Here is a 121,367-nt window from a genome sequence, read left to right on the forward strand (position 1 = left end):
CAAGAATTTATGCAAATTCAATCAATCTCCACATTATTTGCAGTAGCTTGCCATTTGTATAATTTCCGCAGTTTTTCTGCAAAAACTGTGAATTTGAGTTAATCCAAACTCCTTTCTCCATATTAACAGCGGCAAAAAAATGCTCAAAAAGCTTGAAGCAGATGAGACATCCAACTGCACAGCCTTTATTGTATCATCTCCACAGTATAGTCGCCTCCTCTGTGTCACTGCGTGTCATTAACCCTGCATGTATGAACCCGCAACAACCAAGAGCATTTGCCATAACACAAATGTTAAAGTGAAACCGGAACGCTTTGTTTTCACAGTCAAAACCCTTGTCTAATCTTTTAAACAGTGCGTGTACATCACAGCTAGCGTTAAATCTTCACGCGTTGCTCTTAATGGTCCGAGGTGCGGGTTGGTGAGGGCCATAGTTAATCTGTAGTCCTCATATAACACACTGTTGCAGCATAAAATAAGACACAACATTCATGTAACTTGATCAAGAATTGGCATTTCTATATTCTCTTAAAATTATGTGATTAGAATTTCAAGTGCTCAGTAATCACAGTTCTGTGCAAAAGCATCTCTCTGGTCGCCATGGTAATGGAGTGACTGGCCCTGTCTGCAGTTAATTGGGTGATGCTGAGGACTAGAACAGTTTGTTCCCTGATTGAGATTCCATTAAATGAAATTCATGGAGTCACACAAGACAAGCACATAAGTGCTTAAATTACTATCATTATCATCTGTGAAATATCAGCTTTGGGGAGTCTGATTGGCCAAATGAGCTTGTCCTACAATTATGATATTCGTCATTGTCAATAAAATTGCACTTGCTAAACATTCAGTGTGTGTTTCAACCTCAGTGTGTGTCAGGGAAAGTGTGTCTGTTAAGCAAGACCTTACTGGATCTGTGTCTAGAGATTTCAATATGAAATACATTTTTCTTATCAAATTATCTGGGCTATGATATACTGTGCATACTCTTACTGTATGTCAACAATTGTCTTATTTAGTTTTAATTTGATTTCTCCTAAGGAATTTTAGAAAAAAAAACCTTGAACATGGATATTTAAATGAAAACATTATTATTATTATGAAACACATACACAAAAACTCCATTTGGTCTTCTGAGTAACTACGCAACTTGTGAGCAATAAACGTTCCCTCTCGTTTGGGTGCCCTGCTCTGTGAGGTCGAAATCCTGTACTCAAACGTATGAAATTATCAGATTTTGTCCTGTTCTCTCTCTTTGTTTAGAAACTGAGAGAATCAGTCTTCAGGGTTTTCAAGATCCCCTCTCATCCTGGCGACACAAAGGGCCAGAGCTGAAAGATCCCCTATCACAGAGTCCTCTTCCTGAGAGCCTAGCATTCACAGACCCTCTCTCAATGATGGCAGAACGGATCTCTGTGGGGTCCCAGGACATAGAGGACAGTCTGGAGGCTCTACCGAGGGACGAGGGGAGTCAAATGGGCAGGCAAACCCCACAAAGGACTCTGGCAATGGACAATCATGGTTATGAAAACAGCGAGACTACAGATTACTCTACATGGAGCCCTGAGGTGTGTATGTGTGTGTGGGCACTTGTATGGGTCAGAGCCTTCTTAAAATCATTTACAAATGTATTTTCATTCTCTTTTTACAGTGCTCGCGAGGCAGACTAAACTAATTTGGTTAGGAGTGTGTTATAAACCCCTAACCTTCTATACCTAAACTTTCTGCAATCAATTGATTGATCATCATTCAAATATTTTAGATATTTAGATTAAGTGCAATTAGATTAGATATAGTGCTGTTTTTGTAAACTTTACACTTCATAATTTATACTACATTTATACTTTAGAGTTTAAAGCCATATTTCACCCCAAAATTAAGATTCAGTCATCATTAGCTCACTCTCATGCCATCCCAGATATTCATGACTTTATTTCTTCTGCAGATCATAAAGATTTTTAGAGGAATATCCATACAATGCAAGTGAATGGGTGCCAAAATTTTGAAGCTCCAAAAATCACATAAATCAGCATAAATGTAATCCAAAAGACTCCAGTCTTTAAATAAATAAATGTCTTCAGAAGCTATCCTCAATCAATCTCCACTGTTAACTTTCACATTCTTCTTGTGTTTTTGGTGATTTGCATTCTGCATGCATATGGGTTTCTCACCCACACCTAACATATCACTTCTGAAGATATTGATTAAAACACTGGAGTCTCAGGGATAACTTTTATGATTACTTTATATGCTTTTTGCAGCATCAAAAGTTTGGCACCAATTCACTTGCATTGTAAGGACCTACAGAGTTGAGATATTCTTCTAAAGATCATAATTTGTGTCATGCAGAAGAAAGAAAGTCATACACATCTGGGATGGCATGAGGGTGAGTAAATTATGTGAATTTACATTTTTGGGTGAACTTTCCCTTTAAAGTCTAAAAAATAATCTCCCATTTATTTACATTGATTGAATGGTAAACATGATAAATGCCATTGTCAGTGGTGACGTTGTCATAATATTTATATACTGAATTATTATGACTTGTCTTATTTCTTAAATCTTTTTGCATATTAAATTGTGATTGGTCTTGTCTTACATACAGAATGTCTTGCATATATCATACCATTTATAGCCACCTTTGCACTCCACAGTGGCTAAATTTGTGTGTGCAGCCGACTAAAAACAAGATGCGTGCTGAGTGTTATGACACCTGCAAAGCGACTCTGATGCTGCATTTCATTTACATTGAACCAAAGGCTAAAACATAAGCTTAATTATAAAATTACCATCATTTTTGCTGCATTGCAAACACTGACATTTATTCATATGCCGGTCCTAATTTTGTTTTGGGGTATATTTGAACTTTTCCATTGTAATTAGATGGTCTGGCTCTCTCTAAGTCTCTCTGTGTCTCCTTAACTCTCTGTCGCTTCTGAAGCTCTTCATTCTGTATGAGAACTTTATTTCTACTTTATTTCTACTTAATGTATTCAATTACAAATTTTATTACCAGCTTAATATCTTGAGTGAATTGAAAAATTAACATAAATTTTACACTGTAAAAATCATATAGTTCAACCTAAAAACTTATGTTCAACTGCTGCCTTAAAGTTAAGTTAAATCAACGTGGCTTTATGAATCATTTTAACTCATTATTTTACATTTAGTTTAAACAGTCTATATGTAAAATAATGAGTTGAAATGATCTGTAAAACCACAATGATTCAACTTAAAACTTTAAGGGAGCAGTTGAACTTAAGTTGTAAGTTAAAGTTGTTTTTTGACAGTGTAGAATGTCTTAGTATTTGGTATATCTTTTACCTTTTAATTTAATGACAACATATATTAGAGCTGTCATGGATTCCACAAGCAAAACATGATGATCCATGTTATCACAGTATGATTTGAAAATGTTTCACAAGAGCATCTTGTGTGCTTCAATGGAAGCAAGGATATCTGACCTTTTGCAAGGGAGTTAACATTGGTCAATGCCACAAATTTTCTTATTGTATTAGTGACCAATATATAGTGCAGAATATTAAATGTTTTTTATTTATTTTATGCTATAATGTTACTTTCTTTTACAATTTTAAAGTTGTTTAAATCAGTTTTCGAATCACAGATTTTCAATGTAGTTTCAGACTTGTGGACCTCACTTTATACATTTTGCATGTGACCATGAGACTATTCATGTCGTACCCATATATCACTCTCCAACAGCTTGAGCGACCTCAATCCCACTCTCTGAGCTCTTTCCCTCATGGGCACATCTCAAAATGTGGTGACATCATAATTGCCCTCGACTACCGGGCCGACACCCACAGGCTCCTGGTCACTGTTGTTGCGGCCGAAGGCATTCCAGACAAGGCACGGAGTGGCATGGACTCCTGGCAGGTGCACGTGGTGCTGTTGCCTGGAAAACGTCAGCGGCACAAGACGGCAGTGCAGAAAGGTTCCATGCCACGGTTTGAGGAGACCTTCCGGTTCTCAAATCTGGAACCAGGGGATTTGGATTCTTCGGCACTGCGCTTCCGCCTGTATGCGCTTGGGAGGATGAACAGAGAGAGGATGATGGGAGAGAACATGTACAGGCTGAACAGACTGAGACACACAGAGCAACTCGAGATCACGCTTGTGCTGGAGCCACGCAGTAACCTCAAGGTGTGTGTTTGACACTTCCATAGTTAGTGCCTCACAGTAACGTCAATTTTTGCTTTGTTTTAAAGAATAGCAGGGATGAGTCAAAATAAATTTTAGTTGTAGTCAACATTATGCCACAAATGCTGTTGATTGAGCTTAACTTGTATTGAACATTCCTGAACATTCCTTTAAACATATTTGACTACTCGTTTATTAAAAAATACTATCAAATCTAATTCAGTACAGAGGAGATAGGAAACGTTTGTTGCTAAAGTTGTACATGCTATATTATGGTTCACGAGTTCACCTGCCCATATAATCTTTGAGTGATGTAAGCATGTAACGTATGTGGCTTGCTGTCCGCAAAATAGGGTCTCGATTATAAGGCTCGACACGAGCACTAATTTACCCCACTTTTGGGACTAGTGAATAGATAAGGATAAGAGTAGGAACTCTTAAAATAGAGGATGGCGATGGGGAGATGGAGGGATGCCAAAAGGACCATAGCCAGGAAAGTGTAAGCAGTGGCTTATATATTCTACCACTAATTAGCTGATTAGATGGGCGGGTTCCTCCCAAACCTTCATTTATTTAACTTAATTTCACAAGTTCGCCTGTCCTTATAACCTTTGGGTGATGTAGGTAAAACGTATGTCGCTTGTTGTCCGCAAAGAAGGGGCCCAAGGATGAGGCTCGACTCGAGCACTAATTTACCCCCCAAAAAGTGCTTACGTTAAAATGAGGACAGCAAGCTTATTAGTAGTGTATATTCTTAGACATGTTTGACTATTGTGCTGTTGTTGAATTTGACAGCCACTGGAACAAACAATGCTGCTCTTTTGCTCAGTTTTGGTCTCAAAATTACCTTTTGGAAGGCAGGGTTTTGGAATGAGGGGGTGTGGCCATTCAACTGTTCATTCACATGAAAGCTTCAGAACGCTAAAATCGCTAACAGCACCTTTAAGGCAAAAAGTTTAATTCAGGTAGGTAAATTGAAAATGGCCTTTGTTCACATGGTCTTATGTTGCTTTTCGAATGAGAGGCCCTGAGGTGGGGGTTCCACACTGCATTCGAACAATAGAGTGCTTATACATGTGTGACTGCATTTGTACCGAATCATGGTTATTTCCGGATTAATGCCCATTGGTTCCTATGCCAGATTCTGTCTGTCAACAGTTCTAAGATCTGACAAAAAGCTTGTTAATTGGATATCCATTTAGGGATAGGGGTTTTGTGCAGTCATGGTCTGAGTTCCTATGAGGAACAAAGCGGGTATATGCCCAACTGAACTGCCGCATTTGTCCGCACCAACCGGTATGGACACATTTATAATGGCTATGCTATATGGTATTAAGGTTACGTTACATGTAACATTCGATCGAAGATAAACTTTCTGTGTCTAGTACAAGACTGTGGGGGGAATGGAGTGGCATTGACTGTGTGAAAGCAGGAGGGTTGCGTATTGTGGTTAACAGTAGGCTACGTGTTATAATAGAGAATGCTGCTTTACGCTTTAAAGAGCTGAAGTTTTTACTGGCGACAGTTTAAGAAGTGAATGGTATGATTTTCTACAAATAAATTAGAACTGAGCTTACTAATTTTGTGGTTTCATATTAACGAGAAAAGATTATATTAACTAGATTCCTATACTGAACCGAAATAACTTTAAAACATTTCTGCAATTGCTTGGAATAATTACAGCTTAAGACATTGTAATGAGGAAGGCAATATATATATATAAGATAATCCTAAAAAAAGAGAGCTAGGCAAATTCATCCGGTGCTGGTTTGAGCATGTTTACACAAAGAACGGCTTGACTTATTAAATAAGTTTCATCTGATCTCAACTCTAATAATTCAGTAGTAATATAGTGCTTTAATATATTACAACAGCTGAAGCACATAAATACTGGAAGAAATGTCTTTGCGATTATAATAAAAGTTCAACTGCATTAATATTTTTAAGTGGCTGCCAGTGTAGGTGCAACAATGCTGCGTGATGTAAAGAGCTGCATATCAACAGAGACGTCCACTTGCATTAAAATTAATGGTCCCTCCTAACAGGTGAAAGAGCCAATGACTTTTTACATAAAGACATTGCCTGTCAATTAACAGGAGAACATGCATGTTGATTAGCTGAACCGGCCTGAAAAATAGGCTAGGAAAAATAGGCTAGGTCAGCATAGTAAAGGAAAGATAATAAAGGCGGAATTAAAGTGACGGACACCATAGCCACCAGAGATAAACAAATAAATAAAATAAAAAAAACAAGCTCCTGCTGCAGCTTCTGTCGAATAACAGCATTATGTGCGATGGGAGAGCTTTATCTGATGAGAGGACATTCTTTCAGGCTAAGCAGTGAGTCACCGCAGTCTTCCATAATGGGTCCGTGCAACCAAAACTGCCATAAGCCAGACAACAGTTTGCAAGTGCTCATGGGGACAAAGATCTGACTTTTTTGGAGAAATGTCCTCTGGTCTGATGAAACAAAAATTTAACTATTTGGCCATAATTACCATCTTTATGTTTCGAGGAAAAATGGTGAGGCTTGCAAGCCGAAGAAAACCATCCCAACTGTGAAGCATGGGGGTGGCAGCATCATGTTGTGGGGGTGCTTTGCTGCAGGAGGGACTGGTGCACTTCACAAAATAGATGGCATCATGAGGAAGGAAAATTATGTGGATTTATTGAAGCAACATCTCAAGATATCAGCCAGGAAGTTAAAGCTTAATCGCAAATGGTCTTCCAAATGGACAATGACCCCAAGCATTGACAAGAAGTGACGTTTCAAATGCAGGTGATGTGTTGCAGCTGGCTTTAGCACATTAGCCAGCCTAAGTTCAACACTTGCATCTTAAACAACGTCCATATTCACACAGCTCCCGGTGATTTGGGAAATATCTGGCAAACAGAAATCGATCTATTTGCCTCAGTGGAGAATACCCTCTGGTACTCAAAGTCCCAAGTTGTCAGGCAGAAAGTGGTGACCACGGGTGCTTCCAACACACGTTGTGGGGCGGTGTGCGATGGATGCCCAACCTGGACAGGTGTGAGGAGGGCGTGGCACATCAACTGCTTAGAGCTATCGGCTGTAATTCTAGCCTTAAAGACTTTCAGTCAGAAATAGTGAGCTGTTATGTCCTGGTTTGCTCAGTCATCATGACAGTTGTGGCATATATAAACAGCCAAGGCAGAATTCATTCACCACCACTGTCGAGAATGATGCGTCGACTCCTCCTATGGAGCGAGCATCATCTCTCTCTGAAAGTGACATATGTCCTAGGCTGCCTGAATTACGGCACAGGCCTACTGTCACGCTAAGGGGTGAAATCGGGCGAATGGAGACTTCATCCTCAAACTGTACTGAGGATTTGGGAAATATTCGGCAAAGCAGAAATCGATTAATTTGCCTCAGTGGAGAATGCCCACTGTACCCTCTGTTATTCAAAGTCCCAAGTCTCGCTGGAAGGGACGCAATGGCACACAAATATACGGCGAAATGGCGAATATATACGGCAAAACGCAAATATGTGTTTCCTCCGGTATGCCTGATCTACTCTGTCATATGCAAAGTCTGAGAGGACAAGGGAACGGTTCTATTTGTTGCACGAAATAGCCCAACCAGCAATGGTTTCCGGAAATGATGGAGATGCTGTACAGCTCGCCATGGGAAATACCAATGAGGAGGGATCTCCTCTCTCAGGCGCAAGGCACAATCTGGCATCCCCAGCCCCAGCTGCGGAACCTGCATGTGTGTCCCCTAAACAGAGCGCACTACATGCGCCAGAACTGACGTGTTCAGTCATGAACACCATTTTACAAGCCAGAGCACCATCCACTAGACGCTTCTACGCACTAAAATTGAAGGTGACACTGATTGGTGTCTCTCACACAGCAAGGACCCAGTAAACTGGTCCATACATGAAATTCTAATATTTCTTCAAGAGCGAGTAGACGCAAGACTCGCCCCGTCAATGCTCACAGTGTATGTGGCAACTATATCTGCGTATCATGCACATGAAACCAGCGCCTCTATAGGCAAGCATGATTTAATCATAAAGTTCCTTAAAGGAGCAAGAAGATTAAACCGACCTCGGCCAGCTACAGTCCCGACTTGGGACTTATCTTTAGTCCTAAAAGCTCTCGCAGGGCCCCCCTTTGAGCCTTTGGACTCTGTTGATTTGCACATGCTCTCCATTAAGACCATACTACTGCTGGCTCTGGCCTCATTAAAATGGGTAGGTGCACATGCATGCATTATCAGTCCACAATTCATGTCGAGTTTGGCCCCTGTCTTTCAAACCCAGGAAAGGCTATGTACCCAAGGTCCTGACCACACCCATCAAAGTGCAGGTGGTTCACCTTCAGACCTTCTTCCCTCCTCAATGTATTTCAGATGAGGAACAATCATTGCATTTGTTATGCCCTGTGCGGGTGCTACACACATGCGTTGGATGCACCCGCCAGTTCAGACTGTCTGATCAGCTCTTTATATGCTTTGGAGGATGCACAAAAGGAATGTCCGTCTCCAACCAAAGACTTCTCACTGGATTGTAGATGCATTTACCCTGGCTTATGAGTCGCAGTTGCCCAATTGGTGTTAAAGCACACTCAACTAGAGGCATGGCCTCCTCATGGGCATGGATGAATGGTGTGTCCTTACAAGACATACACTGTATGTTTTGCAGCAGAATGTTCCTCGCAAAACACATTCCCAAGGTTTTACAACCTAAACATAACACCTCTTTCTTCACAAGTCCTTTCTGTTTAGAGCACTTGCTATTAACTGACCACATATATATATATATATATATATATATATATATATATATATATATATATATATATATATATATACTTGATCAATACAACAGTTTCTATATTATCAGAAATATATGTGGGAAACACCCTTGCGCTCCCCTCGATGCCTCAAGCCTTCGTTGCTGATTCGAAAATGTCAAAATAAATGTAGGATATTTTAGACATTGTTTGACGTTCTTAACCGATTTATTTTAACCAATGTCTTTATATTAGTTGGTTGTTTTGTTGCAGTAGCCTGTAGGGCTCTTTGAAATAACTGAAATAATTTGGCGAGGTCATATGGAACCGTTATGCGGCCAAGATCTTGTGCTACTTTATAGCCGTGTGTGTTTGCGTTTCCTTGAAACCTAAGAATGTCCATCAACCAATCAGAATCAAGCAGTCAACAGACCTGTGGTATAAGGTGAATATATTCTACAGATAATTTGTTGATTAGATGGGCAGATTCCTCCCAAACCGTCATTTATTTACTTCATATATTTTTAAGCTGTCACTTTAAAATTGTACGTATCTGTTTCAATCCAAATGACAAAAAGAAACAAAGTACATCACTGTTTATTCTCTATCATTCCACCTTCTCTGCAGACAGTAGACTCTCAGTTGTCTTTCAACACCCAGAGTGACAGTGCTTCTTCTAGTCAGTCTGTGTTTCATGGTGGAAATCCAGAACTACTGCTGGGTTTATCATATAATGCCACCACAGGACGATTGTCAGTGGAGATCATTAAAGGCAGTCACTTCCGTAACTTTGCACTCAACAGACCTCCAGGTAAACATACTTACACACATATTCATGCAGTCACACACAAACCAACAGAACACCAGGTTCAGAAACACATTTGCAGGCATCGTTAGACCCTCAGGAATTACTTCGGAGCAAATCAATTTTGTAGAGCTCTCTGATATTGATTGAGCGTAAATGTGCTGCAGTGAATCTTTTCTACACGAATGAACTGCAAACACACACATACACTTTGGATAGAGTAATTTGAGTGTATCTTCACGCATGGTTGTGTTTTGTAGGTCAAGCATCTATCAGAGTCACATCTCACAATGATGCTGACAATGGGTGGTGTTTACAGGTCACTTAATCGAGAGACCCAGAATGACTGGAAAGGCTGATGAGTCACCACTGGAGAAAAGCACACACACACACACACACACATGTTGGTGCAGCTATCCTTATATGGACTCTCCATAGACATAATGATTTTCATACTGTACGAACTTTAGACTCTATCCCCTAACCCTCACAGAAAAACTTTCAGCATTTTTACATTTTCAATAAAACATTGTTTAGTATGTTTTTTAAGCTATTTGAATTATGGGGACACTAGAAATGTCCTCATAAACCACATTTATAACATAATACCCTTGTAATTACCAGTTTGTAACCTAAAAAAATGTCCTCGTAAACAACCCAAACCTGTACACACACACACAAACAAACGTACAGATCAATACTAACAAGAGGTGTGCAAAATTATGGACTTTACTTAAAATTTAAAGGCATAGTTCAGAGAACATTTACTCATCATTTACTCACCCTCATGATGTCCCAAACTCGAATGACTTTCTTTTATCTATGGAACACAAGAACTATTTGTGAACAATGTAAGTCAATAGGGCTAAAAACTTTCAAGCTCCAAAAAGGACATAATGGCAGCATAAAAGGAATTCATACAACTCAAGAGGTTTATTCCAAGTCTTATGAGATACGATAGCTTTGGGTGAGAATCAGATCAAAATTTAAGCCCTTCCTATTCCTTTAGGTTTTATTTTAGCTAAAAGATTACCATGGAGACAATTCTACTAGATTGTGTCATGTACCTCTAATGTCATAAAGTCTATAATGCTAATATTTAGTGTAAAAAATACTTAACAGCATGTTTATCCCCTTTTTTATTTGAGTGTTCTGGCAACCATAAACTGTACAGTCACTTATTTTCACTTCAAATATTTTAAATAAATTATCTAAATATACCTTTTAAATAAACCTTTGATTAATTACTTTCCATTGTTGTCCGATGTTGCCTCCAAGCAACATGTTTAAAATTATTATATAAAATTATTATTTTCTCATTTTGTTTTTGATTTTATTAATGAAGTTTTATTTTCATTTAGTGCAAGAAAAGTGAATCAAACATTATTAAAACTATGATATCATAATGCGTGCAATAGAGGGTTAAGTGACATCTTTCCACTAGAAGAGACAGTATAGACCTAAATGTAGTCCCTAACATGTAAACAATAGAAGAATGTCTTGTAAACAATAACAGAAGGGTACACAATAGTGTAAGTGACAAGGTATTTCGCATCATATCTGTTACTGCACTATGTCTTTTATCACGATTGGAATCCTGTAAAGACCAATCAGCATCCAGGACTGGAACTATCCCTTTTATAATATAGTGTTATAGTTATAGTGTTGAGTTACAGTGCTGTGTAGGAGGTGGTGTGTGATATAGCAGAAGAATGTGCAACTTTTTTATTTTGGTTTGTTCACATACTGGCATTGTGTAAGTTTCATGAGGATATGTTTAACATCATGGATTGTTTTGCAACTGTCTTCCAAACAAACACAACTTTTCTCTCTTTCTCAGATACATTTGGGAAGCTCATTATGTTGAACTCAATGGGACAAGAGATCTCCCGCTGTAAGACATCCATCCGCCGCAGTCAGCCAAATCCTGTCTTCAAGGAGACGTTTGTCTTTCAAGTGGCGCTGTTCCAACTCTCAGACGTCACATTAATGGTCTCCATATACAATCGGCGGAACATGAAACGCAAGGAGATGATTGGCTGGGTGGCTCTGGGCCAGAACAGCAGCGGAGAAGAGGAACTTCTTCACTGGCAAGACATGAAAGAGAGTGGAAACCAACAGGTCTGTCGCTGGCACACCCTACTGGAGGCTTAGTGGAGAGAAATATTTGACTGAAATATAATCGCACTAACCTAATTGTGCTCAGGATATTCCTTTGGGAAGAAAGAGAAAGACTGTAGAAAGCAAGGCCAAGCTTACCCATGAATGAAAGTGAATGAACGAGTATTATACAATGATTGGTTACAAAGATAAGGCATGCAGTTGTGAAAATACCTTGCAAATACCAACAATCAAAAAGAAAACACCCACACACCACTTTCTTTTTCCCTAAGGGTACTTAATACAGCCTCTTATCTGATCTCCAGGAAATTACCTCACAGTATAATACACAAACTACTCTCTTCGACCCCTGCAACAGCTAATTAAAACACATTATTGACAGAGCCAAGGTGATTGTCACCTAGTGATTTCACAATCTGAGGTTTTGATATGAAATAATTAACACCTTTCTTCAGCTGATTCTAAGTTTAGACTAGTTTGTGATTATTGGGGATGTTCTGAAAGATCAAACATCAAGCAGAAAACTGTTAGTGGAACACATGCACTTTCATACATGCTCTCTTCCTAATGGCACTAAAGTTGTTTCATTTATTAAATTTGTATCTACAGTACATTCAAAACATTCTGTAATTTATAGTCCTAATGGATAGTGAGTAAATAAAAGTCTGCTCCCTGGGAAAGATCCATCCCCTTAACTTTTTTTGTTATACTTTTATAATGCTGGTAAAAATAGGGCTCTCAATCTGCAAATTACTTAAAGATTAATGTTTAGAAATTATGACGTCTCAAAGACTGAAATGTTGGTACCCTTATTATCAACAGTCATGCTTTGATGAGCATCACACAGATAGTTATGCTAACCACTGATTGTCTGAACACACAACACAGACACTTACTGTATGCATGTCCAAGACATTGACAAGTCCAGAAATCTTATTCTGAATATTCCTAAAACAGTCCACATGATATTAAATTATATTCAAATGCATGCCTGTAATATGCTTTTAAAGCGCCTGCTCAAATCTATATGTTTTTTATATATATACATATCATTTATATATACAGTATACACGTATCAGTGGTTTTGGAGATTATAGCATGGTAAACATTACATAATACGGATGCATCTTCAATGTTCCAAAATCAATAGTGCCTGTTCTACATGCTTTATAAATACTGAGTGTTTTTTGAAGATATATATATATATATATATATATATATATATATATATATATATATATATATACTGTATATATATATTTGTCTGTTATTAAAAACATCTCTAAGACACAGTGAGTTTTATGTATTTACAGTTGAAGTCAGAAGTTTACATACACCTTAGCCAAATACATTTAAACTTATTTTTTCACTATTCCTGACATTTAATCGTAGAAAACATTCCCTGTCATAGGTCATTTAAGTTCACAATATTTTAAGAATGTGAAATTTCAGAGTAATAGTAGAGATAATGATCAATTGCAGCTTTTATTCCTTTCATCACATTCTCAGTGGGTCAGAAGTTTACATACACTTTGTTTGGAAGCATTTCAATTGTTTAACTTGGGTTAAACATTTTGACTTCAAACAAGTTGCTGGAATTTTGTCCCATTCCTCCAGACAGAACTGGTGTAACTGAGTCAGGTTTGTAGGCCTTCCTGCTAGCACATGCTTTTTCAGTTCTGCCCACAAATGTCCTATTGTTGTCCTTAAGCCATTTTGCCACAACGTCGGAGGTATGCTTGGGGTCATTGTCCGTTTGAAAGACCCATTTGTGACCGAGCTTTAACTCCTGGCTGATGTCTTGAGATGTTGCTTCAATATATCCACATAGTTTCCTTATGATACCATATATTTTGTGAAGTGCAGTAGTCCCACCTGCAGCAAAGCACCCCCACAACATGATGCTGTCACCCCTATTCTTCACATTTGGGATGGTGTTCTTTGGCTTGCAAGTCTCACCCTTTTTTCTCCAAACATAAAGATGGTCATTATGGCCAAATAGTTCAATTTTTGTTTCATCAGAGAAACGCTCCAGTGGAAATTTCTCCAAAAAAGTCAGATCTTTGTCCCTATGTGCACTTTAAAACTGTAGTCTGGCTTTTTTATGGCAGTTTTGGAGCAGTGGATTCTTCCTTGCTGATCAACCTTTTAGGTTATGTCAATATAGGACTTGTTTTACTGTGGATATAGATACTTGTCTACCTGTTTCCAACAGCATTTTTACAAGGTCCTATGCTGTTGTTCTGGGATTGATTTGCACTTTTCACACCAAACTACATTCATCTCTAGGAGACAGAATGCGTCTCCTTCCTGAGCGGTATGATGGCTGCGTGGTCCCATGGTGTTTATACTTGCGTACTATGGTTGTACAGATGAACGTGGTACCTTCAGGTGTTTTGAAATTGCTCCCAATGATGATCCTGACTTTTTTATTTTTTTTCCTGAGGTCTTTGCTGATTTCTTTAGATTTTCCCATGATGTCAAGCAAAGAGTCACTGAGTTTGAAGGTAGGCCTTAAATTATATCCACAGGTACACCTCCAAAGGCTTGACATAATTTTCTGGAATTTTCCAAGCTGCTTAAAGGCACAGATAACTTAGTGTATGTAAACTTCTGACCCACTGGATTGTGATATAGTCAATTAAATGTGAAACAATCTGTCTGTAAACAAAAAATGGTTGGAAACATTAATCGTATCATGCACAAAGTAGATGTCCTAAAAGACTTGCCAAAACTATAATTTGCTAATATGAAATCTGTGGTTAAAAAAATGAGTTTTAATTACTTCAACATAAGTGTATGTAAACTTCTGAGTTAAACTGTATGTCTAATATAAATCTATGCAATGTATCTCAAATTCTGCATTGATCTTAGTGAATAGAAACTGTGCAAATAGGTGTGCATACTGTTAAAGACTGTCTGCCAGAGCAAATTTACAATTTACTGGAACCAACCATATGGTCTCATATTGCGATCAGTTGGATCGAAGTGATTGGTTGTCTGAATCTGATTGCCACAAGAGTGTGTTTCTGTTATTTCTCCCACCACGCACTGTTTGTTTATGAAAGTGGAAAAGTCGCTTATGCTTCAAGGAGATGTGAGGTTAAAAGATCATTTGACAGGGATACAACAATTTAAGAGCTTTTATTGCATCAAATATTTTAGAGACCAAGGGTGTAGCTTTGGTTTGAAAGTTTGTAGGGACACATTGCAAGGATAAAAATCTATTAATTCTAAAAACTGAATGTAAGATACCAATAACTAACCCTAAAAAGTTTGTATCCTAGGGATACAAACATTTAAGAAGCTGGGGAGAGGAGCAATGAGTGAGCCAGTCAAATTTTTGTGAAAATATTGAAAGGGGGGTCCCTGCAAATACTGAGGACATGGGACTTGGTATATAAAGTCTGGCATCAACTCACAATCTTTATCTAAAAATGAATAAGGCATAATTTTTTGAGAAGCTATAATAAAATAAAAAATAAAAGCAATATTTTACAAATGTTCTATGTGGGCCCTAATGTGTTGAAAACTAGCAATGAATAACTTTGGCAGAGAAAGGCATATATATATATATATATATATATATATATATATATATATATATATATATATATATATATATATATACATACATACATACATACATACATACATACATACATACATGTATACATACATGTATACATACATACATACATACATACATACATACATGTATACATGTATACATACATACATACATATATACATACATACATACATACATGTATACATGTATGTATGTATGTATGTATATTCATGGCCAAAGTTTTGCAATAATGTACAGATTTCGGAAGGAAATTGGTGCTTTAATTCACCAAAGTGTCATTTAACTGATCACAAAGCACCATCACTATTTGAAAAAAGTCATTTTTGATCAAATCTAGACAGGCCCCATTTCCAGCAGCCATCACTCCAACACCTTATCCTGGAGTAATCATGCTAAATTGCTAATTTGGTACTAGAAACACAGTTGAAAGCTATTTGGTTCGATAAATGTAGCTTAACATTGTCTTTGTGTTTGTTTTTGAGATGCCACAGTATGCAATAGACTGGCATGTCTTAGGCCAATAGGTCAAAAATGGCAAAGAAAAAAAAGAAACCGCTTTCTCTAGAAACTTGCCAGTAAATAATTTTGAGGAAAGGAGGTTGTACAATGCTTGAAATTGCCAAAAAACTGAAGATTTCATACAAAGGTGTACACTACAGTCTTCAAAGACAAATGACAACTGGCTCTAACAAGGACAGAAAGAGATGCGGAAGGCCCAGATACATCTAAACAAGAGGATAAGTACATCAGAGTCTCTAGTTTGAGAAATAGACACCTCACATGTCCTCAGCTGACAGCTTCATTGAATTCTACCCACTCAACTCCAGTTTCATGGACAACAGTAAAGAGAAGACTCAGGGGTGCAGGCCTTATGGGAAGAATTGAAGAGAAAAAGTAAATTTCGAAACAGAAAAACAAAAAGAAAAGGTTAGAGTGGGCAAAGAAACGCTGACATTGGAGAACAGATAATTGGAAAAGAGTGATATGGATTTTAACCATATTGAGATTTGTGGGATAAGCTAGACTTTAAGGTGTGTGAGAAGTGCCCGACAAGACAGACACATCTATGGCAAGTGCTACAGAAAGTGTGGGATGAAATGTCACCGGAGTATCTGTCATATATATATATATTAGTTAAAAAAAAATATATCATTAAATATAGTCATACATTTATTACGTTAATATTTTTTCTATTATATATATTTATTTATATTTATTTATTTATTTATTTTAAATAAGTTTATATAAATATTTTATTGTCTAGAGATTGCTCGAGTTTCAATCTATGTCAAAAAGAGTTTCAACCCTTTCATAAGGAATAAAATAGGCTAAGTAAAGCATATGTTAAAAAATATGGAACGAGAGAGAGGAAATGCAGCAGTAGAGGATGCGAGAAGAATGGAGTTTGATGCTGTAGCGTCATCAATGCCTAGTGACTCTCCTAGCAACAGGAAACATCTGTTTCAGCGTCGACCAATCGCGAGCAGGTTATTGCTTGCTGCACAGAAAGGGGATATTTTAAGAGCCGAAAGTGAGCCGAATACTACAGGGATATCAAAAGAAACACTTCGACATCTGGGGGCGAAGCATCAAGCTCTTGCGACGACATTCGGCACAATATGAGATAGTTGTGGAGCCTCTGATCTGATGAACGCGAGTGCGAGGACTGTTAATGTGACTCACACTTAAATCTTTATAAATAAGGTAGGATGATTTTACCTCTATTGATTCTTTTGCTCTGTTTTCTGCCTAATTGTAGCACACTAAATGTTTAATACATTCATTTGTTTATTTGTAACCGTTAATGCACATGCTATTTTTTAATTGTACACAGAATGTTTTTTTTTTAATGAGCATTCTTTCATTCATTCCTTATGACTCTTTAAACTGCATCATACAAGATACCATATGATATTTACCCTTACTGAAAGGTTATTTTGTGCATGCATGTCATTTATGTATCCCTTTCGCTCCCTAAAATGAAATTAAGTGGATAAACACTGTGGCATATACTAGCTCCCTAGCTCTAACGCACAAATTCGCAAGAAGCCCACACCAATTTACCCGCCCACGATTGTTGCGCGTGACCCGTTTATTTGAACTTGTTGATTTTCGCATAAATGAAGCGCAGCTCTATCTCGCTCTCATTCAGTAGCGAAATGACCAGCTACTTACTGTAACAGCTCTTGCACGAATTTTGTTTGTTTGTTTGTTTAACATACAACAACACTAAACTCTGTATAGAGACCGGGGCTAGTCGTCACAAATGCTATCTCTGTTTACTAAGGTTTTGAGTCGAAAGTACAACTGCACAGCTTTCTCGAGCAGAGTTTTGTATGTTCAAAATTAGGCATTGTTGTCTTAAAATAGGACATTTATGTTGGTCAAAACAATAGATTAGACGATTTGTAATTGTTTATCTGTTATAATTAAGCTGAAAATCCCAAAAATAGGCTGTTTAATAACAGGCAGCCATTGTGACAACATCAGAATATTTGGGGCATGTTGTCACAAAACGTCAAATTATGGTCAGTTAACTATATTTTTTTATTTCCTCTGCAATAACAGTAGAAATATTCAATAGCCAATATGTCTATAAAGAAATTCACAAAAATTAACCTACCCTGAGAAATATTCATAGAGCAAAAATTGTGACAACTAGCCCCGGGCTCCACTTTATGACTGTAATAAGACTCTACAGTGCTTTTGCAATTCTGCACTCCACTACAATAAAGCTGTATTGAATTTAATTGATACGTAAATGCATGTTGTGAAGATTAAAATGGCAATAAGCTTGTAGAATATATATATATATTCCCAATGCGCTCTTAAGTCCTCATGGTGGTGTAGTGACTCGCCTCAAATCTCAGTCGCCTCCGCATCTGAAACTGTAAATCCACGCATCTTATCTCGTGGCTTGTTGAGCATGTTACCGCGGAGACGTAGCGCATGTGGAAGCCCACGCTATTCTCCGCGGCATCCACGCACCCAGCCGAGAGCGAGAACCACACATTATAGTGACAATGAGGAGGTTACCCCATGTTACTCCACCCTCTCTAGCAACCGGGCCAATTTGGTTGCTTTGGAGACCTGGCTGGAGTCACTTGGCATGCCCTGGATTTGATCTCGCAACTCCAGGGGTGGTAGTCAGCATCAATACTAGCTAAGCTACACAGGCCCTCAACTTTTGTCCCATTTTGATAATTATGTGGTAAATAGTTTATGTAACCCTACCATTTGGATACAGTAAACGATATTCTCTCTCCCCTCTCTTAATAGGAACCATTAGGCAATGTGTGTGAGCCAGAGTAAAGAGTCACAGGCGAACAGAGGATTTGTTAGAGAGGTGTGTGATTGTGTCTGTGTGAAGCAGTTCTCAGGTGATTAATACACAACACACACAAATTTTCCTTGTAACATTACACACCAACTCTTGTCTAACCTAATCCATTTTGTCACTGACATATCATTTGAGGACACAATTACATTGATGGCATTGTTTTAAGGTGATCCGTCATCTACAGCTATTCACAAGAGATAAATCTGTTACATTTATAAAATTATAAATTCCATCCAGTTGAAAAGCGGCAGTTTTCAGAACCCCTGTGTGTTTGCCTGCAGGGTCTTTCATCTAAGAGTGCCCTCAACAGTCAACAACGTCGAAAGTCGCCTACTTTAAGCGAAAATATGCGGAAGAGGAGGATGTTCAGAGAAGCCTACATGGATATTTACAAAAAGTGAGTGTTGATTTGTGCTAAAACAGTGCTGAACTTAGTGATTTGTGATGAACTTCAAAATCTTGGTAAAACCAAAATTGATCTATGTATATTTACTTTCTTTATGCACATTTCTTGTCTTATCGTACACGATTCAGTGCAAGTAATCCCAAAGAAAAAAAGTTTGTCTTTGTAATCTTTTATCAAAATGTTTTAACTTGCTCCACCTTTCAAGTAGGGCTGTCGATTTAACGTGTTAATAACGTGCGATTAATTGTACAAAAAATAACACGTTAAAAAAATTAACGCATTTAATCGCAATGCTTTCCTGAGAAATGCAAGCTTGTAGTACCACCTGTTTACTCCAGAGGGCAGTAAGTGTAATTTCAGCTGTGTGAGCAATGCGCAGTTTATTACAGTGAAGAAACCATTAACAACTCTTCAGCGGACACACAACACAAACGTGCGTTACGTTATTGCGTTCAAAACACTTGAAGGAGCGCAAATGCGAACTAAGGGATCTCAAGATGTGTTTAAAGATTGAGTAAAAAACTATATTTAACTTGACACAGTGACCTAAACATTTTATTTTTATGACGCAACACACCCGAGACGCGACAGAGGCATGTCTGACGCAGGTCGTACGGTCTTTACCTCATACATATTTAATTACCAACAAGGTCAAGAAGGTGTCCTTTAAACTGTTACACCATTTTTAACCAGTCAATCTTTATTTAAGAAACATGCTCCCTGAAATAGATCCACTTTGCTCCCTCTGTAATGCTGTAGATTAATCTGCCCCTCACCTTTTTTGGGAATGTGTCCACGCTGTAATATTTTGGAGAAAATTTTGTTTGTTTGTACGTACCTCTATTTTAACTAGTTTTTATTTGCTTTATAAAGATTTTTTATTTGGTTTTCACAGTTTTGATAACTTAAGTTAATATTTTCTGATTAATCTGTTTATTTTTCTTGCCAAATTTTTTATACATAAGTGTAAATTTATGTCTATAAAGCCCCTATTTGCACTTTTTGGTAAAGATTTGAAATATTATTTAAATACTCTTTGTACCTCCAACAACTCCAAAGCATTGAAAACCATTGCACTATATAATGAATATAATGTCTTGACATTATTGTAAAAAAATATCTGTAGTATTGTGTACTATGTATACCCCTGGCTTGTTTCTAAAAAATTAAATAAAAAAAAGTCTGACACAGGTGTAAATTGACGGGCTCTTAAACAAGCCTTCATAATAAATCTCCAACTGATTGACAATTTCACTTGTGAAGCGGATTGCTGTGAACTGTATGCCAATGATTGACATATGATCAATAATATGGTAGTAAACAATACATTGTATTCTAAAGCCGCTTTTTGTATTGTCTTATCAGTGATTAACACAAGATTCTGCCACAAGAATGTAATGCATTGTAATTATCGGAATATTTTTGTATTTTATATATATATATATATATATATTGAATTATTGTTATTTGAGGGGCTTTCTCAGCAAATATTTGTATATGCGATTAATCACGACTAATTAATCGGGACACCATGTAATTAATTCGATTAAAATTTTTAATTGATTGACAGTACTACTTTCAAGGTATAATGTCATCACAATGGGAAGCAAATATATAGAGTCACCAATAATGGGAATTGGTAGTTTCTGCAAAATTTAGTTTGCCGCAGTTGGATTTCAGCCATTCTCTGATTGCTGGATCTTTCTCTTCAGGATCATGGGTAGTGTAGTTCTTCAGCTATTAAATGCCTTTTTCTTATTTTTTCTTTAATGAATTTGGAATAACATGGACCGATGGCTTCAACAGGAGCACATTACATCGATTAACAACCTCTGACCTCAGCTAGGTCTTTCTTTTAATGTTTATGAGTTAGTTTTACTTTCGGAACCAGCCTGTTGCACAATTCTTAATGGATGAGGTCGAGTCATACCCTACATTCATTTTATGCAGAAATACGTCCCATTACGAAAGTAAAATGGGGTATGAAAATGGTTTCACGTTGACTTTAAAGCTGATCGTTAAAAATGCCATCTCCAGTATTGTCACCTACAAATGCACCAAGCATGTCTTTCTGATCCTTAAAGCTGACCAGGTTTACATTTCACTGACTGCCCCATTAAAGGGATAGTTCACCCCAAAATGAAAATTCTCGCATCATTTACTCACCTTCATGCCATCCCAGATGTGTATGACTTTCTTTCTTCAGCAGAACACAAATAAAGATTTTTAGAAGAGTATTTCAGCTCTGTAGGCCCATACAATGCAAGTGAATGGTGACCAGACATTTGAAGGTCCAAAAAAGAAATAAAGGCAGCATAAAAGTAATCCATAAGACTCCAGTGGTTAAATCCAAATCCTTTGAAGCGATATGGTTGGTGTGAGTGAGAATATTAAAGCCCTTTTTTTACTGTACATCTACACTTTCATACCTGAGTTTTGGCCACCATTCACTTGCATTGTATGGACCTACAGAGCTGAGATATTCTTTTAAAAATCTTTGCATTTTGCAGAAGAAAGAAAGTCATACAGATCTGCAATGGCATGAGGGTGAGTAAATGAGGAAAGAATATTCATTTTTGGGTGAAATATCCCTTTAAATTCACACCAGTTGATTTATGTCTATTTCACTTAAACAATGAATTAAAATATTTTCCTGTCTGTCCTATACCTATACCCATCTGTCTTTTAGCATCACCTCTCCTTGCTCTTCCAACTGTCTCTCCTTTTGTCCTTACCTGTCTGTCTCTCCACAGCACCTGATCTTACGTGAGGAGCGCAGCAGCATCCTGCATATGTCTCTGCAAAAGCTGCGTTTCCTAGACGACCCTGAGGCTTACCTCCGCCGGTCTGTGCTCATCAACAACCTGCTACGCAAAATCCACATGGACGAGGCCCAGAGGGAGAGAGAGAAACAGAGGGATGTCGAGGAGGAGGAGGAGAGGCGGCTTCTGCCATCCAGCAGGAAAAGATTAAAGGTGGTGCTGACCCAGTGTCGAGCCTCCAGCTTCAGCCTTCAGGAGTTCCAGCAGTACAAGCTGCTGCCGTACTCCTCTCCAGCCATGTGCATCTGTGGCCTGGGAAGTTGCCACAACTTGCCTCCTGATCATGGAACCTCAGTGCTACTCTACCATTTGGATGAGAAAGGATGAGATGTCGCTGCATTTATACAGGTTATTTCAAAGTGTCAATCACTGATTTCCAGGAGCCAGGATGCCAGCAAAAGAAATAAGGGGATTTGGTTTTGTGTGCATTTTGTGTGCTTGTGCAGTCGCTGTTGAGGGTGACTGCAGCAGTTTATGACCGTAAAAAGCTGGGTTTATGTCAGGGTGTAATCTTTCCTACTGGAAAAAGAAAACATCAACATTATTATCACTGCCTTGCTATGTTTATCTTAACTTTGAACACAGACATTTTGTTTCAGAAATTTGCTTGGGTTAGCTATAATCTTATAAGGCACAGTTTTCAGGGATAAAAAAGGCAAATAAATGCCATGCACCTTGTGCTTGTTACCATGTAAGAGAGGGGGAAAAGATAGAAAAAAAAGTCAGTGTCTAATTCCTGGTTGCGCCTAAAGATGGATTGATGCTGATGTTTTACTAAAGCTTTGTTGATATTACATGGACTTTTTTTGTGCAAGTGGCTACCAATGTCAAACTAGTAAAGATTTCTAAATCTGCTCTGAACTCATAATAGGTAACCAAAGAGCAACAGATGTAATGTGGCTTAAATAAATAAATAAAATTAGTTATTATATTTGATATACATAACCATTTTTATTTTATTAAAGTCTTGACGTACTGTCAACTGGATGCTTGTGGAAGAAACTGATATGAAAAGCTGGCTCTATACTGCCCTCTAGTGTTATGGCTATGAATTTTCCCCAACATAAAGTTATCTGTACCCCAACCTGCTTTTTTTTTTTTTTTATGCTTTATTTGAACATTCAGTTTACAGTGTGGTACAACAAAATCAATTTAGGTAGTCTATCCAATTTTTCTAACCATTTTACGGAGTTTCCACTGCCTCCTGACACAAAAAACTCTCACACACACAAATGGATTTTCTACATTTTGGTTCTTTAATCTGCGGATCTTGTTAAAACCTATACGGAGTGGGTGTCCGAATATCTCATAACAATAGCCTACATTCAATGCATGGGTCCATGGTTTATTCTATTCTCTTTCAGTTTGTGACTAGCAGGGAAAATAGGTATACAAACCCAAAGTGCTGAAAAAATGTCCTGTTCTCTCTTACACAGAACCACAACTTATCCTGTTCTCCTCTTATATTAGGCTACTTTGAATGTCTATCAAATGTTGGTTAATCAAGGTTTTCTAACAGGCCAAGTTGTGCAAGCATATTTTGGTACGGTACATATGCCTGGTATCTGTCTATTCATATTTTGTGTGTTTTATGCACATTTGTATTCTAAAGTGATGTTTGTTTTATTTTGTCTCCAATATATGAATGTAATTTACTGAAAGCTAAACTGAGAGTGCTGTCTTTTGGACATTTCAAACATAGACATGAATATGCAGTTTATTTTGAAATTAAGCTATTTTTGGTTTCGAAGAGAACATTATGTAATGCTATTTTGTCAAAAGATTTAAAAGTAGCATATAAAAAAAATTATATTTTCAGGCACTGCAATCAAATAAAAATATAATAGTGTATGTTTCACTCAGACTCTTTATCTGTTTGAATAAACGTTCACATAAACGTAGAATTATTGACACTTTTCTCCAGTGCGTCCACTTTTGCGTCCCCACAGTGATTCGACTTGCATGCTCCCTCTGTTTCGCTGACGTCATGGGTACGTGCACTTGACAAAACAAAAAGTTTAGTTCATACAAGGGGCGCTTTGTTACTAAGAAAGCCGAATGCCCTATTGAGTCACATCCAAATCTGACAACATTTATTGGACAGATTCGCACTCTAAAGGCTAAAATAGTTTAAATCGGTCAATATAAATGATTGATATCTGGCATATAAACTTAAAATGACCCCAGCCATCTTTAATATAATAATAATATAAGCCTCTCCCATTTTATCTATCACTTTCAAAGCAAGTCATCCACTTGGGAAAATCGGCACGACCAGCTGTTTTCTATGGATACCAGCGGGATGGAATTACATTTTGTATTATTTTATTTGTCACACACGGTTATATAAATTATACAACTTGCAGTGAAAATGTAAACCTGTGTCTCCCTCGAAATCCCTGTAAACACAGACAGGTGTTTCCTGCACATGTAATTCAGTGGGGACCGGTATATCGCTCGAAACCTCTAAACACAGACAGGTGTTTCATGCACATGTAATTCAGTGGGGACCGGTATATCGCTCGAAATCTCTAAACACAGACAGGTGTTTCATGCACATGTAATTCAGTGGGGACCGGTATATCGCTCGAAATCTCTAAACACAGACAGGTGTTTCATGCACATGTAATTCAGTGGGGACCGGTATATCGCTCGAAATCTCTAAACACAGACAGGTGTTTCATGCACATGCAATTCAGTGGGGACCGGTATATCGCTCGAAACCTCTGTAAACACAGACAGGTGTTTCATGCACATGTAATTCAGTGGGGATAGGTGTCTCACTCGAAACCTCTGTAAACACAGACAGGTGTTTCATTTAATTCAGTGGGGACAGGTGTCTCACACGAAACCTCTGTAAACACAGACAGGTGTTTCATGCACATGTAATTCAGTGGGGACCGGTATATCGCTCGAAATCTCTAAACACAGACAGGTGTTTCATGCACATGCAATTCAGTGGGGACCGGTATATCGCTCGAAATCTCTAAACACAGACAGGTGTTTCATGCACATGTAATTCAGTGGGGACCGGTATATCGCTCGAAATCTCTAAACACAGACAGGTGTTTCATGCACATGTAATTCAGTGGGGACCGGTATATCGCTCGAAATCTCTAAACACAGACAGGTGTTTCATGCAATTCAGTGGGGACCGGTATATCGCTCGAAACCTCTGTAAACACAGACAGGTGTTTCATGCACATGTAATTCAGTGGGGATAGGTGTCTCACTCGAAACCTCTGTAAACACAGACAGGTGTTTCATTTAATTCAGTGGGGACAGGTGTCTCACACGAAACCTCTGTAAACACAGACAGGTGTTTCATGCACATGTAATTCAGTGGGGACCGGTATATCGCTCGAAATCTCTAAACACAGACAGGTGTTTCATGCAATTCAGTGGGGACCGGTATATGGCTCGAAATCTCTAAACACAGACAGGTGTTTCATGCAATTCAGTGGGGACCGGTATATCGCTCGAAACCTCTGTAAACACAGACAGGTGTTTCATGCACATGTAATTCAGTGGGGATAGGTGTCTCACTCGAAACCTCTGTAAACACAGACAGGTGTTTCATGCAATTCAGTGGGGACAGGTGTCTCACACGAAACCTCTGTAAACACAGACAGGTGTTTCATGCACATGTAATTCAGTGGGGACAGGTGTCTCACTCGAAACCTCTGTAAACACAGACAGGTGTTTCATGCACATGTAATTCAGTGGGGACAGGTGTCTCACTCGAAACCTCTGTAAACACAGACAGGTGTTTCATTTAATTCAGTGGGGACAGGTGTCTCACTCGAAACCTCTGTAAACACAGACAGGTGTTCCATGCACATGTAATTCAGTGGGGACAGGTGTCTCACTCGAAACCTCTGTAAACACAGACAGGTGTTTCATTTAATTCAGTGGGGACAGGTGTCTCACTCGAAACCTCTGTAAACACATACAGGTGTTTCATGCACATGTAATTCAGTGGGGACAGGTACAGAGCTACTTACTTACTTACTACTAATTTCTTACAGACCCTTCTTTAATCTTTTGCAAAAATCAGAGCAAACAACTTTGCATCATTATTCAGAAGGGTAATTGGTCTCCAGTTGTCAATATAAAATGTATCCTTATTAGGCTTAGGAAAAATTGAAATAAGACCCTGTTTAAGAGTTGCATGTCCCCGTATGCTATAGATTCTTTGAACATGGCTAATACATTTCTTTATTGTTTTCACATACTTCATGCACATACTCTATTTTTAATCATGAGTTTATGCATAGATGATACTTCACAATTCTAAATTACAAAAAATATTTTGTGTTCTTTTCCTCTTGTTCCCCTGGCACCTCTAAATTTATCTTCATAACTCGTGTGTAATTGTAACTGGGGGGCCAATTGTGTAAGTTGTTGATTTGTAAAAATTTGCTTACTGGATAACTTCACTATCTCTTCAATTAATGTATTTTCTTGCTCTCTTTTTACTGTGGCAATCCCCCCCACACAAACATATATGCTCCTTATTTCAAATTTAATTATTTCCCAGTTGTGAACAAATGTACTTAAATCCTTTCACAATCTTTCTTTATAATTTCAACAGCTTTATTTTTTAAACCATTAATTCTCTAACAAGGTTTTATTCAACTTCCAAAAGGCTTTCTTTTTTTTTTTTTTTTTTTTTTTGACCAACTGGATCTCCAACATAATTTATTTTAATCATTATAGACTTGTGATCTGTTAATATTGAAGTACCAATTTTAACTAACATTATTGGCACTGTCTGCGGAAATTAGCCAAAAATCACTATGTGTTTAGTCAAATCATTATTTCTCCAGGTATATATTCTATGGTGAGGGTATGTATATCTCCAAATATCTAAAAGATCCATTCTTGCACATACGTGTTTTAATTCAAGTATTTTTTCATTGTTTCTTGGAGGCCATCTGTCTATTACTTCATCCATAACAGTGTTAAAGTCCCCACCTCAAATAATTTGTGCACAAGGATGTTTAGAACTGTTTGGTTAATTTTACTCTCAATTGATAAAAACAAATTATTATTCTTCTGCTTATTTTTCAGCTCCTATCTTCATGACTAGAGATATACATAAATCTCCAAAACAGGTTGGTGGAAGCCAATAAACAAAGAATCTGTCCAAATCAGCAGTCAACTCTGTCAACAAATGTATTGTAAATTGTGATTCTTTGGTTCAGAACATGCAAAAAAATAAAAGCTGGCCCAGCTAATGCGCATGCGCGTTTTCCATTTAACGGCGGACGTCTGTATCTAAAAGGCGATTGGCTCTTTTACCTGTAAGGCGGGACTTACATTTCTACATCCGCCATATTGGGCGTTCTAAGTTCTCCCATTCATTTTAATAGAAGTGCTCCACCTCCGATTAAATCGTCTCAGTTTTTAATCATCTTTTGCTAACCGCCATTCCACGGGTGGCGCAATTCTGTCAGAACCGGATACAGCGAGTGTGTCGGTACAGTCAGACGTTTGTAGACCGTTGCAAGTGTGTTTTGTTCAATTTTTCTCATATATCCATCAATAATTGTCTCACTTGTAATAAGGCTGTTTGTCTCAGTTAGATCAGGTGTTTGATAAATTGGCACGGAAACGGTGGGAATGGTTTAATAATTTACGGCTCGGGTTCACTCTTTGTAGAGTTTCGGATCTCCAGCTTCTCCCGGTCAGGTTCAGCTTACACAGTTTGTCGCTGGACATGGCAGGCGGACTGAAAGAGGGATTCTTGCGTCTCGGACACTATCTTCTGGAACCGGAGCACGTCGCGCGCTTCCAGCGACTATGCGGGGTTCGCGGGACGGACACGCGTGACAAAGTCATTAACGGGTCACCGTGTATCCAGCACGGGGATGTTCGAAACGGAGACGGGGATATTATCCGCCGTAGAACAGCAGAAGCTGAGACCGACGGAGAGAAGCGCAAAAACGGCGTGGCGAACGGGGTGGTAGCGTCTGCTCCAAGAACCGGGAACGGTCAGCCCGGCGGGCGAGACCCAGATGAGCATCTGGAGGACGGCTCTGAACCGGACGATGCTCGGGGATCCACGGTGAAGCCGTTGCGCAGAAACTCTCTCACCGGAGACGTCGGCCAGGAGTTTGTCATCGAGAACAAGTTTCTGTTCTACCTTTTCACGTTCGGTACCGAGCTTGGGAATGAACTGTTCTACATCATGTTCTTCCCGTACTTCATGTGGAACGTGGACGCGTACGTCAGCCGGCGGCTCGTCGTGGTCTGGGTGTGGGTTATGTATCTTGGACAGTGCACGAAAGATGTGATCCGTTGGCCGAGGCCCGCCTCTCCGCCGGTGGTCAAAGTGGAGATGTTCTATAACTCGGAGTACAGCATGCCCTCCACTCATGCCATGTCCGGTACAGCCATACCGGTGAGCCTGTTCCTGCTGACCTACGGTCGGTGGGAGGTAAGAAAATACACCACTTAATACATGCTTGAAATTTTAAGTCATGGCTTAAACCATTTACACAGTCAACAAATTTACTCTTGCAATCGCCCAAAAAAGTATTTGGACAATTTAAAATGAATAAGTGTAATTTTAGTATAAAAATATTAAACCAAGTGGCATTTGTTTTAAAGAAAGATAACACAGGCACACTTTTTAAGCAAATTATTTCACAAAAATGGTCGAAGTTTTGAAACGGTGTATGTGTTTAATTCTTATGGACTGGCTCCATTCACTTCCATTTAGGGTCTGAAAATAATGCAGGTTTGGGGAAAAAATGCCTCTGAAGGTGCCAAAAATGCCCCCAAATTGAAAAAGGTTGGGGCAGAAAATGACACCATTTCACCCCCCGCTGGACATTTCACTGGGAAACTGCAGCCAAACATGTAATAAGAAATTTAGTTTGGCAAAAATGCTGCCAAGGTCACATAATGTTCATGTAGGGCTGGTCGATAAAACTATATCATTATTTATCGTGATAAAAAACTCTTTCATATCATATATTTCCACTGGCGAATGTGAGCGAGCTCTTTCAATTTCTTCCTATGGAAGCCAAGCGTCAAGCTCACAAGATGGATTGTAAAATTGACAACAGTGCAGTGCAAGCGGTTCCTAGCGTTGGGAGTGGCTTTGTGTGTATTTCTTCCTCGTCAGTGGAAACGCAGCCTCAGACTGTATAAAGTTGCTATTGCCCCTGCTACGCAGGTCACCACGTTCCCCCTGAACCCCCATACAGTATCATTCCTCAGTCACGAGGGCTTCTATGCCCCCATACTTGGATATCTGTATGTAAAGAAATTATTTTAATGTAAAAAATAAATTTTATATATATATATATATATTACACCTTCATTATGATTCAAAATGAACAGATCATCTTATATCATTCATATCCAACTGCACTCAATTGATAAACTCTATAAAATATTGTAATATTTTCATAGAAGATCCCGCAGACACCACTGCATTGGCTGTGTCTGGGCCCCCAACGCAGTTTTGTTTAGACTGTTTAGGATTTAGTTTTCTCTTCTTTTTTTGGAAATTCCAAAAAATGTGCAAATGTGATTAAATATCGTGATAAATATCGATATCGAATGATATGAAAAAGAATATCGTGATAATATTTTTTGCCATATCGCCCAGCCCTATGTTCATGAGAACAGGATGTTATTTTTAGTGGTAATCAACATTATGCCATTAGGGCTGAAACGATTAGTCGACGTTATCGGTGACGTTGCCAATAAAAAATTGTTGCCAAACATTTTCGATGTCAAATAGTCGTTTGATCTCATTTAAAGTAACATGAGATCACAATAAACTCTAACGATGATGCGCGAGAACAGCGTTGCCTGACTGAGGAGATGAAGAATTACACAGCTCACAGTCCAGATGCACTTTAAACTTTCCAAACTTCAAACTAACCTAACCCATATCTAAAACTCCTTTAAATCAATGTACATTTTCTTTAGCAGCTATACAACAGAAGAAAAAATTGTTATTTGAGAATGTTGAATATAATATAAAAAATTAAAATATTTCTATTAGCCACCTATTAAAGAGCTGTTTTTCTTAAATTAAGCTTATTATTATTATTATTATTATTACTAACCCTAAATATAAAGCCATCCTTACTTGCAGGCATTTTTAGATTTTAATTAAGACATTTTCACAAGGATAGCTAAAGTGCACACAGGCACATTTTTACATGGATATTCTTGATTTCTGGTTCCGTAATCTTTTCATCTGGTTAAAACTTTTACTCTGTGGGTGTGAAAGTTTATTGAACTATATAAACAATGGCTTGCATTTTGTGCATGTAAAAGATTCATGAATGTTTTAAAAATCAGGGCTTTTCACACTATGCTTAACCCTGGGTAATCATCATTTTTTGTAACCTTGGTTAAAGGCCACTTTTTACCCTTGGTTAATGTTTCTCACTTGTTATTTTCAAGTTCAACACAGTGTTTAAGCTGCTTCTTAACCCTGCTAAGCTTTTCTGGTTCTAATCTAACCCCAAATTGAGGTGACTAAGGTATGCAGTTTGAAACGTGGGACAAATTTATCCAGGATAACCTTAGCCCAGCCAGTAACAATTAAGATGTGAGCAAACTTTAAAGTAAAACTTTAAAAAGGTGTTACAAATGTTAAAGTCAAAATTCTCTCTCTCTCTCTCTCTCTCTCTCTCTCTCTCTCTCTCTCTCTCTCTCTTGTGCAGCCAGTATTTCAGCTGACGCTTGAGTTGTGCAGGGAAGTGCACTTCCTTATTTTACATCACTTTTGACAATAATTGTAAAGCTTACAGAACTAATCAGCTGTAGAGTTACACATGTTATATCTGTCATCTTCATCTCCATCTGACATATACAGGTATTTTCTCTGCCAACTGAATCAGTCAATGTAAAAAAAAAAAATGAATAACATACAAAACAATTATAATATAATTATATAAATATTATAATATAAATAATATGAAATATAGATAATACTACATATATATATATATATATACACACTCACCTAAAGGATTATGAGGAACACCATACTAATACTGTGTTTGACCCCCTTTCGCCTTCAGAACTGCCTTAATTCTACGTGGCATTGATTCAACAAGGTGCTGAAAGCATTCTTTAGAAATGTTGGCCCATATTGATAGGATAGCATCTTGCAGTTGATGGAGATTTGTGGGATGCGCATCCAGGGCTGAAGCTCCCGTTCCACCACATCCCAAAGATGCTCTATTGGGTTGAGATCTGGTGACTGTGGGGGCCATTTTAGTACAGTGAACTCATTGTCATGTTCAAGAAAACAATTTGAAATGATTCGAGCTTTGTGACATGGTGCATTATCCTGCTGGAAGTAGCCATCAGAGGATGGGTACATGGTGGCCATAAAGGGATGGACATGGTCAGAAACAATGCTCAGGTAGGCCGTGGCATTTAAACGATGCCCAATTGGCACTAAGGGGCCTAAAGTGTGCAAGAAAACATCCCCCACACCATTACACCACCACCACCAGCCTGCACAGTGGTAACAAGGCATGATGGATCCATGTTCTCATTCTGTTTACGCCAAATTCTGACTCTACCATCTGAATGTCTTAACAGAAATCGAGACTCATCAGACCAGGCACCAATTTTGGTGAGCTCTTGCAAATTGTAGCCTCTTTTTCCTATTTGTAGTGGAGATGAGTGGTACCCGGTGGGGTCTTCTGCTGTTGTAGCCCATCCGCCTCAAGGTTGTGCGTGTTGTGGCTTCACAAATGCTTTGCTGCATACCTCGGTTGTAATGAGTGGTTATTTCAGGCAAAGTTGCTCTTCTATCAGCTTGAATCGGTCGGCCCATTCTCCTCTGACCTCTAGCATCAACAAGGCATTTTCGCCCACAGGACTGCCGCATACTGGATGTTTTTCCCTTTTCACACCATTCTTTGTAAACCCTAGAAATGGTTGTGCGTGAAAATCCCAGTAACTGAGCAGATTGTGAAATACTCAGACCGCCCGCCTGGCACCAACAACCATGCCACGCTCAAAATTGCTTAAATCACCTTTCTTTCCCATTCTGACATTCAGTTTGGAGTTCAGGAGATTGTCTTGACCAGGACCACACCCCTAAATGCATTGAAGCAACTGCCATGTGATTGGTTGATTAGATAATTGCATTAATGAGAAATTGAACAGGTGTTCCTAATAATCCTTTAGGTGAGTGTATGTTATATATATTTAGTGTATAATCTGTTTTCAATATACATACTAACTAATTATGCAGCACAGTTCTCTTTCAGAATTTAATCTGTTAAAAATTTCAGTACATCTTTCCAAGTTTAAAAGGCCATTTTTCAGGTAACTGACAAGTTTTGTCTTTTATTTCAGATATTTCACACAAAAATTAAAATTGCCTTCACTTCATGCTGTTGCAGACCTGTATGACTTTCTTATTTCAGTGGATATCAGAAGGAGAGATTATGGAGTTTTATTCACTATCATTGAATGGAAAAAAAGAATAAATGTTTTTATTTTTGACAGGTATTTCATTTTTAAACGAACTGCCCTTTAACTACCTTTTTAAAGAATTTGTTAAAGGTATCTGCCAAGGTTTTTTTTTGTTATTTAGCACATGCTTATTCACAGCAGTGCCATATTTGATTTTTGATGAGAACGACAAACGAGGTTTGAAGGGATAGAGACCTACAGTCTCTTCAATGAGATGTAATGCAGTTTAAAGTGTTGTTGGATCCCCAGGCAAACGTTGAAATAAATATATATTTTCAAGAACACTCACTTGACAAAAAGCTCCAGACAACATGAGTTGTGGAAAATCAAATGTGATCTTGGAGCTTTTTACAGATTTATACTGTGCATGCCATTTGAAGAAACTGTAAGTTTATCCCTCACAGTCTCGTTTCCATTCCCATTAAAAATCAAACATGGCACTACTGTGAATAAGGTCTTTTTCATCACGTCTTGCTGGAAAACAAGAGACTAAAGAGCAGGGTCACAATAAAAGCTACATACTTTAGGCTACATGCATTAATAATGAATTAATTTAGAGTTTTAATGTTGTATTATATTATTTAAAAAAAGAATGCATAAATGCACAATCAATTATAAAAAAAAAACATGTCCATAGACATTCAAGTAGCCTCAGTGTGGTTTTGTATTTACCTGCTAATTAATTATTTAATGTGTTTTTTATTTTTATTGTGAAAGTGGTCTTAAATGTTTATTTTATTTGACCTCCAAACGTCTTAAAAATCCTTCAAACCTGCAAATACCCTGTATATATATATTATTGTTGAAATATTATATAAAAAATCAGTGTTAAGTTAGTATACCGTGGTACCAGGTCTGATATCGTACTAAAGCCAAAATGTTGGTATCGGATCAGCTCTACGTTGAAGTGCAACTAGCAGGTTTAAGATACTGCAAAACATTACAACTTGAGTTAAAGTTTATCTCGACCTGATTATGCCTTGATAACAAGGTTATTGATAATATGTGACATTTCTTAATAATTGCTGTGCATATTGAGGTTAGAAATGTTTACTTTCATTCTCTCCTGTACAGAATGAAAGGATAATCTTGTTTTGAAAGACTTGATTCTGTTGTTGGCTGTGTAGTATGCAGACCCTTCAAACGTTTCATGGCACAGTTTAGAAGTATACTGAACAAAATCTGACTGGCCTTTAAAATAAAGTTAGAGGACAAAGTGCAGAGGAACACTGCAATCACCTTTTTTAACTGTTCAAAGGAACACTGAAAATAAACATAGTTTGTGGTTGTACAAAGTGCATGAATTTAATGAAGCAAACTTTGAGTTCATTGGTTGTCAGAGACTGTTTAACCCAATACAGACCACTTTTGTTAAAATAAATGGGAGAAATTGGAACACCCAATATTGGCTGGTATGATTTTGACCAACCGTTTTTAAAATGTCAGTCTTTTCCCATTCAAGTAGATAGGAGCTGTACTTTTATGCTGCTTGTATCCATAAAAATAGCTGCCCACCGGCATTCCCCAGATGGCTGCCGAGTAGACTGACTGGCTTTGAAAAGGACTTTCTTGGTTGTCTTAGTAAACCGTGTTACCCTGATCTGGAGCAACAATTTCTAAACCAGGGCTAAAAGTGACGCTTACCTTCTTTCAAAATTATAAGTGTGAAAATGCTTAACCCAGGGTTAAAATTGCCGTTATCCCAGGGTTTAATAAGAAAAGATATTTAGAAGCAAAACACAACATTTACTGGCTTGACCCTTTGAAAGACCAAACACACATGCATTATAACCTTTAAGCTTTGTTTACCTAACTCACAACAGACAGAGCTCAGCTATTCTAATAAAATCAATACAAACTGTATTTTATATGATTCAAGAGGTTTGTTGGCCATTAGGTCAGGATTTTGGAGTTTTATAGAGTTTTTTTCCACTTAGCTGAGTCAAAGTTTACAAGATGAAGTACATTACTGCCTAACAACTTAATTTTCTGCAGGATTTTGAGACTAGCGTCACCATGTTTAAATATGTGTGTAGTTTAGTGTTATCTGAAAGTGCTGAGATTGATTTTTGCCTGCTCCTTAACGTTGTTACTGTCAGTCGACAGCAGACCTTCTGTTGGGTCACTGATAAGCACACTCTCCCTCTTATCTTTTTTTTACTGTAGCTCAGCTTTATGTCTAAAGCCCATTCTATCTTTTGCTCTGGTCTTTTTTTGCTTTTTCCTACTCGCTCCTACATTCACTCTCTGTCTTACTCTTTTATTTCTCCCGCTCTTCCTCATCTGTTGTTGTCATAGTTTTTAGTTTTAAACGATGCACAAGATGTGGCATGTATATTACATAGGCCTACATATTATATACACTAAAGGTTGTTAAACTGAGGTCCAGAGATGCTTACATTGTGGCTTGGTTAACAAAAGTGTTTTAAATTGACACCGTGTAGGCCTGCAGTATGCAATATGCTTTGGAATTTGAAAATAAATGAAATGTTTTTCCATCTGATAACTTGATATGATAACTTAAGGGGTCATGACATGAGGAATCAAATTTTCCTTGATCTTTTGGACATATAAGAGGTCATTGTACTATAAAAACATACTGTAATATTTAGAACTCAAAACATCCTCCTCACTGCATAAAGATTACTTTATCTAATCACTTCTATAGCCTGACTGGTCAGTTAAGAGCAGAGAGCCAATCATAACTGTGGGCTTTTACTCAAGTTTTAAAGGAGGGGCAGCACCAAAACCAAGCATTTCTGACAGAGGGTCAAAATGAGGATGGAAAATGATCATTTTTACAAATATAAGACTTTTTTTTTTTTAAACTTTCCTAATATTATAACTGGACCTTAAGGAACATATTGAAATGATAAAAATAAAGGTAAAAAGGCATTTTGACCACGTATTGAAAGCAATGAAAGACAAGACCACACTTGCTGCACACTTTACAGACACTACCCCAAAACAGCAGACCTATGCATTTTCTGTGGTATTTATAAGATTTGTCCAACGCCAGTGGACACTTACACTTTTTTCAGTGGAATCAGGGTTTCTGCGGGTCTTAAAAATCCACACAAAAATAAGGCCATAAAAAGGTTTAAATCGGAGCAACAAGTCTTAAATTCATACAGTCATGGCATGAAATGTTGTATGATGGATTGTTTTCTCATTGCGGGATTGTTTTCTCGTTGCATTTAAGTAAGGTGACCAGATGTCCCATTTTGAAGAAAACATTGTAATTATGTCCTGGTTTCAGCTGGTAGGCTCACTGATTTTTTCGAAGTGTTGCACGTTGATTTGACGATACTTTAATTCTAGTCTTTCTACATATCTGCTGAAATGTATCTGGCCATGTACTATGTCAATGACATCATTTGTTTGCCGTGCACTCATTGTCATCCTGTCAGTCAGCACCAATAAAAAAGTATTTTCAATAACTAGCTGAAAGGAGCCGATCTATTTCTTCGTGTAGTACAAGCATTTATATGTTCAGATGTGAGGTTTGTATTTTGAACTTTTGGTTACGATGTTGTGAATTTTTGTGAAGCCATTTAATAACTACACATGCAATATGACATCAGATGGATAGGATAGGCTACATGGAATTTGTACATTTAAAAAAAAAGCTAAAATGTGGTTAAATCATGACAAAACTAAATATGAAATATAAATTTACACAAACTTGTATAGCCTATACAGTGCAGAAGTTTGCATAACCCTTTTGTTTTTATAAGTTTCCACACCTCTTTCAGAATGTATACAAATAGCCTATAAGAGATTATATATTTTTTTATGTAGTACTGCCCTTCAAAAGCTACATCATAAAAAAAATGTACTCTTTATTTACACAAATCATACTGTTCAAAGGGTTTCACCCCTTGGTTCTTCTTATGTTGCCTTCTCGAGCATCGTACATTTTTTGCACCTTTTGTAATAGTTGTGTTTTAGACCCTCAATTGTCAAAATCTGGACCTCATATATAGTCTCTGTTGGGAAGAACTCAAATGTGCAGAAGATGCTGAGAAACCAAATAATTTTACTGTAGTTGGGTTTTTTCTTGAGAAAAGTTGACATCTTCACTGCTCAGAACAAAGCAGGGATTCATGAACATTTATTACACAAACAGTCATTGAGAAAGCAGCACACCATATTAGAAACCACGGGAATAAACTTCTTAACAGGATCATGTGTGTAAATACAGTTACTCTTTTGTCGTGTGTGTATATGGGAGGATGTGTTATGTCAAATAGCTTCTTCAGGGCAGTTGAAATGTATTACATTTTCTTTAGTTGGTCTTAAAGTCTTAAATTTAGCTTCATAAAACCTGCAGAAACCCTGGGAATACAAAAGATGTTAGGCAGTAGTCCCAGTCATTTACTTTCATTGTATGAAAAAAAAGATGCAATGAAAGTGAATGTTGACTGATACCAACATACAGGCTAACAACATCTCCTTCTGTGTTCCATTAAAGAAAGAAAGTCAAATTGGTTTGGAACAATGTGAGGTTGAGTGAATGATGACCAAATGTTCATTTTTGGATGAACTATTAAATTAATATGGCTGTGCATCAGGTTTACAAACACACACAATCTCAACCATCTCAAAAAACACAGCTGTAGAGAGCTCACACACACACCCATAGTCTGTAATCAGAGACAGATGTTCAGCATATGAGGTTAGAATTCTGAATCTCTGTGTGAGTTGGTTCAGAATGTGGCTCAGGGTTTGAGTCATGTGGTCTCCGGGCATGAGGTGCGGTCTGGAAAACAAGGCACGCTCCAGCTGTCTGTGTGTGAGTGTTTGAATCCTCAGCTCACATTTCTGACTGTATGGCACCAAGAATGCTTCACTATTACTGTTATTCATACTTGGGTTAGAAATTTTTAAAAACCTGTTTTGAGTTTTAAGCTTTGGTGTGTATCCCATTCCACGTGATTTGTACTACAGACATGAATGACTTCAAATCATGCGGATGGTTGTGGGAAGGTGTGTTATTACTTATCTAAGCAATCAGACGTAGGATTTTTGCTTGGCAGGAGTTAAATCAGGTGAAAAAGTCCCATAGACTTTGAAGAAGGTACCCAAGTCGTGTGTAGGGACCAGAATATCATAGAGTTTTGCAGACCTAGCAACCACATAGCAACGTGCTAAAAACAACTTGGAACACTTTTTTTTCTATGTGCAACCACATAGAACACCATGGCATCTTAATGAGTTTTTTACAGGCAAGAACAACTTGCGTTATTTATTTTTTCAGACAATAGAAAAATCACATTGTACTGTAAATTCATTGAGTTTCAAATGTCCTTGGATTTCACAGTATTATGAGCCTGTTTGGATGATATAGCAGACCATCCATTGAGCACACATCTGTTTCTGTGTTTTAACAATTTCTGCATGAATTTATCCTCATGTGGGCAAATGGCAGTCTCCCTGATGTCTTCCAAAACAGCATAATCTCATGAGAGATTTCTAAATAACAAACACAAAGAATGGTTTGAGAGTTCTCCTTTTTTGCTTTGTTGAGGATAGAAAGTCTTTTGCAAGGCATAGCAAATGTTAGAGGGTACTAAGTTTGTTATCGCTGCGCTGACGTCTGGTTGTCAGGACAGCAATGGGAAAATGTTCTTTTCCTTTTTGATACGTTGCACAGAATGGAAATCCCAGAGATTTAATTTGCTGTGTCATTTTCTTGGCAGTTGGCATTTCAGTTCCACTATAAATCCGTAGTTGGATGTGCTTACACATGGATGTAAATCTCTGATGGATTGTTTAAACTCTGCAGTAATCTGTCTGGCAGAGATGGAGTTCGTCAAACACACACAGACGGAGGCTTAAACTGACTGACTGTAGGAATGTGCTGTTGTGTATTTAGGCCTAACAGCCAAGTGATGCATACAGTGTATTAAAATGACCTAAAAACACCTGTAGTTAGCAAACATTTGTTTAGTGGCAGACTATTCCTTTTTTTATTATTTTATTTACTCCTATCATTTGATTTTTCAATTCAAGTTCAAAGTTATGTCATTCTTAATTGCAAATTATGCAATGTAGCCTTGTAACTGATGACATACTGAGAGTGTTCATGATCATTTGAATGTCAGGTTGACCAGGACACTCCGTTAAGCATATGGCTGTTCTTTTTAGAGTTTTCTAATGGCTATTGTTCCTTCATTTAATTCGTCTTATACCATCTTTTGCTTTGTGGGGCAGATATGTATTAAAGTGCTTGTTTTATGGTTTGCTGAGGGTTTGGATTTAATGTTTGTTGGTTGAACGTTTTAGCACAGGAGGATCCATCTGTGGTAGAGCTGCAACTAACGTTTATTTTGATAATCGATTAATCTAACGATTATTCGACTATTCTGTGATTATTGCAACGGTTAACCATAGCTCTTAACTGATTATTCTGCTTGTGTCCTGACTTAAAAGGCTGTATTAAATGTGCTTACTAACAATAAAGAGGAAAAAAAATCTTCTTTTAAAAATACCTCTAAATGACATTCACTGAATTAAAGGGAAAAAATACTTTTTATAAGTTTAATTCAGTAAAGAAATTCACTGCAAAAAATCCTATTGTTATCAAGTGTTTTTGTCTTGTTTTCCATTTTAAAATTTATAAAAAATACTTAAAACAAGATACTTTAAATTGAGAAGCAACATATACGATATTTAGACTTGCTTTAAAAGAATGCATCTTAAATATACAGTAAGTGTATTTTGTATATAAGTGTATTTTTTACTTGGTTATACTTCTGCGAGTGCAGTAAAGATTTCTATTCAAGATCTATTCTCTAAAAGCAAGTATAAATAATCTTATATGCGGCATTCTCAGGTGAATGCATGTTTTTAGGTATTTTAAAATATTTGTATTCTATTCAACATTCGCAGATAACAATTTTGTCTTCTGCAGTATAGTTGCTAAAAAAATACATTGTTTTAAAAGATTAGTACATATTTATATTGGAAAACAATATATCAATATCAATATCAAAAATATATTTTGTTGCAGTGTATAATGGGGTGAAGACTACCCTATCTCACCTTTCTGTTCACTTCAATCCATCTTTAACTCACAAAAAAAACTCTCTAGTATTAATAAAGCTGCATATTGACAATTGTCTTCACGATAAGAAATGCATATTGACAAAGTATCTCACAAAAGTGAGTACACCCCTCACATTTTTGTAAATATTTGATTATTTCTTTTCATGTGACAACACTGAAGAAATGACACTTTGCTACAATGTAAAATAGTGAGTGTACAGCTTGTGTAACTGTGTAAATTTGCTCAAAACAACTCAACACACAGCCATTAATGTCTAAACCGCTGGCAACAAAAGTGAGTACACCCCTAAGTGAAAATGTCCAAACTGGTCCAAAAGTGTCAGTATTTTTTATTTAAGCACTACTTTAACCCTCTTGGGCATGGAGTTCACCAGAGCTTCACGGGTTGCCGCTGGAATCCTCTTCCACTCCACCATGACGACATCACGGAGCTGGTGGATGTTAGAGACCTTGTGCTCCTCCACCTTCCATTTGAGGGTGCCCCACAGATGCTCGATAGGGTATAGGTCTGGAAACATGCTTGGCCAGTCCATCACCTTCACCCTCAGCTTCTTTAGCAAGGCAGTTGTCGTCTTGAAGGTGTGTTTGGGGTCGTTATCATGCTGGAATACTGCCCTGCAGCCCAGTCTCCAAAGGGAGGGGATCATGCTCTGCTTCAGTATGTCACAGTACATGTTGGCATTCATGGTTCTCTCAATGAACTGTAGCTCCCCAGTGCCGGCAGCACTCATGCAGCCCCAGACCATGACACTCCCACCACCATGCTTTACTGTAGGCAAGACACACTTGTCTTTGTACTCCTCACCTGGTTGCTGCCACACACGCTTGACACCATCTTTTTTTCATATCCTCAGAGTTCTTTGCCATGAGGTGCCATGTTGAACTTCCAGTGACCAGTATGAAGGAGTGTGAGAGTGATGACACCAAATTTAACACACCTGCTCCCCATTCACATCTGAGACCTTGTAACACTAATGAGTCACATGACACCGGGGAGGGAAAATGGCTAATTGGGCCCAATTTGGAGATTTTCACTTAGGGGTGTACTCACTTTTGTTGCCAGCGGTTTAGACATGAATGGCTTTGTGTTGAGTTATTTTGAGCACATTTACACAGTTATACAAGCTGTACACTCACTACTTTACATTGTAGAAAAGTGTCATTTCTTCAGTGTTGTCACATGAAAAGATATAATCAAATATTTACAAAAATGTGAGGGGTGTACTCACTTTTGTGAGATACTTTATATTATTATTCAATAAGTCGCGAGCCAATACATTATAATCTAGCTCCATTAAGTGTGTGCGCTTGAGGGACAAGTGGATGAGGATGTCAAACAGCTTCTTCAGGGCAGTGACCTAAGACAGGGAATGTTTTCTACGATTAAATGTCGGGAATTGTGAAAAACTGAGTTTAAATGTATTTTGCTAAGGTGTATGTAAACTTCTGACTTCAACTGTATATACAAATGTGTGTGCACACACATGTGCTTTCATGTTGTTAAATGTACCATCTGTGCATGAACTGTTACACTGTGTATTGGATGGATTTCTAAACATCAGGTATATACTTTAAAACATGGAAATTATAAATTGAGAGACAGATTATGTGTCCTGGTTCTTGAAGAGACATTATAGATGATTGTATGTGTTTTCACCCAGGCTGTCCCTCCTGCCATCTGCTCTGGTCATGTGTGTTTGCATATATACAATAGAAAGTCAGTCCTTTTATAATCCTAGCTGATAATTCCTCTACATTGATGTTCTAGATTGTGTTCATTCTGTAACTCACCTGCACATCTAATTTTTCAGTGTTGTGAACACTGGTCTAATGAAAAATGACATTTTCACTTAGGGGTGTACACACTTTTGTTGCCAGCGGTTTAGACATTAATGGCTGTGTGTTGAGTTGTTTTGAGCAAATTTACACAGTTACACAAGCTGTACACTCACTACTTGACATTGTAGCAAAATGTCATTTCTTCAGTGTTGTCACATGAAAAGATATAATCAAATATTTACAAAAATGTGAGGGGTGTACTCACTTTTGTGAGATACTGTATATGTAAATATTCCACCAAATTTTTTGTAGCCTATAGACCTTGTTCACAGTAGGTAGTAGTATTAATATTAAAGAAAATGAGGCTTTGATGGATAGACTTAACAACTCTTTAATGGCATGCACAATTTAAAGCAATATAAAGCTCTTTGATCACATTTAATTTTCCACAACTCATGTTGTCTGGGGTTTTTATTTATTTTTTTACTGATTCTGAATGTCCTTGGATGTTACAATTTGATTATTTTCCCTGAGGTCCACTTATGTCAGTAAATAATTTTTTTTTTTTTATGCACCAAAGCAGTCATAATTTAATCATATATGATATTTTTCCACCTTGTCTCTGGCCCTCTGTTTGAAAGCTTGGTTTAAAGTTATCTGCCCCATTAAAACTTCAATCTAAACACCCACGGTTCTGATTGGCTAACTTCGTGCAGTCCCTCAAATACAGCTATATTTTGAATCTCAATCGGAAGAAAATAAACTTATTTATAAAAATACATTTCAGGGTTAACACTACGTACACCCAAAATTTCATCTGAATATATCAAAATGTTCACGCAAGCACAGCAATGATCAAACAATAATTACATTTAAAACATTTGTGAATGAAACACTTTTCATGGGTCTGGTAGTGTTTAACTGCTGCATCTTTCAGTTCCTTTGCAAAGCTGTGATGGTGATAATGATATGGTGGCTGGTTCACAACCAGTCCACTCTGATATGAGCCAAAAACATACAATCCATGCTGAAATGTTCTGAATACGCAAATGTTTTACAGTCCATGATGATGTTGGGTGCTTCAACAGGACAAAGCAGAGATGCTTGTTTTCACAGGAGCAACATCACACATCTTCCATGTTTGTTTACACACAGAACGGCATGTGTTTCTCCCAGTCAGTGGCTGCAGCTGAATGATATGTTTTGGTGGTTTCCGAGGAAATGTTTTTGGTTACAAACTGGTAATTACAAGGGTATTATGCTATACATGTTGTTTATGAGGACATTTCTAGTGTCCCTATTATTCATATTTGCTTAAACAAAAACGTACTAAATAATGCAGAAAGGGGGTGAGGGTTATGGTTCAGGTAAGGTGATAGAATCTATAGTTTGTACAGTATAAAAATCATTATGTCTATGGAGAATCCTCAAGGATAGCCGCACCAACGTGTGTGTGTGTGTGTGTCAGTCAGTCAGTCAGGGATTGCACAACTGTGGTGAATGGTGATTCATTAAATTGAAACCAGCTATAGGGGGAAGAGCAGGAGAGAAAGAGGATCTAGAGAGGGAAAGAGATTGGAGATTGAGTGAAATGTTCATAGTTTGATTCATCAACTGAAGTGTGTGTGTGTGTGTGTGTGTGTGTGTGTGTGTGTGTGTGTGTGTGTGTGTGTGTGTGTGTGTGTGTGTTTCTTTCCACAGTATCCATTGTTGCTGGGTCTCTCTCTGGTTCTCAGCTGGTGTGTGCTGGTGTGTTTGAGCCGCATATACATGGGCATGCACTCCATACTGGTAAGAAAAACAGAAGAAACCACTCACACTACCCCTGTGTTTTGTCTGTTCTCTGGTTCTTCATCATAACAGTGTTCATAAAGGCCAGGCAACATTATAAGCTTCATCATGGGACATGTGTGCTTGTTATATATGTCTGTATTTGTGTGTGCATGTTATCTCTGTGTGAGGGTGTTCGCACTCGAAGGAAAAAATCCTTGGTGTTTCTTCACTGGGTCAGATAATTACCAACAGTAGTGTGTGTTTGTGTGTGTGAGTTGAACAAAACAGATACTGGTCAATTTAAAATACCTTTAATGAACCTTTGGTCCTGTAAGTAAGATCAGACATATGGCCAGAATTTTGTGTGTGTGTGTGTGTGTGTGGCTACTCAAATGTACAAAGAGCAGCCCTGTATAACTGCATCCATCTGCTTATGTAATTGTCTGTCTCATGTTGCCTGTTGCTGCCCCTAAATCCCCATTCATTATGAATATGCATCATGCATGTGTGCAGACATGGTAAACCCCATCTGTTATGCTTTAAAAGCGTCTTCGCCTCATTACAGTGTAATTTAGCTCCATGATATCATCTGTTGGTGAGGTGTGTGTCTCTGTCTGGATGACTTTTTTTCCTAGCTTTCTAACTGTCTACAAAATGCATGTTCTGTTCCGTGTCTACCAATGATGTGCTCTAAATGGTAATGTCACCCTCGGGGTGACCTCATGTGTGTGGTCACCCTGTTGGGGGACGAGTGGCTGTTGCTCTAGAGACCGTCACTCTGGTAACAGTGGGATTGTGTTCCAAAAGTCATACCAGATTATTTAGCAGCGATGGGCCAATTCTATTAAAATTAATGGGAGAAATTGGAACCAAACCACAGAGCTCTTAGCACCCAACGGTTAACGGATGTAGAAAGTAAGTCCTGCCTTACAGTGAAAAGATCCAATGACCTTTTAGATACAGACTTCACCTGTAAATCAACTCTAGAATGGAATTAGCTATGAAAATGTAATATTTTTTTTTGACGTAATATGACCAGGCCAAATGATGTGATCCCTGTCTCTCTCTCCCTCCCTTTCTGTCCAACAAGTACACACACACATATGCAAAAATGGTCAAGCCGTGTACAACAGCTGGTGTAGAAAATCAGCCCATCATGGTTATTGAATGTTAGATGAGAGAAAGAGATCATGCCACTGTGGTTTTACTTTTCTCTTGGCGACAACATTTCGGAAGAAATCATGATAGAAAACATCATTTGTCCCCTTAAGTAAACCAGTTTCATAAAGGGATAATGTCTTTTAATCACAGCTGGAAACCCCAAAAGGTCATTTTAAATGTTTGGAGAAGGGTTACGGATTACAGATGGTTGGAGTAAGAGAATGTGAATACAAACAAAATTCACAATTTGTGTAAAGAATAAATGTTTAAGTCTGGAATCTTTTAAGAGTTATTGCAGTGATTTCAGTGCTGTGAAAGCAAGTTAAATTAGAACTGAATTAACCAGCTCATTTACTTTCAAACACACATTCTCGGCCAGTGTACTGAATAATACTGTTCTGTTATAATACTGTTTAGTGGGTTTTATGTGTTTGTCTTGTGGTCTGTGTGAAATCTCTAAACTAACATTCAAGTGGTCTGGCATTGGAGATCTCCCACAAATCTTCCTATTGTTGAACACAAAGTGTATATGAAAAAGATTTAAGATTTTTGTGTAGATCATACCCGTATCTGAGGCGCGAGTTCAGACAGACTGTGCCTTTTGACGTGTATGTTGATTGTTGTATTTCAATGTGTATCGTGAATGACGTTGCTTGTTATGAGGTCAAACTTCCTCTACAGCTTTTGTTTGTGGAAATCAGGAAAAGGCTTTTTCTGCATAATAAACCATAATTTAATAATACAGAAAGGTTTGTGTGAGGGTTAGGTTTAAGTGTGTGGGCTAGGGGTTAGAAAATAATTAGCATAGTAAAAGAATGAAAAACAATAGGAGTCTAGTCCCCATCATAATAGAAATGTGTGTGTGCACGCGTGTGTGTGAGACAGAGAGACAAAATAAACATACAAAATAATGCTTATTTGTATTGTTTGTTTATGTTGTTTAGGATATCATTGCCGGTGTCCTCTATAGTTTGCTGATCCTGGTGGTCTTCAGTCCTGCTCTGGACATCATTGACACCTTTAACTGCACTCATCGATTTGCCCCTCTCCTCATTATCTCGCTTCATGTGGGACTGGGCCTCTTTTCTTTCACCCTGGACACCTGGAGCACCTCACGTGGTGACACCGCCCAAATCCTGGGTTCCGGGGCGGGTATTGCCTTGGCATCCCACATCAACTACAAACTGGGCTTGCTGCCAGACCCACCTGCGTCGATGCTGCCTCTCTACCCTCAACCTCTCACTCTCAGCTTGATCGGGCTGTGTCTGCTTCGCTTTTTCCTGGGTGTCATCATTCTCCTGGCTACCAGAGCCGTAATGAAGGCTCTCACCATCCCGCTTGTGTGTTGGATCGTTGGGATTCCGAGTGACGACGTTCGAAAGGCCAGGCAGCACATGGAGGTGGAGCTGCCATATCGATATATCGTCTATGGAACGGTGGGGGTCAACGCGTTTTTCCTTGTGCCTTTCATTCTTGGACATATGGGCCTGATTTGATTAGGTGGAAGAGATATCCGATGAGCTTTCAGCCAATAAGAGTCCATTTGGACTGCATAGGCCCCTCCCCCAATCGATGATTGATTTGAACAAACGGCAGTCATTTTACACTGAGCTGCAGTTGCACCTTGCAAAAGTTCCATGAATATAAATTGTCTTTCATCGTTGTTGTTCATTTATACTTTAGAAGATTATCAAATCTGAACACCTGTATTTGGTGTTATACTTGATTCAGAAAATTCTGCCCTTTTCTATAGAATTTGCATTGCCTATATCAATATATATATATATATATATATATATATATATATATATATATATATATATATATATATATTCTGATTTAAAATCTTATAAGAAACTTTTGTATCTTAAAGAGCTTTTCAAAGTTTTCTCAAGCAATACAGTGGTTTATTGTATGTTTAATTATCATACACTTGAGGCTAGTTTTGTTAATAACATATTAAGTTTTTGTTAGGAGGACTCAAACTCTTGCATCAAGAGTTGAAAATGCTTCATACTAAGAGATTGAAATCTCTCAGCTTTGTTTTGTCACTGATCAGGTGAAACTGATGCATATGAGTTTTAATTTGTCTGCATAGATTGGCCAAAACTGTTGACAGCATTTATATTTCTCTTGTTTCAGAGACATGAAAAAAATTAAAAGAAAAGTTCAACCAAAATTGAAAATCTTGTCATAATTTGCGCTGCCTCAATGTCATTAAAATTACATATTGTCTTCTGTGAAACACAAGGCGAGATTTTCAGCAAAATGTCAGCATTCTTTTTGCATAAAAGGAAAGTGTCTGGTTAATTGTACTACTAAGCTCCAAAAAGGACAAAAATCACTGTAAATGGATAATAAAAGTAGTAGTCCATATGACTTGTGTGCTGTATTTCAAGTCTTCTGAAGACATACGATAGATAGCTTAATGTGAGGACCAGACTGAAATTTAAGGCATATCTCATTGCGTTTTTTTTTTTTTTTCAAAATAATGGCGTTTGCCATCAAAAGCCACTCCTATAATAATGGTTAGCTATTTGGGAGTAGTGTACCTTTTTGGTACTTTTGGTGTTCCAGATGTGTAGCATCTGTTCTAGTACAGATATATTGCTCCAAAGACTCTTCCTTCTTTTTGGATGAACATTTTTTTAAACATTGGCTGCCTTAACTGACAATTTAAGAACTAGATTTCCAGGTTAAACTCAACCATGGGTTGTTGTGTACATTAAAAGACTTGGCGATGCACTAGTGGTTCTGAATATTGTTTAACATTTGAATTGGTTTTATACGTTTCATTGTTTTTAGATTGAATACATGTCAGGAAGTCTGACTTAAAATCAAATTGTTTTATAATGTTAATTTCTCACTCTGCTCTCATTCTCTGTAAATTGCTACTTTAATTCGGTACTGTGTGTATATGTATAAATATGTGTGATTTTATTATTAATGAAAAGGCACCACTATTAAGAAAAGAATAACAAATGCATACAATAGTATTTAGGAGTGTTTTAAGTCATATTACAACAAAGTAAACTTCAGGGTTGTCCGTTCTTGTTGCCTTTTCACAATCATGGTTGTTTAACGTAGAGTTAAGATGTGTTTGTGATGCCGTTTTAAAATGCACTGTTCCCAGAATGCACTGCTCTGCCATCTGCTGTTGTATGTCTGTGTCGCTGTGGTGACTTAAGCTTGGGCTTGCGTGACACGGCCGATTGTGTGTTTTTACCCTTTCTGTGGCCTTGTGTGTCTTGTACACATGCAAGTTCCTTTTTTGTGTTGAAAGGGAAGGTAATTTCCCATTTCATCATTCTTTTGGATTCACAGAACAATGAGAAAGAAAATAAAGGTTCTACCAACTGGAGCAAATGTTAACTTTTGCCCGTTCGCTGATGCATTCATTTAAAACAATTCAGACTGCCATAATTTTAAATTCAGCGGACATATGCAAGAGAAATGATGGACCGCACACATGGGTAGGAGAGAATAAGTTTCTTTTGTTGTGAGTGACCAAATGTGTGTGTTCCTTACTGCAAGATTCCTTGAGTGATTTTATCAAATAAATCTGTGGTGGGTTTGTGAATAGAAATAGTTAGCGTTTATGCACTAGTAAAGCAGAATCTCAGAGAAAAAAAAAATGTCCAGGTTATAAAGCAACCCATTATTTAACAAAGTGTTTATATGACCAAATATAGTACTTCCAGATAGTAGCTGTCTTTGAATAAGTAATGTTTCTAGGCCAAGATGGGAATTTGCATCTGCTGATTTTTGCAGATTTGAAAAGGCAGGCATTACCAAAGTTTTACATGACCCCCACCCCTTGCTTGTTAAATATTTTGGCTAATTTTATAATGCTCTTAGCTACCAATAAAGTGTAGTAATCTCAGGTCCCCCCAAATCAGTGCAGAAAATGTAAGGAAGTCCCTCAGATTCCATATGGGCCTGTTCCATGACTCAGATTAAGCTGTTGTCATGAGAAACTAATCCAATGGTACGGTTCTCATTTAAAAGTGCATTATTTTCTGTGTTTTGGCTTCCTGCGGGTTTTACAGGCAAGACTACGACTTAATTTAGAATCAGTTTATCCAGATTAACTACCACACAGTGCCTTTTTTTAATAAAAGAAAAATCTGTTGAAAATATATAGTGTCTGATATTGATGAACACAGTGACTCTTATTCAAAGTGGTTTCTTTTTCTTACTGTTTTTGTATGTGACAAATCTGAATAGAAAAAACTGAACTGGAATACTTTAAATGAGAATGACTGATTGCTGCTCGGTCCACCCTGGTTTGTCCATGATTACATCCTGTTTACTATGTTTGCAAACAAACAACAAAAATAAAGTTTGAGGATCAGCATCTTTAAATGTGTTATTCCTTTGAGTTTCCTAGTATTCTCCATTGGATTGCAGCTTGCAATCATAACCCTCTCAGAAATACATGTATATTAAAATATATTAAATAAAATTCTCTCTCTCTCTCTCTCTCTCTCTCTCTCTATATATATATATATATATATGAAATTACTGATTCTCTTGTGTGGTATTGATCTGGTCCTTTTTGATTTCTTGTTCAACTGTAAATACAATTGATTTATTTTTTCTTTCTAAAAAGTGTAGGAGGCATTCTAAAGGTGTCAAGAGCTTGTTAGGTGTTGCTCGGTGTAGACCTGAAACGGAAAGTACCATAAAAATCATATAATTTTACATTGTTACATTTTGTACACAATGATGCTGGAGAGCAGCTGAACTTTCAGACAAAACAAAGTCAGTGACCTTCACCCAGTGCTTGGCACCTGCAGAATCACACTCCTACAGGGCTGAAAATGTCAATGACCAGGAAATCAGTGTTATAAATGTGCTCTTATGTGAATAAAACGGCTTGTTTTAAAAGCTATGTGTTTTTCCGAGAAGTTATCTTATTTTCAGGTTTCTTTGTTCCAAGGTTGTTTGGCATTTAATGTACTCAATCTAAAGCATAAATGCTATTAGTCTATATGTTTTTGAAAGATTATATATAAAAATAAATTAAAAACTCACTAAAAGCAGATTAGGACTTTAATATGTTTGATAAGCACACACCTATTCAGTCTCTGTTTCAGAGGAAGTTACAGTGTTCCTGCTGAGATCAATGACTTCCTCATAATGTCTAAAATATGAATGCACATGTAATATATATAAAAGATGTAATATATTAGCAGGCCTATATAAGACCCAAATAATTTTTTGTGTTCCTACAAAATACCATACCGCACTGTTTCCCAACCTTTCTTGTCTTTTGTACTGTTCCACCACATTCCCATCAGAAAGACTCAAGTATCCCTTTGTCGACACCAAATGTGAACCCTTTCATGCACAGACATGAACATGTTACAAACCATCAAAACCAATATGGTGTTAGATTCTTTAGGATTTGGGTCATAGGTCATTTTTTAGGTGGTTTCAGCAAGTAACGAGACTAGAGATGACATTAGAAAAGATATGTATGTGTCTTGCATATCTGCATGGGAGGACCAGTTGTCTCGATACAACTGGGATTTTTTTAAACACCCATGAGTAAGTTGATTGCAATTCAGGGATAATAATGGTCACTGCATCCTTATTATTTTACGGCCATATGTTTTGCTTCAACACTTCAAATCCAACTCTATGTTCACTCTCCTGATTATCAGCAGTATTCTGGTCACCATCCTTACAGTATCACTTCCCTGATCTCCATCACTACTCACAGTATCACTTCCCCGATCTCCCTCCATTCCATCACTAATAATTATTATTATTATTTTACAAAGTCTCATTCTGTAACATGTAAACTTACAGGATTGTGAAAAAAAGAAGAAGCACAGATTGAGGTAGTGGGCAGAAACTATAGTTATTACTACTTTATTTTTATTACGCTAAACAACATCAAATATTTTCACAAGATAGAAAGATTCCGACTTCAAACTCTAATGCAAAAAAATAAATGACGAAAGAAGAGGTGGTTTCGCACAGTAAGCACAGTGCCTGAAATGGTTAAATGCATTTTACACTGGATATCATTTAGTATTACCATTAATAATAAAACATTTCTAAAATTATAAATTAATATAAGTAAACAACTACAAAATTACAAAATTATTTGCAATTTACATAAATCTATTGAGTCCTAATATTTAGATTGTAACTTCTGTTTTATATTTTTAACAGTACCCCCTGGGACTAGTTTAAGTATGCATACTCCTGGTTGGTTGGAATAATTCTAGTACAGCATAGTGCAGTGGAGCACATGACTTGTCCGGATATTTCACTGTTTCCACTTCGCCTAAGACCTGGCTAAGGTTTAAAGACTAACTAACCAACAGAGAGGTGTGTTATTAACAGAAGATCACTCACAACAATAACACTGGAATGGAAACAACATTCTCATCTATGCCAGAAAATACTTATACTCTCTTATGCTCACACATACAATACAGACATATACTTCTGACTCTGTCAAAGAGCAGCATCCCCAAGGCAGTCATTTTAAAGGTTTACTGAAGTTTTATGTCTCGTGTCAAGTGCTGTGCAAGCACTTACTATTTAAAATGTCCTATGTTGCTCTGAGGACTTGCATGTGCACTACAGGCCAAAAGAGGGCATAAAGAACAGGATCCTTGGAAATATGATCATAAAGGTCAACATTCGCCTGCTGTTCTACTCAAGTCAGCAAAATATTTTCTGTCTTTATTTGATGACAATGCTCTTTGATGTTTCAGATGTCAAGTTTCACTCTCACTTGTGTCCTTTGGGAGTTTATCAAAGGCAACAGGTGGTCAGAAGAAAGGGCATCTTCTAGTTGCCTTACAATGATCGTGCTACAGATATATTGCATCTCTCTCTCTCTCTCTCTCTCTCTCTCTCTCTCTCTCTCTCTCTCTCTCTCTCTCCTCATCTCTAGCTAGATGGCTGCTCTCACAATAGAAGAAATTGAGCTGCTAAAGGACTATTTGCTAGAATTAATTTATCCAAACTGTAATTATCCTTTTTCTAATCTGTCTTTATCACCTAACTTGGATGAGTGTGTGTATTTTGTTTCTTTTCTTTTTTTTATTATTCAAGAATTGCCTTTTGTCTTCAGAGGGAAAATGTTTCATGCATTTATGCACTGTTATAGATCAAACCCCTTATTTATTATGAACAGAAACTATTTAACTTTTTACACTGGGTTCAAATATGTTCAGAGACACCACTTTCGACGTCAATTGTTGATTTTTTTGCTAGGTCAAGCTAAAATGGCAAAAATAAAAAAATTTAAAAAATAAATAAAAACAGAACATTTGAAATACTTGAAAAACTCGCGAGAGACAAATGTATGGCCCGCGCTAAAGGCCTGTTCACAGCAAATCCGTGACGATTTTGCGAGACGAAACACAGTCCGTGAAAATAATAATAATAATAATAATAATAATAATAATAATAATAATAATAATAATAATAATAAAGAAAATTCACCCCTGTGCAGTATGGGGCGCTGTTGCTGTTCTACAAACATTTTTCTCAGTCTCCTGCCTGCCAGCAGTGAATGCTAGATGAACGCTGTTAAAGTATTTATTTACCTAATTTGGCATAACTCTTTCATTATGTTCTTTCCATTGTGTTGACTTGTTCTGAGGACTATATCATCTGTGTTTTATGCAAGTGACATGAGTAAAAAGCTCTGTTGCATAAATATCCTCCTATTTATATTTGAACATGTAATTTGCTACAAGTAAACGGACTCCCGAACCCAACTTCTCTTTATAATTTTTTGATTAATACAGGGTACTGTGATACAAATGCACAATAGTGCACATTAAGAATAACATAGTACAGTATAAACTACGATGCATAGGCCTAATATTACAAATAAGAAATTACTGGCTCAAGGTCTTTTCTTTTAAAATTATTGCAGAAATGTTTTATATGTATAATAAAAATAGCAGTGTGCTTCTGAAGTTCACAGTTTGTGTACAGTAAAATATTGCATGTAAAGAGTGTTTTTATGGGATATGTGTACTACGATCACTGTTGCAGTGATCACGTGCTGTGCGCAGACGAATTGCCGAAGCTCGCTGCTATTTTTAATTCCAGGGGAATATGATATACAGAACATAACGTATATTAAGACAAAACACCATAAGCAGACGTTAAAAAACAGACCAGGTTTATGTTTGCAGTACAGAGGGTTCACGTGTACCAGCTGCACCTACATCTGTGAGTCATCGTTTTCTATAATGCATATCATGGAGAACCAGGATAGTGCACATCTTGATCAGTGTCTCGGGACTGCTACAGCAGAGTAAAGGTCCCAACATCAGAGGTTGCTTCAGCCCGTCGCTGTCACGTCTCTCACTGAAGTGAGTACGTGTCAATTAATACATGTACAGTGACCACCATTAATCTAAGGAAGAACAATAACAATATTAATACTAACTGGTCTAATAATGGAATTTGCAGTTAGGGAAAGTGCAAGGAGTAGATCCCGTTTGGAGATGGGCAGAAACTCAAAAGTTTTTTTTTTCTTTTTCAGTATTTCATTCTTTTATTATTATTATTTTTATTTTCAATTGTCAAAGTTGTGTATTTGTGTATGTCTGTACAAAAAATCGTTTGGATAAATAAAACAGGTGACTAATACTGAGAAAAAGAACCAATAAAAATATCTGGATATTTATGTTGAGACTCTTTTAAAATTATGTTATTATTATTGTAATAACAGCAGCACAAACACTTTTTCATAACATTGAGGGTGGTGGTACTTGACTTTGTATTGTGACAGAATATGGCCCTTGGTGAAAACTAATTGGGGAACCCTGTTCTAGAATTGTCTATATTTTAAAGCTATGACAGACCTTGCTGATGTGGAAAGATCCTGTGTTGATCTGGAGTGAATTTGAATTTACCCTTGTTATATTATTTACATGAGCTTTGTGTGTGTGTGTGTGTGTTTGTTTTTATTTGATAAAGTGAATAATTGACTGGATAATGTTTTGATTGATGAAGAGATTGTAATAAAGTTTTAGTGAAAATTAAAAAAAAATACTATTGTCAATCTATAGTAATCTCTCTCATTCTCCCTCTCCCTCTCCCTCTCTCTCTCTCTCCAATATACTGTACACTGATTAGCTACAACATTAAAACCATCTGCCTAATATTGTGTAGGTCCCCCAAAACAGTGTCCACCCGTATCTCAGAATAGCATTCTTCTCAGCACAATTTTACAGAGTGGTTATCTGAGTTACTGTAGACTTTGTCAGTTTGAAACAGTCTGGCCATTCTCTGTTGACCTCTCTCATCAACAAGGCATTTCTGTCCACAGAATTGCCACTCCCTGGATGTTTTTTTGTTTTTTTTAGTAAATTGTGTTGTGTTAAAATTCCAGGAGATCAGCAGATACAGAAATACTCAAACCAGCCCATCTGGCATCAACATTCATGCCACGTTCAAAATCACTGAGATCAAATTTTTTCCCCCATTCTGATGGTTGATGTGAACATTAACTGAAGCTCATGACTCCTATTTGCTGTGACTGCACTGCTGCCACATGTTTGGCTGATTAGATAATCGCATGGATGATTGTTGATGCCAGATGGGCTGGTTTGAGTATTTCTGTAACTGCTGATCTCCTGGGATATTAACGCAACGCAGTCTCTAGAATTTACTCAGAATGGTGCCAAAAACATCCAGTGAGTGGCAATTCTGTGGACAGAAATGCCTTGTTGATGAGAGAGGTCAACAGAGAATGGCCAGACTGTTTCAAACTGACAAAGTCTACAGTAACTCAGATAATCACTCTGTACAACTGTGGTGAGAAGAAAGCTATTCTGAGATGCGGAGTGGTGAGTGCTGAGATACAAACTAGTCATTATAACTAGTAATAAGTTTGATTAAATATGATTAAATAGTAATTATTTAGTTATGATTTTATTAAATATGATTGGATAATCGATTAGTTATTATTTTCAATTAATTTAATGTCAGAAAGATTTTAAAAGTTTCAAAAAATGTTTGAAGGATAGCTCATATTAGTTTGATATGGTAAATGGCTATATCAATAACTAGTAACTTATTTAGGCAGAAACTGGTAGTTAATTAAACAAATGGTAAAGCGTTCTCTCTAAAGTCATCGTTAAATATCACGTAATGGACTCCTGTATAAAACGAAGGTTTCATATTTTGTATTAAAGAGAAATACTGCCATCTAGTGGAAGGTTTGAGTGCTAGTCTCTATTGACAGTCTCTCACCTAATTTCATTGATTATTGACACGAATACAAATAATAATGTTTTTACGTTATCGCTTGTCAGATTCATAAATATTGTTTCATTAAAATATGTTTAAGTTTTAGAACAAACGAGAACTAAATACATGGCGGAACTATTGCTCTCCAATACTGTGTTTCCGGAGAGCATTTTAGGCGATGATACAACTGATGTCTTCCAACGTGTGAGTTTTTTTTTTTTTTTACTTAAATTTGTTGTTAAGCATGATAAAACCAGAGTTTATTTTTTATAATGCCAAGAGAATTATGAAAGCATGAAAACAACGTAAGCATATTATCTATATATCTAGAGGTCCTAGCAATGCAGAGTTCTGATACTGATTATTGAAGGCTGACAGTTGAATAGATTCAGGTTTTATTTATTTATTAATCTGTCTCAGTTGTTTATTTATCAGGTTATCTTGTTTACACTGAATCTTGTGTGTTGCATTTTAAGCCTGGTCTATAATAACATGCGTTTATTTTCTGCCATGTATTTACATACTTTTTGATGTTTATATTGCAAAACCATAAAATCAATAATTGTTGCTGAACAGAGGACCTCTGCATTATATTTTAATTCAGTTTGATTAACTTTATATTTGGTTAAGGTTGACATAATATTGTATTTATTTGAATGCATTATTTGATTTGATTACAAAAATTTGTTTGAAATTAAACAATAACTGTCAGACCCCAAATGCATTATTTTTCCAATTATAATATATACATGAAATATATATTTGCTTTATTTATCTAGGACAATATATACATGAAATTGTTCATTGCTGGGTATGATACTTTCTTTTTTATTTTACACTTGCATACATTTATTTTAAGATTCAAAATTTTACTTTTAAAGACATTTATTGTGATTTTGAAATAAGTGTACAAACTTATGACCACTCACATGAGATGAAGACTCCAGTCAAATTAGTAACCTTATTAAAGCTGTTTTATTCTACATGATGGGGGTCCCCTCATGGGAGTGGCCATGATATGATCACATGATCAGGCAAATACTTTTTGCCTAAACTTAGTGACTGCCCTGTTATTGGACACTATCTCTTGGGAAACAAATAGTCAGTGTTTATCTGCAATGACATCAGTATCTGAAAACGATTGTGTTTGAGTGATGCTGCTGCATCCATTCCCTTAGGTGTTATTGTAAGTCACAGATGACACAAAAAAGTAAATAAACTGTACCTTTAACTAGAATCAGATCAGTTTATGTGATCTCAGAACTGTCCATGAACTATCACCAGTATGCATTTTTAATCAAGATATCTTTTATCTCTATTTCATCCTAGGTTGATTATGCCTGCAAGTCACTTTTGATGAAAGCATCGGCAAAATAACAAATTATTTGTTTCATTTATGGTGCCAGGGTAATCTGAGACAGTCATGGACACTCTTGAAAACACCTTTAGGGATCTCTCCATCGCCCGGAGACTGCAGACCAGTGAGCCCACATACATTCTGGACCTTTCTCTTCCGTCTTCAGCTAGCAATGGCTCTGCTGCAGGGTCAGATGTGCTTGCTGTGTGCTGCTCTAATCACTCTGTGCACCTGCACTGCAGAGAGACACTCCGCCTAGTGGGGGACTTCCAGGGTCACACAGCTCCTGTGTGTGGGGTCCGTTTCTCTCACCTCTCCCCCCACCTCCTGTTCACTGGATCTAGTGATGGGACACTGCGTTGCTGGGACGTCCGACGGCCCAATTCCGGCTCAACCCAGGTGTTCCGTAGTGAGGCGACCCATTCCTACTGCTCCTTTGATGTGTGTTGCAGTGATCATGTGCTGTGCGCAGGCACGGAGCAGGTGGAAGAAGACAGTTTTTTAGTATTCTGGGATGCACGTATGGTTCAGGAAGGGGTTGAGACAGGCTCAAAGCAGGGCGGTCTGCTGGGTGTGTACTCAGAGTCACACAGTGATGACATCACTGCGGTGAAGTTCCACCCACAGCAGGCAGACCGTTTGGCCTCTGGGGCCACAGATGGGTTGGTGAATGTCTTTGATCTTAGTCTGGGAGGAGAGGACGATGCTCTTGTCACCACGTGTAACAGCAATTCCTCTGCAAGCTCACTCTGCTGGACAGGTAGGTAGTAAATATACCCCTGCCTGAACAATCTAAGAATTTTATAACAGTAAAGCTTTAGGGCTATTATCAGATTAAAAGGAAAGACCTCAAAATATAAGGGAATTTTTTAATTGCGATTTACAGCCTTGGGAAAAGTCTTAGAAATGAATACAATCTTAAAAAGACATGAAAAATGAAAAGAAAAATTTGCTGAATATTTATTTTTATTTTTTTATAAATATGGAGGAAATCAATATTTCCTTCACTGTCTCATTCAAAAAAACAAAAAAACACTTTCCATAACACTCAAGTATTATTTGTAATCGGATCAATTCACAAAACAAATTAAAATCATCTTTATTTTTCTGGATATTTGTTCAGGTCTTGTAGACATTTTTTAGTTTCAAACTGTTGTACATTTAAAAGAAAGTGGTAGAGGAATTGTTCTCCCAAAATTTATAATAATAATTTACCAATGTCTTTATAGCAAGTCAGGTCACTCGGCGGCCATCTTTTGAATGTTAACCAGCGGCATGACTGTGCAACTACTCTCTACTTGAATGGGGAAAGACCAAAATCTGCAAAAAGATTACAATAAAATAACATATTTCACATCAGCAGTAAGATCTTATGACACTGGTATCATAAATTGTACTTCTTTACCTCAGATCATGCTAAAAAACGAAATGATCCCGCCTTGTATAGCTAATGCGCATGCACGTTCTTGAGTAAATTGACATGCGATGTCTGTATCTAAAAGGTGATTGGCTCTTTTACTTTAAGGGTGGGACTTCTTTCCACATGCCTTGACCATTGAGTGTTCCAGTCTCTCCCATTCTATTTAATAGAAGTGACCCGTCTCTGCTAATAGTCTCTGAATTTACTCACCATTATGCCGTCTCGAATTTGTATGACTTACTTTCTTCTGCAGAACACAAATGAAGATTTTTTGAAGTATATATAATGTGTGTTTGTCCATACAATGCAAGTCAATGGGGTCCAACATTTCAAGCTCCAAAAAGAAAATAAAGGCATCATAAATTTTATCCATAAGACTCAATAGACTGTTGAAAAACAGACCAAAATGTAACTTTTTCACTATAAATCTTGACATCTGCAGACTGTTTGCCAGGTTTATAAGAGGATTGATTACACTTCCTCGTGCTGTCAAAATGTATAGTTTATCTCCCAAAACCGATTGTATGGCCTCCGAAGACATGGAGTAAACCACTTGAGTCAAATGGATTACCTTTATGCTGACTTTATTTACTTTTAGGAGGTTGAAAGTTTTGGACCCCATTGACTTGCATTGTATGGACAAACACATATCATATATCCATAAATAAAATATTTGTTTTTGTTCTGCAGAAGAAGGGTGGGTAAATGATGAAAGAATTTTCATTTTTGAGTGAACTGTACCATTAACACCACCCATATTTTTAATTTCCAGAGCCGTAAACTGACATTTTGTCTCTTTGACAGGCAAGGATCTTGACCAGCTGCTTTGTCTGACCCATGATGAAGGGCTACACCTGTGGGACGTGGCTCAACCAAATAGCGATGACCCTTTTACCCTTTTGAGTTCGACTGATGCTCGAACACTTGTCCAGCTCCCTGATGGATCCTCACTTGAGTACTTTGTGGGCGGTACATGGCTATCAGATGAGGGGCATATTCTTTTAGTGGGAGGGACCAATCACGGAGAGCTCCACCTCCTGGACTGCAGTGGGAGTGGTCTGAAGTTAATTAAATCCTTGAAAAGGGGTCACTCAGCCACAGTGAGATGCTTCCAGTGGGATGTGATTGGTCAATATCTGTTGACAGGCGGAGAGGATGGCCAGTTGTTGCAGTGGAAGGCAGGAGCAGAGGAGATCAGTGTGGGAAAGAAAGACACTCTGAAAAGCATCTCTTCCATGCAGCTCAAAACTAAAGCTCACAGAAAGCATGCTACAGTGAAAGACCGGTCCAAGCCAGTATGATCACACACTGCATAAGAGAAACTCAGATTCCATTAAGAGCCTGTCGACACTGAAACAAAATAGTTATTTTATGAAAATCATATGGTATGGAAATTTTAATGTGCGCAGCATTTTAAATACACTGAGCAACTCAAGTCTGATGTCTTTGCTGTCACAATTGTAAGGATAACCTATTTGAGAAATCAACTTTTCTGTGTTTTTTCTTTCAAGCATTGAAAAAATGAAAATGTACACACCCTCATGCCATCCCAGATGTGTATGACTTTCTTCAGCTGAACACAAATGAAGATTTTTAGAAAAATGTCTCAGCTCTGTAGGTCCATACAATGCAAGTGAATGGTGATCAGACCTTTGTAGCTCCAAAATGCACTTAAAGGAAACATAACAGTAATCCATAAGACTCCAGAGGTTAAATCTATATCTTCAGAAGTGATGCAATAGGTGTCGGTGAGAAACAGATCAAAATATAATTCCTATTTTACTCTAAATCTCCACTTTTACATCTGAAAGTCACACATGGTGCCTGTTTAGTTTCACTTTCACATCTGATAGTGAAAGTTAAAGTGGAGATTTAGAGTAGAAAGGACTTATATTTTCAAAACTGTAAATGGGTTTCTCCTAAAGGGATACCAGAAAACAACATTTTAATCTTAACAGTGTTGGTTTACCCAAAAATGCCCCACATTTTTGATGATTTATATCCATACAAAATTTTGTGTGAAATAATAGTTTTTTTTTTGGGCTGTTTCTCAGCCAAAACTGATCGTATAGCTTCAGAATATATGGATTAAACCACTCAAGTTGTATGGATTACCTTTATGCTGCCTTTCTGTCCATTTTGGAGCTTGAAAGTGTAGGACCCCATTGACTTGCAATGAATGGGCAAAAACACTCTTTCCTATCTTATTCTATCTCCATTAAAATAATTTTGTTTGTGTTCCGCAAAAGAAAGAAAGTCTTACAAGTTTTAGATGTATTGGGGTGATTAAATGATGAGAGAATTATAATTTTTGGTTGAACGATTCCTTTTTATAATTTTTTCCAGGCTGCTGATCTGATGATTTTGAAAGTATTTGGGATCATTATATTAGTGATACTAAAATCTTGTGTATCTTTTCACAGGTAACAGTAGTAGATACTATGACAATAACACCCCATTCAGTCATCCTAAAATAAAGACATCCAAAGTGTATATCGTTTATTAGTTAATGGTGTCAGACTGGCCTCAGTTTGATTACACCTGCTAAAAGTCTTTATTTTCTTCTGACAATAAATATATTGATTGTTTTGATATTAATTTATGTTGATGATTATTTAGATTTTCTGCATCCATATTGATGCTTTTCTTTTAATGTTTGGTTTTAACCTTTGTGTCAGGAGTTTGTCCAGCCTGATTTTTCTGATCACCAAAACATTTCCAAACACCAAAATAGGATTATGTGAGTGTTTTATACAAAGAAATATTGCCGATCTGAAAATGTTACTGTTTACTGATCAGATGATTTTTAAAGTACTTGCTATTATAATCTTGGCCACAATTTCACATGGCTATGAACACACAGTATCAACACAGACAATGAGAGTCCATTGAACTAAGACTTTGGATGTAATGTTAGTAGATTGTTGCCAAAGTGCCACAACAGGATTGCACTTACACCATCACTCTCTGTTCATCACCTAGTGAACGGAAGCAGCCTTCTCATTAACATTTAAAGGGATAGTTCACACAATTTGAATTCTCTCATAATTTACTCACACTCATGCCATCCCAGGTGTGTGACTTTCTTCTGCAGAACTCAAACAAAGATTTTAGAAGAATATTTCAGCTTTGTAGGTCCATGTAATGCAATTGAATGGTGGCCAGAACTTTGAATCTAAAAAAAATCAGCATAAAAGTAATCCATAAGACTTGTGTGGTTAAATCCATGTCTTCTGAAGCTAAATAATAGGTGTAGGAGAAACAGATCAATATATAAATCCCACTTTTTTTTTTTTTTTTTTACCACAAATCTCCTCTTTGACTTTACTTTTACATTCTTCTTCTGTTTTTTTGGCATTCTTTGTGCACATCGCCACTTACTGGTCAGGCTGGTGAAATGTGGAGATTTAAAGAAAGAAAGGACTTGCATATTGATCTGTTTCTCACCCACACCTATTATATTACTTCTAAAGATTTAACCACACTTATGGATTACTTTTATTCTACCTTTATGTGATTTTTGGTAGTTCTGGCCATCACTGTATTGTAAGGACCTACAGTGCTGAAATATACTTAAAAACCTTTGCTTGTGTTTAGCTGAAAAAATAAAATCATACACATCTGGGATGGCATTAGGGTGAGTAAATGATGAGAATTTTCATTTTTGGGTTAACTATCCCTTTAAGTATTTTGCAGAATTGGATGAGAATATCCCATTTGCCATCTAGCACAGGAAATTATGGCTTAGTGGCATTTGTGTGGTTTTTGGACAATAAACAGCTGATGTGTTGTACACACCCAGACATAAACTTTAAAAAAAAACTATTTTAAAGTAATATACACTACCGGTCAAATGTTTTGAAACACATGACTGAAATATTTCTTGTGATCTTAAAAATCTTTTGATCTTAAATCATTTGTATGCTTAAATGTTTGAAATTTGTTTTGTAGACAAAAATATACTTGTGCCACTATATTAATTTATTTCAATATAAAACTACAATTTTATTAAACAATTTTTTTTTAATTGATGACTTGGACCAAATAATAATAAAAAACAGCCAATAAGTGCCCAACATAGATGGCCCAATAGAGCCCAACAGAACTCCTTCAGTACTGTTTAAAAAGCATCCCAGGGTGATACCTCGAGATGTTGGTTGAGAAAATGTCTGCAAATCTTAGGCAAAGGGTTTAGTACTTTGAAGATACTAAAATATAAGACAGTTTAGATTTATTTTGGATTTTGTTTAGTCACAATATAATTCCCAGTTCCATTTATGTTTTTCCATAGTTTTGATGTGGAAAAAAAAATTATAATAAAGAATGAGTAAGTGTTTTGAAAACTTTTGACTGGTTGTGTATACACTAAGTAAAATAAGTTTGGAATAATGTTTGGCAGGTGTTTTTTATATTTTGGCTGATTGGTGTATATATATATATATATATATATATATATATATATATATATATATATATATATATATATACACATACATATAATAGATAATTTGATAATGTGCTTAAAGTGTAATTGACAATCAAAATAAGAAAGCATTTAATTTTTATACTTAGGTCTTTCCTGAGACAAATTGTCGTATATAAGACCTCAGTATAAAAATGAAATGCCTTCTTATTTTGATGATCAATTACTCTTAAGCACATTATCAAATTATCTCTAACAACAACAACAACAATAAAAAATCTTTTTAGGACAAAACCTAAAAATCAATTCACTGCAAGGATTAAGAAAGTACAGTAATTTCCAAATAATTTAATTTGTTTTTCATAATATCATATAATAAGGACAAATTCATAGTTTTATTCTATATGTGTGTGTATATATATATATATATATATATATATATATATATATATATATATATATACACATACTATAATTTATTTTATTTTTTATTTTCTTTGCGTATCCAGTTGAACGTCCGCATACACGTGTGTGTGGATGCGTATGTGCGTGCGCGTTCCCGTAGCTCATTTCCTGCAACACTCTCATGTATCTGCAGCTGACTGAGCTGAGTGTAAAGGATGCCATATGATATCCTGATGCTCGTATGATGTGCTGCTGATAGTTCACGCCAGGTGTGCTTATCTGTGGAATGAGACGCTCCTCACAAGGGCTGGGCCCTCATACAGGTTTAGCTTCATTCTAGAAAGAGGGAATTATTTTATTTTCCCCTCCTACCATTTTCCCTATTCTCAATAAAGCTTTAAAGATCAAAGCTTTGACACTGGCAATACTTAAATAATTATTTTCAATTCAGCTAAACTTGCATAGTACCTTTCATAATACATATGGTTTTAGAACAGCGTTGCAGAGAATAATGCCCTAATAAGTATTTACGGTACGAAAATTGTAGAATTATAATAGTTATTTAAATGACATAAGGATAAAACACTTATATTAAATTCAATAGTAGATAAGATAGAATAGTAGGCGACTCTCTTTCCTGGTCGCACACGCCTCAGCCTAACTTCATTACTCATCTGTCGAAAAGCACCCCCTCCCTTGTGTGGTAATTGACACCAAAATAAACCTATCGCGTCTCGAGGAATCTTCAAACCGACCAATGGCGTGGCGCTGTAGGCCCGAACCCGGCCAAGCAGGTTAGAGCGCGTCCGTGTTATGTGTGCCATGGACTCAGCCCAGTAATATTGACAATAGGGCAAAAAAGGACAAATTTTCTTGATAAATCATATTTTCTGGATAAATCTAACCAGCAAGCGCGGTGTGTGGACAAAAAGAGACACAAGGGGATGTTCTTAATTCAGCTGGAACCTTTACTGTTGTCGGAAATTTGAGTGTTTGATGGGATTATTGCTGTGGGTTTGGCAGTTTTTAAGGCCAAAAACAGATTTGGTGTCTTTATTTTTCTTTTGTTGCTGCTTCAAGAGGTTTTGAAGGCGGAAAGGCGATTAGAAACTCCTATATCAGCTCCTCACACCGAAAACATCAAGGTAATTTGAATATTTGAATGGTTTTCTTTACCTCTGCAGCTCTGTTTGGATCCGGTTCGGTCTGATGGTTCATATAGTCACGAAAATATCTAATATAAATGACTATCACGTTCAAATAAATGAGTTTCACAGCATAGACTGTTGTGTAGGGACTGTGAATAAAAAGAGACTCGGATAAAAGTGGGGTAAAATGTGAAACATCATACACATAGATGTCTTACTGTAAAACAAGATTTGGGTAAGTAGATCAGTGAAAATTCGTAAGGAAAGCTTGTGCTTCATCTGTTTTTTGTTGTTGTTTTTTTTTTTGGTTGATTTTGATTTGTTTTTGTTGATGTTCAGGAATGCATTGTTTGACTATATTAGCTCTTGTGTGTGTGCTCCGGCCCATCAGTAGATCATGAACATGCATCATTTGCACTGAAAAATGAACAACAGCATTGATGCGTTTTCCACTTTTATTTTGAATATCCTTTTAGCAGAAATCCACTGGCCAAACTACTTGTGTATCTCAGAACTATGTGTGTTTATTATGGAGGAACCTATCAAATACAAGCAACCCTGATCATTACTTGGGCTGTCTGTGCCAATTTATTGTTTCAACTCAGTGGCACCATGACTCTGTGCCCTGTTTCCATGGTCTGGTTCACTTCAGCTGTCCACCTGTTTGGCAGAGGAAATATCTCATCACCAGCAACAACACTATGTATACATCCCATGAATGTATGATCTAAATGGATTTTTGGGTTGACCTTCAGTGAAATCTAAGGGGAAAGGTTATCCTTAATTATCTGATTGAAGTGTAATGATAACCTAGTAGAGATTAGAGTCAGGGTATCAGTGGCAATGTGATTTGGATTAATGGTTGGGTATGAGTGTTTCCTATTTTGTTGTGACCAAGTGTTCACTCTTTTGCCAGCCATTCCACTGGTTAAGCACTAGCCAGGACATCTTTATTCCTGCTGGACTTTAACAGGTGAGCTGGATCGCCAGACATCTAGGATTATCTCCCACTATTACATAAACTAGCTCAGTTTTGCTACAGAAGAGACTTATTGGTGTGTTGTTTTAGACTGAGGTCATTGTGCAGGTTCTTCTAAAAGTCAGCCTGTTTGTCTGTCTGTCTGTTAGTCATCTCAGAGTTTGTAATCTGTGAGCATGGATGCCTTGTAAATGCTGGTTAAAAATGCCACATCTGTAGATCTGTAGATTCACAATCTCTCCATTATTGTAGATATATTTGTACTTGATTTCTGTGAGGGCCAGAGAAATGAATACAAATCTAATTTATCTGAGTATTGCTTACTACATTTGTGATCAGGAAAAACTGATTGTTCTAATAGTGTAATTATGAGCTTCAGAAGTCAGTTGTGTTGGCATAAATGTAAGAATGAATTTTTTCTTACAACGGTTTACACAGGTTACATTTCCTTGAAAATTTGCAGAAGAAAATACAGAGTTCCAATTCTTTGAAAGTCAGCTTTATTGTACATTTGTGCTTCAAAGCAGGACCTTTTGGAGAGGGGGAAAATCTGTGTCTCAAGAGTGTGTCTCTGTGATCTTGATTTGCACGCAGTTTAAAATTCTGAAGTCTCTTAAATCAGAAGTCAAACTCGGGCGGGGTTCCCACGTGTCCTGTAAAACCTGGATTTTTTCAATGCAGTTTTCCTGTCATGGAAAATGAGAAAAATACCTAAGTGTCCTGGAAAAGTATTATTTGTCTTGGAAAATATAACTTTTTGATTGTGCACCGATAAGGTTTTTGTAACATGTAAAAGTATTGATATAGTGCAAAATGTTTTCATTCCAACACTGATGTAGTTTTAGCAACAAAAGCATTTGAGTTGTACATTTAGACAACAGTGACGGTCAGACTGCAGTTTTCTTTTTTGAGAATTAATTTACACCCGAGGTGGTAGTGTGGTGATGATGCTGCCTTTACACCTTGGTATGTAGATTAAGAGTCTGCTTACACCGCCATCACATGTAGGGCCCTATGATTTCTGAGATGTTTCAGTCATAAAATTTGCATTGGCTATAAAATGTGAAATGTCAATGAATATGTCATATTTGGGACTAAAGTGATTTTTTTTTTTAATGCACAGTTAAATAAAAAAGAAAAATGTAATCTCGATATGCCCAGGTGTGATTATTAAACCACAGAAGGCTGTGATTTATTTAAATAAAAATATAATCTACATGTGCTGCATAATTCAGAATGAATATGTGAAGCGGCCGCTCGTACACTGAAAACACCTTATCATAAAGTTATATTTTGCATAAAGCAAATGAACTATTTTTAGGATAATTAAGATTTTGTGCATTGTGATATTGTTTATTGCAGAAATATATATATATATATATATATATATATATATATATATATATATATATTTTATGTTTCATTTCTCAAAATTGTGATACTCATTACTGTAATATATAATTTTTTTAATTTCACTAATAGAATGTTATTTTTATTTGTGTCATTTAATATATACAGCATTGTTTTCTACAGTGTGTGAGGTTCATGCATGTGTATGTGTATATATTTATATAAGGGCTGCAAAAATAATCTGAATAAAATTAAAATCTCGATATTACCTTGTACTATTATAAAACCACAAAAGGCTGCTATAGAAATTAAATTAAGTGTGCTCCCTCTGCTTGTTTCATAGATTATTTGTGCAGCTCTGTCTAGTCTGTATTGTGTTAGTGCATTATTACAGTGTTTTAAGAGTGGTTCTGTGCTCCATAACTCCTAGCAATGCCTCATGCAAATTAAGATTTTATGACAGAAATATATGAATATAATAACACAACCCTCTATGGACACGTTGGAGAAAGAATCCCCATTGGCTAGTACATTATTATGTTTACTCGCCAGATTTTGACGGCATTTAAGTATAATGCAACTGAAAATTGGAAAAGATATTAAGCAAACTGAGAAGGGGACATCTTCACTTATATATTGTATTGAAATTGTTCTTTTAAATCGTTCACACCGTTCTTTTTTTTAAAGCATTTTAATCACATTTCACATTCTATCAATTTATGTTATTGCTTTTGTCACTGTTCATACAAATTTACACTTTATGTAAATTTCATACACATTTTCTTACAAAATATTCACAAGGTTGGAACCTAATGAAAATAGAATTACACACATAACATTCATTTAGTAATTGTAGACAAAACTATTCTGCAAAAAAATTATTAAACCAAACACTTGCTTAGATGCAGCATGAGCATTTTTATTAAAATCTTTAATATTTAGTGTTTTCTAAAGTTAACATATTTCATAATGTATAATTGTGCCTTTAAATAGTATTGATGTTACACATTTATTACACTTACATTTTGTTACATGTTTGTTTCTATGCACTTGTGTGATTTATATTGAGTTTACATTGATATAACAAGCACTAAATTGCTACGTTCTCTTTAAGAGAACCGGCAGATCCACAATCAAATACGGTTGATTGAGCGCAGTGCACATCATAGCCCTTCTAGCAAGGGGAGCCTACAAACATGGCATAAAATAGCATAACATTGTAGTCCCATAGACCTATGGCGGTACACTGGCGAGGAGACAAGGGGCTGTTTTTTTTTTGGAATGGATGTCTATAGAGGAGATGTTTGAGTGTGCTGAATAAACTGCTTTTGTGAGGAAACAGCTCATCACTTAAGGAATTGACCACCAGTCTGCTGATCTTCAACATGTTATACACAAAACAGTCCATTTGAAATTAGCTTTGGGTGTAGTTTACTATGATAAAATGTATATTTTATAAGAGAAGACAGACAATTTTGCGACGGGTGAAGTATGAGTTTACGGCTCTATTCATTTCTATTGTATCCACAAACAGTTACTTGCTGTCGTAGCAAGGAAGTTGACCGATACACTCTACCCTATGGTAAAAACGCAAAGGTTGTTATCTCGATATAGAAGAGAAGTTGCACGGTTATTTTTCCCTAATCCATCTGGGCAATGTAGGATTAGAATCATATGAATGTTTCTTTTTATCTTTTTGATCAACAGCTGACTGTAAATAACAGAAAGGATTATTAAAAGAGACATGAAATGAAAATAAAGTGCCTGCATCTTGTCTTTGGACACACAATACAAGGAAGGAAACTTTTACTTGCATAATGCGTATGACTTGCTTGAACAAATATTTATTTTACACGTTCTCAAATTCAGATCTACGAGCTCTCAAGTTTTGCATCAATTTAACCTTTTAACAGACGTCCAACAGGTGCATTACTCTGTTCTCTAGCCATGCTTTAGAATGGAGAATGTTGTGAAAACAGTCTGTGGAAAAGTTTAAACAAACTCAGAGATGATGTTGTTAAATACAATGTAAATGTAATTATGGCATATCATGGCTCATCTAAGCAATGGTGACAGTGCAATCACAACACCACAGGACCCACTGCAGCCAAATAAGGTACATTTTCTTGAGAGTATGCACTCATATGGCACAACACGCAGTTTTCAAAAGACGAGGCTGAATACAGCTTCTTAAATGCCAGCTTCTTATTCAGTAAAACAATTGCGGTGCTTTTGTTCTTCTTCGCCACTACACAACTCAATCTCTGGCAAGTAAATTAGGGATGCTCCGATACCTGGATCGGTATTGGCTCCAATACTGAAGCTTTTAGATGGATCGGGTATCGGTACGACTAGCCCGATCCAAATACGATACTGTGTGTTAGTCATGTTAGTTACTGTCACACTCCAAAAATGACATAAAAGAACCATAAAAACACAATTAAAGTAGTTCATATGACTCGTGCATTTTATTCAAATCCACTTGAAGATGTGCAATAGCTCAGTGAATCACAAAAGGCTGTGTTTAATAAGTTAAAATATATAGTATGCGCGGCTCCAGCACGTTAGTGAATGGTGTTGCTCTGTTGACCCAAACTCACGCACAGGCTGGTGATGCACCCACGGCTATTTTCAGTCTTCACAGCAGTGCGCAATATTTGAGCGCTACTCAAGAACAGCATCTCGGATGTAGATGCTCAATAGATCAGTTCACTTATAATATTAATTTAGAACGGTACTGGAGGTGCATTTTACCAGATTTGAATAAGAAGCTAATTAAACTACTGTGAACTTGCCTACAAACAGATACATACGGGACTTCCTGGAGATTTTATAATGTCAAAATAAAAGCGTGAGGGTTTAAAAAGTGCACGATTTTAATATATTACTGTTGTAATTAAAAGTCACTAATAATAATATTCATAACAGTGTATTATTATTATTATTTTTTGTCATTGTTAGTATTTGTTTACAATTTATAACAATATTTAAGTTGAATAGCTTCCAAAAAATAACTGTGGACCGATGTCTTCCAACTAAATTGAACAAAAAAGAGATCTTAATCCTTTAAAGTCCAGATGCAAGTTGAAACATTAAAAAAAAAAAGCCAAAAGTAAAACACTGGTTTCTTTTCTATTGAAGACTGGAATTACTGTTAAATTTGCTGCTACATTATCCAGTATACTAGTTAATAATAGTATTTCTTAATAAGCTATACATTTATATTTAAATAATGTGTAGTTAGAGGTTTGTGTTTCTTTACATATGAAAGAGTACTCAATTAGTTCTACACAATAATTGTAAAGATATTCTATACTGATTATGCAAAAAAACAACACTGGTATCGGCTTGGGATCGGTACCGGGCTATTCTGAGATTTCCGATATTGGATCGGAAGAGAAAAAGTGGTATCGGTACATCCCAAAAGTAAATTCTGCAAAATAAAATATATACTATTACAATAATGTAATATTCAGGCTCACTGGGTTCCAAAAAATAATGATGAAGAGTGGGCTAAGGCTAAGTGGACAAAAACAGGTACACAGTGGACAGGGTACAATGTGAATACTAAGAAGACAGTATTTTATTTATTTTTTTATTTGTGGACCTTATAAAAAAAATGGTCAGAATTTGGTTCTCAAGTGTGAACCCTCAAAGAGAATTTTATTTGCAGTAGACTGTAGGCAAAACATTACCAAATTTGGGTCAAAAGGAATCACTTAATAGTTTTTTGTTTTCTCTTTATCATATCAAAGTTCAAATTGCAATGGCAGTTTTCAAAATAATTGCAATATTGGTTTTTGTCCAAATCGTGATGCCTGAATATATTAACATTATGTTGTATTATATGATATTATTCTGGCAAATTGTAATTGATTATTTTTTGTATAATATTTATATATAAGTTTTATTTCTTTACTATTATTTTGTATCATTTGTTTTTATGTTGCAAATGTGTATCTTTAAATATCACATTGTCATATAAAAAATCACATTGTCATATGAACAATATTCAGTGACCAATATTTCACAAACATTTCAGTGCACAAAACCATTCTTGCTTAATTTTGAGCCTAGCATGTCTTTGCTTGCCAGTAACTGTCCTGATGGAATCAGTAAGTTCATTCAGTGAAGGATATGTCAGACTGATTCAAACCGATAACACAGTTGGTGAGTTGGTTGTAATTATTGGAATTATTAATTGAAAGAAGATCAAATGAGTTCAAAAGACTCATATTGTTTGTTAATCAGACTGCAGTATAGTAGTCATGCATTTGTTTTTGATTGCAGCCAGCAAACACAACGTAACAGAAAGATTTGTCCGTTTTGATGCCATGTCGTGCAACACACTCTTATCTTTTCATATTCAATTCAAACACTGATAAGCAGTATGTAAAAACAATTGTGCTTATGGCTTTTTGCATTATGATCATGAACTTTATTGTTTACGACAGATTTTGTAAGCTTCACTTCACTGTTGGAAATTTGAGTTCTAACAACAGTGAGTGCTTGTGTTTCTGCACTTCTGGTCCTGTGTGTTTAGTGTTCTCGTGCGATTGTTGCTAGCATGTGAAATTCATTGTTCTTGTACATGAGAGAGAAGATGTATTCTTTTTACAGGTAGTGATACTGCCCGGGTGACTTTTTTGAAAACAGGAGAAGTGGCTCTGAAACAAGATGAAATTGTTTGTGCCAAGTCACACAGTGCAGCATTATGAGATGTCATCAATAGACACTGGCAGCATCTAATTTTTATGATGTCTGCTAATTTAAACATCTCAGACCACCCAGTTCAGATAATGGGATTCAATTCTGTTTTTGATGCAAATACAATATTGTCTGCCCTTAGACTTTTCATGCCATGAACCAAATGAAAATAGGCCTTTCTCTCTCTCTGCTTCCTTTGCCTCAATCTGTTTTTTGTTTTTAAAGGCGAGGACATAGTTCTTAGTCTCTATCTTCCTGTTGAAGCCTGTTTGCTTCCTGTTAAACATTTTTTTACATTTCCAAGTCTGTCTTTATTTCTTGACTTTTGTGTCTCTAATACAGCTGGTTTCTTATGCATAAGGAATAGCTGGATAGTTCTGTCTATATGTGTGTCTTTGCTGTGATATTCATGCATGAAATTTATGCTGACACCTGTAGGCTTGTGAAAAACTCGATCCAGACTCTCACAGTTAACAGTCTTTTACCTTTTTCCATCAGAACAGAGTCAATTCTTTTTTAACTTTGTTCCTGAATTTAATGCCATCCTCTATTATCTTAAACTGCAGTGTGTATTTCTGTCTGTATTTACATCGATGCCCAGATTTTCATCTAGATTGCATTAATTCTCTTTAGCCATTTGTGGTTTGTTTTGTAATTACTGCTGCTTTTGAATTTCAAACTGTAGGTCTGGGTTTAGCACTGCTAACATTAAGGCTGGGCGATTAATCCAATTTTATTTTCACTTTTATTTTTCAGTGAATTTGTTTGGGCTTCCAACGATTATGAAAACAAGATAATCGAGATAAAACAAGTCTTGTGCTGCATTCTGTTTTGCAATGAAACACCCCGGCAGTATATTTTTAAAGCATCCTTTATTAAAGTTCAAATAATAAGGAAGCGGGTTATGAAAATAAACCTAGAAACCGGCATTTCTCTGGCAGTCAGCGCCGCATCTATGAGTAGCATTAAGTGACCGGGGAAAAGATTGAATCTACTTCTGGCTGATGCACACTCTCGCGTGGGGACACTCGTCACTTGCGAGCATTTGCAGCAGCTAGATCATAAAGTGATGGCTCGCGACGTAGTGAATCATAATATATGTGTCACATCAACTGTGTGTATCTTATCATTAATAAAATCGGCGATACGTAGCTCTTTTAACAACAAAAAATGTTAAAGATGCATCAAAGTGAACATAAAGGTGAGAGTGTGTAGTTTAGCCCATTATACACTGGAACAAAATACGTTTTTGATTAGTCTTTTTTAGCTTGTTTTCCAAAATACTATCTAAAACTCCTTTTAAAACAATGTACATTTACTTTAGGAGCTATGCTGCAGAAGAAAAAATTGTTAGAGAATGTTGAAAACAATATTTAATCAGGGCTTTACGTTAACACTTGTACGCTTGTCAAGTGGATTTTTGAAGTGGAAAGTGAAAGAGAATTTTACCTGCCCGACCAGACAAGCAGACTGTCAATGACAAACAAATCATTGGGATAGTTCACCCAAAAATGGAAATTTACCATCATGTTGTTCCAAACATTCAAGACATTAGGCTATTATTTCAGTGGGATGAAAAGGAGATGTTAGGTAGAATGTTAGCCTCCGTCACCATTTACTTCAATTGTATGGAAAAATATGCATTGAAAGTCAATGGTATCTGTCAGGCTATTGTTCTACCTAACATTTCCTTTTGTGTTCCACAGACTAAAGTAATATGAGCTCAGAACAACATAAAGGTGGGTAAATGATGACAGAATGTTAATTTTTGAGTGCAAAATGTTGGTGCTTTTGACTGTGCTTTCACCCAACTATATGTTGCTTCATGTTATTGGTAATGTGTGTGTGGTCCTGGCTGGTGAGTCCTCTTAATTCATTTTGAAAATGGGTTAAAATCCCTACCTGGGATTTTGCTGCTACATTGTGAAAGCTTTTTTTTTTTTTCTCTCAAGGTAAATATTCGTATTCAAAATTGGCAGTGATATATGTTTTTATATAGGGTATATCAAATGCAAATATGAGATGGTAGCTCACTTTAAGTGTTTGTCCTGTTCCTTCTGGAGGGCAACAGTGTTGCTAATTTTCAAATAGAATTTTAAGATGGCAGTTCAACACATTAACCAAGTTTTAATAAATTTGATTGGTCTGGGATTTCATAGATCATGAATAGGCCTAGCTGTGACTGACATTTTTGGTTTTAAGCTGCAGTCAGTCATAATTGGCTTTGAGCATGCAGATTTTCTTTAGACACCTTAACGGACAGAATAAGATGTTATGCTCGAAGGCTTTGGGTTTCAATTCATAATAAATCACTAATAACAAGTAATATTATACACAAAATGTTAAAATATAGGCTACCATCTACTGCGTTTTCGGTTGTCCACGTTCAGATGCATTTGAATGGAAGTAAATGGAGCACAAACTGCAGTGTGACCATGGCTTTATGCAGAACAATTACGGAACTGAGACAGAATTGCAAACTAATGGAAATAATGTGGGGGTTAGTTGAATCTGCATTAAAGCTACTCTATGTAACTTTTGGTTCTCTGGCGGTTGAAAAATAAAACTGCAAGTTACTTGCGGAGGAACGATGTTCGGGCTTCAGCTCTGCTCTTCTGTGAAAGCTATCTAATGAACTACCATGCATAGAGATCTACCTGGCTAACTACTGGCCCAATAAAATATCTTACCTGTCAAACAAAAAAAACTCCAAGCCAAGCCGATGTTTATTCATGTTTTATAATGGGCTCTGTCGCTTTGGTTCGAGGTCACTTCCATAGAAACAATATTAAATAGTGTAGCTTTAATTCCTGTTATTGCAATATCCTGCAGAGACTGATTGAAATTAATTTTGTTGACAATTGGAGAACTTAGAGTTTGGACCTGCTCTGATGCCTCTCTTGCTGTGTTAATGTGCTGTCTTACACATTACTCTGTCTTTTTCAGGGCTATGTCCTCCGCAGCCACCACTCCTCCATCAGTGGATAAAGTAGACGGATTTTCCCGGAAGTCTGTCCGGAAAGCCAAGCAGAGACGTTCTCAGAGTTCCTCACAGTTCCGCTCTCAGGGCAAACCAATCGAACTTACACCTCTTCCCCTGCTCAAAGGTGACACCCACACACACACTTATACTCACTCACAATTACAAAGTTACCACAACCACTTGAGTTCTGAAATCACTTGTTTTAATTGTATTTCAATATGTTTTAGATTTTGTAACCCTTATCATTCTTAGTTTATGAATGTGTGTAGTTACATTGAATATACATTCAGCACACGTGCCAGTGTACATTTTTTAAATTTCCTTTTAATGCACAATGAATTTTAGAACTTTTCTAAGATCATTAAGCGTCACAGAGCAGCAGTTGAGTTTTTCTGTTGATCTCTGTATAACTGCTGTAAATTTGAAGTGTTTCATCTGTGAAGTGGACGTGATGTTGAAGTCAGTTGTTGGCTTAAGGAGTTACAGTGATGCCGGAAACGTTCTGTAATATTAATACAACAAAACCGTAACATTAACATTTTGATCACATTCAAAGTTAGGATGCTCTAACATACAAAGTCTGCTGTCAAAGAGTTTTAGCCAGTCACAAAGTTCTGAAGGAGCTGAGGCAGTTACTCCCCAGTGTTTAAATTTTGTCCTTTGTGGCATATTTTCCAAATGTATTATCTTGATCTAGCTAGCTTGCTGTGTTGGGGAAATAAATGTAATCAAATTAGTAGGGACTCACAGATATTAAATTTGGCCGATAATGATTTTAACAAAAAAATATAGGCTGATGCCTACCGTACATTTTGCCAAAATAGATAAATAGAAGATAAAACATATTTAGAAAGAGACAAAAAATAACTAAATATGTTATCATGCTGATTGATTTGAAAAACAAAAAAGAAATGTTGTACTTGTTAAAAACAACAGAACTCACATTTTACACTTCTATACTGTATATGATAAAACATTACAAATTCATACTATGCATATGTTTGGCAATTCCATGGAAATGTCAATCACATAATGGAAAAATAAAAAGTTTTAACCAAAGGAACAAAACCACCATTTAAATTATGTGTTATATGTGGATATTGGATAATTCCGTCCTGACCGCAAGAGGGTGCCACTTGCTCACACAGCGCTGACTGAAGCACTGAATGCAGACTATGTTTTGAAACATAGCCTTTTTAGGTTCAGTAATCTCATACAGCCATACTATGATTTCAATCTTAATTCAATCAATCATGCAGCATTGACAGAAATTATACCTATGTCTCAGAAGGCAAAGTCTGCTAGTTTCAAATTATTTTGGATGGTTTCCTTCATCATGTAGACTAAGTGCTGCTTTCCCAGCGGTCACGTCCGTTTATGCTGGTTTCTCCACATTAAAGTGAGGTTCTTAGGAGTGTCAACCCTTCTACGTGTTGTGGATACTATTATTTCTGGATTGTGCATTTGAATTCATAAAGAGTTTTTAATCAAGTGTGATACTAATTCATATGAATAAATCATTGGTTTATCATATAGCTGTTTTCATGCTTGTATCAGATATGCTGATGGTAGGGATGCACAGATTGATTGGCCATGATCTACATCAGCAGAGTTTCGTCTTAAATCCATGATCACCGATCTGGGCCAATCTTTTTTGCAGCATACATACACTGCTACTCTGAATGAACACTTGCTTAGCCCTTGAAGCATGCAGTGTGGCCACTGGAGGGTGAATTGGTGGCAATTCTAAGCATTTACGAACTCAAACTTTCAGACATACTGTATGTAATTTAAATGAAAATGCCGGTTTGTTTTAAAACATGTGTAAGAATAATATGTGTATGAAAATTAAGCTCCCCATTCCCCGAGTCGTTACGGTAGTTATTCTGATTCGCTGCACAGAGAGGATAAAGAGACTGCAAATGGGCATAAAAACAAATTAAACAACAACTAAACATGCAAATACAAATTAGTATACGTGATATAATGGGATTCGTGACAATCAGACGGTGTGTGAAGCAATAGAGACTGAGCGATCATGAATGCTATAAGCTTCTCCCCCTTCAAAATGAGCGCTCTCGGTGTCAATCAAACAAACAAGAGGTTCCCAATTTAAATCAGATGTTGATCGCAATGCCACTAATAAAAGATACAACTGTTTAACCTTAAATAATGGCACCGCGTCTTTACTTATTTGCTTAATAATTCGAGTTTTGTAATGCAACAAAACGTCAATGACGGTAAATAAATCATAAATACTACTGATTCCTCACAGAAGCAGTTATCGAGCTAGTTATAGACAACTTTCTAATTTTTTAATGTAGCTCTGCTATGTGTGATGCCCTTGTTGTTTTTACTGGTTGCAACTATGTCCCAGTAACCTAGTTTCCATCCACATTTTGCACTGTTTTGTTATCGAAAATGCATAAAGTTTTTGCGAAATTTGGCGTATTCTGCTTGTTTCCATTCCAATGGCCTTTTATTGATAAAAGTTGTGTGCGCGCTGACGTCGTTCTTAAAAAAAAAAAAAACCACTTTGTCGTATAATTTTGGTTTATTGTTTCCATACAGAAATGTGTGTATATTGCTAATTGTGTCCATTCGCCTCCCAGATGTCCCTAAAGTTTTTGTAAAATGGGGAGAGTATTGAGACAATTCATTGAAATTAGCCAACTTACTGTCATTTTAATTTCACAAATAAATGCAATCAGAAGATGAGGAATTACAATCAAAAGGGAGCAGTTGCCCTTCTGATAGGACTGTAATATTGGTCCTGATATTGCTCCTGTCGCAGGTTGCCTCTGGTTCCGGCCCAAAAGCGAATAGTCATGGCCCTGTTCAAGCTGGCAACCTGCACCAAGTAGTGGGGGAACTTTCGGTCTTAGTATAAGGACCATCTATCGATGTGCATATGCAGTGTCCACAGCTATTACAGAAAAACTGATGCGGTGTAATATCAGGGTTATATGACACATTCCTGATATTCAATAGGCTATTTTGAACATCATGAATCATCTAATCTAAAGCATTGCCATAAACAACTGTTTGTGAACTGCACATTTTTATGACCAACTGAACTTGATTGTTATCTTAATTTATTTTAGCGTCAGAATGCAATTTACATTTTCTGAAGAAGCTCAAAAAATGCGATCTGAGGTGGTAAAGAGGGTTAGATTTAAAATATTTAAAAGTTTTAAAATTTTGACATGTTTCTGTGTTGAGGAGCTCTGCCATAATTGCGGCAGCTTCCCAATCTGGAAAAACCAGTCCCTACTTGAATCGGTGATTATTTAACCACAAAAGGCTACTATAAATAAATATGTAGTCTGTATATGACTCGCGTTAAAAAGTGAATCAGTGTGCTCTGATTAGGCTTTATGATGCATATAGGTATTCTTTGAATAAAGAGTTGACTTCAGCTATCACTACTCAATACTCAATAAAACCTTGCAGTAAAATTGTGAAATTTCAGATAGGAGAATTGTACATCTCTACTTGTATGTACTTGTCTAGGCAACTGATGTGTTGTTTATGAAACTTTGCAGAGTTCAAGTGCAGACCTGAGTTTTTTTCCATTTGATCCTAGTGAACATAATGAAGCAAATAATGTGGTTCTATTGTAAATACAGTGGGATTCAAAAGTCCACATTGAAGATCTGGCATTCAAGTCCTAATTTAAATCTAGAAATGTTTCGGATCTTGAAAAATGTAAAGCAAAAGTTGTTTATTACAAATCAAGAAGAAATATTTACTGCCTCTAGGTTGCCAAGTAAGTTTGAAACATTGCACATGTTAACAGATTTACTTGCTTCAATTGAAGCAAACAAGGTGCTCTTTGAAACATTTTCAGATCATGCTGGATTACATGGATCATCAAATTTTGTCATCACTGTACACTTAAGAAAACATTTTATTCCAGGGTTGTTGCAGAAAGTGGCATTCTGAAACGTCATGTAAAGGAGAACACCGATTTCCTTAATCCATTTAAAGGATTAAGAGAAATTGGCCTGTGTTTCCCATTGGAGAATGTGGCTTTTGTGGCCATGTTGTCTGTTTCTTGGTTTAGTGATTCACCCAACATTGCTGTAGGAAGAGACACAGAGAGACTCTCACTGTTACTCGGATGCAAATTCCTATCAAATGTTTTGGCACTGAAAGCTTGCCTGAGAATTCAAGTAAATGGAGTTCACCTGCTGTCAACATCATGCACAGACAGAGACGAGTGCAAAAAATTCTCAATTTGACCAGGAGCACATGCAAGGGCTTACATTTTTGTGTCAGGTGGCCATGTGCCTGACGAGCCTGTTTTAGTGGAGTAGTGTGTATGAGAGACAGAGTGAGTGAGAGAGAGAGAGAGAGAGAGTGAAAATTTGGCTGTGTGCAGTCATGTGTCTTGCATTAGTCCATTTGGTGTGAATTTTTTTTCTTCCTTCTTTGGAGCTAAAACCTTAGACATCTACAAACAAACACACACTTTCAAACATCTAAACTCAACACATTGATTCTACAAACAAAGTATCACAAGTTTACCACTGCAAAAGTGTAACTAAACTTGCTTTCATTGTTACATATGTGGTTTGTTAACACTAGACGAGACCAGCTTACAGCAAATTGTTTTGGTTGACCAAATTACCTTGAGTCCAAATCGGTGAACCGAGCGGTCAAACAGGTTGATTTAGTGTTTGTAAAGTGCATCTGTTTGGCCGTCACCGAGGTAACTGCCCTCCCATTGAGGCTTTGTCTGTAAACTCTCATAGTAAATGAATGCAAAATACTATCATTCACTCTTCAAAAAACAGAACTGACAGTGTTATATGTGCTTTCAAGACAACATTATGTTGCCAAACTATGCTGTTTGTGTTGGCAGAACACTTTTTTTTTTGTTAAATTTTTTTTTTTAAATACACGTGACACTGATTTTTGAGTTATCGAATGCATTAAATATTCATGATATTCAATGTTAGCAAAGTAGTCAACTTCTAAGTGGTGAGATCCAGTTAGTCATGACAGAACATGCTTTTTTTGTTTTGGGGGGGGGGGGGTCTCCCCAATTGGCATGCCCAATTCCCAATGCACTCTTAAGTCCTAGTGGTGGTGTAGTGACTCGCCTCAATCCGGGTGGCGGAGGACGAATCTCCTCCGAGACGAGATTGCCTCCGCATCTGAGACCGTCGATCCACGCAATCTATGCACATGGCTTGTTGAGCGCGTTACTGCGGAGACCTAATGCGTGTGGAGGGTTCACTCTCTTCTCCGCAGCATCCACGCACAACTTGCCACGTGTCCCACCGTGTGTGAGAACCACATTATAGCAAACACGAGGAGGTTAACCCAACGGGACTCTACTCACCCTAGCAACCAGGCCAATTGGATGCTTGGGAAGCCTGATTGGAGTCACTCAGCATGTCCCTGGATTCAAACTTGCGACTCCAGGTGTGGTAGTCAGCGTCAATACTTGCCGAGCTGCCCAGGCCCCCCCCCCCATGACAGAACATGCTTGAGTTCATCGCGCATAGACAAGAAATGGAACAGGTGTGACTGAAAGTGAAAGCGTTTCCACTCTTTTGTTGACCTTTGCCCCCTACAGTATGCTCAATAAGGATTATGGTATGCAGTTACCGCAGGGATCAAAGCATCTCACCCCTGCAAAGGTCACCTATCAAAGGTCACAGAGATGGGAGTGTGAGTGATAGAGATACAAATGATCACTGCAGCTGTGATTCAGTAAGATTGAGGCTCATGGTAATGGTTGCAGGTGGTGTGCATTGAGGTAACTGACCAGAGAGTTGCTAAGATTTATCTGGTTCCTTTGAAAATGAAATTTCTGTTATATACTCACCCTCATATTGTTCCAAACCCATGACTTTCTTCTGCGGACCACTAAAGGAGCCTCAGTCACCATTTACTGAATAAATTGAAAGTAAATCATTACTGACTTGCTTTTTGCTTAACATTTCCTTTTAGTATTCTCTAGAAGAAGGTAAGTCTTGAACGACATGAGGGTGAGTAAATGATGACATAATCTTTATTTTTGGGTGAACTGTTCCTTTAACAGGTCACAAGAGAGTGATTGATTATTTTTGCTATTGCATTTGTTGATGCTAGTGGCACAGATACGATGAATTTCAGCTTTTAGGAACAAAAGATGAAAAGCAAGAAGAGTCTTCGTGTTTATTTGCTCACTTTAGATAGAAGTATCAAATTAGCATGAAAAACTCCAGTGATCAGTAGATGGCACTGTGTATTATAAATTTACTAAAGAGACTTACAACCTTTAATGGCCCTGAGAGGTGTTTCTCTGTTCTAGTTGCCTGAATGCATCTGTTTTACCATTTAGTCCACCTTATATCTTCCTGATATATGTGACCATCTACCCTGCGGTTCTACAAGGGTTTGCAGATTTGATCAGTTTGTTTAAATGAATGTTTTAACACAATTTAAATTTCCTTTACTATGTCAGTTTTGACACTTCCCTAATTCAAGTTAATGATCCTATCTAAACTTAAAAGATAAAATGTAATAAACAAAATAAAAACTTTCTGGATCTCTGTCTGCAGGTGTGTATTAGTACTTTTCTAGAAATTCTTAATTAGATAATTGTATTATCTTGATAAACATATCCAGATAAACTTGATAATTTCTAGATAACTTAGCAGACAGATTTGGCTTAGCCAATGTAGGCATTATTATTATCTAAGAAGTATTTTTCATGTTTCTTTTTTTATACTACCATATCTGAACATCTGGGTAATTTTTAAGCCAAGTTTGCACAATATTTGCCTTCATATTTCATACACAAGTGAATATATTATAGATTATGTTGACAACTTCCTGTGTGGTGCACTTTGTTTTTTTGCACATTTATCTTGCACACCTATGTTTTCTGTAATGAATAGAACTTTGATTTCTCTATAGCCAGATTATCTTGAATTGCAATAGTTACTCTTTTTGTTGACTAAATTAAAAGTTGAAAAATCGACATGAATCGTCCTTAAATATTTGCCATATTGCCCAGCCCTACTGTCCACAAACTGTGTCCAGTATGCTTGCATGGCATTTGTGTTATATGGTAACCTGTAATGTTATGTGTAACCAGCAGGTTGTCAGACCTCTGACGCTGTATGGTGTAATTTACATAAAGTAAACGATAGCCACTTTTCCACCATTAGGCCAGCGGAACTGAGCATGGTGCGGAAAAGTTACAGTAGCATTCTCACATGAGCACAATTTGGCACAGTATGATAATAAACAGTTTACAGCCCGGTTAGCAAACCTCTCTTGACCGTGCTTAGCTGTGCTTGTGGAATGGCTTTAATATATGACGACTCGCGATTGTCAATTTGTCAACGCCAAGGTAACATATAGCGCTTTTAGTTGTTTCTAGCTTGCCAAGTTTGCTAACATGTGGGTGAAGTTAATAAAACTTAATAAAAAAAGTGTGTGTAGTGGAACTCCTTGATTTTATAATAATGGTTTCACTAGTATTGCAGAACTGTTCAGCCCAATGGTGGAGAATCGGCTACTCACTGGCTTGTCGATTACTTTTCAGGACAGCAAGTTGAATAGTTAAAATGGGTACATGTGTTCTATTTGTCCACCATATATACTTTTCCACCACAATGATATGCCCAGCAGAGGCGTACATAATTTAATTTACACAGTAAATTTACATTTGTATGTAAAAAAACAAAATCTTATATAAAAGTATGAGATTTTACCAGCACCACACACAGACAAATCCACTGCATGCCATTCCTATCGTAAACCCCTACTCTTTGGGGTCTGCGTTGTGCATTTGACGTTGCAGGTTTTGGAGTTTAAAATGAGAAGCAGAAAATAGAACTTTAGACACAGAGCCTGCCTGTCTTTCCATGGACTCAGCGTGGACCTGCGACACTTGATCTCACGAGTTTCTCTCTGGATCTGGGCACTGTACACACAACATACACATGACACAGCCTTGCAAACAGAGATCAGTTATTTACATTTTCAAACCCTTTTGCCACCAACTGATTACTGGTTCCTTGAAGTGATTGACTGTGAGAAGGATGAAAGGAGAATACCAGAGAAAGAAATAACTCTGTCTTGAGTGAGTGATGACCTAGAAGAGGACTCTACTTTATTTGTTGTTCTGCATCTCTTAGATTGTTGTCTTTTCTGTGTCATGTAGTGTTTTGGCAGTTGGTTCTGACAGTATGTGGACACACGTGAGACAAGCGGGCCGACTGTAACAGGTGTGTCCTTTATTGGGATTGAAGTTTCTGCCCATCCATTTAGTGTGGTCCCAGGAAATGCATATACTGATGTGAAATGATTCTGGAGTACAGAACATTCTGTAATGCCTGTTATTTTGGTCACACGTACATGACTAGTCACTTTTGCGGGTGCAAGTCCAGCATGTTCAGTTTTAGTTGCGCTCATGGTTTGTATCGGTCTTTATTTGACAATTTGGAATGTTTTTAAAAGGAATTTGGCTTAGCATTAGCAGTTTCTGAATTTGCATTTGTAGTGCTGTCCAATTTGCAAACAAATTGCTCATTTGTTGTGGTTATTTTTAACAAATCACTGAAACCAATGTTTACTTTTTTTTTTTTTTTTAAGGCATGGTGATATGAGAGTATACACTGATGGTCAGGGCTGGGTATCAATACAGATTTCCATTTTAATACGAATCTAATAACTAGCTTTCGATTACATTTTTGATACAATTTTATTAGATTCTGATTCATTTGGGTACCCTATATTTCAATTATAATGTTAATTTTGCTTGCATGTAGTATGAAAGAAATAGTTTCTTATACATTTCTCAGTTTGTTTTGTTATGAAAATGTTCATTTAAAAAAAATGAATAATATGGCCAAAAATATGCCCAAGCAGTTGAATTGGTATTTATATAACATGTAGAATAATCAACACAACCAAAACTGAAGTAAACTTGAAAAAGCTCGATCTTGGGATTTTACGACTCCGTATTGGGATCGTTCAAATGAAGATTGTGATTAATCGGAAAAAAATCTATATTGTTACCCAGCCCTAGTTGATGTAATGATAACAAAGGAATTAGAACGCTACTGGCCATGGAGCACATCATTACCGGATCCTTTAAATAAAATTCTGAGTTCAAATATTTTCTCGAAGAACATCAAAGTTTTCCTGAAGTTACCTATCAAGATGTGTTGTTGATACTGAGTGTCATAGATCAGTAATATTGTACCTCTACTATTATAATCAATTAAGCTTTTAAATAAGGCTGTCTGCGTGACTTGTGGACAAGGTAAGGCTTTCTTTTTTTTATGTTCATAATTTGACGTTTTGGTTAAAGGCTTCTGACTAAATGTATTAGTAAATGACTTGTGCAGCTTCATTGATTATAATGAGAGCGTTTTTTTTTTTTTTTTTATTATTATTATTTATTTATTTTTGTTCATTTAGAGCTCTACCTATCAAACTTACAATTAGTTGGCAAAAATGTAATTCTTTTACCAAATATGTGTGCTACTACATGTCTTACAGTTTTTAGTACTGCACATATTCAGTCGTCTCGCTTCAAAGCAGCGATTCATGCGTCCATTTGTGGTTGCTTTTTTGGTGATCTAAACACTTTCATTTCCATTAGTTCCAGGCATCCAGCCACCGAACAACATGGTCCACATTTTAATAATTACATTTTATGACAATCATATTAACGTTTGTAACATTAATCATGTTTGTCACTTTGAATGATGTGCCTCCTGCTGTTGTTTTGAGTGAATTTGATTGGTTGCATTGGCAGAAAAGTGAAAGATTTTCTCAGAGGTAATTAATATTCATATTTTTTTTCTTTACCATAATGTGCACTGATGAACATTCCAAAAAAAAAAAGACCAGGGTGTGTAGTAAGTAGTACAATTAAAACAGTCAAGACTGGTTTAATGTAGCATATATTCTAGTGTTGAAGAATACTAATGTAGCATGTATGTATTCTAGTATTGTATCTTAAATCTATGGTTATAATGCACAAAGTGCAAACTTACTATTTCAGGTCTGTCACCGCAAAAAAGGCTTTCTAATTAGATGACAATTTTCAGGTGTGTGTGTGTGTGTGTGTGTGTGTGTGTGTTTGCTTGCATTTAATGCATACAGTACATTTCCTTTTCTGGCTCAATGAAAGTCACCTGCTAATCCCACCTGTCGGAACAACTCACACACACACGCGTGCGCATGCTCTGTCTATGTAAGTAACTAGACACCTCTGTAATCAGTACACTTTCTCTGTGCTTTTAAAGCACGCACTAACAGTAATCCAAGACCACCATTCCATTGAACTGTTTTTAAACAGTGTGTTGGTGTACTGTGTATGTTGCTGTGTATGCGTGTTGTGTGTGAAAAACCAGCTCATGCCATCACCTTATATGTATGTGTCGCTGCTTCCTGGAGATATGTTTCCACAAACCCTACATCTGCAGCTCTTCTGTTGATTACTCTTCAGTCTTTCTACTTGTCTAATTTCTTCAAACCTTCTTAATGGACTATTAAACTGATGGCGGCAAGAATTTAATCTGGACCCTAATGGGAAATAACTGCAAATGATTAAGTCAACTGAGCCTAAATGACTTTCAGTGTAAGTATGTGTAAGTTTAGTTACCCAGTTTCAGAGAAGCTCAGTATTTGACTTGCTTTGAGCTACAGGTTGCTTTTGTCTAGTGTGTGTGACGATTACAGAGAAAAGCACATGTGAATGTTCTCTCTGACTGTGAGTTGTGTTGCTGCCGAAATGGTCTTGTTTTTCTCTTGCCGCTGTTCTCGACTGCCCTGTTGACCTGCTGGCTGTAGTTTGTGTTTTTTTTTTGTTTTTTTTGCATTCTGTAGTTTAGGGTGTTCAGGTTTGAATGGAATGTATTGGTGCAGTTTCAGGTAGAAAGTTGATCTTCCAAACAACATTTAGCCACTCAGCTCTGTCTTAGTTCTGTGTTTATCTGGAATGTTGTGGCCCCCTGCTTGCTTAGAATTCCAGGCTCATGCGTTCAGCAGGTTCCAGGTCACTTGCTTTTTGTATGTTGAAGACCCATGAAATGGAGTTTGTCGCTTGTCCATGGCTATGTTCAGAATTTAATATTAGGCATTGTTTTAACTATAAATAGTTCAAACAATTGTGTGCTATATTGTTGTCACCTCATTTCAAAGCATGTTTAATTCTGCAATCAGCAGTTATCAACTCGAGGAGATGTGGAAAATACAGCTGATATTCAATTGTCTCAGTCATGTAACTTTGTCCTTGTAGCGACCATCAGGCGGGGAAAGCATTGGCAGGTGAATGGCAAAACACAGAGAAACAAGATCAAGAATAACATTAATATTTAAAAGGATTTGTCATTTATTATAACTATTATCACATACCTCTGTTACAATTGTACATTCTGGATGGTATGATTTTAACATAATCCTTAGTGGATTTATAATGTAATTGTATCCATCTCGATTATGTTATAAAATTAATTGACACAAATAATGGCAACTAACATGTCAAAGATGTTTGAACATTTCAAAGCTTCAGTCTGAATATTTTCTGAATAAATCAGCAAGTGTTTTATCCCAAGCAGGTTTTATCCAGCACTGCTTGACTTAGACTAAATTAATCCATGTCACTTGAAAGATCTAACTTTTATTGAATGGAGAAAGTTAAATAACATTTCTGGTTGGGTGGGTAAGTGAACAGAAGTATCGCTTTATCAGAATATTTATTGTCGCATCCCACATTGAATATTTTGGGGTTTTGGTCAGAAAAAGGGCAGTGTTGACAAACAGTGTTGACAAACAGTGACGTCACATGAGACTGAATTACTATGAATTACTTCACGTTCATTCATCACGCTGAAAATAGAATGTCAAGTAAAGTGCATTGCATTGTGGGATAAAGTACCCAATACCCAGCGCATTAAGGTCTTTTAAGCACTGCAGGATGTAGAAATGTAGACATTTTGGAAATGCGTTACGATTTCTGGGTTTAGATAAAGAAAATTGGTAAACTCTGCACAGTATACATATACTATAGGAATAGTAAAAGAAAGTAGTTTGGTGGTAGTATGCTTTTCCAAACATAGCCTATGTCTTCGAGATTTGAGGCCATCTTTCTGCTAGTTTATGGCTAAAAGTTGACCAAACCAACGTTGTCAGATAATTTATCAGTTTTTCTCTTCCTGGAAAATGGACACACAACTTGATTATTTGAACTGCAGTGATGTCTGTGTTTTGAAGCTGATCAAATGTTTTTCTTATTGCTGCCATTAGAAACGTGATGGTGCAGAGGGCTCTCTGTTAATTAGTTTGGTCCCAACTGACCCAATCAATCTAAACATGGTTCTAGTAGGCAAACCAGAACATAGACTTACTTTGTAATTAGCATTCTGCCATTGTGTGCAGTTATGACAGCAAATTGGTTTTGAACTCTGGAATGTTTAGGTTTATCGCCCTATCTGTTCTGCCTGATAGTGATTAGTTTATACATGCGAGTCTGATTTACAATCTGTTTTTGAATAATGGATAACTCTGCCCAGTGTGATGTCTGATCACTGACTCCTCACATACACTCCTCCATTCATTAGGACCAAGAAAGTTTCTTTGTTTGGCATTTGTTTACTAGGTTGGTTTTGATATTGTATAGAAGTACACCCTGAACCTTCTACTTGTTTGAAAAAGTTCTATTTAAGTGATTTTTGTGAACACACCCACCTCCGAGTTCCTCTTTATGAAGTTTCAACAGGACATTTTTGAACTAGTTTTGTGTTTTTGTGCAGACGTCTCTGCTCAGGAGCAGCCGGAGTTGTTCCTGAAGAAACTTCAGCAGTGTTGTGCTGTGTTTGATTTCATGGACACACTGTCAGACCTGAAGATGAAAGAATACAAGCGATCAACCCTCAACGAGCTTGTCGATTATGTCACAGTCAGCCGAGGATATCTCACAGAACAGGCCTACCCTGAGGTCGTCAAAATGGTGAGTACACACACTGATTCAGGTAAAGGCATATCTATCTGTGGGAAGAATTCATACTTTTACCTCTGCACTAATTGGTCTAAAAATAATTTTTGTTTTGGAAATCCAACATTTATGAACCCTCAACGTGCCAGACTTTTGATCTTCAGCATAACGTCTGGTCCATATTGCAGCTTATGGCCCACATAGACAAGTAATAATATCTAACTGGACCTTTTTTTAAATTTGTAATTCAGAATTTGTAATTTATTCAAAAGTAATAGCCCAAGTACTGATTATTTCACGGGTAACAAAATAAAGCTAATGATGAGTTCTGCTCATGGACATCCAGCTCACTTGCTACTAAGTAGGACTGGGTAAAAATATAAAGTTTCTGATACATCATGATCTTCATTTATCTCGATATTGTTTCTTAAGTCCCAAAATCCCACGATTGATCTTACAATATGAGGCAACCCTCTATGATGCAAGTAAATCACTCGCATGACTAACTACTAGCTGTGAACTTTCAGATTTCACTCACCAGTTATTAAGTATGAAAGAGGCGAAGAAGTTATTAGCACGGAGATCCTTTCACTGTGTGTTGACGTAAACGTTTGGTTTAAGTTGTTCTGTCTGTCCAAAGATGAGATACATGCAATCCATGTAATTGTAAAATGTCTCTTAATACCATTTCTGTTCTTTACAGTCAGATGTTGATTACAAATAACAACAAAAAAGAAACATTTAATTCTAATCACATGATAAAGAAACCATGCAGGTATCCTCTCCTTATATGCACTCACTGGCTGATGCCAGTAGTCTTAAAGAGACAGTATAGATTAAGCACACGTTCTATATATTAATGTAAATAGCAAACATTAGGCAAGTAACAAAAATGTATATGCAATGTAATATATACAAGACCATAATTTATGGAATAGACTGAATTTGAAAATGTTTTGAAAGTTAACATTTTTCCAATATGATGAAAAATGTAAAACTAAATATTATAAAAAAAAAGTGAAGTTAATATTTTTTAATTGTACCTAGCAGGTTATACCTACCTATAAGGTTAGAAGGTCCCTTTATAATTAGGAGCATTAAGTGAGAGAGCTTTTCTTTCATATGTTAGCAAAATGGTCATTGTAAGAGGAATATACCCATATGAATCATTATCAAAATTGGAGATGAATTGAATCGAGATCTTGTGAATCAGAATCAAATCAAATCATGAAATCTGTATCAATACCCAGCCCTGCCTTAAAACTTTTTATTTAGTTGTTGACCAATTTGGGTTTTTCAATGGCCAATGCTATCAAGTAGGACAGCCTGCTGATACACACAATTCAAATTAACAATGGCAAATAAGATATACTAAAAATTGCTGAAATTGAGAACATTTGTGTACAGTATGCATCAGAGCAAGCAGGAGTTTCTTTCGTCCAGCTAGAGGCTTGTGATTACTCTTCATGTGTTACATGTCTCTCTCTTTTTCTTCTCAGGTGTCCTATAATATATTCCGTACTCTTCCACCCAGTGACAGTAATGAGTTTGACCCAGAGGAGGATGAGCCCACTCTAGAGGCCTCATGGCCACATTTACAGGTGCGTGTTTTCATGTTCATGCAGTAGGGGTTTGTGAGAATATTGTCTTTTGAGGATGTGAGTTTTCGCTCTGAGTACTCTGCTTCCTCTCTCTTAAGTGCACCTCCTGTCTGATTTGTTTGTTACACCATGTTTGTGTGTTTGGGAGTTTGTACACACACTCTGTCTTGACCCTCTCTGTGTATTTCTGTGTGTGTGTACTCACTGGGTTTCCAGGACTCCTTTAGAAATGAGATGCACATCTCAAGCAGAATCTTCCTGGTAAAACATTTCTCTTTTTTTTGTTACCAATTCCTGCTTTCGTCTTCCTTTCTGAAAAACAAATGAGACAATCTAAAAAGCCACATTCCCAGACATGTAATCCTGGTTCATTTTTTAATCAATGTGTTACTATGGCAACAAACCCCTGATGGAAGTTGCAGCATGTCCTGTGACCGTGACCTCGGCTCAACCTTGACCTTTGACTATTGAGTGTCAGTTTCTCTGCTTTAACTCTAGATGCATTCTGGGTTCAAAGGATGCCACAAAGTAACAAGCCATTCTTTTTCTCTGTCTCATTCACTGTTTCAGCTGGTGTATGAGTTCTTCATTCGTTTTTTGGAGAGTCAGGAGTTTCAGCCCAGCATTGCCAAGAAGTATATAGACCAGAAATTCGTCTTACAGGTAAGCATTCACTATTCAAAACACCTGTGTGATTCTTTACTTCTCCTCATGTTCTTCTTTTTCACCAACACCTGTTCATCTCCTTGTTTCTCTTCATTTTTATCCGTTGTGTCCATCTGTGTTAGCTGCTGGAGTTGTTTGACAGCGAGGACCCAAGGGAGAGAGATTACCTGAAAACAGTCTTACACAGAATCTATGGAAAATTCCTGGGACTGAGAGCTTTTATACGAAAACAGATTAATAATATTTTTCTACGGTGAGAGATCTTTTCACAGCTTCATCTAAGATGACTGTTTGCATAAATATTTGCATGTGTAAGGATAAAGTGCAAGCAGCCATCTCACACACTTTTTCAAATTTTTAGGTTTGTTTATGAAACTGAGCACTTCAATGGTGTTGCAGAGTTATTGGAGATTTTGGGCAGGTGAGTTGGATGAAGTTTTGGATTTTTAAAGCCTAAAGCTATACAGTGTTTTTTGTTGTTGTTATATTGTTATTTTAAAAATGGGTTTTGCCTGGGTCAGAAATTGTTTTCAATGATAATTGACATACGCACATGTAGGGCTGTCACGGTTATGAAAATTTGTTGATGTTTAATTGTCAAACAAATAATTGTGATTATGATGATCAATTGTCTGTTTTTGCGCTACAACAATTAATTGTCTCTAAGGGTTTTCACGGTTAATTGTCATATAATTGTCATATTTCTTAAGGTGAGCTTTTTCTGAATGTGTGCTTCATACACCTTAAAGTAATTTTTACACATTTAACTTAAAATAAAATCACATATCCTTATTTTATTATTTTGTTTTTGTTTTAAGGCTTTAAAAATGTATGAATGACATGAAAAATTATGTTTTAAATATCAAAATATTTCTAAATACTTAAAAGGTATTTTACTTAAGTTTTGGTAAACTTTACATTTACATTGTTGTTTTTGAACTCCTATATTTTATATTATATCTTTTATATTATATATTATATACAGTTGAATTCAAAAGTTTACATACAACTTAGCCAAAAACATTTAATCTCAGTTTTTCACAATTCCTGGTATTTAATCATAGAACAAATTCCCTGTTTTAGGTCAGTTAGGATCACTACTTTATTTTAAGTATGTGAAATGTCAGAATAATAGTAGAGAGAACTATTTATTTCAGCTTTTATTTCTTTCATCACATTCCCAGTGGGCCAGAAGTTTACATACACTTTGTTAGTATATGGTAGTATTACATTTACATTGTTTGGGTCAAACATTTTGGGTAGCCTTCCAGATGTTGTTGGAATTTTGGCCCATTCCTCCAGACAGAACTGGTGTAACTGAGTCAAGTTTGTAGGCCTCCTTGCTCTCAGATGCTTTTTCAGTTCTGCCCACAAATTTCCTATTGGATTGAGGCAAGGGCTTTGTGTTGGTCACTCCAATACCTTGACTTTGTTGTCCTTAAGCCATTTTGCCACAACTTTGGAGGTATGCTTTGGGTCATGGTCCATTTGGAAGACCCATTTGCGACCAAGCTTTAACTTCCTGGCTGATGTCTTGAGATGTTGCTTCAATATATCCACATCATTTTCCTTCCTCATGATGCCATCTTTTTTGTGAAGTGCACCAGTCCCTCCTGCAGCACAGCACCCCAATACATGATGCTGTCACCCCCATGTTTCACAGTTGGGATGGTGTTCTTCTGCTTGCAAGCCTCACCCTTTTTCTTCCCAACATAACAATGGTCATTATGGCCAAACGGTTACATTTTTGATTCATCAGACCAGAGGTAGAGATGGGGATAAAGGTATTTATCCCCATGCGCACTTGCAAACTGTATTCTGGCTTTTTTTTGTGGCTATTTTGGAGCAGTGGCTTCTTCCTTGCTAGGCAGCCTTTCAGGTTATGTTGATATAGGATTCCTTTTACTTGGATATAGATACTTGTCTACCTGTTTCCTCCAGCATCTTCACAAGGTCCTATGCTGTTGTTCTGGGATTGATTTGCACTTTTCGCACCAAACTACATTCATCTCTAGGAGACCGAATGTGTCTCCTTCCTGAGCGCTATGATGGCTACGTAGTCCCATGGTGTTTAAACTTGCGTACTATTGTTTGTACAGATGAATGTGGTACCTACAGTCATTTGAAAATTGCTCCCAAGGATAAACCAGACTCGTAGAGGTCGACTTTTTTTTCTGAGGTCTTTGAGGATTTCTTTTGATTTTCCCATGATGTCAAGTAAGAGGCACCAAGTTTGAAGGTAGGCCTTAAAGTACATCCACAGGTACACTACCAATTAGCCTATCAGAAGCTAATTGGTTAATTGCCTAAAGGCATGACATCATTTTCTGGAATTATCCAAGCTGCTTAAAGGCACAGTTAACTTGGTGTATGTAAACTTCTGACCTACTTGAATTGTGATAGTCAATTAAAAGTGAAGCAATCTGACTGTAAACAAATGCTGGAAGAATTACTTGTGTCATGCACAAAGTAGATGTCCTAAATGACCAAAACTGTAGTTTGCGCCACAGTTAATCTGTGGAGTGGTAAAAAAAAAAAAAAAATTTTGTTTTAATGACTTCAACCTGAGTGTATGTAAACTTTATATTTTATTATTTTTATATAATTTTTTATATACAATATTAAAATATTTCTGTCCTAATTTCTTCACTTTCACATGTTGTTTTAATGCTTTTTGATTAAAACCACAAGCCCTTGTTTCTCAAGCAAAACCTTGGAGATTTTGTTTCATCATTTCATCACTCCACACAAATAGAGTAAGTGTGCGTGTCTCCTCTGTGTTGCTGCGTGAATGAACCACGAACATTTGCCATTACACAATCGTTTAAAGTGAAACTGGAGCGCTTTGTGTTCACTATCACATTTTATACTCGTTTGCATGTCAGTCCACTGTCAGTCATCTTTGGAATGCTCCAAAAAGGCTATTTCCAGTCATGCAAGTGCAGCTCCTATCTACTTGAATGGAGGAACACCGAAATCTCAAAAACTGTTTGCCTAGAATTATGTTGAAACAACATATTTCAAATCAGCAGTAAAATCTTACAACACTGGTATCATAAATTGTGCTTCTTTGCCTTATATTACGCTAAGAAGCGCAATTTTCTCAGCTAGTATAGCTAATGCACATTCTCGAGTTGATTGACAGGCGATGTATGCATCAAAAAGTGATTTGCTCTTTTACCTCTAAAGCGGGACTTCCTTTCTACATACATAGACTGTTGGGTGCTAGAGCTCCTTGGTTTTTAATAGAAGTGGCCCATCTCTTATGCTCTCTAAATAGTCTCTGGTTAGGCGCAAGCCTCTGCTTACAGCACGCGCATCAGAGCACTTCACACGCTCATCCGGACAGGAACTGGTTGGCGTCCACGGACACTTTGAGTTCAACTGAATAACACACAAATGTGCTGTTGATGGCATTATTTCTTATTCAAATAAAATTCCCTTTTTAGGAAATAAAATGTGATTGGGATTAGAATGCCCAATAATCGTGGTTGTCTCAAATAACCGCGATCAGACGGTTATTTAGTAATCACGATAGGATTACGCACATAGTTTTCCATAAACTCAGTTTGCCATTTTTATTTACATAAGCAATATAAGTTATTCATAATCACCTAAGGATCTGTGCATGGTTTCATAAAGTTTTTCTCTTAAATATGACACTTAAAGCTTGATTTCCCCTTACCTTAGTGATTGACTTGAGGGTGCTTCATATAATCCCTTAGACATTTCTCTTAGTTAAAGGAGACCATTAAGAGATTTATTACAGTGATACAGGTTTTACCGTAATAAAATTCTACTGTTACCATGGACATGTGCGACATGCCCCTACCAACTTTCAGAAAACCGGAAATATCCTGTCTAGCATCTGGGCAATTTTGACATTTGAAACATGAAATACAGTGCATTCAAAAAGTGTTCCGACACCTTCATTTTTTTCACGTTATGTTATGTTGCAGCCTTATGTTAAATGCTTTTAAATTATTTTATATTTTCACATCAATACTCCATACCCCATAATGACAAAACAAAAAAACAGATGTTTGATAACTTTGCAAATGTATTAAAAAGAAAAAACTGAAATATCACATTGACTTAATTATTCAGACCCTTTGCTTTGACACTTTAAATTTAGCTTCGGTGCATCCCATTTCTCTGGACCGTCTTTGAGATGTTTCTACACTTTGATTGTAGTCCACCTGTAGCAAATTCAGTTGATTGGACGTGATTTGGAATGGCACACACCTGTCTATACACTCACCTAAAGGATTATTAGGAACACCTGTTCAATTTCTCATTAATGCAATTATCTAATCAACCAATCACATGGCAGTTGCTTCAATGCATTTAGGGGTGTGGTCCTGGTCAAGACAATATCCTGAACTCCAAACTGAATGTCAGAATGGGAAAGAAAGGTGATTTAAGCAATTTTGAGCGTGGCATGGTTGTTGGTGCCAGACGGGCCGGTCTGAGTATTTCACAATCTGCTCAGTTACTGGGATTTTCACGCACAACCATTTCTAGGGTTTACAAAGAATGGTGTGAAAAGGAAAAACATCCAGTATGCGGCAGTCCTGTGGGCTGAAAATGCCTTGTTGATGCTAGAGGTCAGAGGAGAATGGGCCAACTGATTCAAGCTGATAGAAGAGCAACTTTGCCTGAAATAACCACTCATTACAACCGAGGTATGCAGCAAAGCATTTGTGAAGCCACAACACGCACAACCTTGAGGCGGATGGGCTACAACAGCAGAAGACCCCACCGGGTACCACTCATCTCCACTACAAATAGGAAAAAGAGGCTACAATTTGCAAGAGCTCACCAAAATTGGACAGTTGAAGACTGGAAAAATGTTGCCTGGTCTGATGAGTCTCAATTTCTGTTGAGACATTCAGATGGTAGAGTCAGAATTTGGTGGAAACAGAATGAGAACATGGATCCATCATGCCTTGTTACCACTGTGCAGGCTGGTGGTGGTGGTGTAATGGTGTGGGGATGTTTTCTTGGCACACTTTAGGCCCCTTAGTGCCAATTGGGCATCGTTTAAATGCCACGGCCTACCTGAGCATTGTTTCTGACCATGTCCATCCCTTTATGGCCACCATGTACCCATCCTCTGATGGCTACTTCCAGCAGGATAATGCACCATGTCACAAAGCTTGAATCATTTCAAATTGGTTTCTTGAACATGACAATGAGTTCACTGTACTAAAATGGCCCCCACAGTCACCAGATCTCAACCCAATAGGGCATCTTTGGGATGTGGTGGAACGGGAGCTTCGTGCCCTGGATGTGCATCCGACAAATCTCCATCAACTGCAAGATGCTATCCTATCAAAATGGGCCAACATTTCTAAAGAATGCTTTCAGCACCTTGTTGAATCAATGCCACATAGAATTAAGGCAGTTCTGAAGGCGAAAGGGGGTCAAACACAGTATTAGTATGGTGTTCCTAATAATCCTTTAGGTGAGTGTATAAGGTCTCACAGCCGAAAATGCATATCAGCGCAAAAACCAAACCATGAGGTCAAAGGAACTGCCTGCAGAGCTCAGAGACAGGATTGTGTCGAGGCACATCTGGGAAAGGCTACACATTATTTTTTTGGCTGAATTTAAGGTTCCCAAGAGCACAGTGGCTTCCATAATTCCTAAATGGAAGAAGTTTGGAACAACCAGGACTCTTCCTAGAGCTGGCCGCCTGGCTAAACTGAGCAATTGGGGGAGAAGGGCCTTGGTAAGCGAGTTGACTACGAACCAGATGGTCACTCTGTTTGAGTTCCAGAGATCATGTGTGGAGATGGGATAAACTTGCTGCAGGACATGCATCACTGCACCACTCCACCGATCTTGGCTTTATTGCAGAGTGGCCAGACAGAAGCATATCTTCAGTGCAAGACGCATTAATGCCTGCTTGGAATTTGCACAAAAAAAAAAAAAGAAAAGCACTTAAAGGACTCAGACAGTGAGAAACAATATTCTCTGGTCTACTGAAATGAATATTGAACTGTTTGGCCTCAATTCCAGCATCATGTCTGGAGGAAACCAGGCACCGGTCATCACCTGCACAGTACCATCCCAAAGGTGAAGCATGGGGTTGGCAGAATCAAGCTGTCGGTGTGTTTTTCAGTGTCAGGGACAGGGGGATTGGTCAGGGTTGAAGGAAAGCTGAATGCAGCAAAATACAGAGATATCCTTATTGAAAACCTGACCCAGAGAGCTCAGGACCTTAGACTGGGCCGAAGGTTCACCTTCCAACTGGACAATGACCCTGAGTACACAGCCAAGACAATGCAAGAGTGGCTTTGGGACAACTCTGTGAATGTCCTTGAGAGGCCCAACTAGAGTCCAGATATGAACCCAGTCGAACATCTCTGGAGAGACTTGAAAATGGCTGTCCACCAACGGTCTCCATCCAGCCTGAGATGATCTGCAAAGAAGAATGGCCAAAAATCCCCAAATCCAGATGTGAAAGCTTGTTGCATCATACTCAAAAAAGATTTGAGGCTGTAATTGCTGCCAAATGTGCTTCAACTAACTACTGAGTTAAGGGTCTGAATAATGTCAATGTGATATTTCAGTTTTTCTTTTTAATTTACAAAGTTATCAAAAATCTGTTGTCATGTTGTATTTTGTAGATTGATGTGAGGAAAAAAATAATTTAAAGCATTTTAGAATAAGGCTGAAACATAAAAAAATTAGAAAAAATTAAGGGGTCTGAATACTTTCTGAATGCACTGTAAATAAAAAATAAATACTTAAGGGAAAACGTAATGGGTAATGATGTTTTTTCCCTATTAAAACCCTCAAGTAACACTTAACACTTTTTCTGCAACACCCTTAAGTTTAAAGGAAACGATAGGGTGATCTTAAGGAAGAATTACACTTAAAGCCGGTGCAACACTAACCGTTTTTTTCCAATGATTTTCAGGTGTGAGCCTCATTAACATAAGCTGAGGCCAGGCGGAGGGAGACTAAGCGCGCATTCATGTCTCTCAGCGGAAAGTTGTTAATCACTTGACCATCGGGACTCCCTGCTGAGTTAATGGTTCCAGCAACTGAAAAACACATCAAAACTGTTTGAAAAAATTGTTCTGTCACAGAGGCAGGGTCTTGCGATCTCGTCAAGTGACCAATGAGCTTCTTCTTGAACTCAGGGTTTCCGCGGGTCTTAAAAAGTCTTAATTAGCCCTTCCGCAAAATAAGGCCTCAAAAAGGTCTTAAATCAGAGCAACAAGTCTTAAATTCATACGGTCATGGCATTAAATGTTGTATGAGAGATTGTTTTCTTGTAGCGGATTGTTTTCTTGTTGAATTTAAGAAGGGTGACCGGACGTCCTGTTTTGAAGAGGTGTGGCCCGGTATCCTGACAATTCTCTAAACATTTTAATTATGTACTGGTTTCAGCTGGTAGGCTCACTGATTTGTTTCTACTTACATTTGATGGACTAATTTTCCTTCTCGCTATTTTTTTGGTATTGTTTGCAGAGAAGAAAAGCAATTTCGAAGCGTTGCACGTTGATTTGACGATACTTCCATTCTAGTCTTTCTGCAAATCTGCTGAAATGTATCTGGATACCATGGCAATGATATCATTCGCTTGCCGCGCACTCTTTGTCATCCTGTCAGTCAGCACCAATAAAAAATGTGTTTTCAACAAACGAGCTGAAAGAAGCCGATCTATTTCTTCGTGCAGCACGTGAATATGTAAGGGACTATTTTTCTGTAATGTTCATTTCCCACGAGCACGGAGGTAAATCAGACAATGTCACATTTAGACAGCTACACTGCACTTTTTACGTAGTACAAGCATGTAGATGTTCAGATGTGAGGTTTGTATTTTGCATTTTTGGTTACAATGTTGTGAATTTTTGTGAAGTAATTTCATAAATACACATGCAATATGACATCAGATGGATAGGATAGGCTACATGGAATTTGTACATTACAAAAAGCTAAAATGTGGTTAAATCATGAAAAAACTAAATATAAAATATAAATTTCACAAACGTGTATAGCCTATACAGTTAAGTGCAGAAGTTTGCATAACCGTTTTGTTTTTATAAGTTTCCACACCTCTTTCAGAATGTATACAAATAGCCTATAAGAGATTATATTTTTTATATTGTACTGCCCTTCAAAAGCTACATAACACAAAATGAACTCTTTATTTACACAAATCATACTGTTCAAAGGTTTGCACCCTTTGGTTCTTATTATGAGACCCTCAATTGTCATTAAATACAAAATGCAATTTTTATGATCCCTCATTTAAATCCCCCTCATTTAAATGTTCTTTTGTTGGTCTTTAAGAGGTCTTAAAGTCTTAAATTTAGCTTCATAAAACCTGCAGAAACCCTGTGAACTTCTGAGAAGACATCTTGTTGATCCAAACATTTTCACCACACTCAGCTACATATCATCACAAATGCTGATTGTAATCCCTAGTGATTCTGTCACCAAGCATTTTTCCTGCATTTGTATCCTACACTAAAATGACATCAGAAAGCAGAGCCACAACAGTCTGTTTTTGTTTAACTTCTTTACTCACTAAAGGCTGCATATGATAAGCGAGTTCTTCGGCAAGCCACAAGGGGAAAAATACACAATCACGCACATTCACATGATAAAGTTTCTCCATGAATCGCACAATTGGCTCATTTGCAGCATTTGTTTTTCAGAACCTCGCGTGTTTTCTCCCTTGTTTCGGTTTGTAGAGGCATACTGTAAATGAACACTGCAAATGCACTTGGATCCGCACCAAAGCAATCCTGGATGGAGAAGAAATCTGTTGGTCAGTTCATCTCTCAAAATGCTAATATAGCGTTTTGGTGGCTGCACTAGCTATAGGTTGATCTTCAAAATCACCTCTCTCTTTTGGATAGCGACAGAACAGACACGGGTTGGATGGCGTCGGCAACATTTTGACAGAGAAAGACGTAGCTTCACTCTTTCTGTGTGTGGTTGTGTGAGGGTGCGAGAGGGAGAGAGAGCTTCGTGACTGAGAACAGATTTTTAAAATGTAAAATGCTACAAACGATTTCAGCAAAACTGTCTGTATGTGCGACACCCTCAGCCAATATCGAGTTGTTTGGAGTCTGCTAGTGTGGTGCCGGCTTAAGGTGCTTTATGCAAATGGCTACAATTAAAATGTTTAAGCAGAGGACGGAACCGATCAGGCAAACATATTGGCATTGTTCTGACTGTAAGAGTAAATTCAGACTGTCCCTAAATGCTATTGATGTACATTGCTTCTGAGACACTTGTTTTTCTCCTGTTAGCATCATCAATGGCTTTGCTCTGCCACTGAAGGCCGAACACAAACAGTTTCTGGTGAAAGTTTTGATTCCCCTTCACACCGTCAGGAGCCTCTCACTCTTCCATGCACAGGTACTGTCCATATGTGTAAAGATTTTAAAAGATTTTGAATTGTGCGTGAGTCCAGTATGTTGACTTCCAGAGTCATTTTTGTATCTGTAAATGCAGTGATTACTGTGAGGTGTTGGTCAGATGTATTTGTGCTTGTTTTTGCAGCTGGCATATTGTATTGTACAGTTCTTAGAGAAAGACCCAGCGTTAACAGAACCAGTAAGCCCAATAATAAACATGTACACTGTCTTGCACTGACTGTCTCTCATGATTCTGTTTCTGTCATTTTATCCATTATTTCATCAGTCTCATGTTTGTTTTTTCCTCTCTTTTAAAAGGTCATCAGAGGTTTTCTGAAATTCTGGCCTAAAACTTGTAGTCAGAAAGAGGTGAGATGACATACCATCTGCTGAATGAGCCTGATCAGCCAGTGTTGAAGAAATCCCAGCATGAGGTTGATCGGTCATGATTTCAGGCCAGTGGAAGTGCTGATGACGGTTTCAGACGCAACTCTGATTCATATGTCTGATGTCTGTATTTATTTTTTTCGTGCGTAGGTCATGTACCTTGGAGAGTTGGAAGAGATTCTGGATGTGATTGAGCCCACACAGTTTGTGAAGATCCAGGAACCTCTCTTCAAACAGATCTCCAAATGTGTATCTAGCCCTCATTTTCAGGTCTGCACAAAATTAAAAGGATTAAAGTATGTTTTAAAAATGATGAACAGAGTGGTTTATTTATGCTTAGATGCTATTAATTTCTGCTTGCAGCTATATTCCTCAATCTGCCATGGATGTAGGGAGTGGTGGATTTGATGTGTTTATTTTTATGCATTTAAAGGTGGCTGAGAGAGCTCTGTACTACTGGAATAATGAGTACATCATGAGTCTTATTGAGGAGAACTCCAACGTGATTCTTCCCATTATGTTCACCAGTCTGTACCGGATCTCCAAAGAACACTGGAACCCGTGAGTCAAATGCAAGAGCAACACCAGATACTTATACAAATATACATAAATATTCAATCTCCAATGATTATTGGAATATGTGAGTCCAAAACACACACACACACACAAGGCACTTTCACACATCCAGTTTTGCTGTAATTTAAAACAGTATTTTTCAGCAATATACCAGCTTAGAAGTTTAATATCAATATTCATTTAACATTGCCAGACAGCATTAATATTGAAAAATATCATAAATATATATAAATCAGAATATAGACAAAGTCCTAACTAGGGATGCCACATGTAAATTTTGACGGTTACATAACTGGAAAACAAAAAAGCGCTGTTAACCCGTTTCTATGATTATTTTCAAATTTGCTTTTTATGCAATAACACAGAGGCAAAACAGTCATATCTCTCAATCAAATGTGTTATTAGACCTTTCTTATATAGAATGGCATATATGAATGCTAAGCACAGCCCTACTATAAGAAAACCATTAAATTCACAACAAAGAAAGAGGAGGTGTCTAATAAAAGACACTCTAGTATAGGGCACAACACACTTTTATTAGATACCTCCTCTTTCTTTGTTGTGCATTTAGCAGTTTTCCTATGCCCGTCCTGGGCGCAGAATGATGCGCTTCAAGTTCAATGTAACCAGAGTGCTTGGAGTCACAGGGCGATCCTCGTTGCACTTTCAAAATTGCATTTTGTTCTGCAATGATTTATTAAAGCAATCCATTGTCTATCAGACACCCCACCATAGAGAATCAGCAACAGACTCCATAAAAACCCCTCGCAAATAAATCTCTGGACTGTGAATGATATCGGTTACATTGCTTACAGCAGGCGATTTAAAGGAATAGTTCACCCAAAGATTTAAATTCTCTCATCATTTACTCTCCCTCATGCCATCCCACATGTGCTTGACTATCTCTCTTCTGAAGAAAACAATGAAGATTTTTAGAAGTATATTTCAGTATTGTGAATGGTGATCAGACATTTGTTGCTCCAGAAATCACAAAGGAAACAAAGTAATCCATAAGACTCCAGTGGTTAAATCCTCAGAAGTGATACAGTAGTAGTTTTTATACTAATAGTTTTTTTATACTTTAAATTAGTGGTTCTCAACCAGGCAGGGCCCCACACTTCCATGGGGCCCCTAGATGACTTACAATTAATTTAAAATAAATATTCAAGTAATTCAAATAATCCAACTTAATTAAAATGCTAAAAATACTTTTAAGATGTATGCCCACAAATTATAAACCGACTTTCTGAAACATCTAGAATCATAAATTATCCATGATTATTTTAATCGGACACTAGTCTAGTTTCGGCGAGGGGTGCCTTCAAATATGGTCTTGGACTGTGGGGGCTTTGGAGTCAAAAAGTTTGAGAACCACTGCTCTAAATCATCTGAAAATCACATGTGGTGCCTGTTTAGTTTCACTTTCACAACTGAAAGTTAAAGTGGAGATTTAGAGAAACAAAATACTTAAATATTGTTTTGTTTCTAACCCACACCTATGATAATGCTTTTGAAGATATTGATTTAACCACTAGAGTCATATGTTTTACTTTTATGTTTCCTTTGTGATTTTTGGAGCTAGAAAGGTCTGATCACTATTACATACAGAACTGAGATATTTTTTCAAAAAAAAAAATCATCATTTGTTTTCTGCTGAAGAAAGGAAGTCATACACATCTGGAATAGCATGAGGGTGAGTACATTTTGGGTGAACTATAATTTTAATGTCTGAAAATGAATGGGGTGAATTTGTACACAAGCAATACTTTAAATAAAGAGGATGAATTGAAACAGTTTCTCAAAGTTTACCACGCTGATAGTAACTGCACACAAATGCAGTGCGCACTGTCAGCACACGTAAACATTCTGTGAATTTACATCTCTCAGTTCATCCATTTAAAAGCACCAGAGCTAAAAAATATTAAACTCACTAGTCGTTTGTTGGATGACTAGTGGAACATCCTGTCCCATTTGTAGGATGTGTACCTTCATGATTTCTGTCTGCATGTTTTAAATCTGTCATCTTCAGTGAGGGATCTCAGTCATTTAAATGCTCCTAAACTGCTGATTATGGTGCTTTTTCAGAGGATATGAGTCTGATAGATCGAATTCCTCTCTTATATTTTGGAGTTTGTGTGTAGCCCCAGTTTCACATGTATTGAAAGTTCACATTCAGCCCTCGATACTTGGCAAGGCACCATGTGTACACCTTCTGTTACCATAGCTGCACTAACCACCCAAGCACAAGAGATTTTCGCATTTAACCGTATACCAAAACTCTGTTTTACCCGTAGATTCTAAATTCTTACAGTTAAATTAACTGTGACATTTCTTGTTACAGTAACAGTAAAAAAAATTAACCATGGCAACCCTTGTCCTAACATTAATGGCTCCAGTATGTTCAATGTTAGAATGCTCTAATGTAAAAATGTTAATATATTTAGCTCATCACAAAGGCACTGATCCAATAACTCGATGGCGTTTAATTGTAAACCTGACATGGGAACGTGGGAAACGTGGGAAAATTTGGCATTGTGCACACTGCTCAACGTGAATCATGCCACAACATTATTTTTAAACTAACGGTAACCTACAATATTTTTAAAAAAGTAGATTTTTCTGCAATTTAACATTTGAATAATTTGTGAAATTGACTATTCGTTGCTGTACGATACACATTTACACAGCTGTGGTTAAACGAAGCAAACAAAAGATACACGCACACATTCAGACTCATTTCCATGTAAACATTCAATATACATGTGTATGTGAGTGTATCACAACAGTAACTGTCATCAACATCATTATCAATTGTGCATTGCCATCTATTAAAAGTTTCACCCACACACACATTTCCATGTAAACATTCAGTATGTATGTTTAGTGTATCACAACAATAACTGTCATCTAAGTTAGCATCCATTTGGAATACACCATGAGGATATTGCCATCTATTAAAGAAAACATGTCCTGTCCTTCTTATGCTAGCATGGCAGAATGGTTAAAATCTAATTTTTCTTTTTCTGCTCTTAGGGCCATAGTAGCTTTAGTCTATAATGTTCTGAAGGCCTTCATGGAAATGAACAGCACTTTGTTTGATGAACTCACTTCCACTTACAAGTCAGATCGTCAGAGGTGAGGCTTATGAGATGTGTGCACACCTTCTAGAACAGAAGTTGCCTTATCTCAGTGTTTCTATCAGCAGTAAAATGTTCTCGATTCATTATGTGCTATAATATTGCTAATACGATTAATTTTTGCATCTGTCATTCCTCAGAGAGAAGAAGAAAGAAAAGGAGAGAGAGGAGTTGTGGAAAAGGTTGGAGGACCTAGAATTGAAGAGAAGCCTCCACTGCGATGGATTTATTCCCACTTAACGTCGCGCCTCTACCGGACCGTTTTCCCAACGCCTCCACCATGTGCTCGGAATGTTGGCCACATTTATTTTCTTTCTGTATTTGTGCGACTTACTTTACCGTAGATTCACCTTGTCAGTCTCATTATTTCAAAAGCACTGTAAATAACTTTTATTTGATCCTTTTTTCCCCTTAAAAATATTATGCCGAAAAAGAACATGACTAGAAAAGGAAGTTAAAATTAAATTAAATAAAATTAGCAAAAACAAAATTATAATAAAAAGTAAAGAAACTGGCACTGGAGAGGGAAGGACTTTGAACAAGACAGTAGGACTGATAAAACGACAGCTGTGGAGATGAAAATCGCACAAATGGAGAATCTCAGCCCACCAATCTGACATACCTCACCCATCCCTTCAGAACAACACCAGCCCTATTCTCTCTCTCTCTCTCTCTCTCTCTCTCTCTCTCTCTCTCTCTCTCACTCTCTTTCCTGCCCCCTCTCATCATCCCTTACTTATCCCCCCACTGCCATTTTTCATTATGTCAGCTCTCAATTAATTGGTTTGTTTCATCAACATATTCCACCTGGGTGTCCAGTATATCTGAAAGAAAAATTGTCTGCCCTGTTCGTAATCCTGACCTTTGACCCAAGTGCTATGGATCATCTGGTAAAATCTGGATAAATACAGTGGGTTTGGATTGTAGACTTCTCAAAGGGGACATAAAGGACACTATGCAGTAACCAGCAGAGAAGAGGAAGTCATGAATACACACCAGTTGTTACACCGCCCCCCCCCCCATTTCTGTCCAAAGGTGCCACCTGGTTCACTTGTTTGGACTCTTTGGCACCAGTCCGGTACTGGTACCAGTGAATGACTCGCATACACACATCTGACAGGGGTATCAACAATTCCAGCACCAAATCGGAGATGCTTGTCATATTGAACTGCATATGCACACACACACACACACACACACACACACACTGCATTTGAGTGTGTGGGAGAGTTTCTTACAGTGTTAAGTACCTGTATACTGTACCTGATTACAGTACTTTGATACTCTGTTTCTAGTAGAACCTTTAGCTTATATTTCTTTAGGAGAGTCCAATATATGATGTGGAACGATTGAACAATGCCTCTTGGGATTTATTTTTCTGTCTTTCTAGGGTTTCACTTCTTAGTTGTTTTGGGTTTATTTGTATTTTTGTCTGGAATTGGATTTTTCTTTTGACCAAGTGAAATTTGTTCTCTTTTTTTATTTAATTTTTTTATTATCTTAGCTGCTGATTGGGGAGGGGGAGGTGAGAGTGGGATTGTGGAGGACTGATGATGTGGTGAGCTTTGTCAGAATGAACCTGTGCTTTAGATAGCCCCAGACATCAAACAATTACAAAAGTTAAAAAGGGTCTGAGAAATACAAATGTTTAATTATTTTAAAAAATAAAGAGATATTAAATTAAACCTGTTTTGTGATAAAGATGAAATGCCATTTGCTTATTTGTGGTGTGTGAGCAGGTGAATGTGTAAAAGAGAGGTTTTGTCCTGAGCACAAAAAAATGGTTGGAAATAGGCCATGAGAAGAGAGATTTTAATTGAAACAATTGAGATCTGTTTCAAATTTTGAGAAAAAGCTCAGCCAAATTATTTTTGAGGTTACAGTGAGGCACTTATAATGGAATTGATTTGGGCCAATTTTTAAAGGGTTTAATGGCAGAAATGTAAAGCTTATAATTTTATAAATGCTCTTACATTAATTCCTCTGTTAAAATAATGTATGTTTAATATTTGAGCTTTATAGTCATTAAAATCACGTCGTTCGTTATGGCAACAAAGTTGTAAAATTGGACTTAACATTACACAGAAACGGTTAGTAAGAGTTTTAACACACCAAAATCATATTGACGTGTATTGTTTACATCTTGTATCTATACGTTTGGATCAGTCAATATTTTAATATTTATGGATTGGCCTATTTACTTCTGTTTTAAGAATCAGAATCAGCTTTATTGCCAAGTAATTATGCTTACACATACAAGGAATTTGTCTTTGTAACAGAAGCTTCCAGTGCACAAACAAGACAGAAATAACAAAAATATAGAATAAAAATCAATAGAAAATAAGTATATATAGAAATACACACTAAGACAAGAATTATAATTTGTACAAATACAAATCTGTTCTATACAGATAGTTCAAGGGAATGTAATGGCAGAAGAGGTAGGATATGTTGGAAAAATATAAATAGACTAAGCTATGTATTACACATCATTTCTCAGTGGGGCAGTTTTTACTGTTCTGATGGATGGACTGGGGAAAATACTGTTCTTGTGCTCTGTGCTCTGTAGGGCCGGCCTGAAGGTAACAGTTCAGAAAGGAAGTGGGCTGGATGAGTGGGGTCCAGAGGGATTTTTCAAGCCCTTTTCCTCACTCTGGAAGTGTACCGTTCTTGAAGGGTGGGCAGGGGGCAACCGAAAATCCGCTTAGCAGTCTGAACTGTCCTCTGTAGTGTTCTGATGTCCGATTTCTTAGCTGAACCAAACCAGATAGTTACTGAAGTGCAGAGGGTAGATTCAATGACTGCTCAGTAGAACTCTGTCAGCAGAGGCTGCGGCAGGTTGAACTTCCTCAACTGGCGAAGGAAGTACAAACTATGCTGGACCTTTTTCACAATGGAGTCAATGTGGGTCTCCCACTTCAGGTCCAGTGAGATGGTAGAACCCATTTGAATGACTCAACTGCTGCCACAGTGCTTTTTAGAATAGTGAGCAGGTCAATGTTGGGGTGTTTCTCCTGAAGTCCACAATCATCTCCACTGTTTTAAGTGTGTTCATACACTGACAGATAGAGGTGGGAACCAAGAGCTGGGGTAAATTTAGTCCGGAGTATAGCTGGGATGATGGTGTTGAAAGCCGAACTGAAGTCCACAAAAAGTATCCTTGCATATGTACCTGGTCTGTCCAGATGTTGCAAGATATGATGCAATCCCATTTTGACTGCATCCTCTGCAGACCTGTTTGCTCGATTATGCAAAATGAAGGAGATCCTGAAAGGGTCCAGTGATGTCCTTCAGGTGGGCCAACACCAGTCTCTCAAATGGCTTCATGACCACAGACGTCAGAGCGATGGGTCTGTAGTCACTTGGTCCTCTGATTTTGTTTTTGGGTCAGGGATGATGGTGGAGCTGTTGAAGCAGCAGGGAACTTCACACTGCTCCAGAGATCTGTTGAAGATCTGTGTGAAGATGGGGGGCCAACTGGTCAGCACATGATTTTAGACAAGTGGGTGAAAAACCATCTTGTCCCTGTGCTTTCCTTGTCTCTTTTTTCCAGAAGACCCAACACATCCTCTTCACAGATCTTAAATGCAGGTTGAGTTGCAGGAGGGTGGTTGCAGGAGGTGTTGATGTTTGTATGAAGTGAAGGTTGAGTGTGGGGTGAGACTGGGCTTTTCAAGTCTACAGTAAAACACATTCAGGTCATCAGCGTTGTTGATTCCCTACAGTGTTGCGGGATGGTGTCCTGTTGTTAGTAATGTATTTCAGGCCTCTCCACACTGATCCAGTGTAGTTAGCTGAAAACTTGTTTTTCAGCTTCTCAGAGTAGCTTTTTTTAAGTGCCTCACTGTAACGCAGGTTTTTGCGTTTTTGAATCGGTCAGAGTGGTTCTAGACACTGTTATGAACCGAGAACTGTACTCTGTGATGGGCAGTAGTTTCGTTAGTTTTTAAATCAAGTAGCTTTTACAGTAGCGAAGCTATATTTTTGACTAGGTAGCGGCATAGCTTTGAGAAAAGCTACACCGCTACATCATTCCTTGTACCCGGTGTTTACTATCGCCACTTTTGAATCAAAACTAAAGATGTCCGTTCACAAATGAATCGCTCAGCTGAGTCAAATTAATTGATCATACGTGATGGGAAAGAAGTGTGATTTCAGTTTGTGATTCAGAATGCCTCAGAAAGCTTGCGTGATCTTTGTGCGTGCTCTCACTTGCCAATAAGATCACGGAGTACTTCATAACACGGAAAATAAAGATAACGCTGGTTGCAGTGGATCTACAATCAATGGAAACGAATCCTGCAAATGCATCCTATCGTTTACCAGTGATGAAGAAAGTCTTTACAAAGTCCAACACGTTTGCAGCTTGTAAACGACTTCTGCAGGTAAATACATTTTCCAACCAAAAGAGTATTAAAACACGTATTAGCCTACACTAAAACACATAAAAAGTACCATGGCATTACCATGTTTTTGGACATGTACCATTACCTGGACACACTGTTAATACAATTGTAGGCTATATGAATCTTGTAATCAAATAGTGAAGTATCATGGTATTTTTTTTAATGACCGTGAAGCACCATGTAAATACAGAATTGTACATAAATATGGTAATTGTATATCAAAGTACCATTGTATTACCATCTGATACAACACAGAAATCACATTGTAATTGCCCTGATATGCTCACACTCTCTCTCACACACACACACACACACACAATAAATTTAGCCTCAGATTATATATCCTGTAATTCTGTGTCTAGCTGCTGTAGTTCTGTATTGTATATATTAAAGATTAATAGTATACTGTATGTACACAGATATTTTATACAGGAATGTGTAAAGGAAATTGTTTAAATGGGTATGTGTTTGTAGAGGTAGTATTGTAGAAATGTAAAAATAGTGACTTTAGATGTTAAATACATTTGTATAAGTAGCGTGTCTAAATATGAATATACATGTTTGTTTTTTTAACGTGCACATACCAGTACTTATTGCACCATACTGTATACTTGTATACTGTATTGCACTAAACTGTAATATATTGTACCAAGGCTTTGATAAACGTCATGTGAATAAGTCTTTTAGGTGCTTTGTCTATGACAGTATGCTCTGTGCATCTGCGGTTGAAAAAAATATGAAGTAGCTTAAATGTAGCAAGTGTAGTGTAACATGCTACTTTCTCTGAAGTGTAGCTTTTAGCTTAGCTTAACTCATTTTTCTTTTGAGTAGTTTGTAACTTAGCTTACAAAATGATTTGTGTAGCTTGCACAACACTGACTGTACTGTTGTGTTGTGACACTTTAAATGAGTGTAATTACTGACCAGTTTTTCATAAAATAACACCTTAGTTGAAGAGTTTAAATGGGTTGAATACAAATGAATTGCCCAAATGTAAAAAAAAAAAAAAAAAAGAAGATTTTTAATAGAATTGTTAAAGGTGCACTGATAATTATTTCCTCATGATTTTTTTTACTCCTAATAAAATGAATAGTAATTTCAAAAACAATGTATAAAATCTCACTCACATGAGATGAAGACTCCTCCAGTCATATCAGTATCTTTTTAAATGAATAGTTCACCCAAAAATGAAAATTGGTCCATCTAATATGTATATGACCTTCTTTCTTCATCAGAACAGGATTTAAGATTTTTGGAAAGTATCCCAGGTTTTGAGCTTCATCCAATGCAAGTGAATGGACACCAATTTCTGATGGTTCAAAAAGCATATTTAGGTAGCATCAAAGTAATCCACATGAATCCAGTCGATTAAGTAATGTCTTCTGAAGTTAATCGATACGTTTGTGTGAAAAAAAAATCGCTAATTAAAATGTTTTTAACTTTAAAAGTGCTTTATGTAAGCTTGACAACAAGCATTTGAAATGCGTAAGGCAATCCTAATTCAAAATATTTTCTCAAACACTGTACTTTTAATTGACCTACAGGATTTACAATTCAAAGTTTATTACAAGGTACATATGAATGACAATGAGAGATCCTTGGCAGAAAAGTCACAATTATTATATGTAATATGTATATTTAATGCCATTTAATTAATTAAACTTTGGTTATAAAATATTTACCTGCCCTATCCAAGAGTCTTAACCAGTCAGATTTCACATAGGCTAAATCAAACATATTAATAAACACCAGCACGTCACAGACACTTAATAAACGCGTTTTCAATATAGTAAGACTGGCTATCTTCTGCACTCAACAGGAGTCAGAAAGCACGTCTTTCTGTTATATGGATTTTAATCGCGTCTGGCTTGACCGCAGTGACCAGCGTGCATATATAAACTATAAACAAATGTATAATGGGTGATTTCAGAAAAAGAAAGAAAAAAAATACCTTTATTTGTATTTGCCATTGCCAGCTCGGGAAGATGCTCGTGGAAGTTCTTTTTCTTTTTTTTTCTGTTCGCGCGTCATGTTCCGCCAATGGAGAGGCGCCCAAACTAGCTCTTCTGATTGGCCAAAATTCTCTGATCTCGGAACAGTGCCCGCCTCCTGTATCTACAGATGCACAAATAACTTTTGCTCCATATTTTACACAGCATGTGGTGCAGGAGGGAGACACGTAGCAGCAGATTCAAGCAGTTGTAGTATTGTACTTGTGTTTGTGCTAGCAAAATATCAAAGAAAACTTAAATTATTTGTGAGAAAATATTCTACAAGTGTGCAACTCTCGTTGGATGAATTCACATACTGATTTGCGGATGAACAAAATCTGTCCGTGACTTCAAATTTTTTTGATGCGGGTGTGTGAATGTGTTTTGCACCATATAGCAAAAATGTGAGTGTATGAGTTTCTTAATTTGTGATTCGTAGAAAAGGATTTGAGAAGGTGTAACTGTTGTATTGTGTTTGTGGGAGAGAGAAAAAATCTACAAGCTTGCAACTCTTAAAATAAATTTATCTGTGACTTCAAATTTACTGATACACATGTGTAGCTAATCTCTACAACTACAAATAACACTGTCACAGGTGCTCATTTGATTTGCACCAAATTTATCTTCATAGTTGTCTGCCCCGCCCCCAGACTCGAAGCTCATGTGGCTTCCATGGCTGTAAAACATGCAGTGTTGCCAACTATTTTTCAATGGAAAGTAGCTAAAGCCTGCTCGAAAAGTAGCTAAATTTAGCCAGATGACGTCATGCGTCATTAGCATATTAATGACGTCATCGCGTCGTATTTGCATTCTGACTAATTTGTCGGTACTGTAGCCTACTTCAGTTTATAATAACGGTTATCTCCCCTAAACCGTGCTCATACTGTTTTTATATAAGTATATAGCCGAATGTCCAGTAAAACGGTTCGCAATTACATATTTTCTGTTAGACAACGGAATGGAACGGAACTTAGCTAACATTACATGTTTATGAGTTTGAAGAAGGTTTATTGATGTGTTTGGATAAGTAAAATGTATAGAGTCTGTAAATATACGATCTGAAGTCGGAGAGTTCAGAAACCGAACCGGAATGAACTAAAACTCTGATTAGTAGTGAATATAAGTGCATGCCAAGAAAAAACGGTCAAATTAAATGTTTTGAATTAAAACAAAGGAGAAGGCAGCTGCTATGTGATCACTGATTGGTTCCTGCTAACACAGCGTGCACATGCGCAGCTCATTCATGTCTATGTCCGCTGGCGTGCAGTCAACGGAATGTGCTGCTCCTCTCATCCGCTCACTGAACAGAGCAGACGCAGCGGGGAAGTAAGACCTCACGCTTGCAGTACTGGCGATATTTGGAATTTGGAAAGTTGCTAAGGTTTGTCCAAAAAGTCGCTAGATTTGTCGCTAGTCGCTTTTTTGAAAAAATGTCGCTAAAGGGGTCTGAAAAGTCGCTAAAAATAGCGACAAAATCGCTAAGTTGGCAACAATGGTTGTCTGCCTCTAAACTTGTTCAAATCTGGCAACCTGGGGGTGTCTAAATACTATTGGTGAGTGGACAGTGGGCGGGATCACACAGGCCAAAACATTAACATAAATTCCAGCTAGAATTTAAACTTCAAAGTAGAATATACTGGCTGTAGCATTGTTACTGGAGAAGCCAGTATTTCAATTTAGCATTTTTCCTAATTCTTTAATGACATATTATGATCATTTTATGATTAAGTACAGTAAAAAAACATTACATATAGCACCTTTAAATCAAATGCCGCTTAGAGCAGGTTGAGCAGGACAGTGGTGCGGTGACCTGGATGGGATTGAGGTTTAGGGGGTGAGTGTAACGGGAGCCAGCTTGTACGAGATATCTGTGCGGTATGTGTAAACCTCACTCCCCTGGCCTCAAAAGGAGCACTATCGCCTGACAGTCAGTCAATCACTCGCATTTGTATCACTGAAAATCAAGTCAGTGCACATCAGCGTACATAGTTGCTTGAGCATATATGATTTTCACTTGAGATACTGTAAATAAAAGAACATTTCTACATCAGTTTCTTCCTTTTATAAATCCAAATTCTTTTCTCACTTTTAGCACAGGATCAAATCTGTTCGTACGTGTGTTTATAAACGAGGCCCTGGATGTAACTGCAGCAAATTCAGGTAAAAAATGTCAGACAGTCCTTGTCTTCCCCTGCTGTTCCAGAAGTACAAAATTGCTCAAATTATTCTTTAAATTCACCTTTGTCCCCTTATTTGATTTTCTTAATTTTCAACCTGCAAATTTTAATCCAGTAATTGTGAAAGTGTCTCCACAGTTTATGTTTCATGGAGACTGACACGATGTGTGGAAAGCAGTCACTACCCATTTGAGTGTCTAGCATATTTTGCTATCCTAACAAGCAATGTCTTTATTTTTTTTAGGTGACTGATTTAGCTGGTTTTGCCACCTTTTGTTGGTCCTGTAACAGCATATTAAACAAGCAAACATAGTCCCAAACAAACTGACCCCAACCCTGAAACCTGATTGATTGGACAAATAAGGACGTTGATCCAGGAACATGTCCTACTTGGTGAAATCATGGTAATCATGTCCCTTTAACGGGTGAGATTTACCTAATATTCTGTTAGAATAAATGTCTTCTAATACAAGAGATTATATCTTCTAATATAAGATCTTCACAGCTCCATCAAATTGTTCCCTTCTAAATCCCACCTTTAATTCATCTTGTTTCCTTGCTCTCTTGGTCACTTTTTTATCAGACACATCTTTGTGTTCTCTGAATCTAAAGAATATTGTGTGGGTGGGATTGGGTGGTTTACGAGGAAAATTTATTAGGTTACAAACTGGTAATTACAAGGGTATTATGCTATAAATGTGGTTTATGAGGACATTTCTTGTCCCACCCATAATTCAAATCGCTTAAACATACATTACAAAGAATCGGGCATTGGACAAATGAACACTGTATTGTATTTTAAGCTGTATGAGCCCGAGTCTCGCACATATTGAAGAAAATAGAACTGTAGAAGTATATGGGAGAAAGTGAGAGAGACTTCAACAGAATGTAAACAAAGCTTTAAGAGAGCCCATCGACCTGTTCTCGGTCATACCAATACATCAATAATACATCTATGAAGCCTATATACACATGCCTTATTATCTGCAATGATTCAACACTAGTGTTACATAAGTGAAGCTGTAAAAGGAAAGCTGATGTAAGAATGTGTTTTAATAGACTCTTTTGTGTCTTGTCGCTGTCATTTTTGGTCTCACCAATAAAATTCTGCATGTTAGCATATAGAACAAGCTTCTGTCATTGCCTATGACCTTATCAACAGAGAAAGCTAAACACACATTTACATTCTCTAATGCAGCTTAGATAAATAAATACAAAGTACAAATGCAACTTACCATATAAGTTATTAACTTTAAAGAGGGATGAGAAAATGCTTCCAATATTCTTGGTCATTGAAATCAAAGGTCATGCATTCCATCATGTTTTTGCAGCATATTAATCTGTCATGTACTAATATGCCTAATACAAAAATTGTGTTATATGATATTGTTAGGCATTTCAGTGTGTAATCATATTACACTTTATGTTTGATTTTTAGGACATTTTTGCACTTAATGTTGAATATATATCACAAAACCAGTTCAGAACCACTGCTCTAATGGACATTCGAGTTCATATTAAAGGAATATTCAGGGGTCAGTACAAGTTAACCTGTTGATACGCACCCCCTTTTTGAGCACAAACCATGAAAATGAAATACCTGAACTTAAATGGTTGTATTTGGACCCTTTGGAGTATGGACACAGTTGTAGTATCCTTTGAAAGAAGACACTTCGGGCTTTATTTCCAAAGTTTCAGAATTAATATATGTTGTTATTTTTTAAAGTTAGAGAAGCTGAAGTTTATAGTAATTGAAATATTTTGTGCTGAAAAAACAATAATAAAAGTGCCAAGACAACCCAGAAGTATAAAGAAGTTATGTTTCAAATTTGAAGATGATCTAACAAAAAACGAGGTTCCTGCAAGCTTTATTCTCTAAAATTAAGGTTCGAGCGTCCTCTTGCATGGACTTACGAATCATTTTCTTTATGGTCTGATTATATAGATGGGTTAGTTGAATGATTTAATCCCAAATAATTTGTACAGTACGAATTTGTTTTCACTTGTAGTGAACGTGACATAAACATAGTGCCCTGATCAGTGAGGATTTCTTTCAGAACCCCCACTCGGGTGATAAATCTGAAAAGTGCCTCTGCATCAATTTGTGATGAAATGATGAGCAGAGGCACTGCTTCCGGATACCGCATTGCATAGTCCACCAGAAACAACACAAAGCGATGCCCGCATGCCGTCAGCTCTGATGGAACAATGAGGTCCATACCAATTCTATCGAAGGGGACCTCGATCAATGGAAGGGTGCACAATAGCGCTCTTGGGGTGGCCAGGGGATTCGCGGTATTAACAATTGGGTTGTATCATCCTTTGTCTGAGTGTCCTGTGTCACTCGATACAACCGATCCTTGATAATTGAAAAGTACGGATATGCAAGTGCAATGTCTGGCTGCAGGCCAAGGCCAAGCCTTGGATTAAACCAAGCTTTGGTGAATGGAGGTTTGATTACAACCTGAATCCACCAAGGCTTTGTATGTACCCCCTTAATAACAGGTATCCGGTACGCTCCTGTTCGATCGGGGGCGGCTTGTGGCGCGTCAGGGATCTGGACCGATGTCTCCACCCCATCTGTCCTGGGAGTGCTCAGGTTTCCCGCAGCTCTGGCAGACCAACCCAGACTTCATGCCCACACCCGCTGCAGGGTTACACAAACTGGCAAGTTGAACGGTCTGGGGAACCAGTTTTGGGGACATTATTTCCCCGTTTCTGGGGAACCGGAACAGGACGGGGAAAGGAGAGGGGGGGATCTTCAGCCAGCAGCCACCTTCAGCAAGAGTCACAGAGCTGTCGAGCGAATACGAACGGGTGGTCGAAGCTGCCGAGCATCAGTGAGTGGAAGTGTTTCCATTGTTGCTCTTGCCTTCGGCCGACACGTTGTAGGATGGCTTTCTTCAGATCTTCTTACACCAGGAGGTTGGACGCAGGTAGTTGTTGGGCCGCAAGTTGGGCTTCCCTGAACAACAGTCACCACCCATTGAATCTGAGTCTGCTCAAAAAGCTCAAGGAACGCCCCCTTGTCGTCTTGAGGTCCCATTTTAATCAGCGTGATGTGCGGTACGGCCGTAGGTGGGTCCGGGGTCATGGCTATAGACCCCTTCTGGTGTACCAAGCTCCGTTGATTTCAAGCACTTTTCAGTATCATGAATAACAGGGTTTTCTTTTCAGCAACCATTGCACACACACACACAAACTTGGCTGCATGCGTCTCTCTCCCCTACTCTGGCAGTCTGGATTGCCCTTTTATTCCTCTCTTTTCAACTTTCACTAAACTTTGTGATCAGTTGAATGCCACTTTGGTGAATTAAAGTACCAATTTCCTTCTGAAACAGCAAAATCTGTACATTATTCCAAACTTTTTGCCACCAGTGTATCTACTGTAATACTACTGTATATGTTCATTTCTTTTACTTGTTCTGTTTTTCATAGATTAAAAAAGTGTGATATTGCTTGTTGAACATTATCTGTTTCTTTCTTTGTTTTTTCACTCAATACAAATTTGAAACATAAAAGATGTGTGTTTGATGCTTTTTATTCTTTTTTAAAGCTTGTTAGTATAAATCTCCATCCACTGGCCTTGTATGGAAAAGTGTAACTTGGAAAATCTGTATGACATCATCTTTTGTGTTTCACAGAAAAAAGAAAATAATAGTAGGAGCAACATGAGGGTGAGGAAATTATGATTATTTGTGAACATTTCCTTTAAGAAACCCTACATGAACTCAAATAGTGGATATACAGTACTTCAGCTTTTCACAACAGTCAAGGTTAAAGGTGAACACTGCATTGTGTTTATTTCCCCTTTCCTGTGGAATCATTATGGCCAGCTGCTATTATCGTCATCCCCTTTAATACATTCTGTCTCTCTAAGGAACTATATCTCTTGTCTTCTTCACACATGGACTGTAATGAGAGAAATAACAGTAAAAGTGACCCAACTTGAACTGCTGATCTAGTTAAGTGCCTCTGAGGCTGGCTCACTTTAATTATACAGCATTTCAAACAGTGTTTTAACTAATTTAATGAAAGCCAGACTGAATGTGAGTCAGATCATATCAACATTCCTTTCCCAACTCATTAGCTCCTCCCTCTCTCTCTCTCTCTCTCTCTCTCTCTCTCTCTCTCTCTCTCTCTCTCACACACACACACACACACTCTTTCTGTCCCTGTCTTTTGTTGCATTTAAAAAAACATTTATTAGCTTTTGTGATTACCTATGACTTCAGGAGGAATCCCCCACACTCCCTCACCCTTACCATCCTGAACAGCACTGTGACAGCACTGGAGTCATTCAGGTTCCTGGACTCTACCATTTCTCAGGAACTGAAGTGGGACACCCACATAGACTCCATTTTGAAGAAGTCTCAGCAGAGGTTGTACTTCCTTTGCCAGCTGAGAAAGTTCAAACTGCCACTGGAGCTGCTGATTCAGTTCTACTCAGCCGTCATTGAGTCTGTCCTGTGTACAACTATAACTGTCTGGTTTGGTTCAGCCACCAAATCAGACTGAAGGAAACTAAAACGGACAGTCGGGACTGCTGAGAGGATTATTGGTGCACCCCTGCCCACCCTCCAAAACCTGTACATCTCCAGGGTGAGGAAACATGCAGGTAGAATCACTCTGGACCCACTCACCCTGCCCACTCACTTTTTGAACTGTTGCCCTCTGGCCGGCGCTACAGAGCACTGAATGGCAGGATATCCAGGCATAAGAACAGTTTTTACTCTCAGGCCATTTACTACATGAACAATTAAACTGCCTTCAGGACTCCCATAGTACAATAATGTAAAAATATGTCATGTACATATGTAAATTCTCTCATATTTTATTCATAACTGTACATACCCCTACCATGCACATACATTACCATTTGCACATGTACATGTCGTTCTAGGTTACATGTCCTATTTTTTTTGTATGTATGTTTGTACTCTTACCTTGTTTTATATTCTGTGTCTCAATGTAATGTTCTCTGAGCACTTGCTTGTTTCACCCATCACAAAAAAAAATCCTTGTGTATGTGAGCACACTTGGCAATAAAGCTCATTCTGATTCTTGTCGTTGACATAAATCATATTATTTCCATTTCTCGTTGTGTGATGTCTATTGTGTTTGCAGGAGAGCTTGTGCATAAGGGGCTTCCTGTAGTGAGAATGTGTACAGTAATCGTGGGCAGAGCTGTAATTAGCCTGAGTGTGGGGACAAAAGACATCAGGACGGTTTGCACCTGACATACAGGCAGCAGCACAGTGAGGATTAATCTGAATGCCAATAAACACAGTTTCATGGACTCAGCTGTGACTAAGACAATTCATTTGAGCGACAGCACTTATGCTTCATGATGCCAGTAATGGGACAGACCGCTGTTGATGTATGATAGGCTTAAATATAGAGACAACGTGATACTTGAACTAAAGCTTTGTTCAGACAGGCAGTAAAAATCTGACTTATTTTGCCATGTGCGACTGAAATCTGGGTATTCTTTTAGTAGATTGAAAGGCAAATAAAACACAAGAAATTTATTTTTTTACAAACTCCAAAATTACACCCATGTGTGGTGATAATTCTGACTAAAATATTATTTGTTTTGGAAAGTGTCTCAGTCAAATCAGATTTCAAGTAGTTATTGTAAACTGTGGGACGCAGCATGTATACAACATCGTACAAAGTGTGCTACGGTTATGGAAATGTGTCCAAAAATAAATTTTTTACAACTCTTTAGGGGCCATATATTGCAAACTATATGACATTTGCAATGTAGTGAATTGTGTGAATCAGTTAATGAATGAGTGTTTTCAGACACAGCATATGCATGAACAAACAGATCAGATTGTATCACTTAAAAATTGACAGTGCAAAACATCAGTCCTAAATGTATCCGAATTTATGTGCAATGGCTTGATGTATATTACAGTGCCAGACTGAATAAGGACTCCATCCCATCTTTTAACTAATTTCAGGATGAATGTTGTGTCGTGCTGAGTGAACTGCTGCAAAACAATAATTTGCTACTCTATTTAGAAATCCTCACTTCTGCTTTTTGATTGTTGCCTGTTATCTCTCATTTCTCTTTCTCATTCCCTGCTGTGAAAAGGGCTGTATATGTCGGTCATTTTTAGATGTCAGTGTCCTGCTGCAAATCACTCTGGCCATATTCTGTGAACTGTGCTGACCACACGTTTGATTGTTAGAGAACCATATAACAAGCTTCTCACCTTCTCATTGCACTGATGGAGGAATAACAAGTGTAAAGGGACAATTACTGTGTCCTCAATATTAACACCAAAAGTTGCACATTCACATTCCATATTCACTATATGTTTTCGAGACAACATGAAATCAGTATTGACCCAAATTACTTAAACCATGTTCCTGGTCTTATTGTGACATTTAAATTACATTTATTTGTATATATACTTATAAATTACATTTATATGGTTCATTGCACATATCGCAGCAGTTCTGAGGTGAATTGTACACTGTTTGGCGTTAAAAGTTAGTTAAATGGGCAACACTTTACAATAAGGTTCCATTTGTAAACATTAGTGTGAAATGAACTAACTATGAACAGTATATTACAGTTAATACTCAATCTTTAAACACACCTTGAGATCCCTTAGTTCGCACAGAAAAAAGAGAGGGATGGAGAGAGAGATAAGGTAAATTCCTAATTAACAGTCTCAACCTATGCAGAGACATGCCAGGCTCTGTGTGTGAGCAAAATTGAAATGGTCTTTGAGAAATTAAGGTAAGGTGTTTGAGTGAATACAGGTTTGTGTATATGACTGTGTAAATAAATGAGTGTGTATGACCGTGATCACAGCATGTACAGTATCTGTCTCTGGAGGTAGAGTGAGGTCATGACCCCTGCTGTGTTCTGTGTCTGACATTTACAATGAAACTTGAATTATTAAACATCTGAGAATATATTGATCACTTCAAGTCTGTGCAGTCAAGCCTAAACTCTGTTGCACATTGGAGAACAAACCGAGCTGCAATAATAAGATTAGGTCTGCAGAAGTGAGTTTCGGCTTCCTTTAAATCCTGAATAACTAGATTTATCTTTCTAGTGGTTTGCCACTCTAATGTTCTCCCAGTTTTCCATCCCTGTTGCTCATGTATTTTTTTCTGTCTCACTGTCATGAATTTCTGTACTTTATGTCTCTTGTGTTGTTCTAACTGCAAAGTCAGAGCATGCAAGCGACTGGTGAGTGAGTGACTGATTGGACATTGATGTCTTCAGAGTTCTGGAACCTGCTCTTGTGCACTCCACTTCGTTTATTTGAAGTTTTTTAAGTATATGTACTGGGTGCATCTCACAAAGCCTAAAAACATTTTATAACAAGTCCAGGTCAAATATATATAAAATATACACTAGCGGCCAAAAGTTTGGAATTATGAACAGATTTTGCTTAAATGGAAAGAGATTGATTCTTTTATTCACCAAAGTGACATTCACCTGATCACAGTCTATAGTCAGGCCATTAATAATAGAATGAATTACTATTACAATTGACTATTACTTAAACTACTTCAAAGAATTCTCATTAAAAAAATCCTCCATGTGCAGCAATGACAGCTTTGCAGATACTTGGCATTCTAGCTGTCAGTTTATCCAGATTCCGAGGTGCGATTTCACCCCACGCTTCCTGTAGCACTCGCCATAGATGTGGCTGTCTTGTCGGTCAGTTCTCACCTTACAGTCTACCTGATCCCATATAATCTCAATTGGGTTAAGATCCATAACACTCTTTTCCAATTATCTGTTGTCCAATGTCTGTGTTTCTTTGCCCACTCTAACCTTTTCTTTTCTTTTTTCAGTTTCAAAAGCGGCTTTTTTATTGCAATTCATCCCATAAGGCCTGAACCCCTGAGTCTTCTCTTTACTGTTGTACATGAAACTGGTGTTGAGCGGTAGAATTCAATGAAGCCTTCAGCTGAGGACATGTGAGGCATCTATTTCTCAAACTAGAGACTCTGATGTACTTAAAATCTTCAGTTTTTTTTTGGCAATTTCAAGCCTTCGTTCCTCAAAACAATGATTGATTGACAAGTTTCTAGAAAAAGCTGTTTCTTTTTTCACATTTTTGACCTAATATTGACCTTAAGACATGCCAGTCTATTGCATACTGTGGCAACTCAAAAACAAACACAAAGACAGTGTTAAGCTACATTTAAGGAACCAAATAGCTTTCAACTGTGTTTAATATAATGGCAAGTGATTTTCTAGTACCAAATTAACAATTTAGCATGATTACTCAAGGATAAGGTGTTGGAGTGATGGCTGCTGGAAATTGGGCCTGTATAGATATGATCAAAAATGAATTTTCGATAAAATCAGAGACTTTGCTAAATAGAGTTTACACTGTGGATTGCCACTAATTTTTACCAACTCAGTCAAGCTCATCCCATTAAACAGAATAATCAAAATCAGACTTCGGTGGCACAGGAGGTCACGTGACGGCATGCGAGCAGCAGACATGTGAGTGACGAGCTCTGAGCACTTTGCTAGTTTTTAAATTATTTTAATGTTATAATCCGGTGAAATTTGATACACCCTGTTACACATTTGCTCTTTGAGGTAAACATGGCAAAGAAGTCAAAATGCTCGGGCTCTGGAGACATTAAAAGACACTTACATTCTCAAGATGAAACCTCTGAAGGGCCTGCACTCCAGGGACTAGATTTGGATGGCATGGCCAGGGAAATTCACCTTCAACTGTCCAACATGTCAGTGTTGCTGACTTGGAGGATTTTGCTGTAATACGTCGATCGTTTATGGCGATGGAAACTAAATTCTGTTGGTTACATGAGTGTCTTTCTGTTGGTTACAAAAATTTGGGAAGATATGGGGTGGACATGTTTTCTTTAGTGCTGGCTCAAGTAAGTGCAGGGGAGTCAATACATTGATAAATAAACATCTACAATTGAAATATCTCAAGCAGATTAAAGATAAAATAGGAAGGATCATTATTGTTTTAGCAGAAATTCAGGGGCATGGGTTTAGCTAATATGCATGCACCTAACGCTGATGACCAGGGCTTTTATATAGATCTTGAAGGGATGTTGCAAGCCACTGGCTCCTCTCATGATATAATACTGAGAGGAGACTTTAATCTTTTGATCGATTCAGTCCTCGATCATAAAGAAGCAAAAGTGTGTAAGCCCCCTAGAGCAACATTGACGCTTCACAGGATGTGTACAAATTTTGGTCTTGCAGATGTTTGGTGACTTTTCAATGCATCTGGTAGGGACTATACATTTGTTTTCATCAGTACATAAGATTTATTCTGGAATAGATTTTTTTATAAGTACCTCATTTCATCTGTTGTGGATTGCTCAATTGGAAACATCTCACACCCTGGTGAGTTTAGAGATGTTGCCACATACAGAGAAAAATAAATCATATAGTTGGTGCTTTAATGTATCCCTTTTGCAAAATCCTGATTTCCAACAAATGTTAAAGACTGAAATCAATGTTTATGTGGAGACCAACTGGTCCTCGGTATCCTCTGTGGGCGTGGCTTGGGAGGCACTTAAGGTGGTTCTTAAGGGTTGGATCATACAGCATGCCTCATTCATCAAAAAATCCAAAGCACGAGAACGCATGGAGTTGGAAGGGACAGAGTTGAAAGTACAGAGGCAGAGCTGAAGTGCTGAATGTCATCTGATGGCCTCAGGGAATTGACCCGATTGAAATACAGATATAATACTGTTTTGTCACGGAAGGTGGAGTTTTGGTTATTCAGAGCAAGACAGTTGTACTTTGAGTCGTGGGGACAAAGCAAGGAAGCTTTTGGCTAGCCATATAAAACAGAGAGTGTCTTTTTCTACTATTCCATTAGTGAAATCTGCTGGTGGTGAAATATTTACATTGGCTATTTATATTAATAATGCTTTTAAAGAATTCTATCTTGATCTTTATAGTACCATGTCTTCATCTACTGATGAAGATATTAGAAAACTTGTGGAACCATTAGATCTGACAACAGAGCAAAAAAATGATCTTGATTGTGAAATAACCTTGGAGTTTGTCTTGACTATACTTTGTAATCAGTTGAATACCACTTCAGTGAATTAAAGTACCAATTTTCTTATGAAGCGGCTAAATCTGTACATTATTCAAAACTTTTGGCAGACAGTGTATATATATATATTATATTCTTAAATAAAACTATACAAATAAACTGAAAAACACTGCACTGTTCTGAGAACAGAAATTTGCTAAATCTCTCAAAATCTCTCACACACAAACGTGACGTCACGAACGGTTATAAGAGATATTGTGGCGTAATGTAGGCCTATAGGTTTTTAATGACATAAAGAAGCCTGGTGCTGTCTCAGTGTGCAGTGACCAAAGGCCGCAGGTATGCTTGAGATCTGCGCAGATATTATTCTCTCTCTCTCTCTCTCTCTCTCTCTCTCTCTCTCTCTCTCTCTCTCTCTCTCTCTCTCTCTCTCTCTCTCTCTCTCTCTCAAAAACACGTTTTGTTATCACTCTATCGTTGCCAAATATCTAATTGACCTTCGGCTAGTTTCAAAGTTTTATTTGTACATGTCTTTAATAAAGCGTTAACATCCATAGCACATAGCACCACATGGATCAGGAATAATTTGAACGAATTATCTAAAAACAAGTTTATTTATTTATTTATTTTTGTTGTTCTTGCGTTTACTAATAGACTAATAACATGATGTACCTTAAATACGTGAACTAAATTAATGGAACATCTATTTTTTATTTAAATATTTATATTATGTGGGAGTTCCACACGCGCGCGCACACGTCATCCTACGCCGC

At 37.3% G+C, this 121,367-nt stretch overlaps 4 protein-coding genes and 1 long non-coding RNA gene across 10 annotated transcripts in view; all 5 read left to right on the forward strand.

Annotated features, from left to right (window-relative positions):
* LOC127618236 (synaptotagmin-16-like) overlaps nucleotides 1–12,995 on the forward strand; it is a 48,022-nt gene extending 35,027 nt beyond the window's left edge. For both annotated transcript variants that reach the window (XM_052090585.1, XM_052090584.1), the window contains 4 exons: nucleotides 1,264–1,568; nucleotides 3,724–4,164; nucleotides 9,549–9,732; nucleotides 11,567–12,995. In XM_052090585.1, coding sequence (XP_051946545.1) covers nucleotides 1,264–1,568; nucleotides 3,724–4,164; nucleotides 9,549–9,732; nucleotides 11,567–11,880 — 1,244 coding nt within the window. In that variant the 3' untranslated portion in view covers nucleotides 11,881–12,995. The remainder of the gene's footprint in view (nucleotides 1–1,263; nucleotides 1,569–3,723; nucleotides 4,165–9,548; nucleotides 9,733–11,566) is intronic.
* Nucleotides 12,996–16,964: 3,969 nt separating this feature from the next.
* LOC127618199 (uncharacterized) lies at nucleotides 16,965–23,819 on the forward strand. Its single transcript, XR_007967410.1, has 4 exons — nucleotides 16,965–17,143; nucleotides 18,719–18,819; nucleotides 19,061–19,176; nucleotides 21,939–23,819. It is a non-coding gene; the product is annotated as an uncharacterized LOC127618199 (long non-coding RNA).
* Nucleotides 23,820–27,416: 3,597 nt separating this feature from the next.
* sgpp1b (sphingosine-1-phosphate phosphatase 1b) lies at nucleotides 27,417–46,022 on the forward strand. The gene is made up of 3 exons (XM_052090509.1): nucleotides 27,417–28,449; nucleotides 43,029–43,118; nucleotides 45,206–46,022. The coding sequence occupies exons 1-3, from the start codon at nucleotides 27,730–27,732 to the stop codon at nucleotides 45,755–45,757; spliced, it is 1,362 nt and encodes a 453-aa protein (XP_051946469.1). The 5' UTR covers nucleotides 27,417–27,729; the 3' UTR covers nucleotides 45,758–46,022.
* Nucleotides 46,023–52,566: 6,544 nt separating this feature from the next.
* Nucleotides 52,567–60,438, forward strand: wdr89 (WD repeat domain 89). Of its 4 annotated transcripts, none has more exons than XM_052090310.1 (3): nucleotides 52,567–52,618; nucleotides 55,910–56,620; nucleotides 58,085–60,438. In XM_052090310.1, the coding sequence occupies exons 2-3, from the start codon at nucleotides 55,927–55,929 to the stop codon at nucleotides 58,579–58,581; spliced, it is 1,191 nt and encodes a 396-aa protein (XP_051946270.1). In that variant the 5' UTR covers nucleotides 52,567–52,618; nucleotides 55,910–55,926; the 3' UTR covers nucleotides 58,582–60,438. The 4 variants fall into 4 exon arrangements, with proteins under 4 accessions (XP_051946270.1, XP_051946268.1, XP_051946271.1 ...); XM_052090308.1 differs by lacking the exon at nucleotides 52,567–52,618 and adding an exon at nucleotides 54,680–54,707 and having other exon boundaries at nucleotides 55,833–56,620; XM_052090311.1 differs by lacking the exon at nucleotides 52,567–52,618 and adding an exon at nucleotides 54,680–54,707.
* A 2,469-nt stretch (nucleotides 60,439–62,907) lies between these two features.
* On the forward strand, nucleotides 62,908–103,739 carry LOC127617794 (serine/threonine-protein phosphatase 2A 56 kDa regulatory subunit epsilon isoform). Of its 2 annotated transcripts, XM_052089869.1 has the most exons (14): nucleotides 62,908–63,253; nucleotides 73,239–73,399; nucleotides 86,049–86,245; nucleotides 87,730–87,831; nucleotides 88,402–88,494; nucleotides 88,620–88,750; nucleotides 88,859–88,918; nucleotides 97,776–97,884; nucleotides 98,029–98,082; nucleotides 98,202–98,252; nucleotides 98,421–98,540; nucleotides 98,704–98,831; nucleotides 101,880–101,981; nucleotides 102,124–103,739. In XM_052089869.1, the coding sequence occupies exons 2-14, from the start codon at nucleotides 73,243–73,245 to the stop codon at nucleotides 102,221–102,223; spliced, it is 1,404 nt and encodes a 467-aa protein (XP_051945829.1). In that variant the 5' UTR covers nucleotides 62,908–63,253; nucleotides 73,239–73,242; the 3' UTR covers nucleotides 102,224–103,739. The 2 variants fall into 2 exon arrangements, 1 of the variants encoding a protein (XP_051945829.1); XR_007967378.1 differs by lacking the exons at nucleotides 98,704–98,831; nucleotides 101,880–101,981; nucleotides 102,124–103,739 and having other exon boundaries at nucleotides 98,202–98,338; nucleotides 98,421–98,538.
* Nucleotides 103,740–121,367: the final 17,628 nt, after the last annotated feature.

The sequence above is a fragment of the Xyrauchen texanus genome, chromosome 24 (genome assembly GCF_025860055.1).
Source record: "Xyrauchen texanus isolate HMW12.3.18 chromosome 24, RBS_HiC_50CHRs, whole genome shotgun sequence".
Taxonomy (NCBI): Eukaryota; Metazoa; Chordata; class Actinopteri; order Cypriniformes; family Catostomidae; genus Xyrauchen; species Xyrauchen texanus.

Bases quoted from the DNA above. Each gene is read 5' to 3' on its own strand.
- LOC127617794 (XM_052089869.1), top strand. From the start codon at position 73,243: ATGTCCTCCGCAGCCACCACTCCTCCATCAGTGGATAAAGTAGACGGA. The intron at 88,495-88,619 runs GTAAGCATTCAC...CATCTGTGTTAG, and splicing joins ACCAGAAATTCGTCTTACAG to CTGCTGGAGTTGTTTGACAG. The intron at 98,832-101,879 runs GTGAGTCAAATG...TTCTGCTCTTAG, and splicing joins TCCAAAGAACACTGGAACCC to GGCCATAGTAGCTTTAGTCT.
- wdr89 (XM_052090310.1), top strand. From the start codon at position 55,927: ATGGACACTCTTGAAAACACCTTTAGGGATCTCTCCATCGCCCGGAGA. The intron at 56,621-58,084 runs GTAGGTAGTAAA...TCTCTTTGACAG, and splicing joins AAGCTCACTCTGCTGGACAG to GCAAGGATCTTGACCAGCTG.
- sgpp1b (XM_052090509.1), top strand. From the start codon at position 27,730: ATGGCAGGCGGACTGAAAGAGGGATTCTTGCGTCTCGGACACTATCTT. The intron at 28,450-43,028 runs GTAAGAAAATAC...TTCTTTCCACAG, and splicing joins TGACCTACGGTCGGTGGGAG to TATCCATTGTTGCTGGGTCT. The intron at 43,119-45,205 runs GTAAGAAAAACA...TATGTTGTTTAG, and splicing joins TGGGCATGCACTCCATACTG to GATATCATTGCCGGTGTCCT.